Raw genomic sequence first — 144,179 nt, 5'->3', positions numbered from 1 at the left:
ATAAGCCTCTAAAATGATTATATGAAACATTGTTTGTAGTTTTGCATACAATTATACCTTGACAAAGTGTTAAATGTCATACAATACATGAGAGGTTTTCTTTCTCTCTGCTTTTATCTCTGTGCACATGCTGACACGTTTAATGTAATGTGTGTTTGTGTGTGTCAGGATGTTTGTGGTGCAGCAGATCCCAGAGAGCAACCTGTTGATGTTGGTGGTGCAGGCCGACTGTGACTGCTCCAGACAGTACCCACCCATCACCATGGAGCCCGAGGAAGTCAAATATATCCTTTGATATTTTGGTCTTCATTGACGTATTAATTACTATGAATTAGTTATCTCTCCTTAACTCACATACAAAATTGGATGTTGTTATAGTTTGGTCTACATAATCGGTTTGCTGACCTTTTCAACTTTCTCCCAAATGAATTCCCTTTGTGCTGCAGTCCCAGTTGCTCTGGAGAGGCTGTACACAGACCAACAAGCAGGAGTTGTTGTTGTCTAGAATCTTTACCAGCTTCCCACCAGTGAACTCTATAATTGTGTTTTGATTTTCCCCCTTGGCCCACGCTTGCTCCACTCACTCAGATTCTGATTTGTTAAATATGCCAGTGTATTGATATTTGAATGAGAATTCAAGAGACGCCTGTTCATGTTGTTGCTCCTTAACGCTGCAGCACATAACGCCTCGGTGAAGTGTGACAGGATGAGGTCCCAGAAGATTCGCCGACGCCCCGAGTCCTGCCACGCCTACCACGCACAGGTCAGCTTCTAATTGGTCCACCCCGTTGCAGCAAATAGTGTACAATCCTAGTAATACAAACCTAGCTTCTATATCTGCTGTCATATTTAGCTTGATTGTACTCTCTCTCTTTTTTTCTCTGTTTAGGAGAACGCCAATGACTGTGGAGGAGCTTCTGTTATATCTCTCTCTGCCTCTCTCTTCCTCACCTGCCTCTCCTTCTCGACACTTGTCTCCTGATGATGGACAACTTTGCTATTTTACCCAATTTGAATGTGAAGGAGGAGATTGGAATGAATCAAGAGATGTGTTTGGACACTGGACACCTCAAGCGGATTTTTTAAAAACTAATGTTGCACATTTTGCTCATTTTCTCATGGCAACCACAAACCTATAGTCTCTAATGATGGACCTATGATGTCGTTTTTGAGCAGTTTTTAGTTAACTCTTGGCAATTATTATGTTTGAACTGCAAAGAAGGCAAGTTAATGGGCTGTTGTTGCCATGGATACTTTTCCATTAGTAGCTTTCTCACACACCACTTTGCATCTCAAAATGAAAAGGGACTAAAGAGTGGTGGAGTGGTGGTGGCTATGACGTGCATTGATAGAAGAGGATTATGAGTCACAAGATGCAACATTAAAAAGTCCAGGGGGGGGGAAATGTGTTTGTCATTTCCCAAATCCCACAGAACTTAAAATTGCAAACACACATGCATATTATATATGCAGCTGCAAGCATGCAATACTTTGTCACCCTGAGTGCTTCATCTACTGTCTATCCTACATGCTTTTTAAAATATTGAATAAGAGAAGGGCTGCAGCAGTATATGGTTGTTGTGTAACATCAGTTTTGCTGCTGAAAGTTGTGTTTTACACGGTTGTTTGCAATATTAGTTTCTCTGAATCTTCTGCAAATCTCAAAGGGTGATGGCTCGGTGCCAAGTACGTACTGATAAAAATGTAATAAAATGTAATAAAGATAATTATGAAATCAGAATGGGAAGTCCCTTCACTCTCTTATTTTTGAGTTTTTTGCATCCCAACAATATTTGTTTCGTGACATATCTTTTTTTATTTTTGACTCTGCCTTTCTGTCTTTATCAGCTGTGTCTTTCTGTGTGTTTGTACATACTGTATGTAATTATGCTTGGCTGGACATCACTGTGGAAACTGGAACTCTTAAGGATGCAGATCTACAATCAGAAACACAATGATGGATTCAAACTGTTTTGATCAGATTTATTTTTGTTTGATTTATGCAATTATGGTTTCACGGAATATCTAGGTAATTTTTCTGAAATTAATTTTTATGGTGGTGAACTATGGATTTCATAGACTGTGGTTACTTGGGCCCCAGGGTCATGCAACTACTTATTACTTGGCATAAATTACAGATTTTAAAAATTCATGATAAGAGAAAAAAAGGGAAGCGCTTACTCTGGCAAACAAGATTGTCACATGTGACAATGTAAATTAACAGTGTAAATCTAATTCAATAGGGTATTTTTGTATTTGCTTGTGTTTCATATTTTGAACGTCTGCATTTCATTGTATTTTGGGCTGTGAGTGTCCCTGTAGCTTTTTTTAATAGTATTTCTGAATCATCCTACAAAGCATGTCTTTACGTTGAGCTTACTATGATGACAAAATTGCCTGAGAATTTGCCTGTTTATGTCATAGATTCAGATACATATTGTTTGTGAGTGTGCATCATTACAGTATGTTGTGTCTTGCTGAGACGATCTGAGTAATTTTATTAATTTGTCTCGGTTTTGTTCGTAATTTCCACTGTACAATATTCTGTATATTGTGTGGTTGACATGTGACCAAGTTGTATGTTGACTGACTGAAATCATGATTTGAGCAACTCAATTAAATGATCCCTATGGTTTTTGTACTGTATTTGTTGTGACTGAGTGTTCTGTTTTGTTTGTCAGTGATTAAATTCATTGCACACATAAAGATACTAACATTATTCACAGGCTAAAACAGAGCATCAGTCAAGGAATTCTACTAACACTCACAAAGAGATGTATATCATAAATGTATCATAAATCATGGTGATCTAATTTCTGACTTCCTTGAACCTTTAATCTAGAATTTACTAAAGAAGTGGATTAAATCCTAATAACATCTGTCAATTAACAATAAACACCCTACATTTTTCAATATTTTCATCTAACTGGAATTCAATTGATAACTGAACTTTTGCGCTCCCTGTAAAAAGAATGTGTTACATAATGTGCTTGAATATTCTTTGTATTGCACCAGTAACAGGAATAATGCAACTGCAAAATATCCGCATGAGACACTTGCTGTGTGATGCTTTACAGAAAAGCTGTATGTAGTGTGATGGTTATTCATCTTAACTTGTGTCATGCAATCTGAATCCAGTATTACTATATTCTTCCACTGAAATTATGAACAACAGTGCACTCAGATTGCACTCGTGCATCAGATTATTTTGTCTCATTTTCAGATGCTGCTGTAGACTATAAATGACAAATGACTCACTGGGAGCATCATCCAGTATAGTAGTTTACAGTTTCAGATTTCTGTATTCAGGGATGCTTCCTTTCATCTTGGCTCCTTGACAGGATGTCACCACAATTCATGTAAACAATAGACAAACATACTTATGAGAGGGAAAGAAAATAAGGGATTAAAATAATCCATGGTCAACGTTGTATGTCTATGTTATGAGAAACAGTCAAAATGTTGACCTAGGCCTACTAACTCGGTCATTCTTATGAGATAAATGTATTTCAATTTACGAGAAAGTCAATATTTCATCTTTTCTTCTTACAAAATTGCCTCCTAATAAACTCCCTAAAGTACCCTAGCTCTTGTTTGACTCGTATCGTGTTTACACGGTCTCCAGCATGTGTGTAATTAGTGAAGTGGACCAGCAGAGGCGCTAGTTGTCCCTCTCTGTCTCATTGTTTTGCGGCTCAGCGTTGCTTTGCACCGCCGGGCGGAGAGAGCGACGGGTCAGAGGAAAATGGCGGACGGTGTGGATCACATCGATATCTACGCCGACGTAGAGGAGGAATTCAACCAGGTATTAAATACGCATTCACCACACTTCGACGGACGGTGGTATTTTCTTTATATGCACGTTATCCACCGTTGTTAGTATTTTTCGTAGAATGGTGTGTTCTGCTGGGTAAACGGGTTCCCTCGCATACAGGCCCCTCTTTCCACCATGATGCAAGCCTGCATCCTCGGTTATCTTTTTCGGCTCGAAATGCTGCATTTTGAGGTTTTGTCGACAGTTAGGACGGCGTGTGATGCAAGTAGTAATGGGCATGCACGGCGCAAATTAAAACATGTGTTTAGGTGAAAGCAAAAAGCAATCACTTCTATTGTTCAGCACGCACAGTTTCAGGCCTTTTTTGCATGGCTGCCTGTGGCGGGCTATCGAGCATAACAAACGTAGTTTCGTTAGCTAGCTAGCTAGCGTTAGCTGCTTCCCAAACATATTATGTTTAGTAAGTCTCTTTTGAAGTTTGTGTTTTCAGTTCATTTCAGCAGACTCTGGAAACTAATGTAAATGTGGTTTGGTATGAAACGTTTATTGTATGAATTATAAACGTATTTTAATAGATGTAACATTATGGATTGTTAGCTTAATGTGGTGTTACCATGTTATGTGTCCGCTGATGTTTTCTCCCTCCACACACGCCCCTTTTCCAAATATCCAAACCTGTGATGCAGATATTTTGTGTTTGTAGACCAGTTAGAGGTAACGTTATCTGCGCCAACATCTGTCTCCCATAGTGTAGGTAGGACTGTAATGTAACAACACAATGTAAAGATCATTTAACATCTGTCCGTATGAGCAGTAAACATCACAGCAAGTCGTTGTGAAATGTGTCAATGTACTGCTGCGATTTTTGCCTGTCTGCCAACATATACACCAATACTCATATCAGTAAGAAACAATTATTGCCTTTATATCTATGAGCTGTACACAGCACACATTAAAAGCATACCACTAGCCTGGTTGAACTGATAAAGGCAGGGGACTAGTGAATAAAGTTAAAAAATAAATCAGGATTTCCTGTATCACCAGTTTACTTCTGCAATCAAATCAAATAATAAAACTAAAAGTCAAAAATATATCCCTACATTGTGTTACTGATGTACTGAAAAATCATCAAAATATGTTCTGCATGTTTTTACAGTACACTTAGAGCTGTTTGTAAAATCGATGAAAAATTGACACGGCAGCATAAATCACCATAACACACCCGCTGCGTGTCACTGCAGCATGGGCACCGGGTAGTACATGCAGATGAATGGCAACCGTCTTCCCTCCATGCTGCAGCGCACAGAGCCGCCGCCCCCGCTCACCAGCTCAGAGCACATTGACAAAGGCATCAGACTCTGTGTTCTGAAAGTCTCACTCTCGTTTGACTGAACTGTTGCTGTCATGCTCAACAGGAAGCCGACTACCCGGTCCACGATCAGATCGACCTATATGATGATGTAATATCCCCATCAGCCAACAATGGCGACGCTCCAGAAGACCGTGACTACCTGGACACGCTGCCTACAGCAGGTGGCTCAGAGGGAGGGAAGAGTTCCCAACCCAACGTGGTCTACACCTACACAGGCAAACGGATTGCCCTGTACATAGGAAACCTCACATGGGTGGGTATCTTGAGAATCCTGCTCGGGCTATTTAGGCCCGTAGAGGAAAATTCCAGTTTTAAGAGCATGAATATATAGTAGCACCATTATCTTTAAATACATTTAAGACAGTCCTGTAAATACGGTATTCTAATGCAATGCCAAATGTTGACCCACACATTTGTCTGCACATTGTGACACTTTACATTATGAATATCAAATTAAGCAAGTCAGCACAAATATGCTGATGACGCCTTCTTTTGTTATGCAGTGGACGACAGACGAGGACCTGACGGAAGCTATCCGGTCGGTGGGCATCACGGATGTGCTGGAGATCAAATTCTTTGAAAACAGAGCCAATGGCCAGTCAAAGGGGTGAGCTGTTTTTGACATGATTAAACTAAATTGTAGCCTGTTATAGATAAAGATTATTATTATTATTATTAGTCACAAGAAATGAGAGAATTCTTTACATTGAAAGAAATACAGTGTCAGAATGTTTTTGCATGAATCTGATTGTGTTTATCCTCTGCGTTCATCTTCCAGGTTTGCGCTGGTGTGCGTGGGCTCAGAGGCATCATCTAGGAAATTAATGGAGCTGCTGTCAAAGAGGGAGCTCCATGGTCAGAATCCCATCGTCACGGCGTGCAACAAACAGTCCCTCAGCCAGTTTGAGATGCAGTCACGCAAAAGTAAGCAGGATAAATGCACATTTGGAATCTTTGTATTTTGAAAGCACTCAACTAATTGTGATAATTTAACAAGTAAGCAGGATAAATGCACATTTGGAATCTTTGTATTTTAAAAGCACTCAACTCATTTTGATCATTTAACTTGCATGCTTAAAAATGTCATGTAAAAGATATTTGCAAATGCCCTGAAATGTGCATGTGCAGTCAAATGCACAAGTACACTTATCAGACAAATTCAGTGATTGATCTCATGTTTAAATGTGTATAAAAACACAACATTTATTGCATATTAAATGGAAACTTGAGTTACTATTCAGGTAATTTCTCAGGTACCCAGTCAGGCCAGATGTCTGGGGAAGGAAAAGCTGGTCCCCCTGGTGCTCCTCGAGGAGGGTTCCCCATGGGTCGAGGCAGAGGCAGGTTCCCTGGACCACCCGGCCCCGGTGGAGACCGCTTCCCTGGTCCCGTTGGACCTGGAGGACCACCCCCACACTTCCCTGGTTAGTTTGGTAACACGTGTTTGTACCAAATCTGTTCTGTTCACAGATAATATTTATAAACTGCAAAAATCACATGAAGTGGTTAGTGATTGTGAGTAATTAAGAACAGTTTATGCTATAGCAGGTTTATTAAACATTTTTTAAACAATATAGCATTGCAACAGATTGACATAATCACCATAATGTGACAAATGAAAACTTAACATGAGATGAAGTGAAATCTTGCTTTCTGTCTGACGGTGCTGCTCTGTAAGCACAGTCCAGGCTTTGCTGCTAGTCTATTGTGTGCAATCTTCCAACTATTAAGTCTCCCCTGGCAGGACTTGGTCTTTGCATGCCCCCCCCCCCCCCCCCCCCCCCCAAATCTGGTTTGTTCTGTCGTTCACCTCCAGTTGAACAAATAATCCTTCCCTGGCTGCACTTTTCGGCTCACTAACAATTTCCAACACCGTTGCTTGAGAAGCAGTTTGCTCAAAGCTTTACTCGGCAAGCTGCCAACTTTAAATTCCTTGCAAATCTCGGATTGGCCGTCTCACACACATGGTAGGAGAGAGTGGAGCTGCCAGCTTTTCTTTTCTTTCTTTTCCTATTTTTGCGTCTTTTCCTCTCCATCCCACCTTTTTTTCACATCTCTTCTTTTGCTTAGTGGCTGGTGCCCCGTGCTGCTGGGCTGTGACAGGCCTTCGGTTAGTAGGGGGAAGTTTACGACGGGGAGAGTTGTGATTGGTTTGCTTTCTTCCCCATCAGGCCCGGGCATGAGACCAGATCTGATTAGGCACCAAGATGGCCCTCTGATGGATATGAGTTTCAATCCCTTCCCGCCGGGGGGCAGGAACGGGAACTGGCGTGGCAGAGGTGAAACACCTCAATTGATCTGATTGAATCTATCGATCACCTTTTTATCCTAACCCTCAGCTGTTTATTGGTGGGAGTTATACCATTAAAAACAGCTGAATTTCTCATTCTCTTAATCCCTTAATATATCGTTTCCACAAAATGCTAATAGCTGTACATAAGGCCGGGATAACAGTGTTCAAACTAAAACATTTTAGAGATGTGCTTTGTTCTTTTAAAGTCAGTTACTTCAGATCAAAAATTCACAATTGGTTTTAAAAAGCATCCCCATAAACTATAAAAACAAGTTTGTGGAGCAAAAGAGGTATATACAGGACGTATGTTCCTCTTTTGCTCCTCTATGGCTCAATGTCAACAAAGGCTTCCCTTTACACGTGTAGCTGCATGAGAAAACCAAATGCATCCGGCGAAGCCTTGTAGGTCTTATTTGCCTTAAATGACGTCTCATGAGTTGATGTGGATGATCATTCTGATAACTGCAGTACGTACACTATCTCAAATATGTATGAGCTTGTCATGCTGAAGTCTTGGCAGCGTATAGGAATGCTCCCTCTCAGTGAAGCGTTTAGGAAAAAGAGCAGTGAATGCACGGCCTGTGGTTTAAAAAAGCCTGCTTGAAACAATTTGCCTCAAGTGTATCTCATCATCTGTTCTGTTGCCTTCTGGTTTCATTTGCAGCATTATTTTTTTATTATTTGCCCTTTTGACATTTTTAGTTCCCTGTCGCTATGACTTGCTCTTTATCTGTCTCTGTTATTGTCCCTGATTTGAACTGGCTTTTTCAAGGAAATCATGTGAAATACCGGCTACTTCAGGATATTAAAATTAGAGCTTGACCGATAGATCGGCCGATAAATTATTTTCAACCAGCCAATTATAATTTCAAGTAGAAAAGGCTTAGTGTTGTTTTTTCCCCATGATACTCAAATGTTGGGGAGAACTCTACCTGCTATAACATAAACAAAAGATAAAGTGTTTACAAGATCTTTGTCTAATGCACTTCTGTTTTGTCCCTTGTGTTCTCTTCTAGGTGGGATGCAGGGTCCCCCACGTCCTCCTCTTGGTCCTCTTGGTCCACCTGGTCCACCAGGACCTCCACTTCCTGGCCAGGGCCCCCCTCCCCTTTCTGGTCCTCCAAATCGAGGCGATAGGCCTCCTCCCCCTGTTCTATTCCCTGGTCAGTTTGGCCAGCCTCCAATGGGACCCCTGCCCCCAGGTCCCCCTCCTCCAGGTTACGGCCCTCCTCCCGGTCCCCCACCCCCTCAGCAGGGCCCGCCACCCCCGGGGCCCTTCCCTTTACGTCCCCCAGGCCCCCTTGGGCCCCCCATGGCTTTGGCTCCACCTCCACACATGCCGGGTCCCCCGCCGGGTGGACCACCACCAGCACCCCATGTCAACCCTGCCTTCTTCCCCCCACCTGGCAACAACAACATGCCCCCTAATGACAACCGAGGACCCCCTGGACCAAACGACCCATACGGACGCCCACCACCATATGAAAGAGGGGACTACGGTCCTGGAGGCCGGTAAGAATGGGTGGTGGAGGTGAAACAAATATTGAACATAGTAGTTCAGATAATGGAGGTTTTGCACATTGTATAAGTTCAAGAATTCTGAACGTGCATAGGTAGTTGCTGATTTACACTTAAATGTTCTTTTGTTGTTGAACCTCATTTAGATTGTTTTCAAAGATAACAGTGTCTTTTGTAATTGAACTCATGCATTGACGTTTGTGTGTATTTATAGTGAGATGGAGGCTTCTCGGACCCCTCTGAGCGAGGCAGAGTTTGAGGAGATCATGAACAGGAACAGAGCCATCTCCTCCAGCGCCATATCTAGAGCAGTGTCTGATGCCAGTGCAGGTAACACACATCAGAATACAGACGTGCACACATTTAATGTCAACAAGACAAAACACTGAGAGCCTATTAAAACCTAATGCAACCTTGTGTTCTCCTTAGCTGACTATGGCAGTGCTATAGAGACCCTGGTGACAGCTATCAGTCTGATTAAGCAGTCCAAAGTGTCAGCAGACGACCGCTGTAAGGTCCTAATCAGTTCCCTGCAGGACTGTCTCCACGGCATTGAGTCAAAAAGCTACGGTTCCGCCTCCAGGTAAGATTCTGGTTTTGCGCATTAGCCATTAAATGTGACACACGTTTTTTTTAAAGCTAAAAAGACACAGAACCACTTGTCAGATTGCTTATCTTGAGAATATTTTGGATATATATCTATATAGAATAACTTGAAAAAAATGTGAGTTAGCCAGATTTGAAGTGTGGACTATTTCTTGCCTGTATGTACTGTAATTGTGTCTGTATCTAAACAATTTCTTCCAATTGGGAATTGGCCCTGGAACATTTGGTATTTGAAACTTTGAACCCCTTGTACACAGTCCAATGATGCTTGTCCATGCCAGGCGAGAACGTTCCAGGGAACGGGACCACAGTCGCTCCAGAGAAAAGAGCCGACGTCACAAGTCCCGCAGTCGTGACAGGCATGAGGACTATTACCGAGAACGCAGCCGGGAGCGGGACCGCCATCGTGAGAGGGACCGCGACCGAGACCGGGAAAGAGAGAGGGAGAGGGAGTACCGACACCGCTAGACGAGAAGGGAGGTGGGTACCACATTTCCAGAGTCATTTACTTCCGTCATAAGCTCTTTTCTGTCTTCTTCATCACTGCACTTTTTAGACCTGGATCGAGGCAGAAGATGCGTTCGCTGCGCGCTCCCCTCCTCTCTTCTTCATTGGATTAAAGGCTTCGGTTAAGTTTAGGATTTTCTGTGCCTATATCCTATTTGGCCAAAATAATCTACAGAGGGTGTTGTGTGACACCCAGGATAACAAATTATCAAGGAAGTGTTGCCTCTGGTCCTCATTGATACAGTCAGTCATACGTCATAAAAGGCTTTTGGGCATTTTAAAAACTTTTGAAATAATTATTTACAGTAGAGAGCGACAAATTTAAATCTCCCTCTATGAATATATGAGGAAGTAGACAAGGAGAGAGGAGGTAAGCAATGGAAAATACTCCTTTGGTTTCAGGTAAGGTACGGTAAGTCTGCTTCTCTTCAAATGTCCTAATTAGTCATCACAGTTGTGTCGTGTATCTGGTCTTTCAGACAATATGTCACTTGCTGTATTCACCCTGCTACATTCCACAAAGGGGTTTGTAAGAGTTGTATCTATGCTGTGGTTCTCCCCAAATCAGAAAAGACACTGATAATTACTGGCAATTGACTATGTGGATGTATTGTTACTTTTTGGTCTACATGCCTCTGAGGCTGGCAATGTGCAAAATTTGTCAGCCACTTTTTGTATTCTGCCAAATAGATTTCAAACCAAAATGCTGAATTCTGTAACAAAGCCGTATTGCTTGTACACTTTATTTATTGCTGGGGCGGGTAAACCTGTGAACTACTTCAGAGACTCTCCTTAGCTGATCCTTAACTAATCTAAACATCGGTTTGGCTCCTAAACAGTGAAATTTATCAAAATTTTGTTTTTACCAGCAGCTATGGCCAGTGGACCAAAAACAATATTTTTTCTGCCTTTAATATGAAGATTCAATACTTAATTGCCATTTTATTATATGTGAGTTTAATTGAAGTGTATTGTGGCTTGGTTTGTCAGTGTGCTTGTAATAATAGTCAAAGTATTCCCCGATCATTTTTTATAATACTTGGTACAGAGTCAGCATTTTTGGGTCTGTTCAAATTGTATTTTTAGAAGAACAAAAAAATGACAATGTTGAACTTGTCGATAGCTCAATCTACACTTTGTAAATGTTCCATTCACAGTCATGTTGTATACGTATTACCATTTCAGTTGAATTTATATAATTGTCATGGGAAGATGAACATTCATTTATCAAACAGTGTTGATAACTGCTTTTGGACACAGAATGTTATTGTGCCATATTTGCATTAATATTGCCTGACATTTTACTTTTGTCGAATTGAATGTTTTGTAGCCTCGTATTACTCACTTATGAACCATTGCTCCTCAATTTAAGAAAAAAACATAAGATCTTAATGCCCTAATACACCATTTTTTTAAAAACAAAACTAAATTTGAAGTTCTGCTTGAGTTAATCAATGGCTTCGCATTGACATTTTTTGTAATTTTCTAATTGTCAGAATTGGTTAACATTCAGGACCAGTGCACGATTAATTGCAGTGTCTTACAGATATGATTGGCAAGAGTAATTTACATGTACACATTGAATAATAATACGGTTTCTAGTTGAGTTATCTGTCAATATAATTGAAGGTATAGAACTATTTTTATGTCAATGCAGCAGATTCATGACTCTATGCTAATTGTTATTTGTCATTGACTGATACATAGTATACATTTTACATTTGTATTTTATGTGACTTGTATGTACATTGAAATGATTCCCACTTAGACTGCGGTGTAGATTTTTAATGATAACCCGTCATCGGTTGGCAGGAGATCATTTGGCTCATAGCGTTGTGTTTTCTGCTGGCTTTTAGGGTGTTGAGTCATGTTATGGATGAGTTGCAGTTAAAGCGATACAACACCAGCTGGTGCACAACAAATATCAATACCATGTTGCAAATGGTTTGTTGCTCTTAAATCCTTTGAGGTAAATCTTCTGTAGGCTGATTGTCTGGCTTGGTGTTAGGTTTCCATGCGCTACTTGTGTAACGTTTTGGAACTGCAGTTGAAATATCTGGTTTGATGGATTTCTGTGTGTCGTTCTCATGTCCTTCACTGCCAAAGCACTTAAGATGTTAATGGTATATAAACCAGTCCTTGGAGAGAAGAGTCCAGTAGGTTACTTGGACCCTTTAACATCCCTGTGCAGGTGTGCATCACCCCAAATAATATTTCACTAGCTTTCAGACATGAACTACATTCACTCTTGAGACCGTGTTGTCTTGATATAAACATACACATATGTTATACGTGCACTATTTCATATATGTCTCCCACACTGAGAAATATTAATTGGGGTGGTTTTGCTTGTGGGGTTGCTGAATTTTGAAAAGCAGGCAAAACTCAGACCAAAATAATTTAACTTACCGTCTCCCTTATCCGTCAGCCCAAGCTAAATAGATCTTATATGTTAGAGCTAACAGTCCAAATACAAACCAGTTCTTTTACTAAAGACTTTGTGTCCACTGGGAACCTCTTACCAAAAGATGCCTCTTTAAAACAATCACTCCTCATCAACAGTAGAGCTGCAGTCTCCTCCAACACATTTCATGTTGTTATCTCTGTTGGATAAGAGATCCCCAGTGGGCACAGGGCCTTAGGACTTTTGGTTAGATGCATTTGTTGAGTATATTTTCAACAAATGTTTCTCGGTGTAAATCTACCTTTGCATTCAGTGTGATATCTTGGAGCATGGTCATTAGGGGGGGGGGGGGAATGAAGCATATTGCTGTTAATCCTGATGGTGGGATGGCTATTTGTTGTGTCCACAGATATGCTTTAAAGCTCTTGTATCTGTTCATATTGACATGGGGGGGATGTACACTGTGTGCAACAGGCTGCATGCTCACAGTCACAGGCCTGATGTCCTTTTCAAACAGGCATACTATTTGCTCATGTTGAACCAGGGTCAAACAGTTTCTGAAGACATGATGATTAATGAGAGTGGGCCCACAGCTTGCTTGTCAGAATGTAATCTGTAAAATATGAATATTTAAATGTTCCGTATCACACAACAAGTTAAAGATCTCAGAGTTCATGGACTGGCTGACCCTGGTTCGACTCTGTCCTGTTACATATTTTAATATGTTCTATGAACTAGAATATTCTACAGAGAACATAGGTTCAAGGCATATTTTTTAGTCTATTTGATCTGTGATTTGACTGTTGACAAAGTTCAACCCCTTCCCACTTGTACTGGATGTTAAAGTCCCTTATGAATGACAGTGTGACGAGGAGTATCATTGAGTTTGACCACTGTGTTGTAAACTATATTGTTATTGTCGGTTTAACTGTTTTTGTCTGTAGCCATGCACCATGTAAACCGTTTTCTACAGCAAAAAAACGTATCACGTTTGAACATGCATTTGAATCTCTGAGTCATGTGAAATCCTCTGTACTCATTTGAGGCCTTTTTGGTGCAGATACACCAGCTGTAAGTCACCCTGTAAATCAAAACCTTGCATCACCATTTATTAATCCCATTTTACATAATTACAAGAGCTGACAAATTTGAAATGACTTTCTGTATCAGAAGTGTTGTCGTTTCACCTGATAACTGTAATGTTTCTGTTAAGAGGTGCTTTAAATTGGGTCAGAATGTAATGCGGGTAGTGGAGCGTTATTGACAGTGTAACTGTTCATAGCTGCTGTCATTAATAATTACCATAAACTCCAGTCCCTCCAGTTTGCTGTTCCTCGCATGCTGCACTTTGTCTTTCTCAATTCTAAAAACTAAATATTGCAGCTTAAATGCTGGCATAGTGTTTACTAGGCCATAAAGGTATCAACTAAATTAAATGTAAAAAAAATAAAATAATATTTATATAACTGGGCGGTTGTAACAAAGTATCAGCTACTGTGTCTGAGTCAGATGCGTGCCTTCCTCTCTGTAGTTTTATGTTTTTATCTATGGCTCTTTTGTCTTTTCTGTGTCTTTAACTCCGATATTGCTGAATTTAATGACAAACTGGTTGTGTCACAACCGGTCATGCACTGTTTCTATGTAACATGTCCCATTGGTTCAGTTTGTAGGTCTGTACCTAAAGCTCACCAGCACTAGCTGGTTGTAAGGGAAATGTGTTTTTGAAATAGCTGAATGATAAACGGTTTACTATGGCTAAATAAAAGTAATCTATAATCCACTAGATGTTTATAGGTCATTGGTACTTTTTTTAAGGGGAGGAGGCAAGTCTTTAAAAAAGAAAATGAACAATTTACCAAGAAAGTTTTACACTTTTTGCAAACCACACAAAGCAGAAAATATGCTACACTGTGCAGAATGGATCCTTTAAAGCCAGCCAGGTGCGCGCTGTAGGACTGCGATTCCCTAGAATGTTCTTTACCTTTAAGATTTTATTCATTTCCCCTCGTGTCCATCCCTGAATTGGAAATCATGTAACAAAAATGTCCAAATTCACTGCCCCAAGTCTTTAGATATACTATATTTTATATATTTTTATATGGATGTCAAGTAGCTTATGTAACATGCAAGCATCTACGTATATAAGAATTCCTTCACGCTTATTTAAACAATTTCAAATCCATGGGATAAAGTGCATTTAGGCATAAATTCAGCTGCATATTGTATTATTGTTATGCTCTGTGTGTGTACATACTGATAAACTTCAGATTTGCTTCTTGGATATTTCCTGTTCAAGTTTGCATGACCATGTTTGTGTCTGTGCCCGGGTTGGGTGCAATTCAGTCAACGGAGTCCTAACAGGAAATTCTGCCATTTAGATGCCCCGTTTTCTGACCCCCCCCCCCTACAGACCCCTTTGTCACAGTAACTTGTTCAGTAAGTGGATTTGGAAGAACTCCAGCCCTGTGACTCAAAGTGACAGTGAATTGAGCCCAGCCCTGGTGTGCACTATGCACGTGTAGTCTAGAGGTTTAATGATGAGGGGGGGAGAGAGAGAGTGTTCACTGTTGGGCTGCCTCGAAACCAAACTCCACCCTTCGTTTTGACACCTTTCAGCTAACGAGGATCAAGGATGGATGGAAGAAAAGGGAGGAAGAGTTTCAGTTCGCCACCACCTCCCCACCCTGCATGACCGGACAGGAATACCAGCACCACCTCTTCCTCCATCTCTCCTCTCGGTCTCCACCCATCCTTCTCTCTGTCTGTTCATCTTGTCTGCCTGATTAAGAGCAGTGGATGGAAGACCCTGACCTGTGTAAGGCTATGTGTTCCCAACATCTGTACTCATGGTAACTAAAGATGAAAGAAAAGAAACTTTCCAAGCAGTTCTTTTATTTTTATGATGTTTTATTTGACATGAAGTGTGATGCTTTTTTTGCAAAGAAACAATAAAATGGCCCACAAAATCCCTAATTAGAAGACACAAACATTACATCCTATTTGTTTTGTTTTTTTATTTTTCCTTGGCTCGCTGTACTGTGTACATTCAGTTTAGAGATCAGTTTTTATAGGGTACATGTTTGATGTGTTCTCCCCACCCCTCATTCTCACTTCTTCCTTTCGTTAGAATGTTTGTAAATGTCTCTCTGCTTTTGATTAAAAACTAGATGGTGTTGTAATAAAAAATGTTTACTGAGGTACTCGATGCATTTGGTGAATTCCTCTACGTTTGGCTCATTTATATTAAATGTGTATTTTAGATTGTTTTTCATATTGAATTTGTGTGAGGTTTTTTTTTTTTTTTTTTGGGCTGTATTAGCGAGCAGCTTTATGGTTTAAAAAAGTATTTTTTGTTATTTTATTCAAATGGATAAAACTTTTACAAGGTAAGAATTTAAATGAATGTACTTTTTTTGCAATGTGCATTGATGGAAGGGTATGTCAACGTTGAACTAGTTGAAGGGAAACGTGTACATGCAGCTCTTTGAACGCTTGTGGGCAGCTTCACAGTAAACCCAGAAGAATACTCGATACTGTTCACAAAGGGGGTTCCATTGTGTGTAACACACTGAATAGATATTGCCAAGAACACTTCCAATCCAAATTGTTTCTTTGTTTTGTTAATGTGAAATTATATCATTCTTATATTTAGTAATCCATGTTAATTCAAGCAGCCATTGTAGTTCAAACTTGCATGGAGTTGGTCATTCTTTATATTTTAGTTCATCCCATTTGGTGATTTGCCATTTAAAGAAAATTACTTTATTTTTTTTTTTTTTTTGCTCCTGTGTCTCACACCTAACCTGTTTGTGTTCATGTTAAACACTTTTCCTCTGTCACACCATAGATACGATATATCGACACAACATGCGGAACAAATTCAGTTAAACTGGTTCTTCATATGCACTTTGTTTAATATGTCATGTGCACCATAACATTAACTTTGTCATCATATGCAAGGAAGCCACCATCATGTTCATGGCTGTTTGTTTTTATAGACTGATTTTCAACACTTTGTGATCCAGAGCTTTTATTTTGTAGTATTTAAAATGATCGTTTTGGCAAATATGCACTTACTTACATGTCTGTTTTTTTACTATCTCTGATATTTTCGATTACAACATATATTAGGCCTAGATGTCCTAATATTTGACCTTTGATCATAAGAACAGACCAGTTAGACTGCAGTAAATAAAATAGAGGGGGATTTTTTTTTGTGGTGCTGCAAAAATATCCCATGTTCAAAGGTGTTTGATTGTAAAGATTGTGGACCCTAGTCTCCAAAATGGCTAAAGCTATCACTCTGAACTTTGATGAAAAGATGGTAATCAGACTGTGAAGGCATCCAAACATTTTGAAAACCCTAATGATGCTCCTGCTATGTATTATTTTTTACCGTTGACTTTAAAAAGAGTGTTATATATTCACAGATAATCCATGTGATCCCATAAACTTGTAAACGAGTAATGAAGCATTGTAAATTGGGTTTTTGTACCAAAAACCATGTGGAAAAAGTGGGACATTCTGCCTTTTAACTGTTAAATGTGTTTGGGTCATGCTAGATTGACGCTGCTTTGCCTCTTCAGTTGCACCTTTAAAGGCTTTATGCCTTCGCACTTTGAGTCCTTAAGGTACATTGACTGTTGTGATCTGAACAGCAAAGTGCCACTCCATGTCATCCTAAACCGAGGTCTAATGAGCGAGAATAAGAACATGTCTGTGCAGGGCTTTCAGTAACGATACTCGGGCGTCTCGTTGTATTTGCCTTGTGCTGACTTCTCTCCACAGCGCTGGAGGTAAGTGTTTTCAGGTCTACGTCACCACAGAAGACCAAGCGGTCCAGTCCAGTGGAAGTCTGGCTGACTCTGCTGCATCAAGATAGTACCTCACACAAGCAGCTGGAAAGTATCTTTTTTTTGTGTCTTCAGTATTTGACTTAAAGTAAAATGGTAGGATATATTTTTACTAGACATAACCTGAGCTGCAGATGCTTTTTCACTGTAACAGATAATGTGAATGTTTGAAGAGATTCATCTTTGTTTGACCCAACCTGAAACCCACCAAAGGTGTAACGTGGTGAAAACGTAACTTTATTATATAACTGGTTACAATTGAGATGTTCTGCCTGTAAATGTAATTGATCAGAAAAGAGCAGAAATACATGAGACTTGCCCAGTGAAGAGCAGAAATGCATGAGAAGTTGAGTTTCTAGATTAAAAGTCACGTCTAGATTATTTACAGTGGGTGCACTTAAAAGAAATAAATAAAACATTTGTAAATTTGGTTTTGTGGTTTTCCTTTGTACATGATGCATCTAATTAGTCTCGTTAGTGGGCATCAGGTAAAGGTAGACTATATAAATGACTTCAAGCCTACCAATGTGAATGAGATTTCCATATCAATTTGGTCCACAAATTATCAATTTTATTTTAGTTTTGATGAAGGTGCAAAAACAAACTAGCAAACATTGAAAGTAGAGATGATTGTATTTATTAGTTTGTAGTTAAAAACGTCTACCAAATACTAAATTAAGAGTGCAAGTGTGTAGAAATGAGTAGAGTCATGTCATTAAATGACTAAATTCTTGGACTAAATGTATTATAATAGTGCTATCTTATTGCTTATCTAGTGCATTCACATTTGACGCGAGTTGAACAAGGAAAGTTGTACTTCAACTGATCATTAAAAAATCACTACGGTTAACTGGTGTTTTCAAATATAGTTATAAACACCCATACAATTGATTTAAACTGGGATTTTGAATTATAATAAACTACGGTATCAGTACAGTAACTTATTTTGCAATGTTGACAGACTTAAAGAAACGTAATATAGCGTTTGCAGTGTGTTTGAGCCAACAAAGAAATTATGATACTAATTATTACAAAACCGTATTACATAATTCTACGCTCCTTGTCCGACGCTTCCTCCATCAGCCGGAACCTTTAACGTCTCCATGTTTCGCTCCCACCGGGCAATTTAAGACGTTACACTTGTCACTTCCGGCTCTTGTTTTGGCTGGTTGTTTGAAATGAGAAGGCTGGCTGAATGAAGCATACTTTTAATGCCTGAATGGCAGGTTTATTCAATGAGGATACACGCGGGGGAACAAGAAGAGTCCTATAGAGTGTAGCGCGGGATCAACTTCACTCCTTCTACCGGACTATGTTTAAAAAGATGACCGAATTTGGTCCAGATTCCGGGGGGCGAGTTAAGGTAACGTTACACTGCAGCAGTCTTGTGTTATTGAAAATATGAGCTCATTGTATTATTACAGTAGTTCAACAATTAAACAACGAAAATGTTAATTAATAGCATCTCTAGTCAGAATTCATGTAACGTTACCCACCTTGTAATTGGGAGTGTTTTAACAGGAACTACATTCATATGATTATTTATGCTTCTCCCTCTTATGTGCAGGGAATAACCATCGTGAAGCCCATTGTGTTTGGGAACGTTGCCCGTTACTTTGGGAAGAAGCGAGAGGAGGATGGACACACGCACCAGTGGTCCGTCTACGTGAAGCCTTACAGAAACGAGGTGAGACAGCCAAGTCACAGCAAGGCCTTCGCAAAGCTTTTTAAATTGTATACATAAATATACGTAACATTGTTCTTCCAGGATATGTCTGCCTATGTGAAGAAGATCCAGTTCAAGCTGCATGAGAGCTATGGTAACCCTCTGAGAGGTGAGTATGGGATGAGGAATCCGCTCCTGTTGTCGGGATGCATTATTATTATTATCTGTAGAGGAATGTGTTAATGGGGGTTGATACAGTTGGTACGTCATATAAGCGTACAGGCAGGTGTGTAGAGGCTCACTGTGTTTCTCTTCCTTCCAGTGGTGACCAAGCCTCCGTATGAGATTACAGAGACGGGCTGGGGGGAGTTTGAGATCATCATCAAGATCTTCTTCATTGACCCCAATGAGAGACCTGTGAGAGCCTAACATGAGCATCTCAATACTAAATACGTAACACAGGGATTTTGAGCTTTACCTCCTTGTATGTATGCTTGTATTGATTTGTGTGTGTGTGTGTGTGTGTGTCTCAGGTGACTCTGTACCATCTGTTGAAGCTGTTCCAGTCAGACACCAGTGCAATACCTAAGAAGACGGTCGTCTCTGAATTCTATGATGAAATGGTACGTCTGGTAGCTTGTCTCCACAGTTACTCCACTGCATCTATTTATCTTCATTGTTATTACTACCTACTAATATTTAATCTTGCCACCATCAATTACATGTAAATTTGGAATTGTGTGGAACTGGGAGTGATGCACCCGACTCTGTTTTCAGATCTTCCAGGATCCTACGGCCATGATGCAGCAGCTTCTGACCACATCGAGACAACTCACCCTGGGTGCTTACAAGCACGAGACCGAATGTATGTACACACACAATGAACACGAGACGCATATACAGACTAGTACGCCCCATTTCTTTTACTTTAACATCGCTGCCCTGCATAAAGTGGAAAAACGATGTTTATGCATCTGTACAGAAGAGCAGCATGGACATAGTTTGAGTTACTGTCATCGTGCTTATGTGTGTTTGCAGTCAATGAGCTAGAACAGAGGACCAAGGAGAAAATGGAGACGGCAAAGAAGAGAACCAGCCTGGAGATCACGGAGCTGAAAGACAAGCTAAAGGCCAGCAGAGAAAACATCAACCAGCTGAAGGCAGAGATCAGGAAGCTGGAGGAGGACGGAGACCACAAGGAGCACTGAGACATGGACAAACACACACAGTGATTTAAAAAAAAAAAAAAAGCCCTCATTGTGATATATTTTATGATCTTTTTTTTTCTTTTACACTCAATATTACAAAGCTCAAAGAAGACATAAGAATGATTTCCCCACAATTTACCATAATGTGTTTTTACTGCAGAACTAAAAACACAAAAAGAAAATCTGAACTGTGTTGTGTTTTGTTAGCGGTGTTGAAACGAGGATTTTATGATTCACCTTTCATGGTGTTCTTTTCTACCCAAACATTGCTGGATCACCTGGCTGTTAAGTATTCACACCTACCTGATGAGATATCCACATTTGTGTGGACGGCTTTGAATACGAATAGCTCATATGTTGTTGTTTTTTCTATATAAAGTTAAAATGTTTTCAGGATTGCCGGTAAATGTCTCTTCTGTTGTAACCATTAGGGTTTGATGAGTGTTGATTCATAAAACATGATGAAATACAGGCGTTGCACTGCAACCAGTCATGAAGTTTGCACCCACTATAATCCGTGTGGAGTCAGATGTACTGTTCAAAGATGGGCATAGCCACTACTATGCAAGATGTGGTGACAGTTATTAAAAACGTTTCTGCAAAGACTATTAAAGCATCACCATGAACTTATACTCAAACATTCTGTGGGTGCATATTCTATTGACTACCTCCAGAATAAATGTACAAAAACAGTTTGAAACATTTACAGATTTAAGAAGAAGCTTTTGTATGTTTTACATAACAAATCTAAATGTTTTTGTATCTAAAGGGAGTTAAAGAAAGAGTTTCATTAAAAGCCTAGCTATGAATTATGAAATTTCCGAGAGTCCTTGAACGCATCTGGCAGGAAGTTCAAACTTTAGCTCTCCGGACGCTGAACAACTTTTTCTTAAGCTGCAGACAAATGCTCCTTTGTGTTCTTTACTAAAACTCCAAAGCAAATATGGTCCAATGCAAAGGGCTAAAATGGAGACAGTGTTGTGCAGGCCGTTGCATTTGTTTCGGGCGTGTGGACGTAAGTTTAGTAAACGCCACGAGCGACTAACAGTTTGTGTGTCAGGGTTCAACTGTCCCCAGGTGTCCTTCATTAGGAGGAGCAATTCAAGGTAAGCCTGTATACTACACGTTCAAGTAGTGCATAGGTTTTGAGCTGTTAATATAAATGTGTGTCAGGGAGAGTGTACGGATTATTAGTCCACTTCTAGTAAATTAATGATTATTAGTTTGAGCACCATTATTTTCCAGGTAGATGAATGATGATGATGATGATTGGTGGTCAAAAAGTATTCAACTGTCATTTTATTGAAAGGGATCACGTTTCAATCTAGTTCTAAATATTAAATGTTGAATATACAGCACAGGCCCCACATTCTATTTGTGTGCAAGTAGTTGGGTTGAAAGTATGATGATAATAAATAAACAATGAGATAATTGACAAAGTAACCAATATGTTAAAAAGAAAATAGATAAATATGATTGCATGGATTAAATTGATATTGCTGTTCTATTTATGTATTTGTATTATAATTATTATTGTTGGTAGTTATTTCTACTAAATGATTAAGCATAATATAACAGACAGACATAGAAAGCGTTCCTGTACTAGTTGCAATAATAATAAGATACAACTCTTACAAATATTTTGTAAGCAAGACTTTTATTTTTTTTAGTCCTAAACATTAATTCACCCTTATTTCTATTTAAGTGCGTTTTTAGTTATTTATAAAACAGCCCGCGGTCACAGGCAGAGTTTTTAGAGGCGGTCACGTGATCAGAGGGCTTTGCACCCTACGTCAGAGAAGTCGAGCTGGTGCCGACTAATGATCCTCGCCGTCCTGCTGCATTTAAACTCCACGACTTACCTTCTGAAAGACATCTTCCTCCAACGGCAGTGACTGTTTGACTTCCCTCTCGCTGGTGACTCAAAGGCGCATTACACTCATGTACAGCTGCATTGGAGACGCTCAGGGAACCGCATAGCTCCTAATAATGTTACCCAGCTCGCATTAACATGTATATGGCTGACGTAAACGCAACCAACATGTCTCCCCGCTAAGAAAACAACTGGTGCTATTCTGTTGCGTTCAAGTTTCCAGGTGAGTTGGCTGAAAATAGCAACAACTGGCATGTTTTGTAGCCCGTAGCGATGCTCGTGTTCCTCGACAGTGAGTGCATGGTGGCCCGCGGTTTAAATCTGTTACATACTATCACTGTCGTTTTACCCGAGGGACACGTTCAGCTGGGCTAGTTTCCCCTTTAAATCTGCTACAGTGTAACTCAGCAAGCGTTACTCAATTTCCTTCTTGTATTTGGCAAAGAAGTTAATAACACGGCCAGTGTTATTGTTGCTGCTGTGTTTCCTGTCTGTGTCAATGTCTGGCCACACATTGTAAACGGGAGATATTTGAAGATATCTAAACATGTTGAGGCTGCTTATTAAATGGTTGGGCAGTTAGTTTCACAGCTAGACTCATTCATGTTCCGATTTGTGCGTGATCATGATAATGGCTATCATAAAATGTTGTTTGCTCAGTCTGAGTGACACCCAACTGCTAGGTAAATATGGTTATCAGCATTTAAGCGGCATGCACAAATAGTGTGGCCTACAGCCTGTGTTTTTCCTCATGTCTGATCATGTAAATGGCAATATTGAATTTAACCTGACGACAGAAAAGAAGAGAAACTCTCTTCAGGCTAGATGTGTTGCTTATGTGACCACATCGGGCACGCTGGCTGGCTCCATGTATCTTTGTTTGCTTGTCAGAGCTCTATTGTTGTCCCAGAGAGTCTGTGTTTCTGTGCATTTTAAAGTCTATTCACGCGTCCCGAGTGCATCATCAGCACTCCCGTAGCTTTAATGTGTGGCGTTCCCCCAAAAGAGGACCGGTGCGTTTGTGGGGCTGTGTCTATTGGCACAACAGAGGATCCACAATATCGTGCTACCCAGGACCCGTGACTTACAATTATCTTCAATCAATACGGGATAGCAAAGAAGGCCACCCTCGAGTGCATTTCCTCATAAGTGCACGGAGGAATCGGTTACAAGTGGATAGTAGTTAGTAAGGGTGTGTGCTGCACTGTGCTGTGCATAATAGCAGGATAAGGAAGGCCTGTGAGTAGACTTGCTGGCTATGGAGTGTAAATGTAGGTGTTTCGTCTCCTAACCCTAAACTAAGATGTCAAATTCACTCGTATGTTGCAACTTTTTCGACAAAAGTGGTGATTTCATTTAGTCACACAGTCGGTCCTCCTTTTATTTTACCTGAGTCAGCTGAAACCAGACCTGTAGCACAGAGTAGGGCTCAACTCACAGCTTGAGCCTCGGTAGATAGAAGAAATTAGTCGGAGCAGTTTCAACTGTTGCACTGGGCCTGTAATGAAGTGTCAATATGATTCAGTTAGATCCTAGTTTGGCATAATCACTTCATATTTATAGTTAATTTGGCTTTTTTTTTATGTGGCCTTCATTATCTTTGTGTCATGCATCAGTTACTTACCAATCAGTATTACACAAGAGTAAAAACAGCTCTTTGTGTGTTTTTATCCGTCGCCCTCACTAAGCAACTTGTGTCATAGGTTTTCCTGCCAACAAGATGTTAGAAGATAAGATACTGAGACCCAGGGTTAGTACGTGGTGCTCTGTGGTAGCACTATTTCACATAGTGTCAGTTGAATACAGGGAAATCGATCTTGCTGCGTGTCTGATTATCGTTGTTTTTTTTCTCATATGCAAACTACTATGTTTCACTCTCAGCTGTTAAATATGCTCTGTTGTATGAATGTAACGCTGTCCTCCTCAGCTGCTTCACCTTCAAGCAAGGCATGTGACATGACGTGTGAGCTAACAGTCAAAAACTGTGTGTGTGTTTGCGCGCTAGGTGTGGTGGTGAGCCCATGGAGAAGCCGTCATCTTCAGGCAGAGCAGCTCTGGAGGAGAGACATGGCCTGGTGGAGGTAAGCAGCCTGCACAACATGTGATATGTGGTCAATTCTAACTTCAATACTAACAAATATGAGTTTCTGCTGTTCAAATGTGGTCGCACGTTTTCACTGCAGACATTTTGGAATGCAGTTGTTATCAGTGTTATTGTACTTTTCATACTGTGTCAAAATGTCCTCACATTCTTTCAATTGTGAAAAGTTCTCTTCACGGTCACTGATGTTGACTTTCTTGACTCGTGCACCAGCTGTTCAAGGGGAACGTTGCAGAAGTCTGTTTACAGGTTTTGGGGGTACTACTGCATCAAGCGGCATCTGTTTGTATTCCATGCATTCTTCTTCCTTGTCAAAACAGATCATTGCTTCTGCTGCATCGATTTTGACCCTTTTTAAAAAAAAAATTAAACTGCCCATTGTGTGTCGGAGCGCGACGCTAAATCAGTCCAGAACTCTGGGCCAGATTGTTACAAAGCAACCAGAAGCTGAAAATATATTCCAAATTCATATTTCTTTCAATTTGCTGGCCCAAGAGGGTGTCTTAATCATGGTTGGTTATTTGGTTGATGGTGCTAATTTCCCATCCTGTTTGAAATGCCTTGGAGAATGCAAAATTGACTCCATCACTGTGCGTCTGTGTTTGTACCTGTACTCAAGGATGATGGGATGCTGAGAGGGGCCGAGGGTGGAAAGGTGGACGCTCGGACCCCGAGGAAGAGCAGCTCGTCTCGCTCCTCCCGCAAGAGCTTCCGCTTGGACTACCGGCTAGAGGTAAAACCTCACTTCCCATAATCCCCCTGACCAGCAAAACCTCCTCTTCTACTTGAAACACACACATCAATCATCATTTCCATAACCCCCTTCCTTCAACATGCCACCCTTCCAGTTCTCTAACTGTTGTGTATTGTGTTTCAACCTGACGTTGTTTGAAATGCCATTCTTTAAGCCTAAAATAAATGGCTAAAATGTCACGGTTTACTTTGATTCTAGGAGGAAGTAACAAAGTCCTGCCGGGACAAACATGGCCGCTGGACCAACCCCTGGCCCACATGGCGGTTCCCCTCCTACACCACCCTGCTCAGATTCCTGTTATTTGATAAAAATCACAGCAATATACCAACTACTAAAGAGGTGTGTTATTATTATAGTAAACTTTTAAAGCCATTAACTACAGTCTTGGCTTTGTTTCATATTATTCCCAGTAGGTGTCGGATCAGTATTAGAGTTCATATACAGTGTTTCCCGCCTCTCTTAGTAGTATTATTGCTCTTTGTCAGCTCTCCAAACACACACAGTATTTATAGTTTCTAGTTGAAACCTTGCTGAGCTCAGTAAGAGCTTTGCAGGCTGACTGCTCTCACACAGAAACATGTTTAACCCCTTAATTGCACAGACCAACAACCAGAGAGGTCATAGATCAAAAGTTTAATGATGGAACGTAAGCTCGCAACATTTTTGTAATAATAATGTGTGTTAGGATGTTGCCTTGTGAAGTTCATGCATAAATACTTAACAGAGATGAAACTTCAAGGTACACAAAAGGAAGTTGACCAGAGCTATTTTTTTTATTAAAAATAAATCCTGCAAGCAGCAACTGAAGCGTGTTTGGAGAGGAGCAAACAGTGAGTCTGTTAAAAGAGTGACTGGGGATTACTGATCAAATGAAGTCATAAGACTGAAACGTTGTATTCCTCATAATGAATATGTGATTGTTTCTTTCTATCCCCGTCCTTCGTCTCCCTACTGTATCCTTCCCTCTTCCCTTCGTTCCTCCTTCTCTTTGTCCCTTTCTCCTTCCTGTGAAGGCTCTGGACAGTGAGCTCCCAGTGATGGAACCGTACTTTGTCCAGAGCCCAGACCTCTCTGACTCTGGTCCGGGTCTGAGAGTCACCTGGCTGGGTCACGCCACAGTTATGGTTGAAATGGACGGGCTGAATATTCTGACAGACCCAATATTTAGTCAAAGGGCCTCACTGTTCCAGTTCATGGGTCCCAAAAGGTACAGAGGACCCCCCTGCACTGTGGAACAGGTGTAGTACTTTTTGTTTTTAATTTATCTTTAGGGAAACGCTACGTCCTCAATCATATTATTTCTTCTAAGCCTCGTTTCTTTGGCTGCTACCATCATTACCAGGGTTTCATGTTTTAACCCTTCTGCCAACAGCTGCCCAGGATCGATGCGGTTGTCATCAGTCATTCTCATTATGACCATCTGGATGCTGGCTCCGTGGCCAGTCTTAATGCACGCTTTGGAGGGGAGCTACGCTGGTAAGTGTTGAACTATTGTCAACAATAATGTTTTGAGATCCAGTCTTAAGCTTACACTCTCAACCAAAGAGCACTATTAGAGTCTTCCATGATTTTGGAATAATTAAAGTATGCCATTGAAAAATGTGTTGCACAGGTTCGTGCCCCTGGGTCTGATGGACTGGCTGGTAAAGATGGGCTGTGAGAATGTGATGGAGCTGGATTGGTGGGAGGAGAATTGTGTCCCGGGTCATGATGATGTTACCTTCGTCTGCACACCCTCTCAACACTGGAGCAAACGCACAGCGCTGGACGATAACAAGGTAGTAATTCATTACCTTTAATGTATTAAATCAATCACTATAAGAGTAGAGGGCGAATGAGGCAAATAATTCAATACAGCACAAAGAGGGTTTCATTTTTTATTTTGAGTTGAAAGCATATGAATGTAACTTTTCATATTGTTTGCCGTTTCTCTCAGTCTCTATGGGGCAGCTGGTCTATTTTAGGCCCGGATCATCGATTCTTCTTTGCTGGCGATACCGGCTACTGCACTTCCTTCCAGGAGATTGGCCGGCGCTTCGGACCATTTGACCTCGCAGCAATCCCCATTGGCGCTTACCTGCCCAGGTTCTGTACATACTGTGTCCACTTCAATAAAGTTTAACTCCACCTAAATATGACAATGTCAACAAAATCTAAGCCCTACACCCTTTGTAAAAGTAGACTAGAGTACATTTTAAAAGATGATATAGCTTTAAAACAGACACAAAAATGAACTTTGTTTTTCAGGGATATGATGCAGGGGCAGCATGTAGATCCAGAAGAGGCTGTTCGGATCCACCAAGACCTTCAGGCCAAACACTCCGTGGCCATTCACTGGGGAACCTTTGCTCTTGCCTATGAGGTACAATGTGCAGTTAATTAGTTGTGGTTTAAATGAATAGTTTGACCCGCTTCAAAAACACCGTGGCAATCAAATGTGGTTTCTCTCTGAAAGACGTAGCCCACATCTACTGGCATCAAACTCTTGCTTAGTGTGACACGATGACTCGGCTACAATGAGGATAAATGTGTCCTACTAGCTTAATCAACAGCACCCAGTTTATTAGGTTCTGCTGAACTGGACCGTGTTAGTCTGACAGGTGTTTCTATTTTTATATCCACAAGACTGAGGCCAGGGTCGGCTAAATAACAGAAACATCTCTGTGGAAAGTACTGCGAAGTTAAATCAACCATAAGAAATGTTTAATAAAAAATTTTCCAGAAACAGCTGACTCATCATAGCATACCCATTCTGGTAACAAGGTGTCATTGTTCGCTAACTCAGTTTAATACAATCTCCGGCTTGCTGCCGCACTTTGAAAGTTAGAGCTGACAAAGTAAAAAACAAATCACTTTTTCTCAATTAACATTTCATCCCTTCATCATCAGTACTACCTGGAGCCACCGGTTCGTCTCAGAGAGGCCATGGAACAGAAAGGACTGAAGCAAGAATCCTTTTTCACTCTACATCACGGGGAGTCCCGCCTTTTAGCGTCACAGGAAGGAGACGTCTTTGACTGATCCTCTCTGTAACAAAGTGCAGAAAATGTTTATCATATTTGATGGTCTACAGAAGTTTTAAAACAGAATTAAAATGTTCTACAATGCTGTATCTCCACCAGAGAAGAAAAATATCGTTTGTAATTCTTTCCTCGTGAGAAACATTTTAATATGAAATTCAAGTCACAAATATTTGTATCTGTGTAACAAAGCACAAAAATCAGACTTCTTTTTTGTTATCCTAAGAAGTATAATTGCCAATTTCACATAACTCATATTTGGAGACGCTTCAGGAAGCTTTCAGCCCTGAGACCAGAGCAGTGACGTGTGTTCAACCACTGAAACAATGTCTCATGCTAATGTTATCGGTTGGTGTAAACTATCTGGTCAAGAATAAATGAAACTCACATGGAGTAACTGGTGCAGGGAACAAGGTGGAATTGAACCACAAACCTTGAGTATGAAACTGGACGGGAGAAAGATGCAGCTTCATGGTCACACACAGCTGGACTTTGACGTTCCTGTGAGCTGTAATAGAACAGAAAACAATCAGGTTATTTAGGTTGGTGCTAGCTGATGCCACAATACAAAAAGGTATTGCTTTTCTGAATGTACACTGGCCAACATGAGATGCAGAAGTGTAAGAAGAAATCGATTTGCCTGTGAAATGAATTCCCAACCACTGTATTTCAATAGAAAGCTTTGTGAAAGAACTGTCAGACGCAGACTGAAGTTGAGCTGGGTTCACCTTCATGTCTTAAATAGTGCTTTAGTGTGATCGTTTTCACTTCTTAGAACGCAAGTAAACGGATGTATTTGCTTCACAGCAAAAGTAGAATCATTTTAGTACTCGCTGTTAAAGTGATTTATTTTTTTTATGTTAACGCTGAATGAACGTGGCTTAGACTTGTTCCATTTCACTGATTCTCCCATTAAATATAACTTGCATTTAAAATGTGTTTCTTTCTTGTCAACAGTTATAAACATGTCAAAAAAGCCAGAGTACAACACGTCAACAGAACTATCTAGAATAAGGGAAAGAGCCATACTATAGTATGGCAAAAAATCGTAGTCATGTCGAATAAAGTAAGTACTGTACGTCAAAGAAAAGTCATAAGATCATAGTATATAGCATGTCGAAAAAAGTAATAGAATAATATCTCGAAAAAGTCACAGTATATATATTGAACATCAGAGCAATTTATTTAAATGCATAAAAAATACTGTTAGTATACTATTCTAAAAGTATTTGCCTCTTACAAATCCAATTATGCTGGTGTTTCGATTCTGCATCCGACTGATTAGTATTGCGTTGATGTACATGACACATGTAATGTCGGCGGGCTGGTGTGTTGGGCAGCACTACCAGAGTTAACGTTAGTGGTTCCATTCATACCTGCTCCGCTGATCGGCGTTCAGCCAGCAGCATGTGGTCCAGGATGTCCAGAAAATCCAACCGCTTCTTGAAACTTCTGCCACAAAACTGTTTATAGTGCACTCTACTACAGCACTGCTCTTTTAGTGGACAGTTAGAAACTGGTTAAAGTCTTTAAAACGTATTTTCTTTAACACGCTCGCTCCTCCTTTCTGTTCTCCTCCATGCTGTTTGTTTGTGCTCCCTCCCCGCGCGCACAGGTGTCTCTAATGACTCCCCTCTCCTGCACTGCACACCTTGCACTGTGCAAGAATGACACAAGATGGCAGTGTCTGCTACGTTTTCTCATAAAAATATGGACTTCAACCAAAATATTGCTTGATATTATCAAGCAGAAGATTTGAAATACAGTGGAACCATTTCTAGTGCCTTCTTCCCTTGAATGCAAATCTCTGTCAGTACACCAGAGATACAGCTTTAGGTTTGAATATAGAGCGAGACAGAGTTCAAATTCAAATTATTATTTTTATCATCCATTAATAAAATAAGTTGAGCTCCAACCGACAGAGTTGGAGAGTTTCTTTTACATTCAAAGTGTTAAAAAAAAGAGAGATATTTGACAATTCTAAAACATTTCTTCAGCATGTGCACCTACGATGTGTTATCATCACTGTGTGTCGTTCAAAAGAAAAAACAGGGAAAAGGTTTCTCTTCCCAAATAAGCCAGTGATGATGTTTCCAGCTGGGAGCATACACTCAAAAAAAAGCCCAAATTCATATTTTTTTACCAGTCAGCATGAGGTGAGACTTGTTTCTAGGGATGGGTGACCACATCTTCTAAAAAAATAATTTTGTTTAAACAGATCCCTAATGATCTTGAGTCTCCATAACACAGCACCAAGTGTCACTGGGTGTCAGGAATGTCGTCATGGCTCAGCGTCGTTTGCACACGTCTCTGCATCAGTGTGTCTCTGCTGTCCGTTCGACCCTCCAGAGCAACGTCGCGAGAAGTCCAGAAAGATGCCGTTGTGCTCCGGCTCCGAGTCCAAAGACTCCGGCACGTCCGTCATGATCTCCAGACTGGACGAAGGACTGGAGCTCGTGTCTTGAGCCAGCGCTCTGGAGGATGCGGGGGAGTCTGACACCAGCGAGCCAGCGCAGTGTGTGTCCTCGCCTGGGGAAGGCTGTGGGAGGATGCAGGGGGAGTGATTCTGTGGCTGGAGAGGGTGGGGACCTGAACGGAGACCAACAGAGGTTTTAGAGTTAAGCAAAATAAGCATTTTAAGACTAAAAAGATGGGGTTGTGCAATGTTGGACAGTCTTAAAAAGGTACATTTAAAAGGTCTGAGATTCAGCACCAGAACACACTGTTTAAAGAGTAATCTGAACCATTGATCACTCCAGCAATAATAGCGTCTTGCCATTTTGAAATTTGCTGATGCCAATGATTTGTTAGGTTGTTTATTACCGGGGCAGCCGTACCTGAAAGTGCAGCGGAGGCCGTGGAAGCTGGAGAGTGGTTGGCGAGGCTGGATGCGCTGGTGTTGCTGGTCGCAGTGGATTCAGCCAAAGAGCTGCTCTCCTCCAAGCAGGACGTCATCTCAGAGACGGAGTGCCGTCTGATACCTGTGCCACCTCCTGCGGAAGAGTCGGTGTCGTACTCCCCCACAGGGGTCAGCATGGGAATGTTGTAGCTCTGAGAGCGGACCACTAGGTTCTTGGCGATGGGGGAGTTTCCTGGTTTGGAGGGCCAGGAGCGCTGCAAACGCTTTTCTGGGGAGAGAAGGAGCGAGAAAGTAAAGAAAGACTGCTTTATAAATTTGATTACTTTATCATTGAAAACACGCAAAAAACACCACAGAGTGCAAGTGCAGGAGAACACACGAACACATAGGCGAACGTGGCGCTTGTAACTTTTAAAAGCACTTCCATGGTTCGTCATGTGTAAACACATTTAAACATGTACATACCTACAACACAGGAGGAGCAGTGCAAATTGGAAGATCCATCTCTGGAATATAACCCATGAGTGCCGAGGTATGGAGAGACCACCTTCTGGATGAGAGCCTCCAGACGAAGGTAGTCGTCTGTTACACCTTTGGATTCATGGACTCCCTGCATCAGACACACACACACACACACACACACACAGATGTCAAATTAAATAATGCAATCACTGCAAAGAGTGGATATTTCACATTACACTGTCATCCGATTCGTTGTTGTGATCAAAATATTGATTAAAACAGCTTAAAAGAGAACGGGCCATATTTGGGTGTTGGTTTTAGGTCAACAGGGAACTTTACTACAAACTGAGAACATGAGTAAGAAAATGATTTCCATCTGCCATCACAGCGCAATCACAACCAATTTCCTGAATGGGAATAAAGGGGCCGTTTCTCCCCACGACGGGACACTTTGCATTCATCCCGCTTCACCATGCATCCACTCTGCATGTGTTGAGCCCTCATTGCCCTCAACAAAGTACATCTTTTCTGTTTGAAAGGTTCAGGCTCTTTGTTTCCATAATAGTTGGAATCGACTCCACAACTTTTAAAAACCTTGAAACCAAATTTTCCCGCTGAGGGGTGTGATACATGTGGGCCCGGAGACCTTACCCCAGAGTCTTCAAATCACAATAGAGAGATCAATCATTGTTTCAGTTCTCTGAATCGTTGAGCATATGCATCGAAACCGCAGCACAGAGACGAACCACATCAATAGACCAGACTTCGGCGAATTGGCGTCACAGAACGGAAGGGAAATTACTAACAGATGAAACAAGAAGTCGCAAAAACAGCAAACATTCAGTGCTGAGTTGTACCTCTCTTACCCCTGACCTCTTGTCGTAGCTGCCCTGCTTTATATATCCTCAACTCGACCTGTTGGTTTGATATTCATTGTGGGCAAACACAGAGAGACCATTTAAAATGACTCTGCAGCATCTGTACACAGCAGATAAAACGGGAAAATAAACATGTCCAGTTGTCTATTCTTGTCCACAGACACATGAATGTCTGCCCTCTCATCTAGTAAAACAAGATAGAAATTCACATAATTCTTCGACCATTTACTTCTGTAAAGTTTTTGATAATGAGGTCACTAATCCTAAATGATTATTTTGATGATTGACTTGCTGAATTTCCTGTTTTTGTGAGAACAAAAGGATCTTAAGAGGACAGTGTAAACATGGTTAATTCACACAGGCAGGGTGCAGAGGGTACTGAGCGGTCATGGGAAGACGACTCTGTATCTCCTCTGAGATTACTTCCCGTGAGATCCCTTTGCAAGAAAAAAAAAAAAAAAGTCAGCTGCTCTCTGTACCCTCTGATCCTCCATCTGTTGTCACTTACCCTCTTCCCTCAGCTTGTCTGTGCGAGCCGTGTGTGTGTGTGGGGATATAGGGTGAGAGATTGTAAGCCAAAGAGGATGACAAGGAAAGGAAAAGATAAAGAGAGAGAGAGTGTGTGTGTGTGTGTGTGTGTACCTGTAGTATTAGCAGCATCTGTATGATGGAAGGGGGAACTCTGGCTCGGGGTCGACACAGAGCCTCGTCCAGTTTCAGGTTGAGGGCGATGATGTTCCTGAAGTGGAGGAGAGCCAACTGACGCACTGACGGCTCCTTTCCCTGTGGACACACGTGTCAACACACAGTTTTGTAATGGAAATATAAGCATGTGAGTGCGAGTATAGTTGTGTGTGTGCGTGTGTGTGTGTGTACCTGTACAGGATAGAAGATGGCCTGCAGCATGGACAGAACATCACAGAAGAAGAAGTCCCATGTGTCGGCCAGAGAGTCCAGCAACTTCTGACCTATAACACACAATTGCATGAAGACAATTCTGTAATGATGGACATGACAGAGCCTGTGCTTTGCAATGACCAGATATTCTCGAGGCTTCACAATTTGCAGCATAGGTCTGTGCATGCATGTGCGCGCGCACACGCACACACACACACACACATACACTATTGAGTGAGCCAGAACAATGGGTCTGTGAGTCATTGCATGTACCGCAGTGGTTTCTGGCTCATCTAAAATTTCTCACTGACTGGATGTTATGTGTTGTGTGATGTTTTTCATCACTTCCTATCTGGTTGCTGTGACGACAGCACTGACAATCGAGTCAGTGTGTGTGTGTGTGTCAAAGGTGCTTCAAATAAAGGTCACACATTTGCCACAACAAAGAGAACAAATTGATTTCAGAGTCTTTTCTCTCCTCAATGGCTCGTTATCACTGACTGTGTGTGTGTGTGTGTGTGTGTGTGTGAGTGTGTGTCTCTGCGTGTGTGTACATACAGGTGGGTACAGTAGAAAAAGGTCCATCACAGTTCAAACAAATAGTTCAAGGGTCAACCTGGCGTCCGACATTTCAGTTTTAGGTAAAAACTCTAAATCATGTCTCCATTCAGTTTCCCTGCAGTGACTCACTGGCTCTGTGAACATTCTTCACCAAAGCCAGAAGGCACCAGCAAACTAAAAGGTCTTGGTAGTTTTTGGCGTCGCTTATATCGTGCAGAGTTCTGCTCACCTTCATAGAAGTGGATCTTGTCTCTCAGTATCACCATGCCTTTAGTGAGCAGCTGGTTCTGAAGGTACTCAGTGAAGAAGGAGCCCAGCTCCGTCTTCAGCAGCTGCCTGTATAAAAAAAAAAAAAGTGCAAATGAGTGCGTGTGTATACTGTAAGCGGACTAATTAGTTCTAGTGAACTGGAAAGCTGTGGTGTTTAAACAGCAGCAGGCTCAGGAAATGAGAAAAGACGTTGATCACACTGAAAACAAAAAAACATGTCAACAACAGGATTTTCCACCGATGAACCGGAGAGAACACATGTAGAGATTAGCACGACAGCTCACTTTGCTGTTATTACAGGAAGAGAACACTTGACCTTTAATCTTTATCTAATCTTCGTCATGACTACTGCCGGGTTTCTGCAACGTGATGTGAAGCTTTCATGTTGTTCAAGTTCATTACAGCGGCTTGAGTCAGCGTGCGTGCATGTACAGTGTGTGCATGTGTGATATTTACTGTACATGACTGGAGTTTTGACAGCCCTGTGTCAACTGCCCTCGGCTAAACTGTAATTAAACACACCGCGACCCCTCTGTAACCTCCCCCTGTCATTCACTTGAAGGCGTTTCTGGTTCAGTGGACAAGTTTGCAGCCGAGAAACAGCAGGAGAAAGACGGAGTAGCTGAGAGAGACGCAACAACAAAAACAGTTACTGGCCATGTGTTAATGTGTCATTAAAGGCTAAATTTAGCACGCTGAAGCTGCCATTGTCTGTATAAGGGAGCAAGGGAAGGTGGGAAATTACAGAGTATAACACTACAATTTAGTAACACTACAATTTAGTCACACTTCTTCCTGAAATCCTTCTTCCTGGAAACCAGCTCAAGCTCAACATTCGCCGTGTTTGTGAGAAAGTCAGCGAGAGAAGTCAAATAAAACACAAAGAGACGGAGAGCTTACCTGACACCTTCGTTCAGGGTGTAGAGTTCATTTTCCCCCAGATCCTTCTTCTGGAAAACTGATATCACTGCGTTGTGGATGCTGAGTAGAAGCACACAGAAGCATTTAGTGCACGAATATTCACAAAGACTCATGTGTAGAATGATAGAATAATATTACATTAATCAACAATATGCATGATCACAACATGACTAGCTGCTGAGAGGCAGCATTTCACACAGAAAAAAGATGATTTCCATTGCTTCAAATCGAGATACATCGTAGATTTGCAACATAAATACTAAATAAAATTGTGCAACCTGTGAATTTGCACAAAGAAGCCGCACAATATGAAGTGTAAACAAAATAAAAGACAGCAGAAAACAAGTAAGGAGAGTTAAACATAAAAACGTTAGGGGGGGGCATGAACGTTTTGTTTACTGTAGGTTCCGGTCCAGCTCATGTTGTTCATGCCCCCCCCCCAAGTGAACCAACATGGCTCATGCTTCAGGCCACGGCTCACACACTAACCTGTTCCAAGTAGCGTTGGCCCCGGCCCTTCTCTGCTGGGTCCCTCTGTCCCTGCTGCACTCCTCAGCCAGTCCTCCCTTCTCCCCTCCTCCTCCCCCCCCCTCCTCCTCCTCCTCCTCCTCCTTGGGTTTTCGCCTGCGAGAGGTCGGTCAGACTGGAGAATGAGCTGTTACCCAACCTCAGCTTGTTGTGGAGACTCCTCGAAATCCAAAAGATAGAAAGAGAGAAGTAATTATAAGAAGAAACTGCAGTACAACGTGTTACTGGATGAAACCGGTGCAGCCAAACCCACTTTCCACTTACGCTAGTGGAACCTAGTGACAGTACATAAAGTGTAAACGTCATCCAAAGACAATAACAGGAGTTTTATTTTCCCCTCAAAAGCTAAATGTTTTTGTAAGTACAGTGAATTTTGTAAGAGAAAGTGAAGTGAGGAATAGAGACACTAAGAGGAAAAAAGAGGAGAGAGAAGGAGGTACAGGCAGGCTAAATATTCACAGGTTGGTCCATGGAGGAGAAACAAACAGTGAGTTCAGTTCAGAGTGGTGCAGGGGAAAAATAAAACTACAGATTCTATTGAATACCTAGATTTAAACATGTGGAAGTAATAATCGTTAGTTTTAGTTTAGGATCTCTGTTGAGGTTGGGAATGTACTTATGGTTGTTAGGATTAGCAGTGAAGGAATGCATTATGTCAGTGAGGGCTCTAAAAGGTACAGAAGAAGAGGAACGAAGTAAAAATGTGGTGTTAAAGCTGAAACTCAACTAGACAGAAACTAGTATAAAGCTGCTTAATATGTCAGGAACAGGTAATGAAACAGTGTTCTCTCTCACAGGCATGTACAGCATATGTGTGTATGTGTGTGTGTGTATACATAAGTGTAATCTGCATGTAAGGCAAATATTAACTTACACACTACAAACACTGTTCTTTATGTTTCTGCAGTGTCTCTACTGTAAAATGAATCAAAAATACTTTCACAGTCATTTATTCATTCAAATGACTAAACCAGCACTTTCTGCAAAAGTTGAAAACATACGACAAACCTCCCTCCACACACACACACACACACACTATGTACTTACTCCAGTAACTGAAAAGGTACCACATATCCCCACTCCATGAGTGTGTGTGTGTGTCACACTGAACAGAACGAGAGTTTGATGAAAGAAAGGATGAAGATGTGGAAGACAGCAGGTGTCTCTGTCCTCATGGGTCTCTATCTCACTCTTTCACATGCCCTTTCTGCCCTTTCTCTCTCATGTCCCTTCTCTCCCTCCTACTTCTTTTACTTTAACTTTTTTCTTCTCTGCCCTCTTCTCTCTCTCTCTCTCCAGTCTGTGCCAGTCTGTGACCATGCTATGTGAGCTTTTGTGCCAGGCGAACAAAGGAACCCTTTGAGGTTCAGGAGCTGCCAAGAGGGAGAGGAAGGATTTAAAGGTGACACACATTTCACTTCCTCCTCCTCCTTTTCTGTCTGTGTGGGGCCCAGGACAGATAGAAGTTGTGTTCAAGCTGTAATCACATGTTGGCTTGATTCATCACATTCAGTTTGTCTGCGTCTGCTTTTTACTGTCATCTGCTGTGGAATTATTCTCTTTTCTTCTTTGTTTTTAATACCTTTGTAATGATCCATGCCCAACTGAATTTAATTGAATTTGGACACAAAAGGAAGAAGAAAGAGGAAAAAAGGGCTGAAAGGAGATGAAAAAAAAGGAAATCAGGAGCATGTAAAAGAATGTGGCAGGGGAGACGGTGTGTGTGTGTGTGTGTGTGTGTGTGTGTGTGTTTGGTCCGTCTGTCAAGCCTTCAGATAGACACACACACAACTTTTGTCAAAGTAAGGATGCATTTCCAAATTCTCTCAGAAAAGGTGCAGTGAAGAGTGGATGATGCAGAGCAGAAGATACAGAGACTCAGAGGAAACACTGAGTTGTCAGCGTGATGGAAAAAAAGGGTTCTAAATTTAGTAAATTAAAGATTAGTGATGCAACCCGGAAGTTAGATACTCTTTGTTTGTGGCGCTGATACAACAGGAAGAGTTGTGAGAGAAAATGCTGCCGTCTAATTACTGAACAAAGGAGGATAAGGGGGATGTTTGCATGACTGAAAGAATGAATGAGGTCATCGAGGAATGTGTGTGAGTCACTTTCATCTACCTTTTTGTGTCCCAAAGACCGGGGACAAAGAGAGAAAAGGGAACAGAGTATTGGAGATGCCGTGAAACTCTCTGAATGAGACCTGCTGGCTGATGTGAAAGTGTGTGTAGGTGTGTGTGTGTGTGTGTGTGTGCGTTTTTACCTCCTAAATGAGCCTTCTCGTTCCATGTTAGCCTAAACAGACAGCTGCTACTTAGGGACCGCCCAGCAACCACCACTGACGAATCAGCATCTGAAACAGGTAGAATTAGTGGCAGAGAAAAATCATCTTCATTTCAAACAAAACCACCTGAAGTAACAAACTTAACGGGCTTTTGTAGAGACGATTTTCTCGTTTGAACCCCGAGTGAATCAACCTTCTTCCCGGGAGACTTTTTAAACGTCACAGCACGAAAAGCACAGGTGTAAACAATAAAAATGATTGTGGTGGAATTTGATTTAGCTGCTTCAGTTTTCAGGCTCCCTGGAACAGAGCGGAGCCACCGTTAATGTTATCAGTAACACCTGTGATGTCTGTGATGTCTATGACATGCACACTGCACATTTTAATTAAGTAAACAACCCTCATGAAACCTGAAAAAAACATCTTGATGATTTTAAAGTGGAAGAGTTTTGCATGGATAAATATACCCGTAAAGACAAATAGAGCTGCGTGGCTTTAAGAAGCAGCTCTGAGTAGCGTTTGAAATTTCTAACTTCCCATCCTTGAATTTCCTGTCTGTATAGCCACTGTCACTATCAAATAAAGGCACAAAGCTCCCACAATAATAAACAAAATATATGACAAGCTCCAAAGTGCTCATTTACTTGTGGAGTAAAACACTTAAAGTCAGACAGATATTCACAGACAGGTGACTCTACTCAGCGTCTAGCTAACTAGACACTGTAATCTAATCTAATTACACTAAAGTGGGTGAGACAGAAATTTGATCCTACCACAAACTCAAATGCCCTTATACACAGACACACACACACACAGAGATAGAATGACAAACATCAGGCAGGTTTGTCAGGGCCAACTAAGGTAAAGCTGAGGCTTCCTCCTGACCGGTGTCACTGTCATATTTAAGGCAACATGGCTGCTCCTCATATTCATATTTGACTTGTAACAACATAAAAAAATAAAATCTGCGTTTCCGTGTCGGTGAATTATTAATTCAACAGTTCCAGCGATGGTTTTAGACTTTTGCAATCAAAGTCACCTCACTGAAAGCTTTACTTTGTTAAAACCCTGGTGAAGTTGAGGTCACGATAGAGAATCAAACCTGTCATGTGTTTGTCTGCTGGTGAAGAGTCTCCAGTGGTTCAGGCTTTACTTGCTGGAAGTTGTATTTGTCAAATATAAACGTTGACCTGCTGTTGCCTGGCGGCTACAGTTATACCAGTTTATCCTATATATCCATTTACTTTTTTATCATCCAGTTTTTCTAGTTTTCTCTGTGAAGCACATTTCTGTTGATCAATGTGGTTTCGAAATAAATTGACTAGACCTCACGGCATGAGACAGATTTTAACCTTCTATTGGAATAAGGACTCTGCAGAAGAGGGTCTGATTTGAGACCAGAAAGGCAACACTTTCAAGAATAATGTGGTGTTTGTTTATGGTAAAAAAAAAAAACAGTGAATGATATTTGCCTAGATAAACGTCACCGTGACTATGGTCAATCACACTTGGCTCTGCAGAGGGAAATGCCTGACGAATTCATTCCCATGCCCCCCTTCAGTGTGGTTCAATGCCTTGCTTAAGGGCTCTTGTAGTTTCAAGGATTGTGGTTTTGGGAGCTTGAAAGTGTTTCTCATACAGCCTCTGGCTCAATTTTCATGAGCAGTGCAGGATGTTAAACCAGTGAGCTCCCACTCATTTAGAATCCTGACTTCTCTGAGTGTGAAGCCCCCCCCCCCCTCCCTCCTCTCTCTCAGCAGACAGTTTACATCGTAAGTAGATATCTGGGACTAAACTGCAAAAAAAATAACAGCCATAATCTGCTTCAACACACACACGCACACACCTACACACACACACACCATTCTGCAGACTGGCAGCACAACAGGGAAATTACCACCCTGCACCAGACTGCTAGAGTAATGTTGCCTGAGTCTTGCAGCAGGTTTGTCTGCTCTACCTCTGGCAGAAGACCAAACCACGAGTTGGACGTTCTCCCGTGGCGTACAAATCATAACACTTTGGAGAGGAACTTCATCTTCGGACAAATCATAATGCTATATGGAGTAAAAATGGAAGAAGTATGAGCAATTTAAGTCATATTTTTTTATAGTAAAAGCTTAAAGTTTTTCTATCGGTGTACAACTGACGCCAGGACTGAGTTGATCATTTTCATACATCGGCTCCTATACTCACTTTTTCAGAAGTCTTCCTCGCTCCCTTTTAAGTGTTCTCTGTGTTTAATTCCCGCACCAAAAAAAAAAAAAAAAAAGCCTCAAATAACTCCTTTTATTTGGGTGAAGGATGGAGGTTTACGCGGCGCCGAAAAGTCCACCTTCACAGTTCTTGAGCGCCGATAACAGCGCGCGAGGACTGCGCACGTTTCCCCTGAAAAGATCCGATGTTAGGAGCCGTCTTGGACCCGCGTGAGCAGCGGCAGCGATCTGTCAGCGCAGCTTTCAGGACTGTCCGCGAGCGTCAGAGAGAGAGGGAGGAAGTGAGGGAGGTGAAGCAGAGAGAGAGAGAGATCATGATGGTGTTGGTGTGTGTGTGTGCGCGCGCGCGCGTTTGCAGGGGTCGGTGGGTGAGAGATGTAGCCTAGCAGCCTATGGAAAGTGTTGGTGGTTTAGTGTGTGTGTGTGTTTGTGGGTCGTGTATATTACAGCATGCATAACAGTTAAGAGGATAAAGAGCAATAAAGAAAGAAAATATGTTGACTTTGTGCTACTTTTTACTTCTTAATCATTTCAACTAGCCAGAGTTTTTGAGGCAGATGAGAGCAGCTTTGTCAGCGGGTTTTAAAACAAAAGGAGTCTTAGTTGACAGCACAGTGGACTCTCATCATGTTTAATTCATAATGAAATAATTCATGGCCAAACCGATACAGCAGCAGCAGCAGCCCACTCAAAACACTGGACAATACACTGAGTGCTTTTACTGCCGGAGGAGAAGGCCACTGAGCAGCTACACAGCCTTCTATGTGTGTGTTGCTCACTTCTGTGAGCCAAAACTTGCATTTTTGCACAAGTGATCAACTTTACACTGCACACACACACTATCTAATGCACTGATCTCCGCATTAACCACAGAGCTCAGTGTGTCACATCAGACAAACTGCACTCGGTCTGCACACTGCATATGCAATTAGAGCAGTACACACAGCCACACACACAACAATGTCGGTAATAAGGAACAGGTTTGTAATAGCAAAGTCCATGGTCAAGGCCAGATTGTATCTTAAAAGTTCTCAGGACCATAAAACACCCACACACACACACACACACGCACACACCCACACACAGGCACCTGGAAAAATACAGCTCGCCCAGAGTTCACTAATCACTTAACATCATATAAACAGAGTGTTACTAATGTCTCTGCGCACACACGGCACACCACATAATAATCGGTTTCTAGACTCTGATATGTGTGTGTGCGTGTTTGATCATGTGACCAGCAAAAACCTGCAGTAAATGAGTGATGTGAGTTTTTCTTGCAGTTAGCGAGTGTTGGTTCAGGGACATTCTTTCATGCTTGAGACTTGAAGAGAAACTGGCTAACAACTAGCGTGTGTGTGTGTGTGTGTGTGTGTGTAGGCACTCGCCTTTATTTGCGAAACAAAATGGGGACAAATGCACGTCACCATAATGTAAATCATTACATTCTAGCATGAAGACTTGGTTTGAGGTTAGGTTCAGGATGTCCCTAAAAGTCATGAAAACAGGACTGTATGTGTGTGTGTGTGTGTGTTTGAATAATGTGTATGCAAGCGTGCATCTTAATATCAGGAAATACAGGATGAACCTGCATTCCCTCTGTAACTGAACACAACATTATTTTGAACATCCACATTATTCTGTAATTTATTTAATGATAGCTGAACCTATCAGTTGAGATAATTTAATATTATGCCTTTCATTTGCCTAACCGCTGGGACTGTTCTCTTTGATACAGTCCATCCCTCGCTACACTTAAATGGCAACAGCACAAGGTCAAAGGTTAACCCCCGAAAGTGAAAAAGCAGTTCATTTGAATTCTGATGCTCATTTAGTTCCGCTTTTAGTCCACTTTTACAGCAGACTTTGAAGTTGATTTTAAAAAGGAAACTGTAGGTTCAAAAACCACAAAGCACACTGCAAGAGGGAACACGATCATTCGAGATAGATACAGTTTATTTCATTAAGACAAAGGTTTTGTCAGTGAAAAGAGAGGTGCAGGTAGCGGTGCAGCGCAAAGTGTCTGTTAGCGGTGACCTTTCGGCCGCAAGACGGATGATCTGTATAGAGATAAACAGTGTTTGTTTGTGTTCAGCTCCACTCCATCTCCTCCAGTCTACTTTAAACACACACAAAGTCACATTATGGGGGACACAAACAAACGCATGCAGTCAAGACTATACTTGTGGACAGGAAAAGCACTCCAGTGGACACACGCTTTTTACCAAAAAACGTCCTGAAATACACGTCTGCGTGGACAAATGCACACACGCTCGCCCGCAGGCAAACTGGTATCATTTCAAATGAGTGCCGCTTTAATCTGGGCTGTGTAAACAGACGAGGGGAGAAAAGCTGCTCTCAGGCCGAAAGAAGGAGCAGCAGGAACCTGTAATGACTCAGGAGCCCTTTGCTTGCACGGCTACATGATTACACTAGACACGGCAAGGTTGCTACATCACTGCTACTGCATAGAGGAGGGCTGGGACTTTCCTTTAAGTTATCCAACGGCAAACATCCAGCTCATTATCTTTTTTTATTTTTTGCGTTGAAACACACACATATGTGTCGTGTCAGTGATCTCACACCATTTAACACCAAATATTTTGAGTACTGAGCAAAGTCAGTACTAACCTGTATTTACCCAGATCACAAGTGTTCCGCTCCAGTAGCATCCTGGTCCACAGCTGCAGGTGAAGGTCAGATGCTTCATTCAATTGCAGCTGAAGTCAGCGGGAAAGCTACAAATGTATTACTGAGTGAATACATGAGGAAGTAGACAGAAACAGGGGAGGGACAAGGAGGGACACACAGGTTCTTTTATATCCTTTTTTCTTTCTTCTGTCTTGTTGTTCATTAGCTTATTTTATCTTATCTCTTTTTCCTCTATACTCTGTAACTATATCATTTCATTAAATGCAAAAACAACAACTTTTTGCCATCAGATGATCATTTGAAAGACACAAACTATCAGAGAAACATACTTGAGTCCAAATCCGAAGGGTGTGTTTGCAGGGGGACCACATATACAAGGGTGACCACTGTTTAGTAAAAACACACACACACACACACACACACACCTTCACGAGGCCCATATGGAAACTCTCAGTCAGCTAAAGGTTATGTAATAGGTATCTATCCATGTTTATATTAGAGAAATCTGTGGATGGTCTTTCAACTGCAATAACAACCAGTTTAGACATAAGATACCCATGTAGTGATAATATCACCATTACTTGGTCTCCTGCTATTTCTGTTTGGCTGACAATGGAGATGTTTCAAAGTTGCACACAACACCTCATGGCAGACTATTACAATATGTTTGTGTCGTGTTGTTAAACAGTGCTACATCATTGTCAAATGAATTGTCACGTGTTGATTTAAAGACTACATTTCCCCGTAAACACTGGCTCAAAGAAGATGCAGTTTCTTATCCCATAGCTTGGATTCCTCAGTACGTGTTTGTCTTACCGTTTGCTCTGCTGAAGAGGAAGTCATCACTGTGTGTTTTATTTGCTGCCCTTGACATTGTGAGAAAGTCTGAAAACTTTTTACTCTGGTTAAAGCTGGAGGGACATTGACCACTTCCTGTTTCGTTCCGTAAAACAACCCAGCAGAGTTTCCATAAAAATGTGACTGGTTTGCACCGTGTGTAAATCGTAATGGTGTAATGCTGTCTGACTTGCTATCTGTGGTCCCTGTGGTTCACCTGCGGTGCAGATAGGTCAGGTTATAAGAGCTTATCATTCTCTAAATGCTTGCTTCTCTAGCGTCACCATGAGTTGATTTTTGTGGTTTTAATTCAAATGTCTCAGCAATAACTGGGCAGGTTGATCATTTCTTGAATAAGTCATTCCAGTGTGATTCTTACTGTTAAATATTTGTTCAGTAGACCACTGACTGGGCTGCCAGATTTCCAGATTGGACTGGAGAGAGTTGGCTGTATGTTTAAGGTATGTTGGACCAAAGAGTGTGTCAAGAAGAGGATACCAATCCTCTCAGCCATGCTTTGAAGTATTTATGATAATTACTTCCCGATGCTAAAATATTACACACGGCAACACACACTAGTTGTTATCACAAAACATGAATTTGAGATTTTAAAAAATCCAAGATTCTGTCTTTTCCTAAATATTCTGAATGGGGTTATAGGGTTATGTCAGGATAAGAAGTCTTCTATTCATAAATAGATTCATAGAGCGAAATAGTTTCTACAGCTTGTACCATTTACATAAACTGAAGCATGGAACTGTCTGTTCTCTGTCTGTGCACTTCTCCCACACACATGACACCTGAAGACCTCTGTATCCGTCTGCCTCACCACATTTCTCTCCCTCTCTCTCTCTCTTTCTCAGTGTTCTTTTAATTCATGCAGCCGCAGAAAAAACGGCCATTGTGATGTAAGTCGACTAATTGGTCACAACAACAGGATGAACAAATGGAGGCGTCACATACTCTACACAACAAAAAATCCCATTTAAGCAGATTTGTTTATCTCGTTTTAGCTTTTCAAAATTTGCTCAATCACTTTTTTTTTATATGCAGGTTAATCCTTGTGGAGGTGTGTGTGTGTGTGTGTGACTGCAGAACTGAAAGGGGTCACTTCCTGTATTTATGTATAATTATGTTGTGCAAGACTGTTTACGTGTGTGTGTGTGTGTGTGTGTGTTGCATGTCTTTCTTATAAACAATAGATGGTCATCACCTTGGGCGCTGACAGTTAGTCAGAATGCCACATTGGCCCTTGTTCTGTGACCAGATGCAATTAATTCCAACTCAAATCTACTTCAGGACTTTGGAGTCCTTTATACAGCTCACAGTCACTATTGGATATGATATTAATAACGATAATACATCTGAAAATGAGTCTATTGATTTTACAGCTGAAAAATCGACTTGTCAGTGCTCTCTGGTGGACAAACTATGTAATAACAGTTTCTTCATTACCTCGTTTTCTTAATTTCTAAAATGAGATAAAATCAGATGATACATCGTCCCAGACAGTTTATCAGATGGGCTCTACTTTAGAAAAAAAGTCGTCTTACATCACCTCAAGTCACATGCGAGCTAATCAATAAAGACCTTTGTGGACAACAGACCTTGGCATCAATGCTCAGTGACTTTCTTAATTACTCACCTTGTGTAAGCAGCAGGGTCATTCTTGTCCTCAGGCCACATTGAAGGGTAACTCCCAAAATTCAGCTAAACAGGAACCTAAATGTTGGTGGTTTCCTGTAAGATTGGGAAGCCCAAAAAAAAAGAGGAATATACATGAATCAGAAAAGCATCACACTGTCATCAGTTGTAGTAAAAATAACAATGTACCAGCATGGGGTGCGTGATCATGCTTTCTCACTCTGTCCGCGTCTTGGACTTATCGAGATACGTTTATTTTACACAAGCTTAAAGACGACAGATATATGTGGGAGGTCTGCGTTGAAAGGGTAATGTGAGACATTGTAGTTTATGGTGTGAACAGTTTGTGTGTGTGTGTGTGTGTGTGTACATTTGTCTTGTCATCCACATGAATCTTCAAGGAATCTACCAGAACAGAGAAGCATTTTATGAGCATTATTATTATTATTTCAGATAGCATAGTCATTAAATAAAAAACATGACCAGAACAATAACAACTGTCAACTAAGCTCGAGTAATCGGACCTCTGGATCTTGTGCGAGTTCACCTGTAAACGCTGCACTTGGCCGTGGTTCAGCCTGAAAACAAAGCCCTACACTGCAACACAAATAGAATTAAAATAAAAAAATATTGTGTTTTATATTCAGGCCCATCAACTTTATTACATGCTATGAAAGTCCTAAATATCTTTCAGTTATTTTTTTTGTATCGCCAGGACGAGTAAATTCCTCAGTATTAAGTAAAAATATGTTTTTAAACATATACATTTATACTTAACTTGACAAAATACCTTCCCCCGAGTTTGACAAGGCTCAGTGCAGATTAACATCCCAATCCCAAAGTGTGCAATGTTTTTGCAGTGTAGTGTTCGTATCCCAGCAGGAAAACTGAATGATGGAAATGTATTGTTTTAATGTACCGGGAAGTCTCCTTTTCCTTCCTCCCTTCCTTCCCTCGGGCCTCTTTTTCTCTGGACTGACGTTATTTTCAATTCTCTCCATGGTGACGGATAATAAGCACAGATTCACACCTCACAACTGTTTCCTAATTAGCCCCGAGGCAAGAGGCCTGCAGGTTATACAGTTACCAAAGATACGTGCTGCAGCCAAGTGGAACGGATAAGTAACTGCAACAAAAAGATGAGACAAAGCTGTTTGTCTTCTCTTATTGACGGGGTAGTAACAGCAGAGATGCATGATTTAATTTCATTCCAACCGTCATATTGATTTATAGTCCAGCCACTCCAATTCATTTAAAACAACTTTTATTTATTAAGTTTTTACAAATAAAGTAACAAATTTCATTGTATTGTAGCGCAAAGGTTTTTTTTAATATGAAGCTTGAACACTCTATACTTAGTGCAAAACATACCGTTAAAGTCTGCCGATGATTCTTTACATGTATTTTGTTGTTTTTTCTTTCATTCATTCATTGTTTTGTTTTTTAATCCCACCACACGATACAGAATAATGAAACCACTGAATTAAGAGTGGCGCCGCTACAGACATTAAAACTGCTGATAAGTGAGAATAAGTGAGAGAAAAACAACAAAAAAAACAAAACAGAAGAGCATCAGAGAAACCAGAAACATATTTAATTAACATGTTGAGAAAATGGTTTTCAGTAACAGTCAGAGAAACCGTTGCTGTGCTTGAGACTCGACATTATTCCACAGGAGCAAGCTACATGAAACAGCAAGGAGATGCACTGAATCCATCGGGGTGTGTGTGTGTGTGTGTGTCTGGATCTGTTGGTGCACTGAAAGGCTTTTTGTTGTTTTTTTACACGTGGGCACTTCTACAGTAAAAAAGCATAAAGGTTAGCAAGTGCTAACCACTCGAAAACTGTGAAAACACAAACTGAGTCGAAAGTGAGCAAGTTTGAAGCAAGTATTGCTAAACTGTGTGTGTGTGTGTGTGTGTCGCCAGAAAAGGAATCCTACCTTCCCACTTTGAAATTCAGGAAACTTCACAATAAGTGTGCCCACACTGGATAACTCTCAAGCCTTTCACAGTAAGAGTCCTTACACCACAACTCAACAAAGGAAACTTCACAATAATTGCACCCACTGATGTTTAAATCTAGAGCTTTAAAACAAAAGAAAAGAAAAGGAGTCCTCCAGCAGGGGACATAACTGTCAAACCAAACTGTAACCTCAGAGCTCGACAGCGTACTGTAACTTTAAATAATATTGCATTGTAGCCACTGCACAGTAGGCATTTCTTTCATAGTAATCATGTAGTAGAGACACGGCAAAATAGGATCAAACTTGTACTGTGGAAATCATTTGAGGCTCGAGCAACTGCAAACCTGGCAACTAAAAGAGCTCCAGTGAGTAAAAGCAGTAAAAAATACACTGAATTTACTTTTTCTAAATTCTTTACCTCTGATGTTTTCACTCCACTGGCAAGAAAAGCGACATGGCACCGAGTGGGTGGCGTCGTTAAAGGTTTGACTTCTTTTGACAGAACTAAAGCAAAGTGGCTCAATTAGTATTCACAGCTTCAACCAAACTTGCCTAGTAGTAAAATTGTTGCATTATTATTCATGAGAAACTGAAAATATCCCCAATAAATGAGCAAAAGCAATGTGTGTATTGTTTGTACAAAGTAACAAAGTTTGTACCAGATATGTTTCACCTGCACGGACAAATGAAAAGAGAAAAGAGGACAGGGTGTCAAAGGCCTTGAATCTAAAAACCGCCATCATCACTTCCATCGTTTCAACCGTCATCATCACTACCAGCACAACCATCATAACCACCGCCGTGCTCTCAGTCATTCTCACCACCACCGACACCTCTACAGCTGTGACGCGCAAATACGTCTAAATGCTTCAATGTTTGGCTTCGACGTTTCAGTGAGTAAAACCTGTTATTCCCCCCCAACGGTGCCGCTTCAGAAACCTACGGTGAGGATAGCCGCGAATGAGACAATATTCAGACCTTTTCTGCTCGATAGCAGCGATTCTCAGATGAGGAGGCATTCCCAACCACATCTGTTGGAAAGACAGTAAAGTTCTGCTGGCTTTGTAAATGTGTTTTGGATTATTGAATGATTAGATAGCCGACGTCTTTCCTAATTGGATAACAAAGGTTTACACTAAGTATGAGTGATGGGTTCGGACATGAAAACACTAGTTCATGCCAGAGTTTGGACAGTTTTGGTTATTTTACTGGAGAGGTTTCTGTGTTTCCGTGTTCTCTTCTCGGCTCAGTTGGGTCGCACCAATCAGGATTCAGCAACCTTTGACTCAGAATCCGATGGTAGCTACTCGCACCATTTTACAAGCCAACTGGACTTTTGGTAAAAACTAAATCTACACTAGAGATGCATCAACCTTAGCTCACTGTATCAATGTGTCGTCTGCTGACTTTATGCTGCACCTGTGCCTCTAAAATACAGAGTGGTCCAAGCTTCAAACAATCTTCAACAACTCCCTCCTTCAAACTGAAAACAAGACATTCCTGCCCACTTCTCCCCTCTATCTACATTTAAAACCCTGAAAATAAAAATGTCACTGAACACCTCTAATGTTCCCTCCATCTTTCATCATGTTGGTGGTGTAACGGGCCTCGTGTGAAGCACAGCAACGGGCCTCACTCCACAGAAACACGGACTTCAAATGGTGGCCCTTTTTCTATCTTAAGTGGACAATCTCACTGGTTTATTTTGAGTTGGGGTCAATTCATCTCGCTATCAATTCAAAGAGATAAGTCGGGGAACAACTCTCGCGTTTTGGGGAGAACACACTCAATTAGCTGAAATCGAAAAGAATGAACCACAAACCAGCTGAAGAGCACACACACAGTAGCAGCTAACAGCAGCCATTAATACTGCATCTGCACCAATCTACTGCATTGCCGGCTCCACTCACACCAGGTCCAATCATCACCACTGTCTTCACAGTGACACCCCCGGAAAAAAAAACTCTCCACACATGCTGTCGCGTGTGCTTACTTTAACCCCAAGTCCTCAACCCCGAAATAAACAAGCAACAGGAAGGATGCAAGGCACTAGTAAGTTCCTCCAGTGTTCGCCGGAGGCTCTGGGGGGGGGGGGGGGGGGGGGGGGAGAGCAAAGATAACAGACAGACTTTTTTTTTTTTCTTTTCTTCAAGTACATACAAATGGACACCATTGGTTTATACATTCACATTCATCTAACAAAAACAGGGACGAAAGGGAAGAGGAGGGCGATTTAAAGTGTCTGATATACAAGTACTGGATTAAGAAAAAAAAAAAATAGCTAGCATTACTTTATTATCTAAATATCAACTATCCTGCCGGTCACTTATAATCAGGCTTGGAGGTCAGTTTCGACTTTCAATTCAATCAGTATCAAAAAAGGAACCGACACTGCGGTTGATTAGCTGTTGGTAAGGCGTTTGTTTCAGCGCGAGTCCTCCGTCACAGAGTGTGAGGACGATTACTGAACAGAGGCGTTCTCAATCTTCACATCTCTGAGAATCCATTCGCTGAAAGCAGTGAATTGAAAGTGAAAGGACCCCGAACCGTTTCTCTGTAAGCTTTTTAAACGTTTTTTATTTGTGATATTTCACCCTAAAACTTATGTCGCCCAACAACATTTGCTAATAATAAACAATAATCACAGTGTTTCCACATCGTACACCGATGTGCGCGTATAACAGGTCCATCAACAGAACACGTTTTTGTTTCTTTTTAAATAGAATAATTATCATTAACAACAATGTACATTGCAATCATTTCAACACAAATGTTGAAACCACCCTAATGACACAAAGAACTGAGGCATTAGTCTGCGAGCGTCTGTTAAACGGCTGCTACGCCTCCAACAATGTGTGTGTATTTACACAAGTCTGGCTGTGTATGCAGGGGTGTGTATTTATGTGAATGTCGTGTATTATGTGTGTGTGTGTGTGTGTGTGTCAAGATTGCTAGCCGGGGGCAGCAAGCAGAACAAACCCAACGAAACAAAACCAAAATAAAACAACGAAATGGAATCATCATGGCTAAAAAATTCTAAAAAGTAAACAGAGACACAAACTGTACAGGGACTCTGATATTATTCTGTTAACAAGGCCACTTTTTCACGTTGAGTTCTCTCATGTTTGGGCTTTTTTTTGTTTTGTTTCTCTAAAAGGTTTCTGCTGTTATTGCTTCAAATGGCAACAGAGAGGCGGAGAGAGGGATGGAGGGAGAGGTGGAGTCGTGACAGTGAAGAGGCGCTCGATGTGCAGAGGCATCTGTCCAGTCCGTTCGGTACTTCAGTCGCGGCGCACACACAGCCAGCGTGCTGCTAAAGCAAGCAGTGGACTGGGAAACAGATGAGGTGTTTGACTGTTATTTAATGCAAACATTCTCTCGCTGCTCTCCTTCTTCCTCCATCTCTCTCCGTCTGAACGGCTCGTCAGAACAAGGGAGGAACAAGACACAGAAGGTAACAGAGGAGTAGCTGTCACGACTTTTCCTCAAGCCGACGAGTCAAAACACCACCGAGCGCCGGACTGCATCGACTCTGAACCAGGCTCAGTTTGAGGCGTTTTGATTTCTCAATATGTCTTTGATTTGTTCTTGATTTTCTTTTGTGCTTTGAATTGAGAAAACATTTCCAAATTCTGAATACTGAAGAAAAAACACTTCCTAAACACCCTGAACATCTCTCAATGAGGCTCTTATCTGAAATTAAAGCTTTTACCTGCCGCTATGTGCCTCCGTCCTTTAAAGCATACATTTAAGGGATGCAAACAGCTGGATGAAACCCGGCCAGTGCTCCATTTCAGAGCCTCTTGTGCATCGTTTGATGTCGACACTGAACACTTAACGCGATGGCCAGCCATGCTCCCCTCTGCATCCACCAGTTATCTCTTTTCTGTATTAAATTTGGAAAAACTGCATGTTTGCATGTTACTGTTGTCTTTAAGTGCTTGAGATTATCTTGATACTCAGCATGAAATGGAACAAGTGTGACCGAGCCATGAGTGCGCATACACAACACCTCACACACCAACAGTAATTAACGCCAATCCGGCACCCTGTCAAAACCTCTTTGGCCTTTTTAACATTGCACTCATGAGTCTTCTCCGTTACCCTGGAGCATTTGGCTTTCTGCCACAAACCCACAGTCAAACAGAGTGACTGCATTTGTGTCTGTGACAGCTTCTCACACACAGACATGGATGGATGCAGAGGTGAGACGCATCACACAAACTTTGGCGAGTTGGCCTCAACGCACTCCTGATTTCTTCGCTCCTCTTCATTTCCTTTTTTTCTCTTTTCTATTCTTGGAACAGGTCAGCTTCTGTCACTTCAAACTCCTCGCTCTCCACGCTCCTCCAGTTCTTCCGTCCTCCCCAGCCGATCAAGCCCGCAACACTCTGTTCCACACCAGTCCGGTCCAGTCGGGCCGTGATTCAAACCAGCCCTCTCCCCCAGTCCTACGTGGTCCTCATGTTGGGTCCTCCTGGGTTGCTGACTGACTTGTGGAGAGAGTTGGTCAGATGGAAAGCCTGGTGGGGCCCCTGCCCGGGAATCTGGCCCTGTCCACCAACCGTGGTGGGGTAGGGGCCCAGCGGCTGGGAGGTGCTGACCAGTAGAGGCCCAGGCTGTGCTGGGGCCTGGTTTGGGTTTGACAGGCCGTGAGCCGGACCGGACCATTGAGCGCTGTAGGCGGCAGTGGGGGTGTAGTGGCTGAACTGGGGAGGTTGGGGTTGAGGTGGGGCGGAGGAGGCAGGGGGGTGGCACAGGGAGCCCTTGCGGGGGGCCAGAGAGGTAGCAGTGGTGGAGTTTGTAGAGAGGTGGGCTGAACCTCCAATGCTGCTGGGACACAGCTGGCTGGGAGCAGAGAACTTCCTGCCCAGACTGGCTGACTGGATGACCTGGAGAGATGGACACTTTACATTTTAGACTTGCTCGGTCAAGCACATGTTTATTTTTCAAAGACCTTTCCAATAATCTTATTCTCATTTGGTAGGTATCTGTGTGTCCCTCAAGGAATAATTATTAGACTAAGACACAAATTCAAGATTATTTTAAAAATGTAAATTTGGAAGACATGTATCTCAGGGAAACAATCAACTAGCCCTTCTAGCAGGTTAATGTCATGATGTCATGAAGATGTGAAATCTTAAACTAACCTCGTAGCTATGTCCCTGTACTGGGGCCTGCTGCAGCTGTTTGGCACTCCTCTTCCCCTGAAAAAAAGTTACTTCAGTTTACTCATCTGTGCATTACTTTATCAAACACACATTTATTTTTCCTCAAGGATCAATATAGAAAGACAGCGGGAGAGTTTAAGGCCCTCGTGTTTCATGTTTCACATTTCTTAAAAAGCAGCCTGGAACAATCTACTACTGGATGCTCCCAGAGCTTGGAAGACTTAAGCATTTGCCGTCTTTGTCCTTCAGCTTTGAACTAGTCACTAGAATGTGTGAGCCATTGCTGAAGAAACATTTTGTGTGTCAAATAAATTGAACCATAAAACGGCAGTAAACCTGTGAGAGGTTCATGGCATCTCTGGCCCAGTTGTCCACCAGTTTATGGAGGTCATCGGTGAAGGTTCCTTTCCTCTGGTGGGGGGCTGATATGTTTGGGGGCAGACACTGAGAACCCCCCTGGCTGTGACCCAAAGCGCCTGAACCGCTCACTGCATTGGTGCTATTAGTCCCTGTGGAGGGAGGTGGAGAGAGAGGAGGAGAAGAGCAAAGGATGTGAGATATTTGTTCAAAATAGAAGATGACAATTGATGTTATCTGAATGAATGAGAATGCACTTCCTGTCTTGACCATGAAAAGGGCGTTGCATGGTCGGGACAGAGTTTTTAGGGTAGGTCAGCATGTCGACATGTTCGTTATATTGTTTAGTTGTAATGGTAGAAATAATGATACTAGAGCAGCATATTAAAACACACCATGGACACTTGTATGTGTCCAAAACTAAGCCTGTTTCAGAATATGAAACATGGCGTTCTCTCAAGAGTCCCATTGCTTCGGGTTAGTGGTACACTGGGCAACCTTTAAAGCCGACATGCCCAGCAGCAGCATTCACCCTCAAGACGCTCCAACACGAAAGAATCAATGCTGAGGCAGGCCTGCTGTCGATCAGTTTCCCCGTGTATCGCTGATCTCGTGTCTGTTGTTTGACCATAAGATGGCACTCAAGCATCAAACATTAGGATTAATAGGATTTGCTATTGTGACTTTACTCATGAATAATGAATACCACAAAATAATTCCCCCCTGTATGTAGTTTCTTTATCATCATTCCTTTACTATAGCTTTAATCCAGGCTGTAATCACACTACACAGATCTGTTTGTGTCAGATATTACACGAGAAAAGAGATAATATGCAGGGATTACAGTTGGTCTGACAGAAAACTGGCATGTCATGCTAAATAAAATGGAGGAAAATAAGAATGAGGAGACGCTGAGTCATGACTGGCTGCAGCAGAATGGAATTCTGGGCAATGTAGTCAAGACCACAATTTATGACGAGGGAGGAGAGGAAAAGGGAGCGGACAGAGTAGCGAACAGCTGTTCAGATGTGCTAGTGTGTGTTTGAACATGTGTGTATGTGTGTGTGTGTGTGTGTGTGTGAGCTTGCAGGTGCATGCACTGTCAGCTTGAATCTGTGATGGCTGGTCAATTCAGTAATTTCAGTCTTCAAAGTGGGTGTCAAAACGTCTACATTGAAAATACAACGTTTCAGTAGCTGAAATAACTGAATCGAACTGATCTCAAATCTGGCAGAGGATCAAAGTGGGAATCTAAAGGACATTAGAGAGCAGGAGGAAGCGTGGGAGAGCAAGTGCAAGGATGGAAGAGGACATCGATGGAGGGAGGAAAGACCAAAAAGAGAGATAATTACTACAGAGCTGGTTGCAGGGGCAGACTTTTTTCACCATCTTCCCTGTGCGGCCGGAAGACAACGATTGGAGGATTGGGAGAGAGTCAGAGTTAAACCACAACACCCGACAACCAAACACAATGCATCCAAGTAGGATTATTTGAACTTGTCAATAAACAACACGTTGGGGGTTGAGTTGCCCAAAAACATCTTTACACTGAGCCCAGTGCCCTGTGAAGCATTCGTGTGCAGTTTTTAGATGTATAAAATGGTGAGCGTTCTGTACTCTGCACTGTGAGAAAGGTTGACCACAGATGTTTGTCTTTAGACAATGCCAAAGATATGAAGACAACCTTCTGAGGAAGTGCAGACACCAACTTTAAGCCCACTTACTGCAGCAACAACAGAGCAGTTAATACTGGATTATTAATATTTTGTAACCAAAGTTCTTGGTTATAATACTTGTGTTTAACAGCAAATCAAAACTGAGTTTTTGCCTCAAAGTCTTGTCTGTGTACTGTGGCGTGAAGACGTTTTTGGTAACCAACCCCCGGTTCTCATGTGATTCCGAGTCCTCTCTACAGCTCAAAGGGCCGTTCCAGATCTGGGTCCAAATTAAGATTCACATTTATCAAAGCACCCTGTTTCCAGACCTCTGAGTTGCTGCACACGTCTCTGATTTGGCCATTTAAAAAGAATGAGGTGAAACAAAATGCCTTGTTGTCAGGATCATTTACATGAATGATCAAATCAATGCAATGTTTTCTTCCTCTTTGCGAACAAGAACAGTAAGACCCAGGTCTGTCTCTCTCCCTTCCTGGCTGTGCAGTGACAGGGAACAGGTGAGGGAGAGAGGGGTGAGGAAAGGGAGTGAGGGAAAGGAGTAAGGAAGAGAGAGAAAGGGTTTGAGCTGCAGAGGGTTCAGAAGCATTCATAAACATGTCTTCATGATGCACATAAACCTTACCCAAGACTACATATTCTGATTATAATATTACTTAGGACAAAGAAAAGTGATAATCACGAAATAAAGAGACTGATGCACAGAACTGTGCTTAAACAAATGAGTCATTGCAATTAACCAAGTTTGATCAAAATAAATAATAAATCTATTAAAAACTGTACGGCACAAATCTCAAGTCATCAGGTGTCCACTTGTCTTTCCTCGTTAGTCTGCTTGTTTTCACAGAAGGAAAAGTTAGAAATGGAAGCAGTCAGGATTCGAAATTCAGACCGACGCACAAACAAAACCGTATCATCGAATTCTAACTTAGGACTAGAGATGAAACGTACGAAACGCTCGCTATCAAGCTAGTTGCCGTGGAGAATTATCTCATTGGCTAAAATGTGAACATGCTGCACAATGAAGCAATTTGAAAATATTTGCATTTTAGCTGCATTTCTTTATTTCCCAGGGACCTAACTTGTTTGGTTACATTGCACTCATTTGTGACTGTAAACCGATGCACCGGTTGCACCGGTTGCTCTTCTCTCTTTATTACACAGTAATTACTCAAATAGTGTGTATTTAACTGCACTTGATGTTACCAGCAGTACCTCGGTTCGTCGCCAAATCAACCAGGACCGATATCGTAAGGATTACAACGACTTCCCAGTCACTAATGTAAGTTCCATGTCATAGAACCGCACAGCTGCTTTACTGTGTTTTGGCTGGTAAATTCCACATGTCCTCTGGAAACAAACAGGTCTTGCTGAAAATGGCAGTGCAATTGGTTGACTGCCTTTTAAAGTATTACTTTTAGACAGGTAATGCTTTGCTGAGTCCTTTCTATCAATTATGATGCTTATTATTTTGTTTTTGGCAATGCTGTTATTCTCTGCAGCTAAAAGTGCACAAGTTAGGGAATGACCCGTTTGTCAAGGACGACTATGTCAAAGGAAAGACAGGAAGACAGGATACTGAGAGAGTGGAATGAAAAGTATTTTAAAAAGTAAGTGAAGATGACTATGGGACGTTTTGGGATGTTTGTCATCAGGCTAACTGTCTGTATCCTGCAGCAAGCTCTTATCTCTAATTTTCCCTTGTTCCTCTGTATCTTATTTTCTTGTGGCTGTGCCAGCAAATTGTACTTAAGGGAGCTACAGTGTGCAGATGTTCTTTCATGTTTTCAGAAACAAATTTAGTTTGGCTGGTAATTTTGAGCAGATAACTTGAATCCCAACTGAGGCAGTGAGACAGCTCTCAGGTTTAAAAGTATTAGCATGCATGCATATTTTCTATTAATGCCTGAAAAGCTGAATTTATTGGAGACACCAGTTTTCTGCAGGACACTTGTGATATCACAAGCAGAGGGTCTTCCTCCATCAAAGAAGGAAACCCACGGGAAGACAGGACGACTGTGACTTGACAGATATAAGAGTCCAAAAATAAGAACAAAAGTAAGTAAGGACAACGGGTAAAAAGAGAAGAGCAAAGAAATAAAGCGTTACACACAAAGAGCCAAGCAGGGCGTACTCAGAAAGCGCGTCCTCCTGCCGCCAGGCTTGAAGGCCAAACGCTCCGAACCCCAGCTGAACTTTACACAGCCTGAAGAGAGGGAGGAGGGAAGAGAGGAAAGGAGAGTGCAAAGAAGAGAGGGGAGACAAAGAGAAAGGTAGAGGTGAAGACGATAAAGGGAGAGAAAATGAGGAGAGCAACAAAAAGACAAAGAAAAACAGGGACATAGAGACAGACAGGACGTACGTAAGACAAGAAAGGTATAGAAGAGAAGGAAGGAGAGAGACACAGGTGAAGGAATACAAAGGAAGAATGTAACAGTCAGTTAGCCATCACACTGCTTTACACAGAGCGAGAAACAGATGGAGAAAGATGTGATTTGTGAGCGAGTGAAGACAAACCAACTGCGTGCATTTATGCAAAGTATTTCTAATGTTGTGGGGAAGCTCGTGAGGCCTGCTGCAGACTGCGTGCCTACCTGGGGTGGGAGCACAGAGGCTGGGCAGAGAGAGCGCCGCCTCGCTGGTGTAGGCCGAACACAGGTTGTTGCTGGAGGCAGAGGGTTTGAGTGGCTGGAGCAGAGTACTGCTGCACGAATCGGCTAATCCTCCGGGGGTTAACAGAGCCAGCTGGCCGGGGTACATGGCGGGGACGCTCTGGGCGGATAAAGTGCTGCCTGGAGACAGCACAAGGCATGGGCAGGAGAGGACAGGGCAGTAACGACACACCGGAGCGACCAGAGACACACAAACACAAAGATAATGGACAAATAGGACACCAGTCACCGTAGACATTTACATAGACACACCCCCACACACACACACAAGCACGCAGAGAGAGACAGATGGTGAAAGCAGTCAGAAATGTTCAAGCTTTGAGCCTGCACCAGCGTGTAACCAAGCACATCAACACACACACGCACACGTGCACATGCATGCATAAACAGAGAGACAGTGTAACATTAGGGTAAACGTCTTTTGACCATCCTGGCTGAAGTTTAGGACTAAAGATGTTAGTTTAACTAAATGACAAAAAATTACACATTGTCTCACTTTGGTCTGTTGGTATCTAGCTATAATGATATTTTGTGGTTTAATTTGTCCAGGCTTTAGTGAGATGAGTGGAATCTCATTTGTATTGCCCAAAACATTCAGAAATGTGATTTAAACTAGGTCAACAGTCTACAGCTATGTGACATTGGACATTCTACGGGTAAAGCATTGCTTGAGCTAAATGCTAACGTCAACATGCTACCATACTCACTCTTCCAATGTTAACATGCTGATGTTGATCAGGTAATGTTTAGCATGCTAACATTTGCTAATCGGCACTAAACACAATTGAGGATGTCGTCGTTGGTTTTGCAGGTTTTGTCATAAACGAAAGTCTTGAACAAATGTGTCAATGTCAACTATTTTCAGTTCTCTTTCTGAAAAGACATGCTGCTGTTATATCTGGTGCTGTGAACAACATACACCAACTCTTATGTACCACCATTGTGTCAGGGTGGAGGCAGAAATCTTAAAGATGAATATCTCAAATCCTGGACAAATAAAACCAACCACAGCATGGCTAGTAACCACTAGAAATAAGCAACAAATCATGCTTCTCTGAGCTTTGGGTGAACCAACTCTTCAATATAAATGTTTAAACAAGAGCCTACCTGGCTGTAACGGACTCTTGCTGCTGTGCATGGAGCTGGTTCTGGATAATTTGGAGGATTTGCTTTTGGAAGGACGTCTCCTCCTGCCAGTCGAGCCTAAAACTGGAGGGACCTACACAGAGTACCAGGAAAGGGGGGTGACTTGCTATATACTGTACGAGATACCGTTTGTAGTGTTCGGACAGATGCAGCCAGTGTGAGTTACCTTTCCCAGCTTGGTAAAGAGACTGTCTATTTCCTCCTTCTGGCGGGAGTGCAGGGCCTGAAACTCACGCATGTGCCTGGTGGTAGAAAGAGGGAATGAAAAATATATATGAGGAATTTGACAAGCAAAAGAAAGAGACAATGAGAGCGAGGAAGCGAGGAGAGAGGAGGAGGGCCAAGTGTTCAAGGAAGAACATTAATTTTCAAGAAAAGAGGAAGGAGCACGAGAAAGAAGTAATGATGGAACATGGGTGGTTAACCTCATTCTTGAGGGTGAGGAAAGAGGAAGAGGAGGAAAGAGGAAGCAGAGCACAGCCTTCTATTATTGAGGGGCACATAAATAGAAGACAGAAGAAAACAAAATCTAGTGTATTTCAAAGCAGTTCAACCTAAATAAGAGGTGATGGAAGGTGAAAGAGGAGAGGGTTGATAGAACAGAACTGTCTTTTCTCAGAGATGGTTCGGAAGAGAGGATGGGATGACTTACTTTTCTCTGAGGTGGCTGACTTCCAGTTTAAAGTCTTCATCCTCAAATTCGGAGTCGTTGTCACTGCTGATGTAGGAGTTATTAAAGGAGTTGTTCAGACTGGGCAGCGAGGCTTTAAGAGGAGAGTCTGGACTCAAAAACTGCCCATAATTATTGGGTCCATTAGCAGCCTGGGCAGCGGGTGGAGGCGTCTGCCTGGACTCGAGGCTCTGCTCCTGGGCACGACTGACTGAGAATCTACCAACACGGGCCTCTGGGTTGGTGGTAACCTGAAATAAAAGAACAAAATATTCAATGAAATAATGAATGAATGGATAGCGGGACAAACAAAGGAACCCCCTCACCCATTACACTACTAGATCAAAAACAGGAAACAGGAAATACCTGGAAGCGTCCGATGGTCGTGGTGGGCTTAGGAGAGGGGCAGGGTGAGGTGAGGGGGGAGGGGTGGTGTGACCCTCCCAGAGTCCGCTGGGGGAGTCCGTCCACAACATCTCCTCCTTGTCCTCCTCCCCCTCTCAGAGGAGACGAGGAATCCTTGTGCAGTGTATTCTCCGGGCTGGAGAGACTGGAGGAAGACGACGAGGAAGAGGAGGACGAGGACGAGGAGGAGGGGGTGGAGGAAGATTCAGTGCACGCTGGTCGTTGGACAGGAGGAGCTTCGGTAGCCAACGAGACCTAATCGGTGACAGGAGTCAGGGAAAGGGGACAATGCAACAGATACAACTTAAAATCCACAAATTCAGGCAACCTGAAATTAAAGTTTATAACAGACCTCTAACAACATTCATTATGTCCCCCTTAGACCCTTTGAAAAGGAAATGCGAAGATGTTCATGAATGGTCTGTAGTGTAGGGAAATCTTACCTGAAATCTTCCCAGTTTGATTCCACCTGAAGGATGAGGAGGACCAGAAGACGACCCAGTTGCTTCCTCCAGAGAGAAGGGAACTTAAAGACAGATGTTCAAAATATTAGACGGACAGATAAACAGCAGCTATAGAGACCGACACATAGATTTATAGATTTATATACATACTTGGTTGTCCGGCTGAAGGTATGCCACTGTGAGACTGTAAGAGAAGAAAGTGAGTTAGTACTGAGCAGTGTCAGTGAAATACAATGCAAGTATGAGTAATATCCAAACGTGTGTGTGTGTGCGCGTGTGTTTACCTGTGTGTGTGTGTGCGCGCGTGTGTTTACCTGTGTGTGTGTGGTGACAGGAACGGTCTCTGGGCTCAGTGCTCTCCTCAACTGAGCATCCAGGTCCTCCAGAGGCTGCTGGGACTGGAAGAAGACAGATATACGATTAGACTTAGACTTAGACTGAGATACACACACACACACACACACACACACATATTTAAGCAAACACACCCAGGATCGGCCACTGAAGTTGATTAGCGATACAAGCACAGATCAGCCAAAAGTACACATGTATGGTTACTAGAGCTGAACCATAATTCACTATTATGTTTTATTGCCATTCAGCAGATATGAGTGTGTGTACATTTTAGAAGCCAGCGCATTGTAAAAGGCATTATCCCTATTCATCAGATCCCTCTTCTGTGCCAACACCCCCACACACAATCAGGTAAGGTGACGTAGAAGGCATGCACGGTATTCTCCCGAGCATTTTAACTGCAATTTAAAAAATAAATCATTAAAATTAAAATGATCTTAATCAAACAGGACACGTCTCGCCCATGAGAGTTAGGTAAGGGATGAGAAGTGAATGTCAGACATTTCATAAAAGAGCTACAAGTCATATCTCACTACACACTGTAGAGTTTATTGTGATGTGTTCTTAGTTGTTTAGGATGTAAAAGTAAGATTTATGATGGAGATGAAACATAACGTCTGAGGTCTCAGGCTTCACAAGCAGAAGCACTATTTATACACAGCAGATACAGCACAACTGTAATCATATGCAGTACAGGCTCAGTTGCATTCAGTGTTGCATTGCATTGGAAATAAAACTCTAAAAATGAGCAAAAAACAAACAAACACCTGTATTAGACAAGGTCCAGGGAAGGACGGCAGGAGTTCTGAAGGAGGAGAACTGGCCTAATCCCAGAGAAGGAGAGTCGATGAAAAGACAGAGTGGGAGAAATGAGAGAAAAGGTTTGAAGAGGAGGTTTAAGAATAGCGTTCGTTGTGGAGAATGTTAAAAGAAATTTGCATGCAAGATGAATTGTAAGGAAAGTAAGTAGAAACATCTTCAAACACCTATCATCTTTAAAGATTAAATAATCTGCGGCTTCTTAACCTTTAAAAGTGTAGTACTGTAAATTAACTGGGCAGTTTCTCTTCAAAACACTGGTCTGATAGCTGACCACAGAATTAAGTAACCAACACAACGACTAGTGCTTTAACTATATCAAAATAACTAGTATTGCCATCAACGGCTAGACTGGCTCACTTACCGGTGCCCTGGATAAAGGGGGTTTGGATGGAGTGGTCTGGCCAAAGGATGAGGCAGGGAGGACTGTAGAAACTGAAAAAATAAAGTCAGTAAGCAGCATTATTAAAACACATGTTAACTGACCCGACACACAAACATATTAATCTACATACCAATCGGTGCAGGGGTGGAGATCGGTGTTCCAGGGCCCTGGATGGGAAGAGGTGACCCAAGTGACAGGCTGCAGGGGGGCTGAGGAGGATTGGCTGGCTGACTGGAGCAAGGTGTGGTGACAGATGTGCTGGAGGCAGAGCAGGGGCCCAATGGAGACGAGGTACCTGCCACAGGGGGTCCAGAGGCAGGGTCAGCAGCTGGGATGTCTCCCTGGGTGGCTGGCGCCCCTCCACCGAGATCCATGAAGAGAGAGCGCAGCTTCTTCTCCAGAGCTTGGATGTCGTCCGGTTTGCCTTGTGACTCAGCGAATGCCTCACACCTGAGAAAAATATCAAGGAATGTTTGGCAACTCTGCTCAAGTCCTAATAAATAAATAAATAAACTAAGGAGACTAAATAAAGACACATCGTCCATCTCTCACCTTGCATCGCATTCCCCGCAGTGTGTGTGCGTCTGCCCAGGCAGGGCCGCCGTCTGCGGCTGGGAGTGTACCGAGGTCGGTTGGACTAAGGGAACACTGGTGGTCACCGGCTGAAGCCCCACAGCGGAGGAGGAGGAGGAGGAGGAGGGGGGAGAGTGGATGGGGTGTGAGGCGGCAGAGGGAGCGAGCTGGGGGCCAGGGATGACAGAGGAGGAGAGGGAAGCAGTAGAGGAGGAGGGGGGAGAGACTGACGGATGATCGGAGGAGACTTCACCGGGTGGAAGAGTGGAGGAAGGAGGGGAGGTTACAAGAGGAAGAGCCTGGGCGGGAGGAGGGGAGGTGAGCATTGTTGGGGGGATGCTGGAGATGCTGGCAGGTGGTAAAGTGGAGGGTACTGAAGTAGCAATGACAGCAGGGACAGTTTGAGACTGAGGCTGGGTGAAAACCTGGGGCTGAATTTGTGCTTGCCCCTGGACCTGCACCTGTCCTTGGGGCTGGGACACAGCCTGTATCCCCGGCTGTGGTAGTACCTGTGACTGAAGGATGGACTGATTCACCATAGTAGGAGGAGGGGAGGAAGAGGAACAAGGGGGGCTGAGACCGACAGCGGGCTTGGAGGAGGAGGAGGAGGAAGGGGGAGGAAGAGAGGCATCCGGGGCCTGCTCCTGTGCCTGGTTCAAATTAGAAGGGACAAGTCCAGCCGTAGCATCCACGGTAGGAGTGACTACGCTAGTCTGTGAAGGGAGAGACGCTGCTGCAGGCTGCAGAAGAGGATGGGTGGAGTGGATTAAAGCTGGGGCGGTGCTGGGTCCGGCATCAAACTGGTTCCGTCTGAGCTCAGAGAAGGCCTGTTGTAAGCTGATTGCTCCAGCAGAGTGGGACAACCCCAACCCTTGGGCCGCAGCCTGAGATGGAGCTGAAGCTGGAGGAACTGGAAAAAAAGAAACACTGTTTTAGTCCCAAAAGTCCTTCGTGTTCACTTTAAGATCTTTGACCTATCCGTACTTGTACATTTTCATTGTTTGAAATTGGGTGTATTTTTCCACATATGACAGGTCATATGTACATATGTTCAACTTTCAAAGGAGACAAAAAAGGTACAGTAGTTAAAGGGGAACTTCACTCCAACAATGTTATAGGGGTGCTATACTAACTCAGTGGAATACTCTTTTGAAGGGAAAATTGACAGTCTTGTGACCGTTAATTCAGTGACTGTATTTGGTTTGTTAAAAAATGTTCAGGTATAGATAGACATGTTTCAGCATGAATCAAGGTCAGAGTGCGGAGGGGGGGGGGGGGGGGGGAGATGGTTAACCACTTATAAGTTTGGCTACCTTCAGGCTCGTGGTCCTGATTGGATTTGTCGTTTGGTCCCCTTTGGATTATTCAGAAATTTGGGAAGGACTAAGAATAATTAAACATTTTGTATTCCAATGTTCTACTAAAGGATCCTATTGTATCAAATCAAATGAATGTCATTGTCTTATTACATTACATTAAAGCATTACAGCGTAATCTGATGAGTGTGTGAGTACACTGTCATTTAGTGCAAAATTGTGTGTGAGTGTTAGTTAAAGTTAAATTGAAGAAAAACGGGGCAACCTGGGTCTTAATTTAGTATTTCTATTTTTCCCAATCATTATAATCTGGAAGTCCAACAAGTAAGTACTTAGTGGTCATAAATTAACAGGTTTTAAACAAATCCTTCCTTTGGAAAAGAAACAGCGTGAACTGTTTGTGTGACACACACACACACACACACACAGCCCTAACCTATTTCAACAGGAGGTGCACGGGCAGGAGAAGGAGACGAGGGAAACATTTGTTCCTTCAGCCTGGCTTCAGGTACGGGGCTGACGATGAACCTCCGACCTGCTGAATGGACCACTTGTGCGGTTGCACTGGGAGGGATGTCTGGAGAGAGAACATACCATTGTTATTGGTTAATCTCCGGGAGAATAATATGCAAACTGCTATTCTTTTCTACAGCTAACCCGCTAAATAAACAACAGGAAGCTTTGTGGATACAAAATAGACGCTTCAAAGAGAAAGTACGGAAAATCTCTGTGTGAATATTCTGTCTGTGGGAATTTCATGCTGTGCTCAAGGAAACACCTGCAGTGGGAATGCTTGACACAGATGATTACAGTTGCCACCCTGTTGCTCGACTGGCACTTAAACCGGTGCATGTTGTTATTCCAATTCTTTTTATTGTGTTTGTTTTACCTGGCATGGGGACAGATATGGCAGGAATCTGCTGCGCCATATCACCTGCCATCTGTAGATCAACAACACAACATGAAATAAACACTGAAAGATAGATGGTGTAAAAGAGATAAGAGGTGTACTGTACAGTGTGTATATTAGCAACTATTTTAGCATTTTGTCTATCAAGAAGTCCAGCGACCCCAAAAAAACAAAGAAAAACACAAAAAAAAAAAACACAAAGAGAGAAAGAAATATAGACTATGAGTGCTGTATTTACCTGGCTGTTTGTGTCTCTCTCCAGACCCTTCTCATCTGCGTTCTCTATCACCTCTCGGACCTGCTCAATGAATGACTCCCTCTCACTCTCCAGGATGAACTCACTCTGGACCTAATGTGATAAAAATGTGCGTTTGTAATATGTGACAGAAACAAAGCTGGTTTGTACTTCCTATGCCAGTGCGTGGCCACTGAGGTATAATTTTGCTCTGTGTGGGAACCTGCCGATTACTCAATGAAAGGACAAGAGCACAGCAATTATGTGTACTTCAGTGGTTTTGGGTGACAACGAGTAGATGGCACGCATACTGGCATGTGAAGCATATTCCAGCCTTTTAAAGGAGGTATTCAGGTATTATGATGGAATATGATGGCGTGTGTACCATGATCTGGGCGATCTCTTCAGGGTTGTCTCCATCCAGGTCAAATCTGAAAGTCACCATCTTCCTATTGTGGGTCTCCAGCTGACACTCCGCTACCCTGTCTCCTCGGTTGGAAATCTACACTCACACACACGCATACATAAAGAAAAAAATCAATCAGAAATGGAAGACTGAATGTAAACAGATAAGTATCTCTCATAGATGTTTCTCATTACGTATATTGAAACTCGTAACTCTGTAACAACCAATAAAATACCAACAGTGGTACAGTGCAAAAGAGGATTTATCGTTTCACTATGAGTTTATAGGACGTGTTATTACATTGAGGACATGGAGTTTCGCCTTTGAGATCTTCTCATGGCGCGATCGGCTTCGCACAGAGCGCCTCTGATGTCGCTTGGTGGAGCGCCCTTCATGGCGGCCTCCTCCCTCGTTGCCGTCACTCAGACCTGAAGTCTCAGAGTGGCCGCTGAGGTACAGAGGTCAAATTTAATAAGAGACAAAGAGGTAAATAGTGAGAGATAACATCAAAAAAATGAAATGTGATGGAAAATATTTGAGCAGTTCAGACATTGTGTGTGCTTGTTAACGCATTTATTACCTCTCTATAGATGAGAGCACTTGAGGTGGCTGTAGTTGGGACTGGGACAGCTCTGAAGACTGAGAGGCAGACTGAAACACACACAGGCACATGAAAATGCAAGTACACACACAATCAAGATGATCGCTAGCAACACAAACACCAGGGACATTTGGGGAAAGAAAATGCAGCAGGAAGGCATAAAATATAAGCAAAGTGTGACAAAAATAAGAGAGAAAACTAACTAAATAGTAAGAAGTGGGTTCATGATTTTAGAGCAACACTATATAGAGCAGTCGTGAGGCAGAATTGGTCCGAACAACAACTAAAACTAGAGCGTGGAACAACAGTAACAAAGCAAGAACTGCCCAAAAAGAGAACGTAAACAGGATTGTATTCATTAGGTGTATTAGGTATCTCCAATTGCACATGCAACCCTGCCTCATAATTGATAAACATCTATAAATGAAGAAAAAATGGTAAGAGCAGACTCTTGCACTTGGACCAAAAAGAAATCTGCAGACAGTGAAACATGGATTCTAGTGGACATTATTTATTTGTAGACCAATCAAAACTGTTGACGTCACACCAACAACGCAGGAATCCTTTCCACCAAGTATTGCTTGATTGTGTTTTTCTAAGTAAGTCAGTGTTGCTACACTCAAAACAAGCCACACAAGCTATTCAACAAACGACTAGTTATTCAATGCAGTAAAAGCAAATCAGAATATGTTGGCACATTAAATGAGATGTCAGTCATATTAATAATCACTAAAAATGTAATGTAAATGCAATACCATTGCAAAATACTAAACACCAACTGGAAACCGTTCAGATTGTAGTATAACAATGTAACTACCGTCCAAGACAAACAGTTATTGTAGGTTTACAGGATAAACCAGACCCGCTGTATGAGTCATATGCAGATAGTCAGCCTGTCTCTACAAGTGGAACCACTTCAGAAACATAATTCCTATTTCTGTTCACCACATTATCATCATCATGGCTTTCCAATTTAGTTTTTTTTTAGCTTCTAATTGGCATATTTTGGCACAGAAATGTAAACATTTCTCTAGTCGTAAAATTCTCCAACAACTGCCGCTGGGTTCTAATGCTGGTCCCTGTCCAGGATCATCGAGTGTAACATATTACTTCAGTTTTTTTAACATGTGTAGCATTTTAAACCATCTTTATTTCTGTCACAGTATGATGCTACCCTGATGACTTTTGCTGTGGACAGCTGTACTGTTTATATTCAATTGCTTCGGGGTCCACAAGTTTATGCAGTCAAGAGAGTTTGGTGAATGTGACTTCCAAACCTCACAGATACTGTATATGGATAAGAATATGAAAATGTTCTTGCATCTCATTAGCATGCAGTCCATCCTCTCTTTCAAATGTGTATCATGGACAAGTAGGAATTCCATAAAAACAAATCCAACAATCCCAGGCACTTGAAAAGGATTCAAACAACTACATCATTCAGGTGTCGGGTCTGAATGTCTATAACCAGTACCTGGGGCGGGGCTTCCATGGGAGTATCAGGCGGGGCGGTGACTACACTGATGATTGGCACCACCATAGCCAACGGCTGAGGCACAAGTAGGGGCACAGGAGGAGGAGGAGGAGGAGGAGAAACAATAGTAGGCACCACCCCAACAGGGAGCGGCAGAGGAGAGGGAGGGGAAGCCACGACCGCTGTCGGCATGGTAACAGGGAGGGACGGCGATGGACAGGGCAGTGTCACCAAGGAAACGGAAGATGGAGTTAAGCTGGGCTGAGAAGAGGAGGAAGGGCCAGAAGGAGGAAGAGGAGGAGGCAGAAAGGGAAAAGAAGGGAGAGAGAAGAAGGTAGATAAGGCCGAGAGGACGGGCAGGAGGAAAAGTGAGGGAGCAACGTCATCGGGAGGATGAGGAAGAAGATAACCCCGAGCAAGGACAGATATATATCGCCTGAGTAATGGAACAGTGAGATAACTGTCGGTTCACCTTAAAGGCTTCACATCAAAAGAAAAACTACTTCCCTGTTAGCTTGTGAGTCTGGTTCTTTATTGATCTCCATGATAAATCATGTTAAAAATAACGACACCATCTATAGTTCACTGGGACATTGATCGAGCCTATTAGTGACAACATCTGAAATTAAACAACAAACTCTGTGACACCAAGGTTTGTGTAAAACACACACGACTCTTAAGATCATGCAACCGCAAATATATCTCAACAGGCAATGTAGATTGTGGCTTTACACGTAGTAGGAGAGCAGGCAAAGTCTCTGTGCAATGCAGATGGGCAACACTCTTAACCCCGTATTAAAACACACAGGACATAAAACCTACCTACAGATGTGTTCTCACACTTTACTTAATGCTGCTGTACGTCTCTATATTGAGTTTAAAGGCATTGCATGTGTTCTTGAGGTTTAAATGTCAAATGCATTACTTTCCTCATAAAACTGTTGCAAAGGGCGATTTTTCTTAGGTGTGAAACCTGCACAGTTTACGTCCGTGTTTACTAGTGAGCAGTCTTCTTCCTCCATCTGCCTCTGTTGGCACATCGCTGTGTCTCTTGGCACATCACAGCCGCCTGTCAATAGAGTGCTGCAGGGATGACGTATTTTTGTAGGCCAACCCAGGAAGTTAACACCATGGTCACATGACCACAAGTATACACAAGGCTGTGAAGGCGGTACTCGGTGTTCCTGTCCAGGACGAGGCATGAGACATTATTGCATTGTAGTTGTGGTCTGCCTCCTGTTCACACTGACTTTTTATAAGTGAACCAAGAGGAGTAAACATGAAGCTATGTGGACCGACAGGTAACTGACTTGATTGGACAGTTTTGGCGATTGTCCTCCCGCATCCTCAGGACCCTCGAGGGAAATTAAATTCTGATGACTCAGGGACAGACGGATTCATCAGAGTTGAGCTTTTTATAATAATTTAGAAATAATTCTAAAATCACATATCTGCCAACATTAAATCCTTTGTTTCACACCTCAAATGAAAAGCACCAGAGTTCCCTTAGACGTGAACCGAGAGCCACCTTTTCTCGTCTCGTTTTGGTTGTTTGCTTTCACACCAGCCCACGTGAACCATACTAACGGAGCAAACCGACCCGTGTTCGTTTTTATCCAAACCAAAGAGGTTAGGTGTAAAACCGTAACATACTTGATTTTGGCCTGAACATCGATGCTACACCTCTTTCAAGGTTTTTCCACTGCCCAGTTACCAATATTCATCTTTTACCGTTTATCAGTTCTGATTCAGGAAATGACCCATCTTCATCTGCTAAAAATGTCTTCATGCATTTGCCATCTATGTTTTAATGAGGTAGTTAGAAGGAGCATTACATCTGGGGTGAACAAAGGAGAACTCTATTAACAATAGGCATCAACAAAACAAGAGGATTGTCAAACTGATTTACACACCATCACTAACAGATACACGAGGGCACCGACAGTACGGACATGACAGCCACATACACTCGCATATGTTCTGGTACCTGAACTATTGCTAGCCGAGCAGCTTGGTACAGAAAGTAAAGATGTTCTATACTGGGAGACGGGCTGAGGTCAAAAAACTGAACACACACACACACACACAATCCCACATACATTTGTACAGACAAGTAGACAAGTATAAACACACATAAGGACAAACCCGGTGATAAGTGCATGCAGCAAGCCAGAGAATGGAAAGAAAAACAATCTTGAGCTGAACGAAGAAGAAAGAAGCAAAAAAAGACGAGCAAAACATGCAGTAATAACACATGGACCAAGAATGGCATTGAATATGAAGACTGACGGCAACTGTGTGTAAATGTGGATGTCCATGTGTGTCTCTGGGTGCCTGTGTTTCCGTGTTTAAATGCCTGCAAAGAGCCAGCACCAGCTTGTGTCCATTAGGAGTTTATTTGTGAAGTATTGTGTTACATGTACAGTGTATTTCATTAGTGGTGCTACTTTACGTACCTGTGAAGACGCCTGTGGCAGAGATGTGTGTGGGGGGCTCTGAACTGATGTAATACTGTGACTGGAGGAAACAACCTGGAGAGAGAAAGGAAAACAGTGTGAGACAGAGAGCAGTGGAGAGAAGGGAGGAGACAGAACTACTCAATATGAATATACACACACGCCAGTATCTTTTTTTGGTTTGATACTTTTTTATAGCTAGTGCAGTTCCCAGTCACATCCTGATTATTATAACCTGGATAAACTCAAATCCCAGTTATGAGAAACCAAAATTAGTTGGAAAATGCCAGGTGGGAAAACCAATCTTATCAAATTAAAATCAGTTTTTTATAACCCCCCTGTGTTGTTAATTTCCTAATTGGTTGTCAAACAATATTCCAGTAAAAATATTTAGTAAAGTATGAATCATGTCAATGATTGCAATACAAGTGTTTTGTAAACACTGAATGTAACTAAGGGGGAATGGCTGTTTTGCGAGTCCATAGTGATCTCTGATTAACATCCAATTTAATGCTCAATCAAATCAGTTTAGGGCTGCAATTAGTTCACCGCAGTGGCTTGTGCTGGGGGCAGAACGACTGTGGTGTAACTGCAGGCAAAGTGCCAGCTCTGTGGGGGCGACTGTGGCTAAGTGGGTAGCAGGGCAGTCCTTCAATCAGAGGATCGGTGGTTCAATCCCCGGTTCTGGCTCCGTTAATCGCATGTCGATGTGTCCTTGAGCCTTGTGTCCTTGAGCAAGACACTTAACCCCAAAATTGCTCCTGTAGCTGAGCCTACGGTGTAGAATCTGAATTTTAAGTCGCTTTGGATAAAAGCGTCTGCTAAATGACTGTAATGTAATGTGGGAGTTGATACCTTGAAGCAAAGGCAACAACTTCAAAGTGAAAGCCGACATACCAGTTATTGCTGTATAAGCACATACGAAATAGGGTGGAGTTATTTTTGTTTTTAATCTTTTTGGGGTTTGGACATCAAGGGGAGGTGGTGTTAAAAGTGAGAGGAAAGTGATGACATGAGAGAAGACTGGAAGTCTAAAAAGTGACTTTTTAGGTTGCTTTTCTTACCTGTTGGGGGGCCCCAGGAGGAGCTGGCTGGGTGGTGACAGGGACCAGAGGGGGTCCCTGGGGAGTGGACTGGGGGGTGGGAGTCTGAGCCTGTTGCTGTGGAACAGATTTAGAGGAAGACAGACAGAAGGGTGGACGGAGAGGACGAGATGTCGAAGGACATAAAAGGTTGGAGGAGAGGGGGCGGGAAATCAAGAGAAATTGGCAATAAGGAGAAAAAACAAAAACCGAGAAAACAAAATCAGAGCATGTTCGCAGTTTGTCAACCAGAAACTGTACATTAGTGCAAACACAAGGTACTTCTGCAGTTCTCTAGTGATCAGCTTTTAGTCTACATATTCTTCTTGTGTATGCACACATGCACACAGACAACATCCATCTATACGGCAACAGATATATGCACACCAATACCAACTGTATACACGGTTCGTAGTGTAGCATGTACAACAGTACAGGCACAGAACTGGGGTTAGGTAGGGTGTAAGTACAGGGATTGGTTTTTTACATGCAGGTCAAACCCTTAGTGATTGGTAGTGATATTAAATCAAAGAAGCACAAGGTAGAAACTGGAATACGGACACCAAATCCTTTCAACAACTCACCGCTCCCTAAAACACCCTAACATCTTTTGTTGTATTGCATATGATAAAATATGAGTCATGATCGTGGTGACTGTGCCTGTTCCTGATGGCTTGAAACTGCAAACATGCCTTGAGTCATGTTTAGTTGCCACATTGCCGGATATAATCCCGTTCAGGAAGTTTTTGCAGATAATTAGTCAAATTCTATAGTGAGTTTAGATTTATGAGATTTCATCCAGATGCTGTATAACCTGTCCTGAGCGCCACGTTTGTTTTGCTATTAAAAAGCTTTCAATACTTTTCAAAAGAATCCTTAAAGAAAACATTACTGGTTTGACATGTTACAGATTCTCTTTCTATTTCCAGCCAAATTAAACTTTGGTATAATTGATTGAATCCCGGTACATTCCTAGTGAGCATTAAGCCACACAGAGCTGTATGATCCCTACCGGCATCCTTCAGATAATCTACAGCACGACATCATACAGACTGCTATGGCCGTTCTATTGACTGAACCCTTTTTACTCGTCATGAAGCACAAGTATGTCGCACCAGACACACTGCTACCTACCTTTTGTTAACATCATAAGCAGTCACGTAGAGACAAAGAATTTCACAACAACGATATCTACTAAATACAATGTATGGCAAGACGGGAGACTTAGATGGATGAAAGATAATGACGTGAAAAAAACAAAACAGAGGTAGTGACAGATAAAGACTGAAGGGCCAGTGATCATAGCGATGGTTCAAAGTAAATAAAATGAAGAAAGTAAAGGTGACACTGATAATATCAGCATTCTAAGGGTTTAATGAATTTGAAGTGTGACCTTTGAACCTTGTGTAGGAAGTTGATCTCCAGTGTGGGTAGGAAACGACAATACAATACGCTATAATAAAGAACCGACTTAAAGCCAAGATCTTTAGCAATTACAACACAAAACAGAATCTGAAATATACAAATGAAAAGGCTCTCTGCATGTTACAGTGGAAGGTTGGTCTAAGCCCCCTTTGATTTTGTTGTATGTTTGAGTGTTTGTCCATACAAATCAACAAAGTCTCATAGCTTCATCACACGTCAAGGATTTTCTTAGATTCGCAACACACTAGTCAATGTGCAGGTGTCTAGAATAAATAGATTTGAAGTTTTTCAAGATACAATTTTCCCCATTTGAGGCCCAAACGGACTTTGGATTTGTAAGAGTAAAAATGTAAGTATACCATACATACAGTATGCTGACACAAACACACATTTCTCATATACATTCGTATATGAACATACAGACAACATATTACTTACTGATATTTACAAAGAAATCAAATGCACAACATGAACACAGGAGGGGGCTTAGACTGCATATAAAGCTTGCACAACAGAGATCGTCCCAAAGTCTACCGTCTGAATGTTGCATTTAAAAATAATTATTAATCAACTCACAACACTGAGTCTTATGTCGGGTTTCAAATCAAATGCTTCTGGTCTTGGTTGAACCCAGATGTGCTCTGGGTTGTGCCCTCATCTAGAACTTCTTATGAACTATTTAAGTATTGCTATGAGCACACATTGCAAAATGTGAGAGATTCTGAAGGCAGACGATGAGAATCTCTCTGTCGTGTTGATGTGACTGGAGAGGATTAAAACAAAGGCTACGTGATGACAATACGCATCAACTGGGACTCCTGGGTTGGGAGGGTAAAAAACAAAAACAAAAAAAACCACACAGCAGGGATTGGTATAACAGGGTCCGGGTCAAATTACTATCGTAAATCAATTCAGCTGCTTTTCATAGAAAGATTCACTTTAATTGATGGAGAACACTTTTTTTAAGTTGTTGATGTTTTCCAATGTAAATGACCTCATGGGCAAAATATCATGAAGAATTAGGTCTATGGCAATAGATATGAAATTCTTAATCTATGAGTTGTTGGCTATTTGCAGTCAAACAACAAAGAAAATGCGTAGAATGTCATAATAATTACAAAGCTTTTAGATCTTTGCTAAAAAAGCAACTTGTGTCATTTCCACTAGTAATTGACCCAGAGGTGTAGGGGTGTTTTTAAGGTCTAGACTCAGTACCAGAGTAAGGTTAGCGGCCTGCATGGCCAGCAATGACTCATGGTATGTCATATCGGGTTGGGCTGGTATCACCCCTCCATGCCGAGCCCAGGCACTCTGGATCAGAGACTCCAGCTGGGTTGATGACGCTCCCCCAGGGTCGGTGGACGGAGTGGCAGGGAGAAAGCTCTGCATGGAGGGTGGATGTCCCTGGGGATCTATGGGGAACACTCCTCCGGATGAATCGTAGAGCGCGGCGGAGGACGAGTGAGGGATGGACTGAGCAGCGGAGGAGTCGAAGGGAGGGAGAGGAGGTGACTGGAACTCCCCGGCATCAGAGGAGGCCATAGAGTCACTGGAAGGTTCTGGGCTTCTGTCTCTTGTGGCTAAACCAATGTGGTGAAGAAGAAGACTTCCTGGAGGTAAGGGGAGCTCGGGACTCATATATGCATACAGCTCTTCTGTCACCGGCTGAAGGCGGCTGTATGTGCCTGAACCACCTGATCCAGTTCCGGTGTTGTCCTCCAGAGGGAGGTCCATGGAGCTCCTTCTGGCCCGGTAAAGTCTGGATGCCAGGAGGCTTGGGTCTCCAGCAGCAGCTGCGGCGGCGGCTGCAGCTAAATGGAACTCAAAAACACTTCCAGTCGGTGGTGGGGCCTCAGCCATAACTGGAGGTGCAGTTATCGGGAAAGCCGATGAGGAGGCATGCTGTGGTGGAGGATAGCATCCATCAGACGATGAAGAAGAGCCGCCAGTGGGCGCACTCATGGGGGGTAAAGGAGGAGGGATTGGGCTGTTTGCACTCATTCTTTGCATGAGGTGTGCGTGCAAGAACGCTGGTTGAGGTGGAGGAACAGGATCGAAACCGAAACTAGCGGCTGCAGCTGCTGCTGCTGCTTGCCTCTGCTGATGGAAACCCAAGTGGCCAAGCTGGTGTGCAGTCATTGGGTATCCTCCATAAGCCATCGCTTCATAATGGTCCAATAAGGCAGCTTGATTTAGACTTAATCTCCTCACTGCCTCCTCGTGCTCTGCTCTCATGTCTTTATAGCCGTATAAACTTGGGTCAGATTGTCCTTGGAGATGCAGCGGCTCACCAACACCAAGTCTTTGAGCGGCTGCTGCAAAACCGGGATTTAACATGAAGAGGGAGGGCGTCTCAACACCCTCCATCCCAGAAAAGGGATGCAGGCTGCTCCCATAGCGAGTGTAGGCAGGCTGGAAGTGGCGGGTATGTGCCTCGAGAATGGACGTGCTCTTGCGTCTCTGGGTGTTGTAGGCCTTAGGAGGCCCAGTGGGAGGAGGCGAGAAGGAAATGGGGCGCTCAGGGAAGAAAATATTAGGGGGCTCTGGGAGAGTTTGGAGGGGGATGCTCCCCCCTGCTCCTCCTCCTGTGCTTCCTCCTCCACTGTAGGGGTGCGGCATTGAATGCTGCTGCGACAATGAGATACAATGAATTTAAGAATGAGAGAGAGAACCACAGCAAAGGCCCACATGAAATGGAGAAAATAGCAAAGAGCATCATTTCAAAGCACTACAAAGAGAAAAAAGGGAGATATATTTTCTCTCCACATCAGAAACAAAAGATGTTTAAAATAGGACAGAATATAACCAACAGCTGTAAAAAAAAAAAGGAGTGATGAGATGACGTTAACAGGTAACATGTTAAGACACGAAGCTGCAGTAGAACAGACAGGCCAAGTGACAGACTGGACAAGACAGTAAAAGTGGGAGACACAGAGATCACAGGTAGATACGCAGTGGGGTAGTTTATGTAGTATAATACTAAGAAAAGAAAGGCCAAATAAGCTCAATCATATCCCGACGCACCTGCACTCAGGAAAACTGTCTTTTAACACAGAGATTCTTTCACTGATCATCCAACTACGTAGCTGCACCCTGACTATCTAGACAGGTCTGGTGTCTGCACTTGTAAAGTAAATCAAGTTAGTCACGTTAGTCGTGTGACTCATTAGTCACTTGATCTGCTAGTCAGGTGAGTTATTCGTCACGCGAGTAGTGAAGTCAGTGCAGTTAACGTCAACCACGATCGTTTCCTAAACCTAACCAAGTGGTTGTGTTGCCTGAACCCAACTTACTGTGAAATCAGAAGTTGTTTTTTTAAAGATACTATGTCTGTACATTGACACACCATCTGGACACTTTCAAAACTAACACTAGAGGGGTGCTCAGTGCGTCGACCTCCGGACACTGCCCAAGTTGAGAGTGAGAATGTGTTTTATATGGCAGTGTTTTGTACGCTCTAAAAACTTTGCCTGTCAAATGAGCAGTTTTCCTGATGGCACATGCACATGATATTGGACATTTGTATCATAGAGCAAAGTTAACGGTAAAGCCAGTCAACCTGTATTCAATATGAACACATGGTGGTCGAACAGAGGGAGAGAGAGAGAGTTAAAGAGAGGTGGATGGGTAGAATGAGACTCACAGCGGTGTCTGAAGGTAAACCCTGAGATCATACTAATCAAGACAAGGGTGCCTCTTAAAGATACACAATTAGCTCACCTCGGATTATATTGTATAAAAAAAAAGTATCATTAAGTTAACTGTGAAGAGGACAGAGGCTGTACACACATTCATGTTTAGTAAAGGAGGATACAGTACGACTAAATTAATTCATGTTCTTCTCAAGTGTGCATCTCCTCTTGCATTTTCAATGAACTTGCAAATAAATTAAATTCTCCGATTCCATGTGGTTGTTCATGCATTTCTCATTTGGCTAGTTCTTCAAAGCTGTGACAAAAAACTGCACGAGTAACACAAGCTGTTTCATTAAGAATCCTTTCACTCACTGCGCCATCCAGCCCTGCAGTGAGAGCACTGGGCCTTCACAACATGTTTAAGCAGCTTTATCTACTTCCAGACACCAGTGTGGCCCCTATCCGCCATCTTTCTCTCTCTCCCTTCTTCTCTGGTTGTCACCAACCATCGTGGGCCTTGGGGTTTAGGACTGTGAACCTACAGGGGTGGAGAACAGGGCAGGTAGGCTGGCCCTCCGCTGCCTGGCCCTGGGCAGAGAGGAGGCCGAGTGAATGGGTAGGACCGTCTCCAGGGCCTTGGAGAGGCGCCCAGCGAACGTGTCCCTCTCAGCTGCGAGAGGCATGCAGGGGGAGGCGGTGGTGTAGGAGGATGAAGAGGACAGGTCTGGAGGAGGGGTGGAGGGCTCCTTTGGACGAACGGCCACGGGTGGAGGAGCATGGGAAAAGGAGTAGGAGGAGGGAGGGACGCAAACAGACATGCTACGACTTCGATGACGGCGCAACGCGGGCTGTGGGCCAGGGAGGGGTGATGGAAGAGGATGGGACCAACATGGAAAACAAACACGCAAAAAGTGAACGAAACATAGAAAACAGCAGCAAAATTAAAACACAACCAAAGGACGTGTAAAAAAAAGAAGAGGCTAAGTGAAGAATACAGAAAAAAAGATTTTCCAAAATTACAGCTTATTACATCAACAAACAAAATAATAGCTCGCTACATTTTTAACATAATTAATGAAAGATAAAAACAAATCAGTGACTTTGTAGGAGCAACCGTTCCAGTTTTTCCAACAACAAATTTCTAGCAAAACCTGTTAGGAAAGTTAAACAAGCCAAATAGCATAATAACACAAATGAATATAAATGACCTCATGAACAAAGGCAATAAATGAAACACAAACTGAAACAGAACAGTGAACAAAGAAATAATAATGAAATAAATTAACACAATATTACATAAAAGGAGAGAATGGTTATTCAAGATATTGAATTAAGTAGTTATTTAATGTGATAAACCAGTCTGTAAGTCACTTTGTCTACACTGAAATGACCAACAGTCCCAGTCAGTGGAGGTGCTGGTAAACTGGAAGTCAGACAAGAGCATCTGTCGCCAAAAGGTCCCGAGATGCAAACGTCGTGGGAAATGAAATAAGAAATGACCACTCCTCCTTTGGTAACTACGTCTAAATGTGCCCTTGAGCAAGGCATTGGACTCATCTGCTGCTAAAAGGTCAACAATGAATGATTATGGTTAAAACAACAAGCTATGCTCATCAAACAAATATTATGTAAAATATAAATTTAAATCCAGGGCCATAAGAGAGAAGTAGAAACCTAGCTCAGTTAAGATTGTGAAGATGTGCAGTATATCGGTATTCAATAAGAGTGAATAGACGGACACACAAACACACAAGGGGGGGACTTCTAATTTCTAAAGGGAAAAAAGTTTTAGAAAGTTATCGTTTCATATCTAAGATTAATTATTTCCTTGGGAAAATTCTTAAAATGCATGAGAAGTAAATATGCTCAACTATCAATATATGAAAACAGGTTTAAAGTAGGAAAACAAATATACAACACAAGAAAAAGAATAGTCACTGAATAAACAACAGATGAACAACTAGATGCTTACATGAGGGAGCATTGTTAACATTATTAACACAGAACGAGGAGGATCGAGGGAGGAAGACAGAAAGAGGTAACTGGCTGATGAAATGGCAGGATTGAGGTAAAGAGGGATGCATGACATCTGGTACGCTGAGGAGAAAGTGACTCACAGATTGAAAGATGAATTACAAAAAGGAATGCTTTGCTGGCTTACTATGAAAGTAACAAACTGAATAAATATCAGATTGTGTAAGTGACTCATCTAAGTGTCTTAAATATTGGCTGACAGATGTGTTGCTTTCTCTCCGCGCAATGCAGTAAGTTGCAGCCTCAACAGGCAAGAAGAAATCAAATACCTTCTAGTCGTCCTCTTCTTCAGGTCATAGGAGGTCATCTCCAAATAAAACACCCATCAACAACACGCTCTTGTGCGTTTAGCTCAATAAATTGCGTGCCTACTCACTGCAAGCGTCATTCCTACTCACTCCCACTCCAAAAACACACGTCAAACTGACTATGCACAGACAACCTACACGTGCGCAATGTCCAATTCGGATGATAAGGCCACTCACCATTGGCTGCGGCGGCTGGGCGTAGCCTGGGTGCTGCTGCGGGTTAGCAGAGGGGGTGGAGGGGTAAGGGGTTTGGGGCTGGGAAGGGGGATGGGGGGAGTGGGAGCAGCCGTAAGACATGGTCAGCTGACCCAGGTGGGGGGAGTCCGAGGAGAAAACGGTGGAACCCTGGCCGCTGTCCAGACCTCCTTCAGCTGAGGGGGAGAGCGACAAAGAGAGACTTGTTAGGGTCACCTTCAGTCCGATAAAGTCCATCTTAAAGTAAAGACGAACAGAAACTCAGTATCTACGTGGGAAGAATCTGTATATCTCTCTAGGAATTTGCACTCCATTTATACAAGTAATTCTTCTGCTGGTTTAAAAAAAAAAAAAGAAAAGAAAAAGCAGCAGCCACAGGGGAGCACAAGCTGTTTATAAAGGGCACAACAACGCATGAACAACTTCAGAGGCATACAATTAAAGGAAGGAAGAACATAGTCAGTTCCAGAGTTTTCTGTTTACAACAGGAGGACTGTAAAGTGTGAGCCACACTTGAAAAGCAACTCAACAATCGCTGCCCCGTGTTTATAATACGATACCGGAATAACCCTCTTGGCTCATGGAGAATGTTTTTATGGATGTATGCAGTCATTTGTCACGTGTTTTTTTAGAGATGGAAGTGCTGGAATGGTGTCTTGTGGTAAGCCTAAATCATACATTACAGATGCTTGAAATATTCTCTTTTATGAATAAAACAGACATGCGATGGAAAAAGACATAATATCCATGCAGAATGTGATGATGTCGTGCTCCAAGTATCGACTGCCTCTGCAATTTGAAGTTTGTCTTACATGTGTGTGAGATGCCCGTGTGCTGATAGTGAAGCTGCTGTTGCTCCACTTCGGTCTCCTCTGCTTCCACCTGCAGACAAACAAACACAAGCTCGGGTCAAGTCCACAAGGTCCACAGGGTCCACAGGGTCCACAGGGTCCACACTCAAACACCACATTCTACAGCTGGAGAAAGGACCATCTGGACTCTTACTACTGAAAGCCTGAAAATATCCATATTTCAGTCTCTTGTTCCAACCAAAGTGTTCCAAAAGTCCAAATATACTAACAAACTGATTTACTGATAAATCATTAAACAATAAACTAATTAGTTAGCAAACCTGCGTGTGAGAAGATTTGAGTGTCTCTTGCTGCTGCTGCTGCTGCTGCTGTTGTTGTTGTTGTTGCTGCTGCTGTTGCTGTTGCTGCTGTTGCTGTTGCTGCTGTTGCTGTTGCTGCTGTTGCTGCTGGAGCTGTTGCTGTTGTTGCTGCTGCTGTTGCTGTTGTTGCTGTTGCTGCTGGAGCTGTTGCTCCGTCTCAAGTTTTCTCTTCTCCTGTTCTTCTCGTACCAGCTGCCTCTGTTCTCTCTTCCGCCGGATCAGAGACACGCGATCCTTGATAGCCTTCGCCATGGTCTTATGGTCACCCTCAGCAACGTAGCCGGACTCAACCTGGGGAGTTGGGTGAAGCCACACACACACACACACACACACACACACACACTCTTCTTAACCAACGGGACTTTTCACTTCATCCATTAACCGTCCTCCATCTCTTCTCACCACATAGTTCTTCTCATCCAATATCCTTCCATTCTGTACAAACCATTTCCTGGGCCACATCTTCAGGGACGTCCTTGTTCAGGTCAAAGGAGAACTCGATGGCTTCGTTGTCTTTGTATTTGCCTGCAAACAAGTGAACAAATAGCTGGTGAGGAAGCTGCCCCTCTGTTTTTCTTTGTAAAAATAGTGTTTATGGTTATCACTACAAAAGTATCCGTTTCTGGAACTAAGACTTTAGGAATGGCAGACCTTACAAGATCTTAATTGGATGAAGAACTACAATTATTCCTTGCCTTTGAGCTTCTTGACGTCTTCTATCCTGAGCCAAAGTTTGATGGCAATCATTTGCCCATCATCCTCTTCTGCCAGTTCAACCCTGACCCCTGTGTCCTCCTGAAAGAAGGCATGGTTCAACAGGATCTTTATAGCATACCTAGAGGAACGAAAGAAAAGAAAAGATATGTAAGAGGGGATTCACTTCTTCATACCAATTTGTTTAACTTGTGAGCTGGTCTCCAGCTGATAAACTAATAGGACAGATGTATTTAATTTATCTGTTGAGAAACACAACATGTTGACAACAATGAGTCTTTGTGTCAAATAAACTGAATGGCAGACCATCATATAACTATTCTTCCCCAAGACATCGTTAAGAAAAACAAAGGGAGGGAAAGAGAGTTTAGCTTTGGTTTAGTTTTGGGTACGGTGAATGTTTTGGCAGACCCACAGCATGGTCAGACACAGAACCGAGGACTTCCTATTTCTGACCAAGAAGCTGTGAATCAGAACAGGATTAAGAGAGAGGGCGCCATCAAACATTACGAGGCTTACTGTGATCCATTTCATTTTAATAAAGTAAGAGATTGATGCAAACGTTGTCTGTACAGTAAATCACAGAAAGTTAAATAAATCCAAAGATATGACTAATTAAAAACAATGCCGAGTTAAGCTGTGTGTGTCTCACCTCTCATCCTTGTTTGTTCTGATGCAGCCCTCTATAATTTCCTTCACCTCAGGAATGGCTACCTTGTCAAAACTGCCAGGCTTAACTCCCTGCAAACACAAGAAGAAGAAGAGCAGTGAAGACAAGGAACCTTTTAGAGAAAGACAAGCAGTCAAGCTCACACACACACAGGAGTGTTGGATAGAACTGAAACACTGCTTTTCTTTCTCACTAATGTATAGGAGACATTTATCGTGGGCTGCCATCTTTTAAAACACACATGTGCTGTACATTCATTCATGGTAATCTTCATTTCTTTCAAGAAAACAGTTGAATGCTTGCTTTCTGTTTTTTGTTTTGCCTCTGTATACAATGCACAACACGATTGTTCTTCAGGATAGGAACATAGAAAACAGGCTGAACTGCCAAAATCCTATTACATACTTCAGGATTAACTGTTACTAATTAAATGGAACTTTGTGAAATACTCATTCTGCAATTAAAATTCATGAGCCATGCAAATAGAACATTTTACTGTTAACAGTATTTTATGATGGTTAAACATTTGACAGACAGGTCCTACTGCCTACTTTTAATTCCCACATAAACCCAGATATCCTCTCAGGGACACACAATGAATCACAGCCGCCCAGAGCCAATTAAGAAAACTAGAGGCCATCTTGATGGATAAAACTAATAAAAAGGTATCAGCTGGGACTCATGCTGAAGGCTCTTCTAACGCCTAATACCAAGAAAAGGCAACACTGGAAATCTTCCCAAAGAAGAAAACAGAAACAATCGATATCTTCATGATACAGCACAATGCAGGGGTTATAGGAATACACTTTTTGGCACAATAAACTAAAAAGGAACCTCTGTTAATGACCAGCCCAGTTGTTCAAACATTGAAGGATCAAAATAGAAACAGAAGCAAAGTCAAAAAAGAACGGAGCTGAAGCTTTATCCTGAATGAATAACAAGGTAGCAAACACAAATGACATGCTCCAGAAAATACGACCATCTCTCCATCTGTCGTACACCCGTATGGAGTATAACATCATCCATGTAGAGCCCACAGTTATATTAAGTTAGATCAGAACTATTTCTAGCAGATGTCAGTTTCCTTAAATCACACATTATATATCAAATATAAAATCATAACGATGAATGCAGATTGGAAGCAATAAAAACTCAAAAACACTGCTGGATGAAAAGAAAGAGGAAACACCAGCCACTACGACTGACAGAGAGACAGTTGGACAGGTTTAAGGTTTATCAAATGAAAGGTAGGGAACTTACCTAGAAAACAGACAAACAGACTAGAGACCTGTTGCACTAACAGATGTCTTGGGTCGTTGTTTTCAGTCTGAACTAGCTCGTCAGACAGACAGAAAGAGTTGCTAACTGTTTATTTCACCCTGTTCATGTCGGCAAATGACCACCGACTTCTGCTCTTGTCCTCCAGCTCCGTCTTCCCTTCCTACTTTCTTTGGCCTGTTTCTCTCCTGCAACCCCCCCAGTTCACCATTACGCAACAACCCCCCCATCTCCGTCTCTCTCTCGCTCTCACACACACACACACACACATGTGATTCCAGTGCCAAACAAAGTTAGGACTAATGGAGGAAGTAATGGTATTAAGTCTGACAGAAGAAGGGAGGATGAAGGGGAGAAGGAGGGAGAGAAAGCAAGATTTCAGTTTAACAAGGATGATTGGAGGTCAGGAATGTTCCAGAAGGAAAAGAGCCGTGAAGTACGTCAACAACTGTGTGTGTCAACGTACAGTATCACAAGTATATCTGCACGACCCATGCGCTCTGAGGGGGCCTGCCTTACAGGCAGACAAAACAACACAAAGGCCAGCGGTTCCCAAGCTTTCTGTGACCCTTCTTCACTGGTTCTATACGTCGATGAGTTTGTTCATTTGGTGGTCTGAAGAGTTAAAATGATCCAGCAAAAACACAAAAAGAAAAGATTAAAAGAATACATTTAGGTATGTGTTGTGCTTTCCCATTTTATAAATTGTCTCATTATCCTGCAACACCTTAAAAGTGACCCAAACACCAATTTGGCAAATTGAGACCTACAATGTGAGAGTCTGATATCGATACAGTGATGATCAAGATCGTTCCTTAAACAACCTTTATTTGAACGTTAGTGACCTGTCAGAGCAACTGGTGACCGTCTTATTAAGCTGAACCATCACTAAACTATGATAAAGAGGTAGTATGCCTAGTTGTTATATGCTACAGTGAACATTATATCACAACAGAGTTTCTGTCAGTTTCAGAAGTGTATTTCAAGTCACATGTTGACTTTGTGGGAAACGGAGGGTGGAAGGCTGTAAGGGTGGATTAGGCATGAAAGGAAGCAGGTGACTGGGACACCCTGGGGTTGTCACAAGGCTCTGTGTGTGTGTGTGTGTGTGTGTGTGTGTGTGTGTGTGTGCGCGCCAATAACAAACACAGGCAACTGAAGGTGGTTGTTTGACACAATGTCTGGCTGACTGAATAACAAGATCTGAGAAGCGTAATGCGCTTTCACTTTCAATTTATGAGATTACTGCTATGAAATTATAACTCAAACACATACACACAAACACGGAGACCGAGGTCACGACCATAATCTCATTCGGCCGTGTGATTTCAATTTTGTGCGAGTGAGACGAGGCGAGACGGACATATGGATCGGAATATACTGTCTGAATTTATTCTGCGCATGAAGTTCTTTTAATTAAATTGAAAGATTCAGAGAGATGACGGCAGACAGAAAGACAGAGGACTGGTTCTGTTCTCTCACAGTGGTGGTTTTTCGTATACACATTATAGGGGAGATGAAGAGAAAGAGAGATTTCTAGTAAAATCCTCTGGTCCATTAACCATCACTGCCAGCCTCCACAAAGCTGAACTCAGTCCTGTGAGGAAAGGAGGGAGACAGCTCTCATCTGCCTCTGTGTGTGTGTGTGTGTGTGTGTGTGTGTGTGTGTGTGTGTGTGTGTGTGTGTGCGCGTTGGGGTCACAACCTCAGCAGCACTCAACTTAAAACAGCCTCTGATGCATCTGTTGTCCACTCCATCTGTGTTTTGTTCGGATTTTGTTTTTCCACAATGTTTCCAGCCAACTGTCAAAAGCTCAAAGTGAATGGAAAGTAAGTGCATTTCAATCCATTTCTATTTTTTTTACCGTACATGCGTCATATTTCCCTTCATTTAATTTCAACTTTGTTGTTTGCAAGACTGACTAACAAGTGCAAAAACACGGTCATATGGCTGGATCTCCCACAGTCAGTAAACAAGTATCAGAGGAGAGGCAGAGAGAGTCGCACGGAGGAGGGAGGAGATTACAGACAAGAAAGGACAAGCAGGGCTGTTGAATGTCAGAACTCGGTGTCTCCGCAGTGTAACTTCATTCACAGCTGAGGCATCCAAAAGAAACAGTTCCCCCCCCCCCCCCCCCCCCCCGTACAGTAGAGGAGAGGCCAACTTACACTAGTGACCCGCTTGTAGATCTGGGCAGCGTTCTGACATTCAGAGTAGGGGTACTCTGAGGTAGCCATCTCCAGCATACACATCCCGAAGGCGTAGACGTCCACGGATTCATCGTACTTCTCCTCATACATCTCTGGAGCCATGAACTCTGGGGTTCCTGATGAAAAAGGAGACGGAAAACAATTAACCCTTAGATAGAATTAAGGTCTCTAAGTCATCATGTTAAACTCAACATGGTACCTGTTACGTAACAAAATATATCTGCACACTGAGGTTTAAATAAACAAAGCTGGAAAACAAACTGGCTCAGTCAGTTGTAACTAACGCATACTAAAATGATTGGTAGAAGACTAAAAATTCCCCAAACACAGCTGGGAATTGTAAATTACAAACTCACTTACTGGCAGCCTTGTTGTGCGTGTGTGTGTGTGTGCACATGCATGCGTGTGTTTGCGGAAATCTGCAAGTGTCCAAATAGTTGAGGTCTGTCTAATTGCTACAAAGCAGCTGTGAGATTTACAAAGCGCATCATTCTCGTCTCAAGTGCATGAGAATACGCACAGTAATGGTACTTGTGGGCGAATACCAGAATATCTGTGGTTAACAACTGAATGGCAGCCAAGTTATATGGAGCACAGCAGGCACATTTTAACTCAACTTCAGTATAAATGTGTGTAATCTATGGGGTGTGTGTGTGGTGTGTATCTCCAGACAGCTTAATTCCAGCTTAAAAACAGACTGACTGACTGACGAGTATTTCACATTTCCAAATACCTGCGGTTTGCTTTTAAAACCAGACATTTCAGAAGCAGTAGGATTAATCGACAGCAGGCGTGTGTAGTAGGACACAATGTCGCCGTGCTCATGTCTTTGCGTACACCTGACAGCGTGTGTGGACGTGTGTGTGTGTATAGTGATTACTGTTGAGGCAAAGTCACATGAATGATGTCAGTTGTTTAACTTTCTCCACGTTCGCAGATCTTAAAGTTTCACATAGATATACAGCTTTATGTCTGACTACAAACCTATAGGGCTGGGCGATTCAATATGATAATTTATCATCTTTCAGTGGAATTCTATCGTGATGAAATATATATTGAGATATTGTGATGCACAATTACGTCGTCTAAATTGCTAATATGCACATAATAACTCAAATTTGTCCGAAAATCTCATAGTTTTGCCCTAAATTCTTAATTAAATGCTATAGACTATATAATGGATAAGCAGAAAACATGCTATATGGTGATATGTATCGTTATCGAGATATGAAATGACCTACATCGTACCTCGCCCAGCTCTACAGACCGGTGTGTGTGAGATGTTAGAGGTGAGGAACTAGGAACGAGTGGCTGTGTACAGGCTGGTTCCTACCTATGACACTCTTGGCGAAGGAGGCCCTCTTTAGCGTGGCTAAACCCAGGTCCCCGATCTTCACCGAGCCCGTGGGCCCCGTGATGAAGATGTTGTCGCATTTCAGGTCCCTGTGAATGATGGGCGGCGTTCTGGTGTGCAGGAAGTGAAGGCCTTTGAGGATCTGCCTACACCACGATCGCAGGACCTTGATTTTCATCACCTTGAACCGCTTCAGGTAGCTGCGGAACAAAGAAAAATCACACACACGCACAAACATGTCATTCAACAATGCTTCGTTGGGGATTAAGTGTACACAAATATACAGAGAGCAGCCATGTATCCTGTTCAAGTGGCATTTGTCCGCCAGCTAAGAAAACAAAGCTGCCCCACTATGCATCTCATATCTCATCTGTAGCATCACGTCATTGAGGTTCAGGGGCTCTTCTAAAGTGTTTTGAATGTATTGCACAGTAATTGTATTATGGCAGGACACTGAAAACCATCCACGAGGGAATGAATTATTCCAAAGCAAAGCACGGAGGGCCCGACGATAGCCAGATAAGATGCAGCAACGGAAACACGGAGAATGCTTCAATTAAAGATGAAAGCTTACAAAGCAAAGTGGATTACTGTCAGACATTTCCATCTTAAAAACAGAAGGGCCCTAAATACCCACACAAACGTGAACGAATGTGCGCATTAAAAACACACACGAACAAAGACAAGCCGTTCTGGCATCCGCATGGTTAGAGACTGACATCATGACCAACAAATGACCAACCACTGGAATACTGAGACAAACAGATCTATGACCTTATTCTACCTTTGGAAAACAGACATCTATTTTAATCCACGTACAAATATGTCGGAAAAAGCCTGATTCCAGAGAATGACCAATGCAAAGTCAAAGAACAGCCAGTGCTCATGAGCTTCATTCAGCGGGACTGAGAGCATGTTTTACACTGTTTGTTTGCCTATTTGACCATTTAGAAAGGCAATTCTACTGTATAGAACAGCACAGACCCACACCTGTGTGTGATCTGGAGTCTCCCTCTAGGTCACATGTCTTTGGAAACCCTCACAGGATTACAGGGAGACCGATGCAGGAATTTTCACTGTGTTCAAAATGTATTTCGGTTATCTGCACCACAGCGCTTCCAGATTGAACATCTCCTTCACTTTCAGTCAAAGTTAAACACGCAGTCGGTTTTTATTGAATTGATTTGACGAGAAGGCTCCAGTCAACACTTCTCTTGAAGAGCTTGGAGAAAACTCATCTGACTATCACTCTTGATTAGCCAATTTAAACTCGCTGCTCGAATTCTAAGCAAAGTGTTTCCAATTTGCTCTCATCAGCTGGGGACGCGTCTGCCTCAGCTCTTCAGCTAAAGCACCAAGCAGCACCAAGGACAGGCAGGGTTAGTCGTCCTCTGATCCTCTAGAACAGGGATACTCAACTCGCTTTGCCCGGGGGCCACTTCTGCAAAATGACAGGAGGGGCCAGTTAACACACAAACACGGACGATTATCAGAAAGAAAGAAAACAACAACTCATCTCTTCCAAGGACTTGAGGACTCGGGGCTTAGCCCGGACCTCTGCTTGGTATGTGCTAATCTCCCAGCATCACAGCGGGCAGAATAATTTGATTTGAGCTAATTGTTGTTATTTGTTTAAGCACTTTGAGCTCAAAATCATCTCATCCTTTAATCCAGTGGTTCTCAAACTTTTTCTGTCAAGACCCCCTTTGATGATATAGGAACATTGGACGACCCCCCCCCCCCCGCAACCCGACCCCAAATTTTTCTTGGTTTTTAATGAATTGCATTATAATGCATGAACTGTATAAAATATTTTTATTTCTTTCTAAAATAAGTACATATCACTTCACAGTTTATTCTTCAGTTTGTTTAACTGGGAAAAAAATAGCAATAATAAAATATATATAAAATAAAAAATATATAAAATAATTTGTAAATACAATTAACTTAATTTCAAACAAAGTGCAAACAACATATACTGTATTTCCTCACATTGAACAGCAGGTTTTCTCAAACAATAAAATAACACAATTATGAACAAGGTGTGCAGGTCTACATGGACCATATTATTTTGTGATCATATTCCTATGTATATTCCTATTCATATATATCAATCAGTGACTGGTGTGGGCTTGCTTTGCTTTAAGGATTTTGTCAAAGCGGGGTTGCTGGTTGGAGATAGCTACTCTCAGTTCATTCTCTCTCTCTCCCTCGCTCGTTCGCGCTCTCTCGCTCGGGCGCGCGCTCGCTCTCTCGCTCGCGCGCGCTCGCTCTCGCTCTCGCTGGTTTTGCCACAGTCGGTCTGTGACATGAGCCGCTCTGGTGGCGTGGTTGGAACACAGTGCATGTCACGTCGGTTATTTTATATTGTTTTACCGGTGTATGTGTGCGTCTGTGTGTGTGGGTTGGTGATGAAGCCGCGACCCCCCTGTAGTACCACCGCGCCCCCCCTAGGGGTCGCGACCCCCACTTTGGGAACCACTGCTTTAATCTATTCACTGCATTTAATTCAATGTCCGAGCTTATTTCACACAGCTCAAACAATGGTCCAAGTGAATAGCCGGCAGCTGACTGAACCGAGGTCTAAAAGACTCCTTTTTAACTCTTTAAACCTCATTTGAATTCGTCTCTCCTTGTTGCAGGAGCAGCAGCATGCTACGTAACATACCCTTCACAACAGAGGCCACTGAATGACAACCAGGCCGGCAGGCAGCATCTCTGCTGACCAGTGGAATCAAAATAATCAACATGCATTGTGTCCGCTCTTCTGTCCTTGGCCTGCGATGAACTCTAGCTTGATCAGGATTACTGGCCCACCAGGTACAGTCAACTGTGAACGTCAGCATTAACAATATTCAAATTCACAGTCAGTCAGTTCCATACCAGCCACAGAGTATGACCACATGCTCTCACCGTTCCTCTATATCTTCAGAGGTTACGCAGAGGAATTTATTAGACATCTGGCTCGATTCACATACGTTTGCCTTCAGGGCACTGAACACAGACAGAAAGATTATCTTTTGGGGAGTTTTTAAAGTGACCATAAATCAAAATGTACATCTGCATAACTTGAGCGTTCACATTAAAACCTTACAAATGCCTCTTCCTCACATTCATCCCCATCTCTCGCTTTTATTTCAACTTCTCACATATCTGTTCAGAAACAGCGCTCTGGTCTCCTCTTCCTCAGTCTGCACCTTCCTCCCCTTTACCTACCTGCCCTCCTCTGCCTCGCCTGTCTCCTCCGCTTTCTATGTCTCGCTTTCTGAAGTCGGAACAGTGTTGACAGAGAAGGTAAACCATGTGGCTTGCGCTGCTTGAGTGACACTGCACAAAGCATCTCTCCAACACACAATCACTCAACCGCGCTCTCTTTTCAACACGCATAACTAAATGCATAGATACATCTTTGCACTGTGAGAAATGTGCAGATATACATAGATATACAGTATGTGAACAGTACATACGGTACTTGTGCATGCATGAACAGATAAGCAATTGCGCACACACAGACACACACACACGGACACACATACTGTAGATAAGGGGCCTCTAATACCCTGAACCCATGCTGGTCAGTATTTCCATTCTCACCATCGCCCTCCCTTTCCTATCAGTCCTCCCTCTCACCATCCCTACTTCTTTTTTCCACCACTTCAACACACACACACACACACAACAGTTCCTCTCCTTTCCGAGTCTTCATTTGGATGGCAGCCAAATCCCTGTGCAGCCTCGATCCTGTTCATACATTTCTCACTATTTTATTAACCAAACAATACAATCAGCAGATTAATCGTCAGGTGGATCCTGAATATTAGGTACTTGATGTATAAAGTACAATGTGATTGTTCACGGTGGTAGGGAATTGTAAACTATTGTACAGTACATGCCCTACTTAACTTTGTTTTTGCATTCCGGTGACTCATTTTGTCCAAGGTCTTGTCTGAAAAGTAAATTAATAAAAACCTCTCTGTTATTAATTCATATTTCCTGCTTTTGAACTGAAAAGTCAAGAAATATATATCTTTGATTAACTGTTATGTGTGAAACATGCTGGATAGATGCAGGACGCCTGCATTTGTTGAAGTTATGAAGCAGTCTTCCAGTGGAGGGTGCTACTGTCCTTGGTAGTGCTGTGCTGCTGGATTAATACCCTCTGTGGTCACAGGTGGTTCATTGGTTTGTCACTCTGCCTTTAAACTGGATTTCCACTTTTTAATTTGACTATTTGTGCGTTTATCTGCCTCTTTAGCCGACTGTCTCACGATCTGCTTCTCAGACCGTTTGACTTCCTGTCTCCCTCTTTCTATGATTTAGGATAAAACTCAGTCTGGTCATCCATCCACGTCTCCCCCTGTCTGCCCTCCCCCTCCCCCCCTCCCCACATGCCTCATTTGGTTTCTCTCCCTCTGTCTGTCTCTCTGTCAGGAATGAGAGGAATCTGCAGCAGAAGCAGCAGCTGGCAGGTGGGCCGATGTCCCACGATGCACCGCGTGGGGCACGCCATGCGCCACAAGCCTCACATTTAGCCTTTTATTGTGTCAGGAGCTCAACAATCACATTCGCATTCACAGACACACATCTATTCTGTACAGCAGAGAGACCGGCATGCGGGCGCGGCCTGGACAATGACAGCCACAAGTGCGTCAATACTCCTGTGAATTTAGGGGAGGGGAGGGCAGACGGCCCACAGATATAAAGCGTGCCGCACACAGAGAAAGGAGTCTCCCCGTGATTCCTGAGCTTTCCCAACATATTGGGTCCATTGTTTTTCCATACATGCATTGACGGGCACTCAGTCTGACACATATACACTGTAAATAACACAGACGCATACTATACTGCACATGTAATGAGTCAGACACGCTAGCTGACCCACTAACAGCTGCTCTCAGCACTGAACTCCGGCTGGGAGGTGATGTGCTGACGACACCGCAGGCTGTTTGAAGTCAAAAATAGAGAAGTATTGTTTCGACAGGGAAGAGGAGGCAACAGGTGTGTGTGTGTGTGTAATTTCTACATTTCAACAAAAAGCTGGAAGTGAGTCATCATCTGTAATGACGGTGCGCTTCAGAAGCAAAAGGAAAAACAGGTATGTGTGCACGTGTTTGTGCATATTACTTGCAAATTCATGAACTGAATACTTCAAAGGCACCACGAGTCTTTGTTTTTCATGCCAATAAGTTACGTTTGGACATCTTTTACTCCCACGGTCACTAAACTAACATTTTGGAAACGTAATGTTATCTCTCATGAACTCACGTTTTAAGTGTGCCAGATGTCATGAGCTCCGTGACCAGAACAATACATTTCTTTCCTTTGCACGGTCCCTCCCAGGAGTCATAGAAGCGGACAATGTTAGGATGCTGGAGACCCTTCAACATCCCGGCCTCCTCTTTGAAGCGCTGGCGCTCAGACTTGGACAGCTTGCGATCCTGCACACGAGACAGAAGAGGAAAATAAGTCAAGCACAGATACAAAAAAACAACAACAACTAAGAAATATTGTTCATCGGAAAATCTAGAGGGCATTTACCCAAACAAAGAGTGAGTGAGATTAAAATCAAATTAAGCTGGAAGAGGGGTGGAGAGGAAAGCTAATCAACAGAGGGAAATAAACAAGTTAGGTAGAGAAGAGAGAGCACAGGAGGAATGCTTACAAAACATCAAACGCCATCTAAACATGCTGCCAGAATACAAATGCAGGTGAAATATGAACGCAGGTGCTCTCAGAAAATGGTGCCATATAGAGAAGGATGTGGAAAGGGTTAAAACAGCAGACGGTTTCCTTTCATCTTAACTCAAAGAAGCCACAAACCTCCGATAGAGTGAGACTGTATTAGAGGTACATGGTGACAAAAGTGATTTATGAATAAACTGGTTTGACTTACCGCAGGAGGCAAAGCAAGTTAAGTAAACTATTAGTCTGTTTTTAAATTTACTTTGCATTTATTCCCCTTTACTGTGATAACTCCAACATTAACTCACACGCGTGACGTCTACTGTATACTGTAGTCACATTTGAGAGGCTGGAACCAGTGGATTTGCATCTTTGCTTAACTTGTCACCGATTTATTTTATGACAGAATATCAGTTATGTAATATAAGCTTTGGTGTTGCCGGCTGCTTCTTTTCACCTGCCAGTGAGCAGCATCACCAGGAATGTGTACCAGGCGTTCCTCTGCCCTCTATGTGAATGATCCCTCGCTGGCTTCCCACCAATAAACACTCACAATTCCCTCCTGAAACACTCGGGTACAAGCTGCTACTTCCTGTGTGCTTCATATTTGTGTTGCTTGGATGTGAATCGTGGTCTATAACATTCACGGCGAGCTTTAAGGGAGTCACTAGTGGTCGGAGCCACACAGTGCGACTAAAACAAGTTACGGCGGACATTCTTCCATCCTGTGGACGACCAGCTTCTTACAAACACAGACGGAGTTTAATGGGCATTCCAGCTCTAGCACCGATACCTCAATAAACATAGATGTGAAGTGCAGTGTGGCCTTGTAAAGAAGTGTGTGTGTGTGCATCAACATGTATAAAGTAATGCGTTCAACTGTGTCTAGCCTGTGTATTTCTTTACACATCAGTTTGTACAAAATTACTATTTTGCTGTAGGCATCACTTTGTGCTTGTGTATCCGTTTCAGTGTGTGTGTGTGTGTGTGTGTGTGCTTATTTGCGTTGTCTGACTGCGTTTCCTCACCAGCTCTGTGTCTAACCGTAGTCGACACATTCAGCACATCGCAGCCCCGAAAATAAACAAAATCAGTGCTGCCAGCTGACAACGACAAAATAAGGTGACAACACCTCAACACTCAAAGGATGTAAGCCCAAATATGGTTGCAACGTCCTCTGTGACATTCAATTATCAATTTATCTACGCAAAAGTCTTCACGGGATAACCTGTAGTTACAAGTAGGTTCCACCACATGTGGGAAAAATATGAAGGAGATGTTCCAATTAACCTGGAACAAACAGAAGTTTGTGTTTTCAGAGGAACTAATGACACACATCCGGAAGGTTTAATGATGTCTGTGACCCTTTCAGAGGATGAAAGACGAGACAATGCTGCAGACAATCACAGGCAGCAGAGCAGCAGGATTGACACAAAGACTGTTTGTTCTAAATATAGACGACAGAATAACTGAAAACACAGAGTGAGACCGCAGCCGCAGCGTTTTATATTTCATTTAAAGAAGCAACTGGATTTCTTTTAAGGTGACGCAAGAGCAGACGTTGGAGGTTTGACTCCTACTCCTGGCAACATTATCAGGATTATCACCACAGCAACCAGTTTTAAATAGAGGTCCAATGAGGGGCCCCTTGCATCCAATTCAACTGTTTTGTCTTTTTGTTTTGTCAGCATCGTATTGTTTGATTTGCGTACTTAATTTGAATATGGCATTAAAAAAAAAAAAGCATCCAGCGCATTAGCGCAAACCATCCGAGACGAAGCTCAGCATCAATCAATCGTCGTGTTTAAAGCTACAGTGCCACCGAATCCCACAATACTGCGGTATACAGTGGTGGTACTATCGAGTGGGCATCTAAACAATCAGTCAACATCCACACCACAAACCACGGGAGATTCCGCCAGGTCACGTCTTTTTAATGATGTAAAGCTTTTAGAAAACCTTGTGAGCTGCTTCAGAGATTAGGACAATCTCTGAGGTGATGAGCTCATGTTGTCACATTGGATAACATGGGGCCTCATCTATATCATATGACAGAGGGGGGGGGGGGGAGAGAGAGAAAGAGAGAGACAGAGAGAGAGAGAAACAGAGCGAGAAAGAGAAGAGAGAATCTGAAAGCTTCGGTATGTTTTAAGTGCATTAATGTGTGTGTGTGCGTGTGCGTGTGTGTCATGGCCCATAACAGCTTATCCCTTCATCCCGCAGCAACCACTTCCCTGATGATGGCCCATTAGCAACGGACACACACAAACATCCGTGCATGTGCTCACCAAACCGCGCTGCCCATTCTGTTTCTCACGTGACGCTCTGGGTGGTCACATGACCATAGCCGTCTGCCACCTGACTGACTGGAAGCCAACGCTCCGTTTCCCAGCAGCACTTAGGAGAGACCCTGACCACCAATATCAGTGCTAGACTCCTCCCTCGGGGCACTAGAAGATTACTTCTCTCCATCTCTCTCTCGCTGTACTCGTCTCTCTCTCTCTGAGTGTGTGTCTCCATAGTTGTGAGCGGGGGAGAGCAGACAGCAAGTCTAAGGGGGCTTCCTAATCCATTATTAATGCTTCTCCATTCTAGTGGATAAATGGGTACGCTGCTATACAGTAGAGGCCTTGTAGGAGGCAGTAAATGCATATCTAAAAAAAAAAATGTTAGCAGCTTTTTGAGTATTTAAGAAATAAATCTGATCCGTGTGCACAAGTCTCTCTGTCTGTTGAGTGAGTGTTTTCTTTCTCTCCATCCCTTCTGTTCTGCTCCGAGCTGCAAAACATCATGAGACTTGAGTTTGTCCGACTCAAAAATACCCTCTCGCTCTCCACCCGAGCCTCTCTCTATTTCTCACACACACACACACACACACACACACACACACACACACACACACACACCTCTGCAGGCTCTTATCTGCACAAACAACACAAGGACTTCTCACTCTCTGAGCACTCTCGCTATCCTCCTCTCGCCTATCCGAGGACTTGAAAGAAGCGTCCTCTACATCGCTGCACGAGTGACAGCTTCATGTCTGACTGCCCCATTTCTGTTGTGTAACAGCCAACTGAGGACACACATACACGCACACAGGCACACGTACACCCACATGCACAACGAGGCAGCCAGACAGGAGGCAGAAACAGAATATCGGCATTAATGCAGCTTCCTGCAGAGAAGCTGAAAGCGTATACCCTCTGATCAACTGGTCTAGTCTGGACATCCCACTGGGCTTTTGCACTCGGTGATCGTCTGCTCTCGTCTTCTCTGGGCTCGTTGCACCCCAGCGAGCGCGGAGCACTCGCAGCGCCAGATGGACGGAGGTTGCAACAGAAGACAATACTGCGAGTGCCAGAAAATGCTGACTTTAAACACAGACATGGTGAGCTAGTGCTACACTGTACTACAACAAATACTATTGTATGGTTATTTTCTGTGTAGTTTCTCAAAGGAAGTTGTGCCAAGTTCCTCATCTCTCCTGGGGACAGTGGAAGCCTAAACATAGCATACATGACTGCATACATGATTTGTCTGTTTCCTTTATAAAACAGCAATTTGTGTTTACATAAGAGAAGCAAATCCAGAAAAGAAGAAGAAACTGTTTTGACAACCTCAGCAGTGGGAAATTCACAAAGTTATTTGTCATGTTGACCAATAGTTGAGCCAAGTAGGTTTTAAAATACGAGGAAATTAGAGTTCACGATGCTGCCAGTCAGGTGTTGAATATCTCAGTGTTTAAACTTAAGCATTTAGAGATCATATGGTTCTAAAGCAGATGATGAAGAAGAGACTCTGTCCAAAGTCTGCAGCTGCACCCTGAACAATACAATTATGAGTATGAGTGGGAGGGTTTTATTAAGACGAGCTGCAGATGCTTTAAGAATTACTGCACAAAACATGCAAGATCTCATAGTTTCACCTTAAAAGTTATTATTCCAACACACAGCAAACAACTGGCAGCATACTATTCTTTTATTTGCCATAATGATGAAACCCTTCTTAGAAACCCAACTCAACTATAAACTTCTCGTCCCAGTTTCTCCAGAATGTGCTGCCGACCCACTTCGATGTTCCTCTGATTAACCTTTTGAGTCCTGACCCAAATATTGAAGAATGCCGCTCTGTAGCTGTAAATCTTGATCACATTAAGCCTGTCGGTTGAGTGAATGAGCCGAGTTGTTTCTATATGCAGTAAAGACCTACAGTGGCGGCGGATGGGGGCACATGTAGGGGTGGTGGTGGTGTGTGTGTGTGTGTGTGTGTGTGTGTGTGTGTCCAGTGTGTTCCATTGGTATGAAGCCAGAAGTGTCTCTCAGACCCCCCACACTCTGGAAATACTCTCCTGCAAAGAACCACAAACCCCCTGCAGCACGCACACACACACACACACCTCATAAACATGTGCATGAAAAAGACACAAAAACCACAACCTCTCCAAGACCTTTACCACAGCTTGTTATGGTTAGCCAGCATATGAGGGCGGGAGGGAGACAGAGGGGGAGAGGGGAGAGGGCATCTGTTCTGAATAAGAATGATTGAAAAGAGGATGAATAAGTTCCAGCAAAAGTCAGAGGGGGAGAGAAAGTGATGGAGACTGACCTCATCACTGATACAGACATTTCAGCAAACCGAAGGAAACAGAGATTTGAGTTCACTTGTTCACAGCCTCCTCCCACACCCCCCATGTGTTTGCTTCATCTTCTCGTCCTCTTTCTCCCCCTTCTTGTTTCTCGTTGCGACTGCCTCGCTTCGCTCTTTGTCTCTCCATCATCCCCACCCCTCCCTCCTCATCCTTCTTCTTTCGTCCTATTTAGGTGGTTTTTGGTTTCCCATCAATCACCACTCTACATATTGCAGTAACCAGGGCCATGTGTGTGTGTGTGTGTGAGTGTTGTAATCTGACCTATAGCTGTGGCTGAATATCGGTTGTTTCTGTAGTAAATGTAGTGAGATACATACACTTTGGCTTTCCTTATGCATTTCCTTTGGAGATATGTTAATCATATACAGTGACAAAACACAAAATAATAAACGTGTATAAATTCCTTAAAGAACTACATGTGATTAAGTGTCACTCTTCTGTGGGAGGGACTTATTGATCATTTTTTCTTCTTTGTCTGATTCGTAACAGGCACAACAAACAAACCCATTCATCAGGATGGGTTCAATAACAACCTCAATGTGTGTGTGTGTGCGCGCATGTTGTGTACTCATGTGCGTTAACAATAGGTGCCATCTCAGCCTGCCGCTCACTGTGCACCCTATTGTCTCATCTCACTGTGCAACACACACACACCATGTGCCAATGCAGTCATTACTCTCTGCTGTGCTGGTCACGCCTCATCTCCCCTCCTCCTCGCTCATCTCTTTTTTTTCCACTCCTCTCCTCTCTTCCTTTCCTAACTCCTGTTACTCTCCTCCCTTCCTTTCCTAACTCCTGTTACTCTCCTCTCTTTCCCATTCACGGGATTCCTCTACAACGCAAGCAGGATGCATTTCAAAAGCCGTCCCTCTCTCCCACATTACACCCTTCAGCTCAGCCACTTGATCCAGTCGTGTCGATCCAAAGGAAATCTGAGGATAATGAGTGGAACTTCCCCTCAAAAGTGTTAATCCCTAACAGCAGGGAAATGCCATGAGCAAAAGTGATGACATGCCAGGCTTCTATAGTTCACAGTAGTTCTTAGTTAAAACACGTCTGTGTGCCCGTCTCTAAACCAATGTAATCCCCAAATCCTCAATCAGCTGAGCCAACCTGTTTGTATCCAGGACTGTAATAAAGCTCTATTCACGGGTTGTGGTTTGATTGAAATGATTAGCGACCAACAATGGCCCCCTTTGTCGCACCAACAGGAAACAAAGATCTAATAAAGTTATGTGAAGAAACCAAGGATCCAAAGTTTTCACGGTCAACGGGTTACCACAGGGTTGGTCACATTAAAAGGCTTCATTATGACATTAGTATTTCAGGAAGATTATCAGGAGTAATAGGCTTGGAGGGGTCTGACTTGGATAGAATGTGTTTGTGAGAGAAAAAGGGAAAATGGAAGCTCGGGATATTTCTACAAGAAAAGAAAATCTCATCTGTCAGAATAAGGAAGAAAAAACGCCAAGAAAGAGAAACATTCTTATGGATATGCAACGAAACATTTATTCTAAATGCCGGTTTGAAATAAATAAAAAAAAGTAGCATCTACATTGATCGATCGGGCTGTAAAATGCTCCTTGAAATGTAACGAAGATACATTTGAAACATGACATTGGAAAGAAATGGCTGTCACATATCAGCAACCCTGCCTGCCCTGAGGCTCCCAAAAGTCTTTTAACTTCGAAGAATTTGACCATTTTTGCAGAGGAGGCCAATCGGGGCTGAATCAGCTCGTGTGTCATGTTTGTCAAGTGTGAATAAAGCAGTTGTATTTCTATGTGCAGCGCATTACTATGTTTTTTTTTGTGTGAGTGTGTGGGGAGGAGGGGGTAGTGTGTAAAAGGTTGCAGTCTTAATATAGCGTAGGCCCATCTGCCTCTATTAACATGATCCATTTTAAAATGTCTACTGCTCAGATCTTTGAATCTTTTTTTTTTCACTTCCACGACATTACATGAAAAACAGCGACAACACAAGGAAGCAACTCTTTCTGCATCGCATATACTGTAGGGGGGGGGGGAGGATCATGGATAAAGTCCCTTCTAAGGCCCACTAAAACACCAACAGATGCTACCGGGTTCATCCACGTGTGCCTGTTGCTACGCGGCGTGTGCTTCTTCCGTGCACGTCTCCCTGGATTCCACAGGGTGTCCATGACGTCCCGACACCGTTACAGTAACCGATGATCCGACAGTGGGTCAGGCCGGTGCAAGAGAGTCCCAGATAAAAACTATTACATAACTTCAGAGCACTATCCCTTTACACTCCATTAAATCAAGGCCCACGCTATTAACGCCCAGGCTGAACTCCTCAGGTTTCCCTTTAAAGATCATCAACAGCCATCAACATCCAATCAAGTAACAGCACTCCGTGTTCCCAGTACACTGCTGCAGAGTATACGGGTGCTCGACTGGAGTTATCAGCTGGAAGTCACAAACTTGGTTCACAGAGTTTTGGGGGGGGGGGGCAGTAGTTAAGGAGGTGGAGCCGATCAGAGACATGAGGAGGTGACAGAGCCAACAAGCTGGTGAAGGACAACACATCGCCGCTTGCTGCTATTCTACTGATTGACAATCGGTGGCAGGAAACACAGCATTGTTTAAAACTGTTTTGACATAAAAAGTAGTTTTTTTAGGTCACAAACAGAGAGGAGAGTAAAAGCATGCAAAATTTTAAAAAAAAGTGCGTGAGGAACATTTAAAGTGGTCAACATTTATGCTCCGTCATCATAACGACCACGTTATAGAGAGTAGCCAACCGTCTGTTTACATGTACACAGTGTTGCTTTGGCACAAACACACACCGACTCCATGAATACTACATTCACTGCGTCTCCGATGTGCGTTAGTGTTTGTGTGCGCTACTCCTCCACGAGCCTCTGAGGTTGTCAACGGATTAACAAAAAACCCTGAAGAGAAATATCTCACACACACACAAAAAACACACAAAACTCTACAAGTCCCATCTATACAATAAACATAAAAGGGAGGATTAGCTCATGGCAAGAGAAGAGGAGAGTGGAAAGAGATATGAGAGAGAGTGACAATTACCGTATTTTCCGCACTATAAAGCGCACCGGATTATAAGGCGCACCTTCAATGAATGGCCTATTTTAGAACTGTTTTTATATATAGGGCGCACCGGATTATAAGGCGCATAGAATAGAATAGCGTCGTAAGCGTGTCTCTTGAAAGGTGCCATTTTGGGGTCTTTATACACACAAGTGGTGTTGGACTAGGAGTAAGCACAGTACCGGTGTTTACCGCGGTGCAGCTTTGTAGTTTACCAGTCGTACTGAAACATTTTGACAGAGCGCCGTGTACAACCAGTATGGATCAACCAATTAACCAATTGATCCATATATAAGGCGCTCCGGATTACAAGGCGCACTGTCGTTTTTTGAGAAAATTAAAGGCTTTTAAGTGCGCCTTATAGTGCGGAAAATACGGTAAGTGATTTTAAAAAGAGGGAGACAAATTAAAGATTCCAGAACAAACAAGTTAAAACATCAAACGTATAAGACAGCAACCCTGGTTCCCCTCCATATCTCCTTCAGTGCTCCCGTCTTCTGTCCTTTCCCTCCTTCTCACAGTGGCCTATATTTCCTCTGCAGCTGGTTAGTAACTGATTCAGGTCTGCAGCTCTGACGTGGTAATCAGAGAAGTTTAAACAGATACAGGCTACCGATAGAGCCGTGCGCTAGAAAATGGAATAATCTGTGACAGACGACTGGACGGGTTCCAGAGAGGTCCAGCAGCCACATGTACGTGTGTGTGTGCGTTTCTCTGTGGGTTCGTCTGACTGGTTTTGTTACATGCAGGTTTTGGGGTTAATGTGTTCCAGATGAGAGTCCATTACTGCCAAAGCAGGCCCTGCTACAAGACATTAGCCTAGTTTTTCTTTTTTCGCATACTTTTTCTCCATGTCTCCTTCTCAGACACTCACATGTGATTTGAAGCAGACGTATTCAAACGAAAATATATGTCAACATCTGTTACGTTATAAATGATGAAAAAAAAACTAACTTTGTTTAATTTCCTTTTCTTCCGAGACAATAAACATATGTATAATTATGGAGTTTATTCAGATGCAGACACCGTGCACACATGAAAGACAAAACAGGGGAGGAAAGCAGAGGAGGCGTGAGAGCAGAAGTGACGACGGAAGTGAGGTTACAGGAAGAGGAAATGGGCATATTTGTCCTCTGAAGTCTTTCCTGTTGGGACGACGCACAATGCAGAGAATGTTCCAAACTCCGCCAGATCTCTCTCACCGTAAACACACACACGCAAAGTGAATCACAGCCCGCAATTTTTGAATAGTGAGATTTACCAGAGCATTTCGAGGAAACTAGAATGTGCCGGCCACAAAGCGTGGTTCGATAGCAATGACGGTTTCCTTGATGGCTGAAGTCCAGCCAACTGTGCAAACTACAGCATGGAGACAGAGGAGAGGAGACGAGGGAGGCAGAAATGGGGGTCGGATTGTGTGACACTATGATGCAATAACTGTTCGAACATCATGGGCACACACACACACACACACACAGTGTAGGGTTACTGCAGAGGTGCCTCTCTGTCTCAGTAATGCCTCTCTAAGAGACAGAATTGTCAATGTCACAAGGACCGAGTCAGTCTGAAGCTCCCTGCCTTTGTCGAGGAAAACCACTGCTTCACAAAAATGTTGGACGGGACGGGAGCGTTGCTGCTGCTCGATGACAACTTGGGCATCACAGTTAAGATTAGATATAACGGAGTGGACGGAGGCAACAAGAAGCTGGAGAGAAGGAGGGCAGACTGGGAGTTTTTAGAGTGAAAGTGAGAGAAATGGAGAAATGTGTTGGGAAAGTAAAAATAGGAGGCGACAGGGAGGAGGAGGAGGAGGAGGACAGATGGGAGCAGAGCAGCAGATGTTATTGGCTGATCAGGAAAAAGAGCACAAGAGCTGAAAAAGGAGGGAAGAAAAGGGATGTTTGAAGGAGGGATTTGAGGAGGCGAGGGCTCAGAGGGGGGAGACATGAGAGGAGGTGGGAGGCAGGACAGCCCAGATAATGAGCTGTCAAATTGAGACAAAAGCTGAATTGTAGAACTTCATAATGAGCTTCATTCTCAGGATATATAAGTGTAATGACGACAACGAGGCCACACTAATGAGACGACTACACCAATTCACACACTGTGTAACAACCTGTTACACCGAGATAACCACAAGGCCCGATTACAAGTCTTAATAAAGACATTCTTATGAAAAGGAGAAGATTAAAAGGCTCATTCAGGAAGCGACGGGAATAATCGGTCGTTCTTAGGCGTGAAATTAGTTTGTTCTCCGAGTTGAAAAGGTTTGTTCCCATTATGTACAGTAGCTGCTATCGTATATTTAAGAAAGTTTGAGCACCAATTAGTCCCTTGCAGTACCGAAGACAACCTTTCACATTTCATATGTCATATTAGGCCTCCAGGGTTTCAAAAGTGACCTCAACACAAACATTTCTCTAGCTGCTGCTCTCAATCCACATCAACCTGAGACCCGTCCCGACCCAAAGCTCCTGAATCAGCCGTCTCTGCTGTAGTGTGATGGTTGGCAGACTTTTCTTATGAGCTGGATACTTACAACAATGTACAGCTCCGTCGCCTTTTGAAAGGAGACCCCGTAATTAATCACACAGTACATCTGGCTGCAATTACCTTTACAAAGACCTGCACAATAGCGGAGCTCCTGTCAATGTCGCTGAAAAAAAAGTCACGCAAGTAAGAGGGCAAACACGCGTGATCCATAACGTAGACTCATCGTGTCTGTAACCTATTTCACACCTGAATAAGGCGTGTATGTGAGGGGAGGTATAAGAGATGTCCAACTTTCTTTCCTGGGAACAATGACAACAATGAGCGATGACGATATGATTTATAGGCCTTAGTTATAACACAATTGCTGCTTAAAATAGCCATACAATGAACCACGACATCAGGGAGTCGCTGAATAAGACGTTAGAGCAACGACTGCATGAAGGGAAAACGAGACGGGCTGTGAAAGTTGCGGGTTTCAATTCCTAGTAAGGCGAGTAAGCGACAAACGCTTTAGCAGCTGTTGCAGTGGAGTTTCTCAGAGGCAATGTTGTTTATGTAAGAAAGAGCTGTTAATAAGTTACATAACGGCACCAAGAAATCACAACAGACCCCAGTAGGCTGCAACTGAGGATTATTTTCATTATCGTTTATCCTGCTGATTATCTTCGCAATTATTAAAGCTTTCATTTGGTCTATAACATGTCAGAAAATAGTAAAACTAAATGTCAATCACAGTTTCTCAGAGCCCAAAGAGGCCTCTTCAAATTCCCAATAGGGGGGGGGTGCACAAACAGACGAAGAGTGAGTAATGTCAACAGAAATGCCTCTACTAGGCTTTCTGGCTTAGGCTTTCTGGCCCGAGATGAACATGAACACACACACGCACACACACACACAACGCTGCTGGAGGTCTATGAGAGGTCAGAACAACAGGGGAGAAGCCAGAGGCAGGAAGAAAGGAGCTAAGACAGTTTGAGAGTGAGGCAGAAGCAGAGTACGAGGCGAACACACACTACACAGTACAATGACGCACAGTATACCAGCCCGACTGCCTGTTCAAACAGTTTCTGGGGGGGGAAAAGCCCAGGGGAGAAGAGAGAAGTGTGTGCGTGTGTGTGATGATAGGATCTATCAGAGCTACAACTTCAAAAGACTTCCCACACCTGTCCATACTAAGTGCCGTGCCAACACACATGCCGCAGCATCGGTGTGTCCGGAGTGAATCGTTCGTTTCTCCGATTAAAAACCTGGAAGAAGACGCGCTCTCTTGTTACTGTAGCTACGAGAAGATGGAGTCCGAGCAGGGCTTGGCGACATCTGCTGCAGCTCAGGAATGGGTCTTCAGGCGACACTTACTGTATCACGGCCGCAGGAAATCTAACTAGGCCTGCTCTGCTGTCTGAACCCCCCCCCCCCCCCTGACCTAGTAGTATGTCCTTTCCATTTCCAGCTACACTGTACCGCCAACAAGGAACGAACTGTTGCCTATTTAGAGACGTAGAACATGTTGTATTATATAATAATACATGTTGTGATATCGTTACTTCCTGAAACTTATTTGTGCGACCTCAGAATCAAACCTGGAACCTGTAAGGTTTTGGGCCAAGCTCAACTTCCCCATCCGGAAAAACATAAGTCATACTTTTATGTGGCAATATTGAAGTTTATTGCGTGCAAACGTGATAGCTTAACAATGCAACGGTGCATTTCTAATCTTCATAAATCATTCTCCGCGTACCAGTGAAACAGATTCAGTGACAGGTGCTACTGTGACTCCGTACAGTGCCCTGTTATTATCTAGATCTATATCAATAACCAACGCACTCGTAAAAAAAACACTTCAGGTGTGCATGGGTTGAGTCAGCCACTGTCTGTTTATCTGTTGAATAACTGATACAGATACCGAGCGTATCTATTTCATCAACCAGTGGCTCTGCCAAGAGCTGCCATGGTGGTGACCGCAACAACAAAGGTTACAGCGACTCCAGGTAGTAGAACAATAGAGAGTATCTTTAAAAGGAAGGAAGCGTACAGTGTACAGTATACACAAACAAATGTTTTAGTTTTAGTGTGCATCGAGTACAATATTTCTCCAGCTATGAGGGAAAGGTATATGAAGAAAAAAAGAGGAAAAAGAGGACAGAGGACAGAAGTAGAAATGACAGAAGGGGAGTAGAAGAAGTAGTAGAAATGATCATGGACTCAGAGAATCAAACTCCCGACAAGGAGTTAAATTTTGAAACTTTACCGCCCGACCAGAACTACCATTTCAAACAGAACCTCTAAATAGTGATGTCATGGATAAACTCAGCAGAACCCACATGAACCAATGATTTAATGTTACTGAAAACCAAAGCGGTTGCCTCGTCAGTTCATCCCAGGGTCAAACAATGATGAAGAAAAATCATTAGTCTCACACACACTTACCAGAAATGACTATGAGATTGCACGCTCACATCCTGTGAAGTCAGCAAAGAACATCGGACATGATTCATGCGTTGGGCGAGCTTTCCTCTCCTTTTCCTTCTTCTCCTTTCCTCCTTCTATCCGTCTCTCCTAACCCATCATCATTCAGAGGGGCTCTCGCCCTTAAGACCCCAAACACTGACCTCACACACCCCCTACCTAACTACTTGTGTTTCAGGTATGTCGGCGTATGAATGCATTGATGTGAATGGCTGCACGGTTACTCTCTGTTTGCACATGTATGGAACTGCACAGATGTATTTACATAAATGTGTGCACAGTATTTGCAGTCAGCGTGAAAGCCATCTGTATATTAAATCAGCTATTATGAGCATTTACTAAAAAGGCAAAGATGAAGTCAGGCCGTCTGCAGTGAAAATACAGACGAGCTGGTAGAACAGCAGGATTAACATGACGCATGTGCATGGTAGAAAGCCATTAAAGCAACCACTCCTCTTAAAACAGGGGTAGCATTTGAACTGCTTAAAAAATGTGTTCATTTAGAAAGTCTAAATGCTCTAATGGACAGAGTGGCTGCCTGCGTAGTCCGTCCAGCACTTTCACGTTAGCTCGTCTCTGTCTGTCTGTCCATTCATACAACATGAAACATTAAATAATTCATTTCACATGTTTTAATTAGCACTTTTTACACAAACTGTGCACATGATCAGCCACACTTTGGTCACACATTAAGGTTGCCACGTCTCTACAAAGCGATGAGGTTGTTTCCTTCTAAAACAGTTTTGTCTGCCATATTGTTCTTTCATATAACCGTCTGTGTTTTCCGTCAATGAGGTAGGAGAAATAGACTTCTCTCCGCTGTACACACCGCTGACAGATGTGTCTCCGTCTCTCTCGAACTTGTTGAGAATGACTCGCTGATACCGGCTTCACATGCAGACGTCTAGCTTCCCTACAACCAGTTTACTCCACGTTTGATCACCGAGCACAAGAGGAGTCTGAGTTTACGTGGGAGTTTAAAGAGGAGACTGCTTGATGAATGGAGGCCATGATTATTCGTGGCCTCCATTCATGCAGCACACACACACACACACACACAGAGTTTACTGGGGTGAAAGTAATTTGAATATGATCCAGGTGCCTTCATGTGTGGAGAGAAGAGGTCTCGTCAAGAGACTAGCGAAGGTAAATAAAAAGGCAGAACTAAAATATGAATCATGTGCTGCTGTTGCTGCTGCCAACACCTCCAGCCCACGAGACTGCTATTTATAGACAGAGAGAGAGAGAGAGACAGACAGAGACAAGAGCAAAATGGTAGCACTGAAGAAGACAAGTTCAGAGACAAACAGCGTTAGACAGAGAGGACAGCAGAGCAGGAAGACTGAGTGAAAGAAGAAGAGACAATAAAAGCAAAGCAGAGAAAGAATCGGTGAAAGAGAGGGCGGCAGACAGAGAGAGTAAATGAAGAGTTGGACGGAGAGAATAAAGAGATGGACCAATGATTGTGCAGCAGACTGAGACCAGGGTCGAACTGCGGCCGTCTGGAGGGTGGATGGAATGACAAAGCAAAGTAAAAGAGGGGAAGACGTGTGCAGGGAGCGAAAAGAAGAGAGAAAAGGGAGAGAAAAGGCAGCCGGCCAACACAGAACATGAGACAGCTGTAAACTAAAGTCAAATTCATACCGTTGGCTTGGGCGATGGTTACGTGCCCATTCTCACACACAATCAGCTATTGCTCAATATTTGACCAAACCACGCAGACGGATTTCTCAGCAATCTACGGTGAGAGCGGGTTTTTTTTTTCCCACAACTGCAACAGTGCTACAGATGTTGAAGGCAGACTTCCAGCTGCTAAGAACATGGCGTGTGCACATGATGTTACAGCAGCAAAAGCAGCAGCATCAGGAGCAGTTCCATTGCACTTCATGTGGTGATTTATATCTTTTCCTTCTCTCCCGTCTTCATTCCCCTCCGCTGCCCCCTTTTCACCCCTCGTGCGTCTACTTCTTCTCATCCTCCCCCGTCCTCGCTTCAAGCTACTGAGCTGAAGCAGAGGTAGTGTTTGGGCTAATTAAGGACATCCCCCCCCCCCCCCCCCCTCCCCTCCCCCACCACCACCACCACCACCACTGCAGTCAAAGCAGATTTTGCTGTTTCGCCAAAAAGGAAGCCTTCTAAAGAGTTTAGAGTTAAATCCCCCCCGAAAATGTGCTGGAAGACACGCTTAGCAGAAACGCCAGCAGTTCTTAGCTCTTTTCAGCTCACGCCGCAGAAACAAGGCCAGGCTCTGTTGCAACACACAGTACTACACAATGCTTACACATGTCACATTTCTTATAATGCTTACAACCGTTCACACAGACTAGTAGCATGTACGTACAGTATCTGTTCCGATGAAAAGTATCGATAACATCCTCGCAAGGCCAAGGACACATATCTTGTTCAATTTTAACAGAGTCAATTATGGTTAAGAAATTGCTTGATACAGCAGATGACTAAAGGGTTAACTATAGTCAAAGCTCTGCGTCAATCAATCTGTTGGAAGCAAACAAAGCAGTGTAAAAGTGCACCAGAGCTATGGAGATGGGCACACAGGTAGCAGATAGCTGGTGGCTCACCGCAATATCAGATATACGCTGAACAGACAGAAATAGCTCCGTGCAGAGTGTCTGTGTGCGCTAACAGCAACCAGAGTGCGGATGTGCTGCAGACCGTGGTGTGGTTTAGTGCTGCCTGCAACCTAAACTGCAATGCTGCAAAGTTAAGGCGCCTTTTTTTTTTTTTTGGTCACCTTCTCGTGGCTCTGGCGCACAAAGATACATACAGAGCATTAAACGGCAAACGCTGAAAAAGCCTCCCGATAACGAGCTGCAGCTTTTGAAGTCCTCGTCCTACTTCTCCGCTCACCTATTAGCATCGTCGGTGAGGAAATAGAGGCCAGCGAAGCCGCAATATGAATAGAATTCAGGATACGATACTGAAAAGCGGAAGCTGACTGCATCAACACCCGAACCTGTTCGTCTGCAAACACAGCCACATGGCGGCGCATGCATGCGCCGCCACCTACAACACAAACACACAAACGGTACAAACAACAAGAGACACACAGAAGCTCAAGGATGCTTACAGTTATAATGACACACCAGGGTTTAGTATGTGGGTCTGTATACACGTTTACCTCAATTCATGGAACTAAACTGGTTAATTGTAACATAGAAATTCTGACATTTGAAATAATTCATCTGTGAGAGGAAACAAAGCAGCAGCACTACACGGACGGCTGTGAGAGCTGCTCTGTACTCCGGGCCGGGGAGCATCTGGATGTTGAATATACAATGAGGCAGACAATGCCTAAAGTACACAGGTTGAATGGGACTACCATCAGACCACAGGGGATCCACAGTCCATTACCTTCCAAAGCTGCCCATTAGCTTCCTGTCTCACTCTCACTCACCCCTGTCTGTGTCACCCTGACTTACTCTCCCTCCGTCTGCATCACTCTCTCTCTCTCTCTCTCTCTCTCTCTCTGTGAACATCACACACAAGAGAGGAGATAAAGGTAGAGACAGGAAGGGCGGATGAAAATTAACCTGAAAAGAGAGTGTAGCATTTGCTCAACACTTATCTCTTCATTGAGCTTTTGCCTTTGTTATTGACCTTGAATGGCTTTGTTTTGGTCCCATTTTTGAACTAAAGTTTGATTATGTCTCACGGTCACTAATCCATAGCAACTAATAGAGGTTTACACGTTCATAGATACACTTTAACACTAAATACAGATGTAATCGACACTCAAACACACCAACTAAAGCCCTGAGACCAAAAGCGATTAAGCAATTAATCAAAATCAGAACAATCATAAATTGATAAGAAGAAAGTAAGTCTGGTTGTGTTACATTAGCAGCCCTAATATGTCACTGCACGCACAACCACGCACACATGTTAAGTGTACCCACGTGACTGTATTTACTGCACGTAACTCCATTAGCTTGCATCTGCACACATGAGCACACTCGGCACTAGAGGAAGGACAAGATATACTTCCAATCAAATATTGATGAGTGAGTACAAACTGGGGCTTTCAGATAAGGCCAGGGAAACACGCTCTATAAACCCGTAAAAGATAAAGGCCCAGTCCTGCATACAGGTCAGACGAAAGGAGCAGCATATCTCTCTGCTACTATACATCTTCATCTGTCTGTCATTTATCTCTCTCTCTCTTCATCCCTCCGTTTCTTCCATCCATGTCCGTCTCGCTCGCTCAGCGCCGCCCTTCTTCTCAGTGGAGCTGAGCCCGAGTCAACAACGTGGGGACAGAGGTTTGCCGTTTGTCACCCATAACACAATGAGTAGACAACGCAACACACCGACACGCACACAGAGGAAGGACAACAGTAAACAAACAGACCTGACCGCTCGGTCAACTCTGCTTTGTTATAGTGTGTGTGTGTGTGTGTGTGGCTGCACACGTGTTTACATGAGCAGGAAAGACGGGTGGGACAATGTTTGGCTTGTGTGTGTGCGCGTTAAAGCTGTAATAACAAAAATAATGAATGTTTTGTGAGATATTGTAGTCATAACAACTCATTACCACTCTCATCTTTGACCTCAGGAACAAGTTATGTCAATAAAATCTCATTTTGTGTTTCATTCTGAACAATAATCCACAAATAGTAAGATAGCGGCCGGCAACCAAAATCCCATTAAACCTCATAATGCTGTGATATATGCCGGCGTGTGCTGCCAGTGGAATTTCATCCTTTTTACAAACCGTCTGAATTAATTTAAGTCTGAATCCAACAAAAGTCCAACAGTCACAACGCGTCTCAGCCGTAAACCCAACCACACGAATAATATATCAAAACTCTCTCTTGGAGAATGCATGGTTACTTGTTGTTTAAGTATATGATGGTTAGTGATGTTGTACACAATACGTTGTGCCGATGACAGTTGGGTGTGCCAAGTGGTGCTCCACACCTGAGGCCAATCAGTCCTTAATTGATTAGACATGTTGACTCGTCATGGTAGAACAAGTCACTGAATAGAACGGAGCCATCGAGATCCAATTACATCATTAATGTCATTATTTATACCTGCTTTTCCTCATGTGACATGTAAATCTATTGTCTACCTTTTGTCCACACTACTCAAACAAAGACACCGTGTCCAGAAGTTTGGCTTTCAGCACAATAACAATGGTGGGAAGGCTTTTCCCTTTTTAGGAGATTTTTCGAACAGATCTGGCTCGTTATTACATCACTATAAGTGAAAACACAGTGTGCGTGAGCGTCCCATTGTTGTATGTTCTGAATTTTATTATGACTGAACTCCTGACTTGTGGGTGAAAACCAAGGCAGACATTCAAGTTATTAACCCAACTGCCAATTGTGTTCATGTAGTAGATTTCTCACAGCTAACGTTCTAGATCAAAGAATACGTTTGGACGTTCTACTCTTTTGTTCTCAGGCAAAACTGGATGCTGCTCTCCGGTCGATTGGTTGCAGAAAAATTAGCTCAAGGTTATAAACACGGTGAATTTACCATAAAAGGACACTCAACAGGACATAGTGGGCTGCCAGGATCAAAGATCTGACCCTTGGATTCTGAGGTAAGACCACTAGGCAACACTCGCTTATCTCATCACAGAAGCTCATGTCTCAGATAAATACAACACCACTGCAGAGGAACGTCCTGCCTCCAGAATCTCATCATCTAAGTGAACTTGGTGACATTGTGACGACTATTGCATGCAACACAGGATTTATCGCTTTCGTCAGTGATGGGGATTGACCGGGGATGGCACACGACAACATATTCTTGCTGTAAAGATTTAGTTTTGCAGTGGTTTTCGCAGCATGTGGCCCTTTAAAAGCAAAACTGGCAAATACGATATGGTCTCACGATATCAGTTTATTACACATTAAAAATGATTTTTGTGGCAGATGACTGTTTCAAATGACGCAGCTGTTCATCCTCACACCACACCGCAGCATTAGAGGGACAGAAGGGGCTTTCCCAGTCAATTGAAAACGGCCCCGAGTGTTGCATACCATCAATGTGACCTCGCTCTGCGGTGATTACATCATGCAAACTGTGGCTCATGAGGGATTGACTCCTAATCTGGTGGGGAGAACTTCCTAGCTCATCACACAGTGTGTGTGTGTCCTGTTCTTATTGACTCAGCAGTGTGGCAGGCAGACTCTCTCTCCACTAACTCACCTTGAAAGTGACCATTAAGATTAGAAGCTCTGGCTCAACCGAGGAGACTCGTATTAGCCCTGAAAATTCATAGATCATGCTAATCATCACGTGTGATGCAGCCTACAAATGAACATCTCGAGCAACAAATGTCAGCGGAGTCTAAATAGATGATCAACTAGTTAATCGGCAGCCACTTTGATAATCAATTAAAACGTTTTAGTATTGTTTCAAGCGTAATCGCATTTGCTGGCTCCAGCTTCTCAAATGAAAGGATTCATTATTTTTAAAGAAAGGAAGGTTATGGATTTTCTGAGCCGATTTCGATAATTATTATTCGATAAATATGAATTTTCCACCATTTACAGACATTTCATGGACAGAACCATTAATCTGCGGGTTCGTCAGTAATGAAAGTTAGCGTGAGTTGCAGCCCTATAATTCCCTACACCACTGCTCATTCATCACTACTCTCGTCACCAACACATGCCAAAGAACACCCAGTAATGCAGCAAGCTGCAAACTTTTTAGAGCCAAGCGTTTAAAACTAAAAACAGACATTTTTGGGGGAATATCCGCTTAATTAAACATCAAAACTTCCATCCATTATGTTCATAGCCCCTAAAAAAAAAAAATGTACGACACCAACAGACCTATTTCACATTTTAGGGAGACTGGAACGAGGAGACTAAATATTTCAGGAGGCAGATTAAAGCTCTTGAATCCTCGACTGTCTCCTGAAGTTCAGTGCAACATTACAGTAAAGGAGCATTTTACCAACCTTCGTTTCTAAGCTTTAAATCTTCTATTTATTTTTTTTAGGTGAGTAGAAAGTAGACTCCACAACACACAGGCACAACACCGACACATGCTGCCACACAGTCTCCACTCATTGTGCTCTAGTTATGGCTCAGCAGATGACAGTCGGCTGCTATTTATAGAACAGACAGACAAAAAATTAGGGAAAAATCCCATCTTGTCTCTCTATTTGATCCGTCTCTGTCCCGTCTCCCCCCCCCATAGGCTTTAGTTAAGGTCATGGAGGATGGAGGGAGAGAGAGACACAAAATAGGAGGGAGAGCGACAAAGCCAGAAACACGGCCATGCACAGTTGCACACAGACGGAGCGCATCAATACAACACTTTGTTCTTGCCGTCTCACCGTTCTTCGGTTCTATTTCCAGACGTAATTGAACCGGTTAAACCCAAAACCGTTTCTCTTTTTTTTTTTTGTATCTTGAGCATCAATTGGTTTTACCTGCAGTCTCTTCATATAGACTTCTCACATATCAAAGACCTGACTGTTGGCGGGTGTTGCATTCCGGTTGGTTGTAACGAGAGAAAAGCTGCAGTTTTACAGTAATAGTCAAATATGACTATGAAATTCTGGCTAATTATATCAAAGTTTATTTGGAAAAAATCACATTGGCTTTTTGTTGAACCAGTGGATGCGAACTTCTGGGTGGTGGACAAAAATATGTCATCCTGCATCACTCAAGGAAACAAAACATTAACATTTTCAGAAAAAGGCCCTAACATTAATCTATATGGAGTAGAGACTACACACACCCCAGCTAACACACACATTACTATATAACCCATTCCATTAAGAAATGACATCTTATTGTTGGAATGTGGGGAATCTGGGAGGGACACAATGAAACCAGGGAGCTGCCCCCTCCACCCACCCACCCACCCACACACACACACACACACACACACACACACACCCACACCCACACAGTACACAGACTGACCTGCACTTGCGCACACACGCACACACAGTGCACAGACAAAAGCAAGGGCACACTAAACACACACATACAGAAACGACACATAAACAGGCACACAGTGCTGTAGAGCAAAGGCTTAGAAGTGCAGCTCAGGTCACTTTACGCTGATGCAGATGACCAGCAGTTTAGAGACTAGATCTATTTTAGACTGAGGTCACACACACACACACACACACACACACAGTAAAGAAGGCACACTGGTCTACCGAGCACGCATTCAGCCCTGCTGTCACTGGTTGATCTGTTGTTCCTTTCTCCTGCTGTTGTTTACTAGTCATGAGTCAGTTTAATGTAATGCGATTAGCATTTAATCAAATGGGGACGACTGGTAATCAAAGCGGAGCAGCATGAAGCCAGGTCGAGTGACGCGTGCTGAAGAAGATCCCTCTTTCAGGACAGACAGACCTGCAATAAATGTTGTACTTAGAAGACATAAAGGGGGAGTAGAGCGGAACCGATGTTCTGACAGGGAGACGAAAGTGAAATAGCGGCAATAAACTGAGAAACACAGACATCGAACACTTGAGGTGGATTCTCAATATTTGTTGTCTAATGACAATATTTCTAAAAATTGAGTTTATGGCACTTGGAAATGGAATCTAAATGCCTTTAGTCTTTGCATTTCATTGATGCGTCAACATCTCTGCAGCTGAAGGAGCGAGTTAGCAGAGGTTAGCAGAGGTGTGGTGATGCAACTGAATTCGTCTTTGCTTATGCATCTTCACCACTTCCTCTGTCATTCTATCAACAGTTTCATTCAGTGCCCTTCAATTGAAACACTAAAGGTTTCATTTTAACCAGAGCTCCCCGTCTGGGTAGAAGCTGGTAGACTGTTGCTGTTTATATACAAGAGGCTCTTCAACCAGACACTGAATCCCTATCAATTACACCAAAGAAAGCAAAGTATCCTTGAGGACCTGCTCTCTCATGCCGAGTAACCCTTTCAAATAACATTTTCGATGAACGATGCGGTGTCTCGGTTTTTGCTTGCTGCATCCACTGTAGTCTCATTGTGTCTGAGGAAGTAGAAAGCTGTTCATCTGATCCCAGATTTGTCATTTCTGGCTCAACACAACGTGACCCAATCCCCCAACTCTGATCCGAAGCTGTCGGCCAATCGTGGCTCGGAATTTCCAGGAAGTGATTATTTCTCACAATGTCAGTATTGTTTTGCAGTTTCCTGCATGGCAAAAAAAAAAATAGATGAAATGTGGAAAAACAATAACCCTCTTTTCACTAATCAGGCACACACTCGCATTTCGTCAGGCTACTGTGTGTGTGTGTGTGTGTGTGTGTGTGTGGGGTTGAATCTAGGTTGCAGTCAGTTATATCCAAATTACAACAGAGATTCAGGGCTTCCTTGAGGACAATACTGAATATAATATATAGTGGTGCAGCAGTGTTGTGGGCTCAAATACAGCTCCTATATTTCTCAAATATACATACATATAATATTTCTGCAGCTCATCTCTGTCAGCAATTCCAGCAGATCAGAGATGCCTGGATAATAATCTTTAAAATGGGGATTACAAAAGATCAATGATGAAGTGAATGAGTAAGCAGCAGTGAAGGAGGAATCACGAACAAATGGAAGATTAAGGAGGGAAAGAGATTGATGTGAGGGGAAGAGGTGAGGATTAAGACAGAGAGAGAAACAGATGAGGGAAGGAGAATAATGAAGGAAGAGATGGAGGAGATAACAAGAGGGAGGCGGGACTCTGGTTGAAAAAAACAAAGATGAGGCAGGAAGAAGAAAGCGAGAACTCGTGAGAGAGAGAGAGAACAGAAAAACAGAGTGGATGTCATCATGTCTCACTGATGCATTCCAATACCCGACCAACCCCTTAACACACACACACACACACCAGCTGTAAGCACACATGGCCTTTCCATGAGTCAACACACACATACCCCGTTTTTGAATTTTGCTTTTGAATTATGCCACACTGTAATTATCATAAAGTACACATGCGTATCAACACGCACACACAATATAATGTAACCCCCGACACACACCCTCAGCAGTTTCTAAGGCATCTCTCTCTCAGCGCTTTTCATTCGCTGGGTGACTTTATTCAAGGTGCCAAAACACTTCAGCTTATTCAGCTCTCTGACTTGCACAAACACACACACACACACACACACAGACTCAAAAGTCTGGGTTCAGGATTACACTTCCTTATTTTTCTTCTAAATAAACAGAGTGGGAGGGAGGAAGGTCATTTTTCACTCAGGGCACACACACACACACACACACAGTCACACATAACTAAACTGTTAGCACACATATCCAAAGCCTGAAAGCTATCACGTGAGATTTATGTGCGCGTGTGTGATAAAACGCTTCGCTCCCATGAGGGGAAGCATAGACTACGCGCCGTGTTTTTAACTGTATCTGAATGACTGTATGCTACTTTAAAACATCATTTTATTAACACTGTTACTATCTGAAGGTCTGAACACTAATAACACACCCTGAAAGGGCACCTCGGCCATGTGACACTTCAGCCTGCCACTGAAATCGATACTAATGAAAGTCTTAAAAGGCAGGGTGGCCTGACCTTACTTGTTAACATTACGGTAAACTGTACACACACACACATATTACACGGAAGGAAGCACGGGGACGGTTTGCATATGAGGAAGTGACGCTTCTCTGCCTCCCTTCCTTTGTCGCTCACAGCTGGTTACTGACACATGACAGAGACACAGGGGGAGTGAGGCAGAGCGCGAGTCTGAGATGTGGCGGGACAAAGACAAAGTAAGAGTCTTATAGAGAATGAGCAATAAAATCAATGGAAAAGAAAAGAAGAAGGTTTCCTACGTGCCCACTTCTTATCCTCTGTCATCTCTGGATAATCCAACACCAGAGCTGAACACTTGGCGACCTCAGGCCGGGGCGTTATCGCTCATAAATCAACCTGGCTGGGCTTTGGGGCTGTTTACATATCTCCTAAAAATTCTCTGGAATGCACGTCATTCCAGCAGATTACATGACAGGAAACAAACTTGTTTGGCCTTGCGACTGCTAGATTCCCACGTTTGAGATGCAACATCAGCCCGTTTTACAGCTCATGGGTGATGGTGGTATGGTGATTGACAGCCAATCTGCACAGGCCCACAAGCCGTTTACCAACAACCGTCTCCTTGGTGGTGATTTTACGTCTCGACTACGGCAGAGAACGTGCTCATTCCAGCTATAAATAATCATTTCAGGTGCTTCTTGGACTAAAAAGTCCACAAAAACCCATTTGTCTATCCGTCACATTAAAAACACAGGAAATATCCACTGAGCTTAAAAAAAAAAAAAAAAAAAAACCATTTCCACTTGAAGTTCTCTATTATTAAACAGTTGAGCTCATCTGCAGCGAGGCTCAGCCAAATGAATAAATCAACAATCCCCAAAGCAAGCTGCAGCATGTGCGCGCGTACACACACACACACATACACACACACACACACGACCTCATATACAGACGTACGTTTACATGCACATAGGCATTAGTCTAATTGCAAATAAGGAAAAGGAACCGAGTAAAGTATTTGTAGCCAGCATTTAAAACATTCACGAGAAAATGTTTAAACTGCAGACACAGTTTCCATTCGTCAGTGTGTGTGTGTGTGTGTGTCTGTGTGTGTGTTTGGGGGGTGGCTAAAACTACTATATAGCAACTCAATCAGCACTGAACCAGCCTGAGTCGAAGGCTTGACACAGCTGCGGTGGGCTGTTTTGTCAGGGAAATCTGAACCTCTGGAAAGTCTCACCATTTCACCTCAGCTCTGCTGCCCTGGAGTAATCTGGGGATATTTATCCTTCAGTAAACTACAGGATGCAGCTTTTAATCTCTCTTATGCTTCTATGCATCATCTTCAACTCAAAATATTTACAAGCAATGCTTCACCAGTTATGTAAATACAGTAATTTAGGAGCTGCTTTTTTTCAACATCTAATAAAAATGTAAAATTCTGTAAAAATCTGCATTTGTCTGACGAACATCTCAATATCCTCTTCCTTCCTCCTGCTCGCCCTCATTTTGTGTCTTTCCTCCCTCTGGCCCTTTACCAACTGATGGACCAGGACCAGGTTAAAATGGGTCATCGCTGTAAACAAATTGCCGCAATGCTAAAATTGGACAGAGTGAGCTATATATATTAGCTTTGCTAGATTTGATTTGTCTGTCAGGAGACCGCAGTGCTACGACTTCGCAAAACAACATTTCACTGAAGCACAGTATGAGAGGAGTTTGCAAAAAGTATGAAATCTAAATTTAAAGCAATAAAATGTAAATGACAAAACACAAATATTCTGCATTGGTGCAATAAACACATGCCAGGCCCAGTTTCCCTCTCAAGGCACTGATTGAATGGTTGTTAATGGAGTGTGTGTGAGAGAGAGGAGGGGGCTAATCCGCCTTGTGTTGCAGTTCAGAGAGAAATTTCAAGGTCTTTGAGTGCCAGCGGAGCAGAGAGCCTAAGGACACACACACACACACACACACACACACACACACACACACACACACACACACACACACACACACACACACACACACACACACACACACACACTCTTCTTTTCGTCCTCATTTCTAGTCTGCTCCTCTCCCTCCCCCTCCTCCTCATTTCCTTTGTCTTTTCTCTCCCACTTTTTGCCTCCCTCCCTCCTACCCATGTTTTCCATTTCTCTTACTGAACTCCCTCCATGATCACCTCCCTCTTCCTTGAACTCCCGCTCCGGGTCTTTCCTCACTGACTTGATCCTCCCCCCTCCGCCGACCACCTGTTACCTAAAGTTCACAAAAATAGAAATTCTCTATTTTTGAAATTTACTCCATTTAATCGCACTTTACGCCTCTGTGTCTCCCTCTACCCCCTCTACCACAGCTGAACGCTGGACAGGCTCCCAGTGATCGCCTCAGACACAGGGGGGCTCAACTTTGACCTTTACCCCTCCTCCCTCCCATCCGACATCCCTGCCTTCTTATAGAACTTCATTTCTTTCCCGCCCTACTTCTCCTTTCTTTCACCTCTTCTTACGTTCTTGTGGTCGACTCTCTCTTAACTTTGTCTCATGCAAATGTCTTGTCACTCACTATTTTCCCGCCTTTCAAGTAATAGTTAGCAGAAGTCAATACCGCTAAAGGTGTTTCTAGGATAGTAACAGAAGATTAAACGGATCCCTTCTCTATTATCTTTCATTCCAAGAGAACTGCGTCAGCCTCTTCTTTCCCATCCATCATCACCATGCAGCCACACAGGCCACCTTAAGATAAGCCGAGTGACCTTCCTTCTCTTTCTCTTCCACTCCACTCCTATCTATTCATCAATCCATTTCTTCACTGAAGCTTAAGCAAACTGTCTGCTCCATCTCCCCCCTCCTCCTGTTTACATCCATCTCTGGATTCTCCTGCAAACAGAAGTTAACCTGCTTTGGATCAGACGGCAAAAGAATGTAAAGACGCAACACCCCAGAACTGTCTCTGAAACACACACACACACACACTAACAGACACCCGAATTTAAACATATTAAAGAGAGTCAAAGGGGGTGGAAAGATATTCGCACACACGTACATGCACACGTTTCCAGATGATCCCGACTCCCACAGATCTCTAGTTCCCGTGCCCACCCAGTGAGTGACTGTGATTGGCTGTTATGCGTGTGTGCCTGCATGTGTGTGTATGTAACTTTACTCCCACATGTCAGCAGTTGCTCAGTCATCTTTGACACAGACTTCGTCTTCTGATTACTCAACCAAATTACAAATTAAAAAAATCAGTGCAAGGTCTGAATCTAAGCTGATAAAGAACCGCTTCGACCCACAACGCTGTCAAGAAGAAACAGGTTTCCCCCTTGGTTGACGAATAAGAGAATAAAAGAAAGAGGCATGTGTTACAGAGGGAGAACGCTCCACGTTTGTTTTCGGACAAACAAACCGGCGTTTCCTAGACGCGGGGCATCAGGCGAAGCTGATTTTAGCTCCTGAGATTCAGGCGGACTCGAGGTGCGTCTTGTGATGGAGATGACCGGCAAAAAAACAACCGCGCACTCCCACAGGACATGATCGCTCACTGAGAAAACACAAACACGTGAAAACATCTATTTCACTGGAGCAGTAGCAAGAGTTTCATCAGGGCAAGCGGTTCCACGTGAGTTCATGTCACCGTCTTCCTCCACTAAACAATCCGCTTAGTCGATGTCATGTGACCAGCTGGAACTGTTATTCACATCTCAAACTACTGACTGCAACTTTTTTGCTGCAAAGAAAGACACCATTTGTTTCCCCCCCTGCTTGCCTCATCTTTCCCACCACCACATCTAACTGCTCTACATGTCTCTTCCTCAAACTTCTTATCCCTCTCTCTCTCTTTCTGACACACACACACACACACACACACTGCAACTTCTGCAGCACCATAATGCAGCAACCGCATCCTGTGGTGAACTATGTCGTCCGGTCTCCTGTTTCACACGGTGTGCAAGATTCCGTCTTAATTGTTGACCTTTATGCATCCATCTATACGAGCTGATTGGGAGCTGCCCGGTGCGACCAGTCAGGTTATGGCCACGGAGAAACTATACTGGAGCGACTGGGAAGTAACCTGCCACCATACAGTAACTGACACCAGCAGGTGAGACTCATTTAGGCTACTTGTGGTGGTGGTAACAGGATGCACCACATCATCCTTTCACACACTGTTTTTTTTAATACCAGAGACTCTGAGCTGCTGCTATCTGTCAAACAGAAGCATAAATAATATTGAAACATTGTCACATATAACGAGTATGACTTTGTGATGTCAGTGTAGCACAGCAATCCCATCCACTCACTCAAGACACACAAGGATTAAACGTGCAATTAAACGCAAAGCAACTACAAAATTGATTCAAAACTAAAGTATTCCCGTTAAGGACAAGTTCTGAGCATGAACCACCGTATTGTTTCTGCTCTGAATAACAACCAAACATGTTGATAGAAAGCATCTGATTCAAAATGTTGTCTTCACTGTTGCCCTTTGCTGAAACAGTCGGGACTACGGCCCTTATAAATTAGTCACGCTTTATCTGAAATGCATCAAAAATCAAAACTTCAAATGCGCGCTTCATCCAGGATGTAACATGCACCAGTATCTCAGTCTCAGATCAGATTGTGATCTCACTGTCAACATCTCTACAGAAAAGCACCTGGGTGAGCAGGAAGTTCTCACGCATCAGTGAGTCCACCATCTCACGGTAAAAGTAGGACATGCAAGACATCATTTAGAAAAAAAAAAAAAAAAAGAGGTTAAATTCAGCACATAGATGGAACCCAGACACCTCCGGGACAACCACAAAGTGACATTTAATTAAAATCGGAGCCAGATGAAGAGACAGCGACAGGGCATAGACACTGAAGAGGGGACAGTTTCATGAGTCTGGACTCACCTGGAGCTCGCACCACGCCACTTCCACAGTAGTCTCTGTATCCAGTCCCTTGTACACGGTCTTAAAGGACCCTCTTCCGATCTCGATGTCAAATTTCAGAAAGCGCCCATCCGGTGACGTCCCCACCGCTTTTGTCTCCACCTCCTCTATATCTTCTTGCACTCGTTTCTCGGCCTCCCTCTGCTCTGCCCGTATCTTCGCCAGCTCCCTCTCCTCCTCCGTCTCCTTGGTCAGACTACTAACGCTATCCACACGCTCTACCACTTTTCCGTCCTTTGCCACCTGTCGCGGGTCCTCCGACCCTCTGGGACGCAATGTGACGTCGGGCTGCTTGCCCACCGTTTTGTCGGTAACATCCAATACTGTCGGGGTGGGCTCGTTTAATGCTCCGCCTGCACTAAGTTCTTGAACAACACTGCTATTGGTGGGAACAGCGAGCGTGACGCCGCCCTCACCTGAATCTTCCTCGGCATTTTCTACGTGCCCCTCCGCGACTGCTCCGCCGAGACCAAGCTGAAGGGCCGAGCTTTGCACATGGGGGCCTCTCGGGACCTCCCCGCCTTCGGCGTCTTGTGCCCCGGGTCCAGGACCTGAGGGCGGCAGGAGGAAGAAGGCGGGAGGCCCTTCACAGTCCGGTGGCGAGGTGAGGATCACAGCAGCTTTGCTGGGCAGGTCCAAAGCGGTGGCGTTGGAGTCACAGATGACACTTCGGCGGAAGAACCGGTGCTCGGCTATTCTGGAGTCTCTGTCCATGGTGTGGCGCCGACGCTGGACCTCGGGGTGCACACTGAGCTGGTCCACCTCGAGCAAGTCTGAACTGGCAGAGCCGTTCACATTCTCATGGGGGGTCTGGGATGATGGACAGGGAGAGGCAGAGGGAGGAGGAGGGGGGGCCGGGGCGATGAATTTCACCGCTTTGTCACTATTGCTTTCAGACATTCTTTCCCGAGGCTCAGACAACAAAACAGGAATTCTGTACGTATAAATAAGGACTTATTTGTGTTAATGCGGGCACAAATCTCTACTAGCAAGCTTCTTTTTTCAAATGAAAAGCTCTCCAACCTCCGATGAAACTCCAGGAAAAGGAAAAAAATAAAAAAAATTGGATGGGCAACTCTACTTCCTCTTTGCTCGGGTCGACCGTTTCAACAAGACAACCTACAGTTTCTACAAGGGCCTTCTGCGCAGGGCTCAGGGAAGCCCCGAGAGAGAGGAAGGAGCTTTCGCTTCAAGAATGGGGAGGGAAGGGGTGAAAGACAGTCAAAGGAGGGGGGGTGCAAGCACTGCAACGAGGTGACAACCGTCAAATTAACACCCGAATCCATCTTGTTGCCAACATCCAGAGAGGGACATCCACGACATGGAAGAAGAAACAACAGACCGGTACGGCCGCCCAAAAGGCTGACGAAGCAAAAACACGACTGGAATCCAATCCGTTACGGCCTGACGTGGAGGTCTGGTGAAGTTTCTGTGAGAACAGGCTGAAGCCCCCCGGTGCTCGCTGAAGATGGGACTCCCCGGAGAGGTCGCTGGCCCGCCCGTAGTAGGCCAGACAGTAGGGTTAGGTAGGCCTAGCCCGGCCTAGCCTGGCCCAGCTTGATCCGCTTCGGCCCTCGTCACTGGAAATAAAAAGAGAGAAAGAAAAGAGCTGTAAGATGGAGCTATATTTTCTAATTCACCATCTGCTTTCACTGGACTACTTAACTGACCCAAACAACTTCAAGGGACCCCCAAATTATACTTGGTTCATTGCCAAAGTGGCTGGTAGAACATCGCTACCAGATTCTGTAACACTTTACCACCATTTGGCCAGCGATCCGCTATACGAGTGACAGGAGGCCGGGTGAGAAATCAGCCAAATGCTGCCACAGGTTTTTGGTAGCGGATCACAAATCTGTCCGCTCCACCAAAACACCAAGCAGAGATCAGACCCTCTGTTTGGATGCTTCTAAACAAGTCGGTAGGTAAAACTAGACCGGGACAAGAAAAAGTAGGGCTTCCCATTAATTAAAGCACCGTCTTAAGCAGTTAATTATTCCAAATTAGGTCGACTTTGGGCCCACAAAACAACTCTTTGTTTGGGATTTCATCAGTGAATATTTTTACTTGGGTTGAGCACCTTTAATCTCCAACTCAAGCTCGGTAACAAGAAAGAGATCTGCATCCCCCTCCCCAATTGCCCCCGTGTAGTTAATGCAGTGATGCAGCAGAGTGAGCGCCTAATTGCTCCACGCTGCAAATTTAGCCCAAAGTCACTACCACCGGGCTGACCTCAAGGTTGGGGGGGGGGGGGGGGGGGGGGCCTCAAGAGTGACGGAGCTCGAACCGCCACACAGAGTGTACAATATATCACTTTGCCATATTGCATTACAGAAAACTAATTGGTAAGGAATACGCTTACTGAATTGGCCTTACATAACGTCCTGGAGATAACGTCTGCTCTGTTCGTTATCACGGTGGCACTGGAACAGAGGAGCAGCAGCTGCTTCGGCTTCACAGTGCATTAACTCATGTATGAAACAACAGGTTTTCACAAGTATTATTCGCAACGAAGCCTTATCGGCAACAAAGAAACACGCAGAATAATCGTCACATTTTCACTTAGTCATCTATAGAGGTTCTTCAATTAGATCTGTGCCCATGAATGGGGATTTAAACTGCACTAAGCGACTCTGCATAGTCTGTACGTGTCTCTGTAGACTGCACAAACCTCTTTATGATATCAACCCAGATGGCGTGTGATGATCACTTAATAGCAAAACAAAGTCTGCCAGACAGCCAGAATAATCTCGTGTAAATAACTCAGATTGCTCTGCAACACAGAATATGACACATGCTTTAAATTTCACTGGGTTAAATGTGTCTTAATGGTTCTCTAGTAGTGACCGTGCACAGCACCAGAGAGTAATGTGGGCCCCACAGGCTCCTGTATATTGCCTCAATTAAGGGAGGTGGGTGAGGGATTAGCACTGAAGAGGCTACAGTAGGTGCATGTGCCTTACGGCTGGTTTCTACTTTTCCAATAGGTCCTGTGCAGCTTTATATGCAATTTGACTATTAGCATAATGATGTTATGTACAGGTTGTCTGCTTCTCCTTGACATGATCCCAATTTTGCATTTAATGGCACCCGACTGCCCTCTGGGCTAAGAGAGGCGATGTATTCAACCATAGGAGAAAACAAATCATCTGTACTTGTTGTTATGATTATGACACGTGGTTTAGTTTAGTTTGTTTTTACAGTGACAACAGCTAGGGGGTGTTGTTAGGTGTTACTCTAAACCCATACGGAGTAAAAACGCTTAATTTGAATAACTAAGATATAATAGCCTGTGACAATTTCAAGGTACAGTGTGCAACATTATAATTCAAATTAATGTAAATACTGACGATTTTAGGTAGGTACGTACTCTTAATTACACACAGGTGTGCTGCTTCGACCCGTCAGAGTTCCTTTCATAACTAAACTAGTCTTGCTAGCTTACACAGTATCACGCAAACGCTCAAATGTATTAAAAGAATATATAAAAAATATGTCAATATTGAGTTGCAGCACTTGTATCATGCAACTTTCTTCTGATACAGTATCTTCACACGTGTCCGTTCCTCTGTTGCAAATATATAACGCGCATAAACATTCAAGCGTCGCGTGGCCTAACGTGCTTTACATAAAGAAGAAGTAGATGGCTGGTATCTAAAAAAAAAAAAAAAAAAGTATCGACATTATCATTAAAATACAATAAAAAAAGGATTTGATATCGGGATCACCAACACGTCGCCAGTCCATGCCGACACTTAATTAATTAATTGCATTCGTTAAGTTGTTCTCATTAAAGAAAAGGAGGTTAAAATGAGCACATGAGCAATTCAAGTTCTCTGCGAAAATGCACGAGAGCCGTAAGAGAACTTATGACAATATGTATTTTTAACTTGTGTGAACATGTGAATGTTACATGGGTAGAAAAAGAAAAAGGTGTGCAAGTTACTGGAGAGAGCTGAAGCTAAAGATACGTGCAGTGAGGGGTTCACTGCCTGTTGAGGAGCTCCAAAAACAAAAAACCCGAGGCTATGCAGCTAACTTTGCCCACAGGCAAAACAAGACACAAGCAACGACCAGTCACGGTTCGTACAAAGCGTTTATGATGAAACAAAACCCCCAAAAAATGCACCGTTACCTTTTGCATCGGTGTGAGCAGTATTGGCCCCGTAGGACCGAAGGTTAAAACTTGATGTGAAAGCCTGTTACTCCTCTGCAGTGGAGGGTCCGCTCCGACGCGGCACTAATGTCACTTTAGTGCGTCACATTAAAGTCACAGTTGGTTGCCCGAAAAAAAATTGGCTATTTACAAAAACATAACTTAGATACAAGCTTATCCTTTCACAAAAAAAAAAAAAGAGGTCCCAACAGCGTGGTGGTGAGCGGTACGTGCAGCGAGCCGCAGCCGACAGACAGACACCTCCCACCGGGGCAGAGAAGCCAAGTTCGCTCGCTGGTGTCCGCGGCGGCTCCGGTACTTCAGCCTGTCTCCGTGTTGTCTGTGTCCGGGTCTGCAGCCGCAACCAAAAAAAAAAAAAAAAAAAAGGCAAGAGTTTCACTCAAAGGCGCTTTATCCTCATCCGCAGCAACATGTAGTCTGCTCCCGTGGCCGTCGTTTCGCTTCTGTGGCGCAATAAATCCGCTGTGATCCACAGTTCTTCCCCGTTTTCAAGCCATCGGACGGCGGCTTCGTCTGCTCTCTGCTCTTCTCTGGCGATGACTCGACAAGGCGGACGGCAGGGCTTTCACGCAGACGTGTCGCGTCAAGCGCACCGCCGGACGATACAGGAAGAGGGCTCGTTCTTTCAAATTAAAACACAAATACGATTTATCATCCAAAACGCACTGGTGAGGTCTGTGCGTAAAGGAACGACCAGTGGAAGTCTTACTTAGTAAACGTACAAAACTATGAGCGTCGAAATTTACTTAAAGTACCAATTATACTCATTATGCAGACTGACCCATTTCAGAATAGTGTATATGATATTATTTAATCATAGTTATGGATGGATTAATATGCACAGTACTTTAATGATGCAGTCGGTAAAGGAGGGGCTTATGGTTTGCTGTACTGCCAGGTAGATTGTGGAGTTCACCAAGGGATCATTAAAGTCTTATCGTTATTTCTATCATTAATCTAAATCTGCAATTTAACTGGTAACAAAAGCTATTAGATTAATGTAGTGGAGTAAAAAGGACAATATTTTTCTCTGACTTCTATGTCATAAAGTATCATCAAATGGAAATACTAAAGTAAAGCACAAGTACTTCAAATGTGTTCGTTAGTACAGTACTGTGAGTAAATGTACTTTCCACCACCGGGAGCGACTCCATTAAATCCATCCAAGTGTGTTTAATCTACTCCACAAAATAGTGCTATTGTTGAGTACATAATCACTTTTTTTTTTAGGCCACATGGGTGTTTCTGAGGACATCCTGCAGCAGCTCTCACGCTATTTACTCGTGCCACACCTCTTATTTGTCCTGTGTTGTTATTATTTAATTGAGGACAGCAGTGGCGGCAGTCTGCATCTGTTTGATGTGACAGAGATCCAGCTGTGAACCTGCTGTGTCCAACAAACAGAGCCGGGGAAGGAGAGGAAACATCTCTCACCTTCTTTTTCTGGTTTGCTACAACAGTTGTGAGCTCTCAGACATTCAGTATTATATGTTTTAAAAATAAAGAGATATAACTGTGTGTAGTTTATGACTTTTATTTTTTTTAACTGATCAGGTTGTTGTAGGAAACTATGTTTTTAGTTTAATTCCTCTCCTACATTTACCAATTCAAATGATTTGCTGATTTAAGAAACTGCAATCATTAACTTACTGGATAATTCAATTTCTTGTTTAAAATATCTTTGTATATAATTGTATAGATGTGGTTTCCCTAAACATGAACATACATAAATAAAAAATCATGGATACAGTCGTGTCAAAGTCATATTGCACTTTAAAAATTACCTTCGTAACGCTGAGTCAAAATCACATTATTCTGAAGTGAAACTCTTTGGCGGAGGGGCTGCTTCATTTTCATTAATAGGAGTTTTATGTTGAAAGATTACACCGGAAGCACTACGGTTTATTCTGGTTGTCTTAACAGAATTTTGCCAGCAGTAAACTCCAGTACTCCAGTATCCTGAGTATCCATTCAACAACCCGCAGTGTCACGTATGACACATCCATAGTCAACCTTTTTTAATGATGCCTAATTATCTCGTGTGTGTTCATTCAGTCTCTCCTCTCTCATTGTGTGTGTGTTTGTGTGTGTGTGCGTGTGTGTGTGGCCTTCACTTGCTCACTCTCTGACGCCCTCATCATCACTAGTGTCAGACAAGCTCTTGACTCCTCATTTTTTTAAAAACTATGACATTCCTACAATATTTCTTAGGCACATATGTATTAGAATGGGTCTAACAATCCTAAAATGTAATTTATATGACTTGATATTGTTTTACTCTCTAGTTTATGACAGATTACTGCAGTAAACAGAAGGAATCACCTGAAGTATATATAACGAGATGATCATGGGCTGTTTTTCATTCTATATTTTTTGTTTTTCTTTGGGTCTAAAGGTTAAAGTCAGTGCACATCAGGACACTTTAGAATCCAACATTTCGTCTGTTTATTAGAGCTACACATCCTGATATTGAGCTGCAGCGCCTCTGGCAACGATAATCAGACCAGGATAATGTTTTCATCCTGCTCGTACATGTAAGTCTACCTCTTCAAATAGGAGGAAGACTTCCTATATTGCACACTATTGTTCACTTTCCTCCGTGGGACTTCCTGTCTGTTTTCGACTGCAGGGGTCCAAACAACTTAACACCAAGGCCCTTGAAATGAAAACACTCCAAAGAGGGATTCCCCTGATTGGAGCATAACATTCTCTCACTGTGAATAAATAAATCGATGAAAAGCAACCACTCTGAGACCTATTCACTTCCTATCAGGCATCCAACTGTTTCATGGCTCCATTATTAAAAGTGAATTGGTTTTTCAAAGTGGGTCCCAAAGTAATTTGAAATATAACTATGTCGGCACAAAACCTGAGGCTTCTAACTATTCTTTTTCTTCAGAGTAATGGCACATTTCCCATGAAATTGTGAGGACTTTTACATTAGCAGCTGGCCCACTTATAAGCCCATTCAATGGCATGCTAAAAACATGCTTCACACGTTCTACTTACTTCAGATATTTATGCAAATGTTCTTTTGCAAAAGCAGCCAATATGCCATAAAATCAACTCTGGCCAATGGGCTGTGAAACCTTATCTTATCAAATATGGCCGTTATCTAAGCTTCCACTGTTGATAGTGAGATCATTTGCTCAGTATTGCAGCTACGCTACGCCTGTGACTTTCCATGTGCCCAACAGAGCAGAACATATCAGTGTGAATCACACTTTGCTGGTAAAAAATGCTAATCTCTAGCTGACTCAGGAATGAGCTGTCATTGGCTCATGTCTTTGAGCAATCTAGGAGAAACTGAAGCTTATTCCAGCATATTGTAATCATTGCACTGCAAGTCACGTTGGGTGTCAATGTAATGCCTGAATGTTGTGTATAGCTTTTGAGGCAATTGGAATTTCTTCATGGCTGTCCACGGCACAGGCAGTCACAGGACCTTTATGTTGAAGGAAGCAACAGGTCTGGCTAGGGTGACTGACCCAAACAGCTGGATTTCATTAGCTTCTGACAACATAAGCTTTCACTCGCTGACATGGAGGGCATTGGGAACCCCCCCGCCCCCACCCTTTTGTCACCTGGTTTCATCTTTCCGTCAAACACACTGGAATAAAAACTCCACCTTGTTTTGCCGCCTTCCACCGAACTCTGTGATGGATTTCAGCATTTCTAAAGAAACGTGTTGGCGTGCAAACTCAAAAACAGGCTGTGAATCCGCCCATTCTTTAATATCAGAATGACAGCTCTTTTTGTCACGGCAGTGGTGATGATTAATGTTACATTCAGAAATTTCTACATTGCATATTTGCTCCCTTCCCTTTGGCTATATTCATTGACAAAAACAACATGTGACATATTATCTTCACGCCTCACTGATAACAGTAAAACATTTCCTTTTCAGATTTGCGTTCAGTTGACCCTTTTCGGCGGAGGAACATCACCCGATCTGTTCAAAATACAGTTACACTCATTTGCATTTACAGAGGGAGGTTGTCGCACAGTTTGTGACACTAACAGTTTTTTTTTTTTATGTGCATGTTGAGGGAATGCATGTAGCATGAATGCATGTCTGCTTCTGGTTCTGAAGCTCTCACACCAACACACACACACACGCACACACACATATACAAACACATAATTAGGCAAAAGACTATGACCAATAATGTGCAGAGGGGAAACATGCAAATAAGGGCTGTTGAGGCGGTATGTGTGCATGCGATCAACTCTTCCTCAGAAACTTCAGCTGTGATCACTTCTGGATGGGTGAATTTGAGTTTTGCACAAAAAGACAACTTGTGTGTGTTTCCAGGGATCTGTCTGTGTTGAAACCTGTTCTTGCATACTAAGCAGTCGATGGTTTCTTTATATTCAAATGAACATCCGTGTGTGTGCATTTCAGTGTGTGCGTGTGTGTGTGTGTGTGTGTGTGTGTGTGTGTGTGTGGATGCAGGTTAGAGAACTGACAGATCGTGTAACCCTTTGTTGACCCACCTCACTGAGAATGTGGCCTCTCAAACAAGCCACAGCAGGTTGGAGAACTTGTCGAAACTCAGCTCAGGCAGGCAAGCTATAGGCCTCCCTGTCACTCTCTTATTTAAGTTTTTTCATAAGGACATCAAAAGCCCAATTTTACAGTAGCAAAGAGAACGTGATATGACAAAACAAATAAAACCAGGATCGGTTTTCTAATTGTGTTTGAGAAATCTTGTTAAATGATAATAATGTAAAATCTACATATCTATCCGGGAATCTAAACCCAGACTGTCCTTCGTGTAATTCATATTTTGACACACATACAATCGGATGCTGGCTGTGTCTGCTGTGCGAGATGACAGGCTTTTGTTTTCAATATTTGATCAAACTAAAACAACAAATGGCCGATAAATAAAAATCCGCTGGAGAAGTAGTCAAACCACCTGCTGCTGTGGAGACCATGAATGAAACTTCCTCGCACTCGTCTAAAGACTAAGATTTAGACTTATTAGCATTGCATCATTCTACCTCTGCTTTGCACACATGTATACACACCCACGCACCAAGAGGCTTCTCACAGTGGTACAACTTAATCTAACAGATTAAGCAGCAGGTTGAGTGCCTTGATCAAGGGCACTTCAGCAAAATCTACGGATGAGGGGAGCAGCAATATTAATCTTACTTCTAAATCTTTCCCCTTCCTCCTTTATGTAACAACTTCACTCCAGGCGCATCACTTGAATTATGACTGGTATGCCAGTAACTCAGCGTGAGTGTGAGTGTGTGTGTGTGTGTGTGTGTGTGTGTGTGTGTGTGTTTGTGTGTGTGTGTGAGCCGTATGTAAGCGGGTGTTTCTGTGTGTCAGAGGATGTTTTAAAAGATCTCATGTTGCAACAGTGAACCTGTCACTTCCCTTCTCTGTGACACTGCATTGCTTGCGCTTCGGAGTGTGTGCATCTTGAGCCATTCCCTCCTGTGTTAAGGGACTGCTCACTTTGGCAAAAACAAAAGCCCCCGATTCTTCATCTTTAGAATCTTAAGCTTGGGTTCAATCGCTTTTATTTGCTTTGACATTGCAACAATTACAGTCATAGGTATAATACATGGGTTGAGTTGTACATGGACATGCCGTGGTTCATCCAAAGTATGCATAGTATAATTAAGGGACCATAACATATCAAATACAGATGTGTTACTAATTGTTGTGGCATTGTACAGTGTGGAGATCAGTGGCACAGCACTCAGCAGTACATCCTTCTACCAGATAGTGTCGCTAAAGAGTCCAGAGGAGTGGTTTGTCAGATTTCACCTGATCTCACTGTAAACTTTTCACTCTCCACTCGCTCATTTTCTCATTTGCTCTGCAGTTCCATATTTCTCCCTACACAGACCGAGGAGAAACCCATTATATTCTCCTCAGGGAAAAATATATCTTCACTTGTTGGAGGCAATTAACGTAAATGAGGTCTCTCTCCCTGCGGGGCGAGGAGCAGGTTAATTATGACATGGTGGTTTGTAGTTTAATTGTATAAGAAGGTAATGCCTGAGGGGAGGGGACGAGAGAAGAGGGGAGAAGGGGGGAGAGGAGAGGAGAGAAAGACAAATGTGATTAAACATGGAGATTGAAGAAAAGAGGGAAATCACGTACTTTGATCTAGTCCCATTAGAAATGCTTTGTTTGGCCATGTTTCAAACTTGTTTTAATGAAGTTTAATATAATGGCTCGCCTGAGGGACAAACGATAACCACAAAGTCCCTCATGTAGGACCGCGGGAACCCGGCATTACGTGCATGTGTGTGCCTGTCTGCACTAGTGTGTGTGTGCGTGTGTGTTTGTAGGCGCTGTAGACTACATTTTACAAATCCACATTGTCCGAACCATAATTGTCATTATAGCCTTGAAATGTAGTTAATAGGGTAATAAAATGGGCTAAACCTTTTCAGTCAGCAGCTGTTTCCTCCAATACACTGCAGCTAAATCTTGTTAGAATAAATGTGCAGAGTGCAAAATCTGTAAATGGAAGATAACATGTGCAGGTGGGTCAACAAGTGGGTTAACCAGACAGACACAATTAGAGTGCGGAGGGGCATTCAACAAGTGGATACAAATTACTTCATAATATAATAAATGTTTGAGAATGACAACAAATAATGGGAGCGCACACTTTTTTTCTGACTCCAGTTCTGATTTAAAAATCTAATTTCCTGTTTCCCAGGAAAATAAGTTTTTAATAAGTGTTTTCCTGGGAATGAATCATCTTAGAGCCACAAGAAAACATTCAACCCCGGTGTGTGTGTGTGTGTGTGTGTGTGTGTATGTTTGTTTAATGTTTAGACGAATATATTGATGCTAAAATTGGAGTCATTTTGAGTGCAACAAAAGCAGTTTCAGTGAATGTACCAGGTGAAATATGATGCATTGTATTTCTCGATGGTTGAGTATCATGCATGTGCACGTCTTTGTGCATGTGTGATTCAATTAGCTTTCTTATCAAAGCCCTCCCGCAGTGACTGAATCATTCAAATGTCCTTTACAGCACCTTCACAAACATCCAATCTCTATAAATTGGTGCCCTGCAGTTCTCGTCTTGTTAAAGAGTTTAATGGGTGCTGCTGGGGTCCAGGGCCGACACACACTTAAATATGTAAGAATCACTTGTTGACCCATTTTTTCTCATAGCAGTCCCGGCTTCTCAAGTATTGTATCAAGACCTTAAAGGCACAGTGTGTGGGATTTGGTGGCATCTGGCGGTGCGGTTCCAGATTGCAACCAACAGAATTGCCCCCTCCGCTGACTCGTCCATTTTCAAGAATGCGATAACGTGAGCGCAAAACCACGGTAACACCGCCATCCTTACCAAGATAACACCGTAGGAAGAACGGAAGACAGACGACGGCTGGCGGTATCACAGTTTTGCACTGTACGGCTCACGTTAATGCAGTTTGACAAGCGCGTTGGCGAACTACGGTGGCCTTCAGGCAACGTAAAAAACGCAAAAGGCCTTCGCTATAGCTAGTGTTTGGTTTGTCCGTTCTGAGCTACTGTAGAAACATGGCGGTGCAACATGGTGGACTCTGTTAAGAGGACCTGCTCCATATGTAGATATGAAGGGTTCATTGGTAGAAGGTAATATTATATTCCATTTCTGCTAATGGATCCCCTGAAATGCGGCACACTGGCTCTTTAAATAACAGGTTGTTGATTGATGATATAATGATGATGATAATGATGATGGATGTTTCTGAATTTGACATTGAATTCTTTCTGTTTAGTGAGTTGAAGTAGAACCATTATTCTTACTCAATACTGGTTGAATTTAATATGCCAGGCCTCTTTGTTTACCTTTTTTTTTAAGCCTCTGGGCTTCCCTTGGTAACCCCATTTAACGTCACAACGCCATGAACAGTGAGTAGATCCCTCAGGCGAAATCTGCAAGAAAATCTGCATAAAGGGCTCAAAGTGGCAGCCCTCAGGCACTTGACGATTTGTGTGACAGCCATAAGCCCTTATTGACCTATCTTGACACTGAGCAGGTGAGCTCTACATAACACATGTGCACCTGCGTGTCTGTCAGTGGAACAATCTTTGATCTGTGCTGTTAGTGCCACCCTCATCCCACGGTACCCTGCTGCCTTCACTCGTGTATGTTTGCATGTGAATGTGGGCGTGACAATGTGTGTTTAAATAATGAGTGTTTAGTCTGATAATGTTATCAGCTGATATCAGACGCTTAGATGTGCGATGTCGCTCTGTTAACTTTGAAGTGGGTTACCTGTTGAGTGAGTGTGTGTGTGTGTGTGTGTGTGTGTGTGTGTGTGTGTGTGTGTGTGTGTGTGTGTACGTGTTCTGCATCATTATGATGAAAAATGGAGCATAAAGACCTTTTTATTATTGCCAGAATGAGAGACTGGCACTGACTGGTTAATGTGTGTTTGTCTGTGCATGCATGCATGTGTGTATGACAGACAGAGGTAGAAAGCGAGAGGTCAGCGCAGCCTGGTACTGCTGAAGCCCTATCTGTGTGTGTGTGTGTGTGTGTGTGTGTGTGTGTGTGTGTGTGTGTGTGTGTGTGTGTGTGTGTGAGAGAGAGAGAGAGACATAATGAGAGAACAACAAAGAGACAGAATGACAAAGACAGCCCCAGTCAGTATCATTACACAGTGTCACGCGTTGCCACAGCTGATTATAAGTCCTTTGGAAAAAGGTCTGTCCAAGTTAGAGTTAGGGTTAGGGATGATGCTGACGATGAGACGGGTGTGCTGAGGCTACACCGGCAAGATGTCAGGCGTGCAAAAAACAAAATATAACGTACAACGTTGCCAGGAAAATACAATTTAAATGAATGAAATGCGTTGTGGCATTTCAATCAGGAGAGACAAGTAAAGAAAAGATAATTGTTTATTATTAACAGATGATATGTGATGATAAAGTCACATATCATCAAAGATGCAAGAGTACAGTCTTCCTGCCTGAACTTACGCTAGAGCTTCATATGACGTGTATGATACGAATAAGTGCATTGTTACAGTTCATTTTTGTATATCTCCAGTACAGGTGAACTAATGTCGGTCTGAGGCATGAAACTCCCCGCCTGAATATGAGTCCGGCCCTGTTATTAATAGCCTCCATACACAAACGAAAGTTATTCGCCTTGATTCGCGAGCGAGGACACTGAAACAAAAAGCCGGTGTTGCAGGTCTTGTAAGTATTACAGGTGTGGGCTTTACAGCTTCTCTTTTAGGTTGCACATAAAGAAACACACACAATGCCGCCCTTAGTACCGACTCGACTTCACTGTGTTCACAGACGTGTATAAACCTAAGTAACCTTTTCTAGAGCAGGAGAACACATTCAGCTGTCAAAACCTCACTCTTTAAGTCTCTCTAAGTGGGAGGGAGGGGAGTAAAGATGTTTACCTCATACTATTCTCCCTGCACAGCAGTTATTCTTTCTAGGGAGAACTGTTTAAAAAATAATAGCATCTGTGCAATCTGTATCTGGCATCTAAAGACTCTCTGTTTCTAGGAACCGAACAATGAGAAGGTTTTGGCTGACTCAGGAAAGAAATGCTTTGGGCATGGACGGTTTGTTTCTAAACCTCACATTTAGGGATTAACTTGGAATTTTCTGCTCAACTAGTCCAACGATCCGCGCTGACGTCGAATGGTCCACTATGTTGCCACTGATTCCCTGAGAGGCGGTCGGAGGTGTAATTCTGGAAAACCACAAAAACTAAATCTCGGACAGTGTGAGCTGACAGTTCCTGGAAGCCTGTTTATGCAAATGTATCCAAAAAAAGTGAAAAGTCAGACGTTTCTGCTTTTAAGCTCGAGGAGAGCTTAACCACATTATCCATTTAGAGAGAAAATAGAAAGCAGCTGCGTCCTGGATGAAAACTACAAAATAATTGCGTTCATGTTTTGAGTTGTTTTTTTTCCATTTTGGAAGTATGAAAAAAAATGCACCCGTCTAAGATATGCTGTTCTGTATATTTGTGCTTGTGGATGTATTAAAGGTGTTGACAGTTCATGTTGGTATTCTGTGATTTTAGAAAATGGAGCTTCAAACACGTTTTTGGTGGATAATTCCAATAACCCCTATGTGATGCCCCGACATGGGTCTTTACAAAGTGGGACAAAGGTTTGCTGTGTGTGTGTGTGTGTGTGTGTGATGCTATGTTCTCGTACACTTAACCTAATGAAATTCCTGCCGTTGAGGTGATCATTTTTCGGGGATTATGAGCTTTCAGTGCTCTTTTAAATCACTGTTGACAACCTCCTTCCCCCTCAGGACACTCTGTATGTGTGCGTATTTGAACAAAGAGAGAGAGGAGAGGAAAGAAACGCTCTACTCTTTAAACTTTTCTGCATGTGTGGGGTCCAGCGTTGACGGTCTGATGTGTGTGTGTGTGTGTGTGTGTGTGTGCTGTATGAAAGGAATTCATGTGTAAATGTGTGTATTTGTTTGTGGAGTGTATTTTCCATTTATGCCGACAGGTAACTTCTAGCTTTCCCTGTCGTTCGCTCTTCAAAGCCAACAGCCGCACATTCCTGTGTCTCCTCACTTTTACAAAAGGCCATTCATCCTTTTAATCTAATCTTTTTACGTGTCCACCACATTTTCAATACTACTGGCAATATGTAAGTTAGAGTCAGGCTACGCTTGTTTTACACATGGACTGTGTATAAGACGTGGACCATCGTCACCCATTGCTTTGTGGACTACAAGCCTCGTGTCTTGCTCAAATCAATACACTCACAGGTTTTGCCGATTCAGCCTAACTTGGTCTGGTATGAGCAGTAGCTTAAGGTGGCTAATGTTAGCAAACTTTGGACAGATACTGCTGTATCCGTGGATGGGCTGAGTCACTTCACTGACTCGATAACTCTTCCCAGCAAAGTACAAAACATATATTTTACTCACCCGTATTTTAGCCACGCAGATAGTTTTAACTTTATCTGTCCAGGTTTTCAGATATCCGTATCCAACACTCCTGGAATGACTTTGGCCGGTCTCCTGTGCACATGGCATCTTTGGGTCCCTGTTTTAGAGAGCCCTAAACTCCCGACAGTGCAGCCTCAGTGCTTTTACGAGAAGACGCTTGACCTCAGTTTAACTTAACAGAAATACAGCAGACTGTTTTTGTTGAGCAAACATGCACAAATAGACACACGTTGGTGTGCATCAGTTTGGTCATTCATATCGAGTCATAGACAGGGACCAGACCAACTTTAAATGTGGTAACACTCGGACACTCGGACAATATTTGCCTGGTTTTCAGTGTGATGGTTCATTTGGTATTCCAGTATTTTTACAACCTAGATTCGGTGGAGGTGGAGAATAGTGGGAGAAAGAGACAGACTGGAAAGAGAGAGAGAGAGACAGAGAGAGAGGGGGGGGGGGGGGAGAGGGGGAGACCAGGATGGGGTGAATAAGCCGTTTGTTTGTCCTCTCGGCTGTCCTCCCTGGCCTTGCCTGGTGCTTGGTGCCTGGCGTCCAGGGTCACTTCCTTTCATAACGACCACTGCCATCCTTGCATTAGCATTTTCACCGCTGTGGGGGTAACACTCGAGCGTGCGAGTGTGTGTGTATGTGTGCTTGGTTTCTTGCTCGCTTCGGGCCTTATCATGCAGGGACTTGGGAAGACAGAGAGAGGGGAGCAGGGCCGAGACATCGACCTGACGTCGCTGAGATCCACCATGCCAGCCAGCGGCCCTCTGCAGGTTAGTGCACCCCAAAAAGAGAAAGAAAACTGTGTGAAAAAAGAGAGAGAGAGAGGCCGGTAGAGACAAAGGAAGACCAATGTGATGGCCGTCGTAATACAGATGCATCTTTCTGTCTGTTTAGCAATGGCCTCTCCCTCTCTTCCTTTCTGTTTCTCCCCTCTTCCCTTCACTCTTTCATCTCCCTTCCTCACAGTCCTGGCCTATCCATGATTCTGAATTGCTGCTCCTGTCTTAGCTTTGCCACAGAGCTGCGGTATGTCCTGCCTATGTGAGAGCTGATGATCAGAGGTTTGCTGTGCGGCGCTCTGTGTCCGTACTCTATTCTGAGACCAAGTTACGATCGCAACATCTATCAAATACCAATTAGGGCCTCGGTGCAAAGACTAATAAAGTCCTCTAATGCAGCCAGTGGTCAACAGAACAGGGACTCACTAATGCCAAGAAAAAGAGGTCAAGGTAGGGTTGGGGATTTGAGAAGATGCTTCTTTTTTTCTTTCTTCAGCATAAACATTTGAAGGCCTTTTTGTTTAATTTATAAAGGATACATTTGTAGTTTTTTGAGTTGAGCTTTTAAAACAGTATTGGCCTACTTTCTTTCTTCAAATAATCCTCTGACTGCCTCTCTAACACACACACACACACACACACACACACACACACACACACACACACACACACACACACACACACACACACACACACCCTCCCTGGTGTCTGTTGCGATTCATCTTCTGTATCAGTGTCAGGGCCAGCAGTGTTTCTGCCCATCAACCAGCAGGGCTGTCAGTTACTGGTATATTTAGCTACACAGTCTCCAGTGAACAAAGTGCTATTACTCAAGAGTAAGTGTGTGTGTGTGTGTGTGTGGGGGGGAAGCTTGTTGTAAATTAATAATAAAAACAATCACAAAGAAACTTACTAACAAAGCTATAAACAAAACTTTGAGTGACGTTTTTAATTTTACCCAATATTTATGCTACTCAGTAAAAATATCTGTAATTTGACTTCCTGTCAGCAGGATGACAGTAGCAGCAGCAGTACGAATTTATTCAGCTGCAAAAATAAGGTTGCTTCTCGCCAACCGCGTCCAAATGTACCTCTCATGAATGCTGGTTCTGTTCATTCATTTAACAGAACACACGGTTACTTTCAATCCCTGGATTTCCCTCTTGTGAATCACGTTTGCGTGTCAGTGAGACCTTCAACAAAATGATCATTTATGAAAATGCAGTTTATATGTAATGTCGGGGATAATTTGTCACAGTGATTACGGTGACTAGAGACAGCTGTTACAGTAGCTGCTGTATGTTTTAGCAGCAATTAGCAAAAGCTAAAAAACATGGATAACATGGATCGTTAATGATGATAAAGACCACCACGACTGTTGGCAGAAGCCTACAACACCCTACATCACAGATTAACAGCTGACGGCGTGCAGCACCATTGGGTCACCATCAGCCACGAGCTGTGACAGTCATGCTCCATCACGTGGCTCAAAATGTAACTATTTTTACGGTCAAGGACGCCAAGTCCCAGCCACAACTATTTCAACCCATGTTTCCTTAATTATATGTTGGCAGATATGAAGAGAGAAATGTGTGATCCCCAGAAATGACAGGATGCATGTGCACGTGTGTTTAAGAAACCGCTCTCACAGCGTGATACACATCCTGTCTGTCAATGCCAGATGACGCTAGCGGTAGTATGTGTGCCTGATTGATGCTATCATCACTACATTGCGCATAAATCTTTGCCATATTGTTTCTACCGACAGATGGATGGATGGCTTGCCCCTGTACTTACAGTTTAAGATGCAGCAGATGTAGTAGTGCAGTATATTACCAGTGACAGTGTGAGAATACCAGCCATACACTGTAAATACATATTTGTCGTGTGTCACACAGGACTTTAAACACAGTTTGATGATGGTGGTGTTTCACTTGGACTTTGAATGTGTTTCTCAGCCTCTGACTTCACGACATCTTCTCATCAACCAGACATAATGCCCTCAGCATATCTTCAAATCAAGTACAAAGGAAACCGTGTAATTGAGTGAAATTGGATTTATGAGGTTCTTTTTCGAGCAGCGCCTGCGCGAAGCTGCCATGATGAATCTATTTCTATGGTGCGAAGGCTTTACACCTCTAAGTCACTCTCTATGTATAGAGCACAGCAACAGGGCGCGGAGCGGTGACACAGAATTAATAGGAATCACACAGCCTCTCCAAGCATGGAAGCCATGACTCAAAGACAGAGAATGGTCACGGAGGAAGGAGGAATATCAATATGTGGATGCACAGACAGTACCTACAGGCAAAACCAAGTCAAGTCACTGTTGGTTTACATTGGTTTTGTTGACAAAAAGAACATCAAAGAGACACAGATTTGGTGTAGGTTTTCTATGCACTTTTTGTGATAATAATCATATTAACGAATGATGATCGAGATAATATGTCCTCTGAATAACAACTTGTTTACCGCGACAGTTTTTCTTTTATCCGTCTGTTTTAGTGTCTGCTGCTGTGTGTCCCTCCATGACCATCGTCCCTCTCATCTTCTTCCCACTTCTCTCACCTCCCAGAATACATTGCTGCCTCTCTTTGACGTTATCTGTGTTTGTGTGTGTGTGTGTGTGTGTGTGTGTGTGTGTGTGTGTGTGTGTGTGTGTGTGTGTGTGTGTAACATCTTCTTGGCCCCTACATGGCAGATGTCACATTCTGAGTGTGGCTGTGAAGTACGAGAAAGTCTGTGTGTGTGCATGTGTGTTTGTGTGTGTGATTCCGGGAACTTTCATCCTACACTCAGCTGAGCTTCATCTTTAAATGACTTGTTGAGTAACAGGCTTGTGATGCAATATTTGCTGCATATGTCGAAACTGTAGTACATATGTTTCAGTCTTTGCATGTTTAGACAGAAAAAGACTGTGTGTTGTGTGAGTATACATTGTACTGTAGTATCTAATATCCAGATTGTTGTGATTATGTTTAATTCCCACTTGTCAACAGAATATAGCATACAGTGACTTGCTATCAGGTTTGTTTTCACTCACTATTGGCTCATGGAGTCCCTCAGTTGTTATGGAGATGGGTCTGTTGAGCTCTGTCGGTATTTCGATGTCATAGCACTTAAAGGACTTGTTGTCCTCTTTGGCTTAAAGGTAAGAAAGTTAATCTTGTAGTTTGTCAGTTGCTGTTGTGCAGCTTTCAACCTGATGAAGACTGATACGGTTGAAAGCTTTGGTAAAAGTCTGTAAGTGGACATTGAGGTGAGAGTGTTTTGCAAATCTATACTTTTTAAGATCATGTTCTAGTGTATGATTAAGTCAGAAGTTGTTTTTACGGTCAATGTACATTATTTTACATCTTTCTTTCTACTTTTTTATGTTCTTTCTTCTATTCTGTCCCCGTTTTCTGTCTTCTTGACCGTCATTCTTTCTGGCCTCATGTGTTTTCTTTTCATTTTTGGGGGGAAATGACAGCCGACTCGGTCTGAATCTGAAACAGATTTTCTACGGTTGGCTGCCGTTTGTGTGCATGCGTGTGCTGAAACGTGAAAAGACTTTTAGAACCTTTTGAGCGTGTGCAAAAAAAGCCATGACAAGTGATACCAGACGAAACTTTAGATCCCACCAGATATAAACAATTTGATTATCACACACACACACACACACACACACACACACACAAACACACACCAGTCTCTCTGTCTCCTGCTCTCTCTCTCTTTCACAAACCCACAATCATCGTGTCACAGAGTGAAACACAGCAGATATAAAGCACAAGTCTGCTTCTTCACTTCCACTTGAGCAGGATTCAAAATCTTGATTCCAAAGTCTCCTTGAATGGTACTTCTAAGTAAAAAGACTCTGCATGATATATATTTCCTTAGGACATTATTTGTCAAGCAAACCAAAAGATTATCCTAAAAACCTCGCGCCTCATTTCTTGCTCCTGAAATAAATCACTGGCTGCAGCGTTCGGCCAAAAGTGCTGTGACACACTTTTGTTCCTCATCCACTTGTTCCAGTCGTACGTGCCAAGAAAGAACAGGAAACCCCCTCTCCAGTGCCGAGGCTCCCCTGCTGGGACGCTATAACTCACTACACTAACTCTCACACACACACACACATAATTCAAAAAATGCACACTCGACTTACAAATCCAAGTTCGATATAAATCACTCTATTCACAGACTTTACTTCACCCTGCTCATAAAAACGCATGTAGCTGTCAAATGGTTTTTCTTATAAATCATAAAGATGCATTTATTTTCAGAGCATTGTGTGTTGCCTATCAACTGCGCATTGGTTTGAGGTGCAATACACTTCCTTCAAATCTGTCGGGCATAGAGGTCTAGTGTGCCGTGTGCTGTGCTTGGATCAAAGCCAAACACATATAGAGACACAGCCACACACATCTGTGGAAAGACAAACACACAGAACTAGTAATAAACATGTACGATGCTTTAGAGGCTGTGTGTGGTGGGGGAACAATGCATAAGGTCTGTGCGTTAAGAGGTTAATGCTCGGATGCAACATTGATATCAATATTCTCATTTCATTCTTGGAAAAAAAAAAGCGAGAGGAACTTGTAGAAATGAAGAACAATAGGGTAATTGGGCTACACCTACAGACACACACACACACACACACACACACACACACACACACACACACACACACTCAAAGAATCTGACCTCATGTGTTTGTTGATAAAATGTGTTGCTATGCATGTATGTGTGTGTCCTTCTGGTTATGTTTCTGGTTAGGCTTGCTTGTGGGTTTACGAGAGTGAGTGCGTATGAACTGTCCAGCTGACACATGTGCAGTGTATGTTTGTGAACATGTAAATATGTGGCTTGTATGTCTGTTGTGTGTGCATTGGTCAAGGACCGTAACAGCATCACTTCAAGCTTTGTGTGTACGCGTTCAACCATTGTATTTCAATCAATGCAATAGAATGGCGTAGCTGTGTGAGGTCATCTGTGATTTTAAATGTGTTAACGGGAAGAAAAAAAGTGGGAGCAGGGCAGGAGAGATGGAGGGGGAAGAACGAGTGTGGGAGGTGGGTGAGGTTCTGTCTGACCTCATCCAGTCTCCGCCGCTGACGTCCCCCGGTGCCTGCGGTGCTCATGGGACTATTGTTGACTTACACACAATGAGATCACGCTAGAAGTGAAACAAAAGCTCTCTGTTATTAATTGTCCTCTGTGCGAAACCCCGAAGGCATCGACATTTCATGAAGGGAATACACTAGTACATTAGTGTTTAAGTGTCATTAGTGTTTAATTGATTTGAAAATCATTGCATATTTACACACACATTTTGCAGATATTTACCAAATAGTCATGCTCGGCTTTAATATTGGACAGAAAATTGTAAGCTGCTAATTAGTTATTAGCATCTCCATTTTAAACTCTACTCTACTATATGCTATGGCTACTACTTTAACAAGCATGTAGCTCTAATCTCCATCTTGTATTTTTAAACTTCCACATGACCGGACACAATGTTTCGCGGCTTTTTTATTTTGTCTAAATAAGCCCGTTCTGTGCAAACATCTACATCATCTTTAGGAGCCTCTGGGGACCAAAACAAATGTCCTGTCTGAGGTCAAGCCACCGTCACTGATATATCACATTTGTGTTTGTCCTTCTGTGTTTGTGTGAGTGTGTGTTGCTGGAATATATGTGCACCCTTTGACCTAGTCGGGGAAAATAAACAGCAATAACTTCTCTTAGACAAATAGTCATTCACCTCTTCTCAGAGCCATACACACACACACACACACACACACACACACACATAGACACACACGTCTGTCACTGGCTACTATTAACAATAAGAATAAAATACATATAAGAATAGAACTCTATTCTAAGTTGATAAATATCTGTTTTATATATATTTTATCTATAGATTGATGAAGAAAGATTAATAGCCTTTCCTCTTGTGCCAGCGTTTGGATGGATTGCCACGGATATTCAAGGTCCCCAGAGGATGCAGTGACTTTATGATCTTCTGGCTTTTCCTCTAGTTCTACCAGCAGGTTGAAATGTTTATGTATGGAAGAATCGCGGATGGATTGCAGAGAAATTTGGTTTCAGACATTCATGGTCCCCAGAGGATGAATTGTAATAACTTTGACCCCCTGACTTTTCATTTAGGGCCATCATCAGGTCAAAATTGATTATGTCCAATACTTATAAAAACATATAACATTCCCATCAACCCCAGCTGCACTTTGTTTCACATGGTCACGTGCTAAACTAAGATGACATGATAAACATTATACCTCTAAACATCAACATGCTAGCATTATCATAGTGCCGAGTTAGCATGCTGACATTACTATTTAGCCCGAAGCTATAATTATTAGCCTCACAGAGTTGCTGGCACGGCTTGAGACTCTTACTCTTGTTTATGATCAAATTAAATTCAGTGACAATCCAACGCTTTGACTTGTGCATGCTAGTGAATTTCATCACATAGGATTTTCTGTCCCAAAGTTCAGATTGGCACTACGTCATTAACCTTCATCTATTTGTTAGCTATGCGACGGCTATTACTCTGTTAACTGCCTGACGGTACCTTAAAACTAAAATGAGTTTATCTAAACTGATAGTTAGGATCTGCATCTACTGTATGTTTGTGAAAGCAGACTTGGCACCGGCCGTTGAGAGGTTCGTCTCAGTGGAAAAACTTCCATCATAACGATGAAACACTTTAATCTCCAACAGTGGTACAGTTTGTGGTTATCTGAAATTACACGAGTGGCTGTTGAAGTAGCTTTGATCAGAGAGCTCTTAGATCCATGTTGATCATTACCACATTGCCACAGCAATAATACCTCTTGTGTTTACCAGGCAGCTAGACTGTGATTTTCTCCAGTTTTCTTTCTTTCTTTGAGCACACGCGTGCTGATAACAGTTGCATAAAACAAGTTCTTCACTCGGATTACAGTAAACCTCAGCTATGCGTTGAACATCTGATACACCATACAGTTAATACAGTGAAGCATATCATCACGGTTTTTATTACTGAAGTAAATGAACTTCCCTCTGGGTGTACATAGGCTACTGAATTGCAGTAATCACACAAGAGTGTTGTATTGTATGTGTGCAAAATGGGACAATGGACAGTTTGCTGTCATATAGGCATAACACTGCGTGCATGTGTGTGTAAGTGACAAGTGACACGTGGACAGTTGCAACATCACGGCATGTTATGAGCAGGTACGTCTTGGGATGAGGAAGTGTGTGTGTGTGTGTGTGTGCAAATGTTTATTCATGCACAAACAGTACCTTTGACATATCTGCATACATCTTGTCATGCATTAATTACTCGTGTCATGCAAACTCCTGTTGCCTCGCTGACAAAATAAGATTTTTCTATGTCCTCGCTACTATCTGTTACCCTCATGCACACACATCTTTTAGCTTATGTTTCAAGCTACCGGGACATGCACAAAGCCACAAGGACGGGTTCATGTGTGTGTTCAGTATGTACGTATGTATGTATACGCAGAGAGAACGAGGCGATGACCTCGCTGCACGGTTGGTCATAGCTGACTGGTAGAACCGGCATACCGGGTGCAGGTGACTGTTGTGTACCTAGGCGTGCGTTACACCTGTAAAACCTTTGGCTTCAGTAGAATTCCAGCTGTCACATCTCGAGTAAACAAAGCGCTGGCAGGGACGGAAAATGTGAAACTGACGACTTCATTGATACCATTCATGTTGAGCAGAAGAGGAAAAACACGGCCCAAACCTGTTGGGGTTTTAGTCTTTTGTTCGAGCTCAGAGTTTTAACGATGGTCTCTAGAGGCTGGGTTGGTTACTTTAAACATCTATTCCCAAACACCTTTGCCATTTATCTGTATGCACATTATTTTACTGGAATTGAGTATTTCAAACTGTTTGTAATGCTGCCTTTCTCTTAAAAGTTTGAATCTCCAAGCCCAAACTCAGATTGCTTTCAGTCTGAGTAATTTTCTCAGGCTTTCTCAGACATCAATACTTATCACTGGAAATGTATTTGACTCTGCAAACACGCAGTTGTGCCTTTGAACCTTTGTGACCGATATAAGGCCTTTAAAATATTGTTATAGTGCCCCTAAGTGGCAGACAATCCTCAAATTTCTCCAGAACTCACAGTTGATGTTTTGAAAATCTGATAAAAGATCCATCAATTATTCTGTAGAATGCATCTGTTGCTAATACAGAAACAAAATCTTTCCACAGTGTTTCATTTTTAATGTTTTCAACCCCAGGCAGTGTCTATATCTGTCTGTCTCTTTAAATGTCTAAAGATTTTGGATGCAGCTTTGGCACAAAAACAGCAGCATTCTTGGAACTCGGGAAGCGGGTAATGCCCACGTGCACACAAACACAGAGGAAGGAAGTGTGAGTGTGTGTGTGTGTGTGTGTGTGTGTGCCGTGGATGGCGATGAAGGCCGAGCCATTAAAAGCCAGGAAGCCTCCAGGAGGAATGGCCTGCGATATCGCACATGGCCGAGGCCTGAAAGCTTGAGTGCCTGAGGGAGAGGGTTAAACTCCAAACAGGCTTTGGCTCACCTGTGGATCAAAAAATTCAAATAAAAGAAACAACACCGGTGAAAGAGATACTGTTCTTTCATTCAACCTATTCACACCACACCTCGGCCCCTCAGGCACAACTCCAAAACACAGACACACGCACAGCACTGGACAGCTATTTACAGCAGACAGTATGTACACACACATCCTGCAGCAGTGTGTCCCTCCCACACTCCTCTGGCCGTGTTTGTTTTGGATACAGAGCACTCACACTCATATTGTGGCAAACTGACTTTTTGGATCAATGAATGATAATTACGTCAAAACCACAAACACTGTTAGTAATCACAGTGGGTGTTACTCTATACTCTAAGGCTTACGTGAGTCATTATTTAACTATTTACCAAGTTTGTTGCTGTTTTTCACACACACGTTCACACAAAATGAATAACAGTGACATTTTGATGTGACGATCGTAATATTATGTGAGATGCCGTGTGTCAGGTAACAAACAATCCAATTTCCCATCTTCTCTATGCCTTGAAGGCTACTTCTAGTTAGTTCTCTTGAATACTTATGTTGAATACACTTATTGTAAGTCGCTTTGGATAAAAGCTAAATGACTGTAATGTAATGTAATGTTACCTAAAAGTTGCACATAAAAACGAACAAGAATCACAAATTCTGCTGCAATTTCAACCGTTTAACTGTAAAGTACGTTTGTCCCTTGTCATCCTGGTAAAATGCAGCGCTGCAGCGTTGCTGTGAAGACTTCTAGGAAACTGTTCTAGGAATATTTCAGGCCTTTTTTTCCGTGTGAAACATTTGAACTATCTCACGATCGGAACCTTGTTTCATGCAGTACGCGTGTGCTGCTGCTTTAGAGACA

The 144,179-nt window shown here is 42.9% G+C and overlaps 7 protein-coding genes across 17 annotated transcripts in view; 5 read left to right on the top strand and 2 right to left on the bottom strand.

Annotated features, from left to right (window-relative positions):
• cacna2d4a (calcium channel, voltage-dependent, alpha 2/delta subunit 4a) overlaps positions 1-2,913 on the top strand; it is an 80,063-nt gene extending 77,150 nt beyond the window's left edge. For all 5 annotated transcript variants that reach the window (XM_076111655.1, XM_076111653.1, XM_076111656.1 and 2 more), the window contains 3 exons: positions 169-289; positions 686-763; positions 890-2,913. In XM_076111655.1, coding sequence (XP_075967770.1) covers positions 169-289; positions 686-763; positions 890-982 — 292 coding nt within the window. In that variant the 3' untranslated portion in view covers positions 983-2,913. The remainder of the gene's footprint in view (positions 1-168; positions 290-685; positions 764-889) is intronic.
• Positions 2,914-3,685: 772 nt separating this feature from the next.
• Positions 3,686-15,675, top strand: cpsf6 (cleavage and polyadenylation specific factor 6). 4 transcript variants are annotated; one of them, XM_076111756.1, is made up of 11 exons: positions 3,686-3,805; positions 5,191-5,400; positions 5,651-5,754; positions 5,926-6,071; positions 6,401-6,571; positions 7,319-7,426; positions 8,457-8,952; positions 9,173-9,288; positions 9,388-9,541; positions 9,846-10,044; positions 15,092-15,675. In XM_076111756.1, the coding sequence occupies exons 1-10, from the start codon at positions 3,746-3,748 to the stop codon at positions 10,030-10,032; spliced, it is 1,752 nt and encodes a 583-aa protein (XP_075967871.1). In that variant the 5' UTR covers positions 3,686-3,745; the 3' UTR covers positions 10,033-10,044; positions 15,092-15,675. The 4 variants fall into 4 exon arrangements, with proteins under 4 accessions (XP_075967871.1, XP_075967868.1, XP_075967869.1 ...); XM_076111753.1 differs by having other exon boundaries at positions 9,822-10,044; XM_076111754.1 differs by having other exon boundaries at positions 6,389-6,571.
• A 2,236-nt stretch (positions 15,676-17,911) lies between these two features.
• yeats4 (YEATS domain containing 4) lies at positions 17,912-20,598 on the top strand. Its single transcript, XM_076111760.1, has 7 exons — positions 17,912-18,691; positions 18,896-19,015; positions 19,097-19,163; positions 19,317-19,411; positions 19,528-19,617; positions 19,772-19,859; positions 20,033-20,598. Exons 1-7 carry the CDS (start codon positions 18,641-18,643, stop codon positions 20,200-20,202), a joined length of 681 nt encoding a protein of 226 aa, XP_075967875.1. The 5' UTR covers positions 17,912-18,640; the 3' UTR covers positions 20,203-20,598.
• A 459-nt stretch (positions 20,599-21,057) lies between these two features.
• On the top strand, positions 21,058-28,885 carry napepld (N-acyl phosphatidylethanolamine phospholipase D). Of its 3 annotated transcripts, none has more exons than XM_076111757.1 (10): positions 21,058-21,308; positions 24,081-24,156; positions 24,796-24,909; positions 25,129-25,269; positions 25,944-26,168; positions 26,303-26,406; positions 26,543-26,708; positions 26,867-27,015; positions 27,178-27,292; positions 27,820-28,885. In XM_076111757.1, exons 1-10 carry the CDS (start codon positions 21,154-21,156, stop codon positions 27,949-27,951), a joined length of 1,377 nt encoding a protein of 458 aa, XP_075967872.1. In that variant the 5' UTR covers positions 21,058-21,153; the 3' UTR covers positions 27,952-28,885. The 3 variants fall into 3 exon arrangements, with proteins under 3 accessions (XP_075967872.1, XP_075967874.1, XP_075967873.1); XM_076111759.1 differs by lacking the exon at positions 21,058-21,308 and adding an exon at positions 21,971-22,119; XM_076111758.1 differs by lacking the exon at positions 21,058-21,308 and adding an exon at positions 21,985-22,298.
• A 925-nt stretch (positions 28,886-29,810) lies between these two features.
• On the bottom strand, positions 29,811-40,069 carry LOC142971251 (proline-rich protein 5-like). Its single transcript, XM_076111916.1, is given in 11 exon segments — positions 29,811-30,539; positions 30,788-31,078; positions 31,276-31,420; positions 32,793-32,933; positions 33,027-33,118; positions 33,838-33,944; positions 34,779-34,859; positions 35,289-35,401; positions 35,403-35,487; positions 37,591-37,680; positions 39,572-40,069. Coding segments are annotated over 10 exon segments (1,389 nt in total). The 5' UTR covers positions 37,617-37,680; positions 39,572-40,069; the 3' UTR covers positions 29,811-30,231.
• A 6,138-nt stretch (positions 40,070-46,207) lies between these two features.
• On the bottom strand, positions 46,208-123,795 carry wnk1b (WNK lysine deficient protein kinase 1b). Of its 2 annotated transcripts, XM_076111370.1 has the most exons (36): positions 123,008-123,795; positions 118,834-120,452; positions 90,356-90,528; positions 85,070-85,290; positions 83,695-83,852; positions 80,230-80,318; positions 79,559-79,698; positions 79,309-79,388; positions 78,825-79,154; positions 78,505-78,574; positions 77,675-77,868; positions 72,736-74,148; positions 70,078-70,173; positions 69,014-69,088; positions 65,063-65,133; positions 64,783-64,930; positions 64,462-64,578; positions 64,080-64,190; positions 63,821-63,872; positions 63,368-63,508; positions 61,595-62,525; positions 61,173-61,492; positions 61,022-61,092; positions 60,606-60,662; positions 59,799-59,882; positions 59,635-59,668; positions 59,464-59,546; positions 58,982-59,275; positions 58,598-58,866; positions 58,112-58,187; positions 57,907-58,018; positions 56,722-56,919; positions 53,807-53,848; positions 52,434-52,606; positions 52,077-52,133; positions 46,208-51,818 (listed from the first exon to the last, which is right to left on the bottom strand). In XM_076111370.1, the coding sequence occupies exons 2-36, from the start codon at positions 119,770-119,772 to the stop codon at positions 51,378-51,380; spliced, it is 7,860 nt and encodes a 2,619-aa protein (XP_075967485.1). In that variant the 5' UTR covers positions 119,773-120,452; positions 123,008-123,795; the 3' UTR covers positions 46,208-51,377. The 2 variants fall into 2 exon arrangements, with proteins under 2 accessions (XP_075967485.1, XP_075967486.1); XM_076111371.1 differs by lacking the exon at positions 72,736-74,148 and having other exon boundaries at positions 123,008-123,782.
• Positions 123,796-134,656: 10,861 nt separating this feature from the next.
• Positions 134,657-144,179, top strand: part of LOC142970933 (ninjurin-2-like) — a 16,881-nt gene continuing 7,358 nt past the window's right edge. Inside the window, exon 1 of the mRNA XM_076111434.1 lies at positions 134,657-134,752. Within this exon, the coding sequence (XP_075967549.1) occupies positions 134,657-134,752 (96 nt within the window). The remainder of the gene's footprint in view (positions 134,753-144,179) is intronic.

The sequence above is a fragment of the Anarhichas minor genome, unplaced genomic scaffold, assembly GCF_050575085.1.
Source record: "Anarhichas minor isolate MPS153535 unplaced genomic scaffold, ASM5057508v1 ptg000045l, whole genome shotgun sequence".
NCBI lineage: Eukaryota > Metazoa > Chordata > Actinopteri > Perciformes > Anarhichadidae > Anarhichas > Anarhichas minor.
This window is presented reverse-complemented; position numbering and strand designations above follow the sequence as displayed.

Bases quoted from the DNA above. Each gene is read 5' to 3' on its own strand.
- cpsf6 (XM_076111752.1), top strand. From the start codon at position 3,746: ATGGCGGACGGTGTGGATCACATCGATATCTACGCCGACGTAGAGGAG. The intron at 5,401-5,650 runs GTGGGTATCTTG...TTTGTTATGCAG, and splicing joins ACATAGGAAACCTCACATGG to TGGACGACAGACGAGGACCT. The intron at 7,427-8,456 runs GTGAAACACCTC...GTTCTCTTCTAG, and splicing joins CGGGAACTGGCGTGGCAGAG to GTGGGATGCAGGGTCCCCCA.
- napepld (XM_076111757.1), top strand. From the start codon at position 21,154: ATGCAAAGGGCTAAAATGGAGACAGTGTTGTGCAGGCCGTTGCATTTG. The intron at 24,157-24,795 runs GTAAGCAGCCTG...CCTGTACTCAAG, and splicing joins AGAGACATGGCCTGGTGGAG to GATGATGGGATGCTGAGAGG. The intron at 27,293-27,819 runs GTACAATGTGCA...CTTCATCATCAG, and splicing joins CCTTTGCTCTTGCCTATGAG to TACTACCTGGAGCCACCGGT.
- yeats4 (XM_076111760.1), top strand. From the start codon at position 18,641: ATGTTTAAAAAGATGACCGAATTTGGTCCAGATTCCGGGGGGCGAGTT. The intron at 19,164-19,316 runs GTGAGTATGGGA...TCTTCCTTCCAG, and splicing joins CTATGGTAACCCTCTGAGAG to TGGTGACCAAGCCTCCGTAT. The intron at 19,618-19,771 runs GTACGTCTGGTA...CTCTGTTTTCAG, and splicing joins CTGAATTCTATGATGAAATG to ATCTTCCAGGATCCTACGGC.
- wnk1b (XM_076111370.1), bottom strand. From the start codon at position 119,772: ATGTCTGAAAGCAATAGTGACAAAGCGGTGAAATTCATCGCCCCGGCC. The intron at 65,134-69,013 runs GTACGTAAAGTA...TGTGTGTTTCAG, and splicing joins TGCCACAGGCGTCTTCACAG to TCTGCCTCTCAGTCTTCAGA. The intron at 59,276-59,463 runs GTAAGATTTCCC...GTCACCGATTAG, and splicing joins TCAAACTGGGAAGATTTCAG to GTCTCGTTGGCTACCGAAGC.